We start from the raw sequence: 121,896 nt of genomic DNA, 5'->3' as shown, positions 1-121,896 counted from the left end.
GAGACAGCCGTCTTCGTGGTCATCTAATGGACATTTTATGATATATTATAATTAAATTATTATATATTTATTATAAGTAATTTATTTGTTTATTATAGAAATACGGTATAAGTCGAGCTAATTTTTTCCAAAAAAAAATCTATGATATTAGAATAATATAGGTACTTAAATTAAGTATAAATGTATAATCTTATAATGACGAGGAATTATAGAAAATAGATTGAATAATATAAATATATATATATTATAATATTAAACATAAGCAATTACAAATAATAATTTTAAATGTTTGAAAATTTGAGAAAATTATAGGTTATTTAATATAATTCTTATTCTTATTTTTATATCCAGATATAGGCACTCAATTTTATTGTATTATACATAAAGCAAATAAACATAATATTTTGTATATAATAAATTATAACTAAACAGATTTTAATATTTTAACGATACATTTAATTATACAAGTATATGTGTACAAAAGAAATAAAATATTAAAATATGTATTGTAAAATATAGATTAACTAAATATTTTTATTATTATAAATAACATATAAATAAATATTTAAAAATTATTAATATATTGCCCATATGTTGCCCATTGGTTATAAGTAATTACTAATTGCAATTCAGAAGAGCATTTCTTACAAAACGTGCATAAAAGAAAATTCTATAAGTTTAATAATATAGATACATGAAAAAAAATATTAATGAACTCTTACGAGTTTTAAAAATAGTTTCAAAAAATTAATATTTAAAATGATTGTAGTCATCGATTAGTTTTAATTTAAAAATACGTTCATTTTACCCTCTAGTTCATTAGGTAACGAGAATTTGTTTTCCAATATCTGTAACTCACAAAAAATAAGAGCTGATAAATGACACAACATATTATGAGATACGTGTTTATGATATATATATTATGAATACTAACCAATTGTATAATAAATTTAGCTTTTGATATCAATTCACTTCTTTCATAAACTTGGTTGACTAATGTTACTGAAATATGAACTATAGTACTATCGAAGAGACTTGGGCATAAGACTTTTGATCCACGTATTGTGAAATTATTTTCATCATCTACACATATATAGTACTATAATGTTATACAATACTATTACTAGAAAGGACACGTTAAAAAAAAAACTAGGAAAGTCCTTCTACTGTATATTAGGTATTTCGAATAAACTTTGTCATTGTAATGGAAATGGAAGTAATAAATTTGGATTTAATTGAATTAATGATAATTAATTTACTTATTATTATTATTATTTAATTATCATAATATCATGAATGATATATCATTGCATAAGGAAAACAATTCTGAGCGGAAATAGTGTATACATTTATAAATTTGACAGTGTGTGACTATTTTATAATTAATTTATATTAAGTGAATATTATAATTAGTAGTACGGTTAATGGTGAATTAAATAATTTTTAAAAAGGCGCACGCATATGCATTTTAAATATTTTCAAATTTATGTAATTACAACTTATGAGGTATCTTTTATTACATATTCAAGTTTTTTGCCTGACCATAAAAATATTCATCAACATTTGTAACAAAGAACAAACTGAATATTTCAGTTGGCTGTAAATAACTTAAAATTAATATTAATTGAATATATAATGTCATTAAACTTCAAACTCATAAAAAAATGTATGTAGCTTTAAAATTTAAGTTAAATATTTATTTTTAAATTTCAGTTTAAAATAGGAATGAAGAAATGAAGAAATTTGTATACCATTTATATGCCTAAGTGTTAAAATTGAAAATTGTATAAATTTGAACTACAAAATAATTTATACATTTTCATAATTTTCATGACCCTGTAAATATTTGTACTTAAGTTTAAACATTTTAAATTACGAAAAAAACTAAATAAAATAGCTATTAACAATAGTCTTATACAAATTATAGTTATAAAATATAGAAAATATAATACATATTTCTACATATCCACAAATTAAAATATGGTACCCGTAATTCATATTCTGCTTTAATTAATACCACTTTTTAATTTTTATTTAATTTATTTTTAAAATATTTATTTGGCACTTAGTACTTACTTATTACAAAATGTTTTAACCAAATATATAAAAATTCTAAACATCTTTCACTAAAGGATTTCGAATTTACAAGTATAAAATTAAGCCAAGGATCGGTGGCGAACTCAATTTTAAGATATGTTAGTTCCTGTAAATGTTTTAAAAGTTTTGTTGACAGTATTGTAGTTATGCACTCCCAAGCCTGGTCAGACACCCAATCCAATCCCTACAAGTATTTTTTAATATTGGTATATAAATATTAAAACAATCTGAAAAATAGTTTTTTTTTAATTCTTACTTGAGATATAATGGTTTTTAATTGCATAAAAATGGTTTTTAAAAAATCAACACTTGGTGCTTCAGTAAATTCAACCGATTTACAAATACCTTCTTCGTAATATTTTAAAATAATTTTAAATAATGTAATAGACGATATTATGCAATTTTGACATAGTCTAGTCATGGCGTTTAAAATATATTCACATTTTAATGTTATTGAATACTAGGGCAAATATAAATTCATTATTATGATGTGTATATTTTGTCATTTTAGTGTAGCATAGGCATATAAAACAAATTTAATAAATCATACTAGAAGTTTGTGCTCCATATTAGTTTCTTCCTGTTCAAGCTGGCATAATTGTATTACAGTATTGATTGCAAGAAAACAAATATTATTATTTTTTGAGAGGCATAAGTTTTCAAGAGCATATAGAAAGTTCTTATTCTTCTTAATTGTATTTAAAACTAAAATAAAGTTATGGAAGAAATTATTCAATTAGACATATAAAGCCATATAATATGTTTTATTATCACCTATATTTTAATTACATACCATCACTGTTAGAAAATTGAATCAGAGTTATGAGATGCTGAAGAAGAGATAATAACAGTGAATACTGTTCAGTGAAAGTAGATTGATGGATTTTTATGATTGAAGACATTGTATAAACTATACTACGATGTTCGTTAATGGAAATATTTGTCCCAAGAAGAGAACACGGTTCAGTTAAATTCAATAAAAACGTTAAATTTGTTGCTGAAGTATTAATAATAATTTAATTTAAATTAATTAAATTAATTAATAACAATTGTACAATATCATATAGAACTATTTTTTTATTACCTCCTATTCCTTTTGAATTATTAGTACAACAGAATGAACCTAAATATATGGGTAACATATCCCAAATAATTAATAATGTTTTGTGTTCATTACATTCGTTTTCTGTAGTTATTATTTTCTTAACAATATTGAATCCTGAATGTAGTTTATTATTGTCGATGTTCGTATCGTTAATAAGCACATCCTATAATAATAGTTAGAATTATCAATAGTTTTTATAATTTGCAATTATTGATAATGGATATTGACAATATTGTAGTTAAATTTACCATCAAACATAACTTTGCTTTGTGATTATTTAAGCAAAATTTCTCCAGCTCAACCAAACTAATTTCATCTGAATTCTGGACCCATTGTTTAATCTAACAGTAGTGGCATACATTAAACTAAGAAAACTTCGAAAACATTAAAATATGTATTATACTCACTAATTGTAATTGTATTTTTTCTGGTATTATACTTGAAGCGAACAAAAAATATAACAATGCAGGGTGATGGGTAAAAATCGAATCAATAATTTTTGAGTTTATAAGTTCAACTAATTTTTTTGTAGCAAATTCTAAACCGGATATTGCATTTACAGCATGGTGGGATACAAAACAAATCTGAAATAAACACATATTTTTAATAATGTGTAGAATGAAAAATTACATATTTAATATTTACAGAAATATTAAAAAGAATTGCTTTAATAACAGGAATAGGAATTTCATTCTGTATTGAACATAAGTAATCGCACATTGGTTCTAAGTATATTGACTCCTTTTCATCACTAAAAAAATATATACACAGATTCATTAACAGTTGGATTATATATAAATATATAAATTCAAATAAATACTTTGCTATCTTAAAAATTGTAAATCTACAACTTATAAATTGCTGCTTTCTTGTATTTTATACTTGACTGTATAATATATTCACAGTTTAGTAAATAACATAGAAAGAATAGTTAATGAAAAAAAGTCATCCGCTGATAAAACTCTTTAAGATTAATTAATTTTGCAGGCCACGGTACCGCGGTTAGAATTGTGGTGTAAATTATTTTCACTACAAAAATGCATTCTTGGGAATAGCTTGATTACACGAAAAACCACGTGTTATTATATGAATCAATAAAAATAATAAGTTTATATTAACTAAATAATGACAAATATAAAATGTTATTAACTATTAAAAAGGCTACAATTATTTATAGATAGTTAATAATTATACATTGCATTTTGTTCTGCCTATACAATTACGAGAATACTGTTTTTCAAATATTTTCTCTAAAAATACCTTTTATTTAAATACTGACACACATTAAGTATGAAATAGAAACGAAATTGTCTATAATAAAAAAGTACGAACTAAAAAAAATATCGTGAAATTAATACATAATTTTCACTAAAAATCTAAAAAAAATAACTTAACATAATTTTCATGAAATTTTGTTAAGAGTATTTATTTATTTACTTACTAACCAACATAAAATCATATTATCATTTAATCTAAAATGTTAGATCCATACAAATATTAGGTAATATCTAAGTATAAATAATAAAAATAAACAATTACTCGTATAATATGGAATCAATTTCGTCCTTATTTAAATTAACTTTACTTAATATAGTAAAAAGTGCATTTTTCAAAAATATCATTACTTATAAATAATTATAATATTATATTACCTACATACAAACTTACTTGGAACAAGTTAAAAGATAGAAATAAATAAAAATGATGATAGAATATCTAATATCAGTATTTGTGCTATTTGTTAGAACAAAACATAAATCTTTTGGAGTTTTGGGAAAATTCTTGAAGCTCCAAACCATTTGATTGCGAAACATATCAATACCACCAGGCCAATGATGATTTATTTCAAGATAAGCTGATGATAAATAAAACAGCATCTCAAATAACAACTCTTCGGCTGAAATGCCAATTTTACTAAAGATAAATAATACACAATTAATATATGAAAATAGATTATAGAATAATAATGTATAATCCAAATAAATATTAAAAGTTTAAGCAGTTATATATATATAGTGTTATTCATAATGAATCATCTGATACTTATTGCTTGGCACTTGACTTCCTGGGTTATCTTATATTACGCCATGCCCATGCTACTACGTATTTTAAGGATATGTTAAGGATACGCTGTAAACGTACCACTATATTATCATTAACCAAAAAAGAGCTAAAAATCAACACAGTCAATTACGACGGATATATATGGAATGAATTAGATGTTGTTCGTGTGACCAAGAGAAGTCACGTAGAACATTTATTTTGGTACGATTACATAAATTTGAAATATTATTTTTTTATTTAATGATTCATGTTTTGTTATTCTAAACCAAAAAGTTAAAAATATATAACCATTTAAAACCAAATGAATCATTTTAAATAACCCTGTATATACGAGCCAATTTTGGATAATATCATATATATATATATATAACTAATTAACTGTATTTAATATTAAAATAAATCTCTACCTTTTATCTTTTTCTAATAAGATATCAATATGTACACACATTTTTAGTTATTTATATATATTAATGTATAGGTAAATAAAAATAATCAATATTACTTATATTCAATTAATTCATATAAAATTCTAATAATTTTTGACGCTGCATAATGACTAGCTATATTTTGACGAGCAGAAGTCGATAAACTTTCTTTGAACGGACTTATTAAATTTTTGATTGCTTTTCGATAACTTTTGTAATATATATTTATATTCAAATGTTTCTATGTATTATAAATTAATATTTTAATATCTATATTATACTATATACATTAGCGTCCTATTGACCAAAATATTCAGTAATGTTTAGGTACTTACTAGAACAAATGGTAAGCTTATGTGTTTTATCATATACCAAGCTACATTTTTCAATAATTTGGCTATTTCTGTATGTTTTTTTAAATTTTCATTTAGTAACACTCTCTTTGTTATGGTAGAATAAAGTCTATATAATCAGAACATGTATACAACGTTATTGATCATCACAATTATTATAATTTATAGATATCTACAAAACAATACATAGGTATTAAATTTATAGTATTTAGTAATTTATAAATTGTAGATTAAACAATGAATAACAAATAAATACATTACACAAGGTGATTCAAGCTTAAAAGTCCTAAACCATTATTATTATTACCATAATTATATATTTTTTTTTGGTTTTACACAAAATATAAAATATAGTAGTATACTTAATATACTTCGACAATTTTAAAATGTTAATAGATTATAGATTAATATTATATCTAGTTTAAATCTCATATCAACATAATCTTCATATTTTTCTATCTTATTTCATGAACTATTCTTATTGCCTAGTACACAAAGTATACAATTTAGATACATCAATATTTTAATAAAAATTCTATACTTAACAAAGGGTGACCAGTCAATTATTCCACTTTTTAAATCTTTGTCTCCTTTTTTAAATGTCCTCAATTTTTTCACGTATTCACACAAATTTTAAATATTTATTTTTTTAGTTTCATATAAGATTTCTTAAATGGTAAAATATAAATTTCTTACCTTCTATTTATGGACTATAATTTTAGTAATACAATTTGATATCAGTGAGGCATTATCCACAATCATTATTAAATTATTAATCATAAATTAAAAGAATTTTATGAATACATATTTCTATACTACTATAATAACTAATAATATGTTTTGTAAAAAGTATTATTCAAATGGTACCTATTTTATGAATTATTACTAATTAGTAATTACTAAAATTCTATAAAAATATAAACTATTAGCGTAGTATTTAAGAATTTTATAACTATTGTACCTATCCTAATTATTCTTAAAAAAAAAAATAAAAATAGAAAGGGTCTCCTTTTTTGACAGATGCTTAAAATTATGGTCACACTGGATTAATAATTTACAGTATACATTTTAAGGGGTGGTTCTCATTAGAATTTCTAATTTTCTAATTTTGAAAGAAAAGAATTTATTTCACCACATGCAACTCTTTAAATGACACAACAAATATAAGTTATTGAAAATATGATCTATAAGTATATTTCAAAAATCAAAATGCGTATATTTGAAGAAAAATAGTGATGAACATACTTAGTGAATCACTTTGTATAATAACAATATTTCTAACTCCTTTCGGTTCGATTGTTGTTCGTCAGAATTCTAATCTAATAATGCGATGTATCTAATAATAATGTTTACCTACATTTCCTCTATTAGAAATTATATATGTACGCATATCGACAAAATATTTTGGGATTCGTGGCATTATACGCATCATGTCACTATAGTTTACGCTACTAATTAATTTTAAATAAATTATAAGTACCTTAACAAACTACTAGAAAGATTTGATGCAATGTCAACCACACGAGAGTCAATGATGCATTTTCCTGTGACACTTTTACAAATTGCCTTTGAAATAGACATGCTCGTATTGTATAATTTATTACTTAATTCAATTGAAGGACACGCCAGAAAATACGTCAGTATAGAAATAACATTAATAACACAATGTGCTGGTAAATTTTGTGAATTAGTAAAAACCATTTTTATAATGGTTAAAACTTGAGGTATATTGCAGATTTCTTGAAGGTTTGTTCCTCCCCTAAAATCAAGTACAATAGTATTCAATATTATAGTTATTAATGAATTAATTTAGGACTGTGAATTTATAGGAAAGTGCATTTTTTTGTGATTGTGAAACGAAGCTTTGTAAGAAGATATACATAATTTGAATTATACATCATCATTCAACAAATTTCAACAACTTGATACCAAAACAAACTATTTGTATGATATATTTTGACTTGTATCAATCAATTTATAAATATGGTCTATTAGTATATGGGGTGGACTAGGTGATGGCATTTTAAAACTGTTGCTAAATAATATAGTGCGAACCTGTCTAAATAAAAGTAATTTAGATTTGGGTATGTTACCAGTAAGATCACTTTACAAAAAAATAGTAATTATGTTCGTTTTTAAACATTTAATAAAAGAAAACAAGTAGTCCTGTTAATGAAAACAAAAAAGAAAATAGAGTCTATAATATTGATGTTAAATATGCAAAAAAATCTTTTGGTCAGTCATTTGTTGACTATTTAGGGCCTACTTATTTTAATTTAATACCTTATGAACATAAAAAATATACATTTACAATATGGTCAGGGGCGTCACCGTTTTCGGCCAAAATGTACCTTTCCCTTTTCGGCCAGCACAGTTTTCTTTTAACAACTTATGAGTTATGATTATATCCAAAAATGTGATTTTTTTTTAAATTATTACCTACCATAATACTTTATGAAAACATGATAAAATAAAATAATATAAAATAACAAAATGTTACAATAAAATGTTATAATATAATACATTATTCGAATAAAAATTAATAAGGTATTAATTATAATTCTTTATTAATTGATATAACTATTAACCAAGGTAGCCCATTAGTGGGTGCAAGAGGGTGATATGTCACCCCCCTAGAATAGTAAAATTATTGTTATTATTTTAGCTATGAATAATAAATTAATTTTTCTAATGATAATATTTACTTATAATTGTGATTGTCACCCCCCTAGGTTTTGACAGATGGGCGCCCTTGCTATTAAATATATAGGTATTAACCTAAAATCAACGAAATGAAGCTTACATTGAAGACTATAAAAATAATAAAATATGTCGTTACAAATATCATATAATTATAAAAAATAAAACTTCTGAATGCATATTGTATTATTATTATATTTGTATTCGACTAATGTATTATATTATAACATTTTATTGTATTGCCGATTATTTTATTTTATTATTATAATTATTTTTGTATAGGTATTATAATACTATATTAATTTTTATTCGAATAATGTATTATATTGTAACATTTTGTTATTTTATATTATTTTATTTTATTATTTTTTTATAAAGTATTAGGTAGGTAATAATTTTTTTTTTTTAAATCATAGTTTTGGATACAATCATAACTCATAAGTTGTTAAAACTGTGCTGGCCGAAAAGTAAACAGTAAGTGTTGGCCGAATAGGGGGCCACCCATGGTCAGTGATGTAGCCGTGGGGGGGGGGGCAGTGGGCCATGGCCCGGATCGGCTGTATCAACTTAATATAAAAATGAACTGTTATTGTTAATTGTTGATTATATTTCTTAGTATTTTATATAGGTTTAGCCACTCCCTCCCCTTATTTTAAAATCCTGACTATGCCACTGATCATGGTAGTGTTAAACAAATTGTTTATAATTGGTCATTCTTAGAATTAGTTTAAATTTGAATTGTTAATATTACTTACTTCCTTTTGTTTGTTAATTATTTCTTTATATTATTATGTATGTATAGATAATAACTTGTTTTAGTTGTATTGTTTTTTGTTTTTTTTTTTATTTACTCATCTATTCGTTTATTTATTGAATTAAATTTTATGAAATTTAAAAAATTTAAAATATATACTCCCAATCCATAACATAAGCTACGCTTAAAAGGAATTGATAATCATAACTGTATTATTTGTTCCTATATTGTTAATTTATGATGATATTAAATAATAAAAAAAATCCATTTATGAAACTTATTTTGAATTTTTTGACGTTTTAAATTGTTCAGGTCATTTTTTACCTTTTTAGGTCACATTTTCTTTTTTTAGTTAGTTATCCGGTATTTTTAATTAAATTTCGTTATTTAACATCTTTGAAAACCTTTAAAAAAATGTTTCAAGTGAATATAGCATTATTAAAGAATCAATCAACTTCAAAATTAAAATTAAATCAACTTTTATACATTTTTTTTTTATTAAATAAATAAATGTTTATGCATATAATATATTGATGTCAATATAAATATAACAATTAAATTAAAAACCATTTTATACTATAACTTTTGGAATTTTAATTGCATTTGTTGACAACTTAAATGCATTTTTTTAAAGGTTTTTTAGTGCATTCAATTCACAACCCTAAATGTTATTATATATTTAACTCAATCGTGTAGTTATAAAAATATTGTATACTTTTTGATTATTATTGCCAATAGTTGAATTAAATCAGATACTAAAGCATCGCTTGTTCTTATTAAAAATACAAGTGTTCGCAATAAACTATTACAAGTGTATAATACATCATTTCTTTTGTAAAATATATCATTTTTTGATAACATCCATATGCATAAACATATACTTCTAAAATAGAATAGTTATAATTTAATAATTGTGTATAACTAATATAATACTATTTTGTCATTTTTTATATATATAAAAAAATAAATGTTAAATTTAATTATTTACTTTATTAACGGTGTATTAATTGAAAGTAAAGGTTCACACAAAAATTGAATCATATCAGCATCTAAATATGTTCTACTGACTAAATTGAACTTTTTTGGATCTTTTAAACTTCGAATCATAAACTGAATACTTTTATCCTGTAAATTAAAACACTCATCATGATATTACCTTAGGCATTTTTATATTTATGGTACAGTTACTTTATATTTCTTTTTAACATTACATTTACAAAAGCTTAATTATATGTAGTAACTAGTAAGTAACAACTTTACATAAAAACGAACACGGAAATATATGTATATAACAAACAAAAAATATTTATTAAATGTTTTGGCAATGCGCCCTTTAAAAGGAAAAAAAATGCAATTCATCAAAATCATAAACATTCTACAATTTTATTCTAGTATATTCTGTTTTGATAAACATAATTATAAATAATTAAAACGAATATATATATACTTAAGAAAGATATTTTTTATGTTGTGCAATAATATTATATAGGGTCATCAAGAAACAAAAATTAATGTTTTATTTTCCTAAGATCGAAGACAGATATATAGTGGTTACTGGTTATTGATGTACACTATTGATTAAAAATGATTAAATAATAAATAAACCCATCAATATATGCATATAAAAATGAGTGTAACTATGTAAATACCTACTTATGTTCTTTATTGGAATGTAAACGGATATACTCATTTCAATTAAAATAAATCAATATAGATTCGTTGCGATCAAAAGAGACGAATATCATAGGCATAAAATATAAATGAGTGTGTCTATGTCTATTAGTTACATTTTATCCTGAAAAGATAATATTAGGATTTTAATTCTAAAGAATAAATCACATACAAAATGTTATCCTGAAAAACAAAAAATTGAAATTGTTTATTTTTGGTTGTCATTGGTTACTACAGCACTTCAGGTCTAGGTCACTTAGACTAAAGGTGCCACTAATTACTAATATAATAGGTACCACCTATAATATCTATGTCCAATTGTCCTACCTAACTATCTATACCTTTTACCTTATAAATTAGCGGTAAACCTTAAGTTTTACCTTAAGTTTCGTACTTTTAAGTCCGTAACATATATGTTTTGGCTAGGAAAAAAAATTGTTATATTTAAAATTAAAGGATCTTATTTGTACACCTCCATCTAACATTTATGTTTATATGAAATATTCAATTTAATAGTATTAACTATATTAAGTTTAATATTGTAAGAATAACAGGAAGAATAAATATTTTTATACAAAATAAAAATATATTTATAAAATCAAAGATTAGTTTGGAAACGACAACAAAAGTATGATTAAATTAAACTTGAGGCACAATTCCGAGAGACACGCTCCTCGAATGAAAATGAGATAATTATCTCTATCTAAAATTATTTCTACATTATAAATTATTTATTGCAAATTATAATCAATATTTTACTGCATTGTCCGTCAACACAACAAGTCAACAACCCATGCGTGATTATGGTACTTACTTATACAGTATACCTCGGAAGTGACCTGCAGGCATTGTATGATAGTGTATACCTTAAGAAAGTTTTCCGAAGGGCGCGGCCCGTTTCGCCCAAAATCAACTTTTCCCGTTTCGCCCAGATACCCGTTTCGACCAAAGCTATTTTAGTTGTTTTCAAATTAAGTTGGCAATGATTTTTAAATAATATAATACACATATTATTATTAACTATTTTTAAAAGAAGTCATATAGGAAAAGTTTTTATAAAATACATATTTAATTATACATTATTATAGTTATAACACAATTACACAAATGACTAGGGCTGTCCCAGGTCATTTAGAGTTACCCAGGGAACACAATGAAGAAGTTAACTAGCTTATATCTCAAAAATATATGGTTATTATTATTTTTACTTACAATCAGTTTTAAAATGTTGGGTGATAAATCTTATAATGTTATTTATAATTTAATATTTATTTTTAGTTGATTTATCAATGCTATCTATCATATATTCAAATCTATTGATTAGTTCAGTTTATTTTTTTTATCGCTCGATCTAATTTTTTTAATTCCTGAATGCTTAGAAGTTTGAATGAAATTTTTTGCATATATTTGAATTTTTTAATATATCTAAAAATTGAGCTTAAAAGGCAATGTTATTTAAGTCCAGGCGCAGATCTAAGACCGATCACCGATGTACGGGAGCGGAGAACTAAGCGCAATTTTGAAGCTTTAATTTATAGGAATAAATATAAATTAAATATTTATATTAAAAAAAAAAAAGAGCGAGAGTGTAGCAGAAATTAAAATACTATAAAGTGATGTAACTAGGCAGGAATAGAATAATAAATCAATGTAGACAATGTAGTCAATGTAGTAGGAGTATGGTAACATTTTTGTCAGAATGAGGGAGAATAGATTGAGATGGTTCGGTCATGATTAGAGGATAATTAGGATACAGTGAGAATAGTTATAGAAATAAATATCTGAAACAATTGCAGTTTAACTATCACGCGATTTTTTTTTTTTTTTAACACGTATTTCTACGAATTAAAAACGACGGTGCAAAAACGAATTTGCGTAAATCATTATTTTGGAATTTATATCATTCCTCCTCTCGGTGTTAAAATAGCCAACCTGTGGTGATGAGGGGGGTTGGCAACCCGTTCAGGGTCTTTAAGGGAAACATAACTACTCTTCGGGTAGCCAGTATAACCTCAGAGGTAATCATCACCTACCAGTAAAATAAGAAAAGTAGTCTATAGCCTCAGTCACAGATGTTGTAAACCTGGGCGGCAGACGATCGTGTTATGATTTCACCATCATTCATAATTCATCAAAATATGTACCTAAACAAAAATTGAAAAATTTGTTATAGACGCGGCACTGCGGCAGTAAAATACAGCGCAGTGCGCATGTGTAAAAACGTTAAATATCAAAATTCAGAAGGATAAACCCAAGGCTAAAATAATACTTTAGCGCTAATTGCATCGTTCTTAACTGATTAAAATTTGAAATACATGCTTCAAAAACAGAAAAAAAAATCGAAAAATGCACGTGGTAACTAAACGTACTATAATTAAACCAACAAACTTTTATAAATTATAAATTTATAACTAATAATTAATATAAACGAGAAAGGTATCTAAGGTAAATTTGAAATAGTATTTACTATTTAAAACTTCAGCGACTTATAAATATTATAACATTCAACATTCTTCATCTGCACATATATAGGCATATAATAAACCTACCTGAAAAACTATGTTTCGTGACAGCAACATTTTTTTCAATTTGATCGTAATCACGTCCATTTCTATACTATTGAATATAATATATTATATTGCTAAATGATGGCTCGTCTCGAACAAGGTATTTTAGGACACACATACGGTATATTACAACATATACCTTTATTAACAAGTATATATCACGTAGACTCGGCCGACAGAATAGTTTTGAAAAAGTTGAACGTTAAGGGCAAAAATAAGCACTAGCGTCTAGCAAAAAGGTAAAATTAGAGAAAGAGAGCAAATGGCCAAACTTTGGCGCGTAATAATAAATATTCAATCTACATTCTACATCATCAACCGATTTAAGTCATAGAGTAATATTACTCTATGATTTAAGTATACCGCAGTCTCTGCGTACTGGGATTAAAATATACCGGTTAGCCTCATGGAATAACAGGTTTTATTTTACTTCCCGCGAACGGTCGTTTTTCTTCCATGTACTAGCGCGCGGTCCACACAATATCAGTTGTTGTTTCTTATCAAACGTGCAATTTTTCTTTTCAATGTCGTCCTCAACGTTCACGGTCCGTCTTTCTTTATTTTTCTACCGAAGCGAATGTTTTGTTCGGTACATTGTTTAATAAACACACATCCCCGCCGATAAAAGACGAACGTAGTTCGTACACCGTACTAAAATTAAATGTGGTGTACAAGACGTGGTTATCGGTAAATAATCGATTTGATTTTAAACGCAGTTAGCGGACATCACAAATGATAGAGTTTCATAAACTTTGAGTCTAAACTCGGTGAATGGGACATTTCAACGAGCACCAAGTGTTCAGAAAATGTTATCCTACGAGTAAGTTTGATTATTATTCTAAGTTAAAATTTTTTTTTTTAATTATATAAGAACTAAGTAAATAAATTACTAATACAACATACTTTGTTACTATAATAATTAATAATTTACTGAATGTGTGTGTTCTGTAAAATAGAATAATAAATCAAGAAGATACTGCCATAATAAGAGAAGTCTATGACAATGACAACTCACAGGAAATGTTTGAACAGGAACTGGATAATGCCTTAGAGGCTGGCTACAAGTATATTATTATTGAGCCAACTCAGCTGGCTGATGAAACTGTGAGATGGATTACTGTTGGAAATTTTCTTTCTCAAACGGCTATCATATCTAGTGCTTTGTCTGCAGGAACAGGTTTGGAATTATATACAATTAGTAGTGGTTTCCTAAAATTAATCAAAAGTTCAGTTTAGTATCATTAAAACAGAATTGAAAAGGTTATTTTCAATGTGTAGATAGTAAAATAAAAAACCATAACTTATAAAAAATAAAATTTATTTTATCTTAATTAAAACATATAAATCAACATATTGTGTAATTAATTAAATACAATTTTAATCATATATTTACATAATAAGTAAATAATATAGTTTTAATGAACAAATTATTACAATTAATTTTTCAGTGCTTGATAAATATACATGTAATCTAGGATTTTTGTATTAAGTATGTTAAATATTTTATACAATATATTTGTTATCACTTTAATATATTTTACTTTTTTTTTTTTTTTTTTACTCAAATATTAGCTTATTTTTGGACTTCGAAGCCATTTGTATATGGCCCCTTGTGCATGGCTTCATTTGTATGCACTGGACTATATATGATCTCATGGCAGTTTGATCCATGCTGCAAGTATCAGGTGCACAAGGACCCAAGATTGAAATCGCTCCAAAAGGAAGACAACACCCCATCATTGCCAGTGGTTATAGAACGTGGCAGTGATACCAAGAGGAAAATTGTACACACATCAGTAACAGTTGTGTCAACTGCTTATTGTATATGGAAGCTGTACGAATATTGCAAATAATCTTTTAAATTGAGATCAAATTTTTATGGGAACGTGATGGTTCAAGAACAGTCAGCACATTTTAAAATTGTATTTTATATATGTACACTTGATTTTATTTTATTTACCTACCAACTTATGATTGTATGTACCTGATAATGTTGAACGCCAGTGACTAAGAGATTTCCTTCTCGGGTGTAGAGCATATATCCATGTTACATCATACTTTCTATATACATTTCATCTTTAAATGAATTAATGAATAATATTCAATGCAAATTTATTATTCACTGGAATTATTATCGGCTTTACTTTGCGAGATCATATTAAGAACTCGAAATGTAATTTTATACAAAGTTTAAATACTTATTTCCATCTTTCATTAAGTTTTACATTCAAATAAATACGATGATTATTAGGCTTTAGAAACATTGTAATGACAATTATTAAGTCATATTATTTATTTTATATAAAATAATAATAGTGACAATTGACAAAGTATAATTTCTATTTTCCTGATATTTAAACATTTTAAACTATCCTAAATTTTAATCACTGAGCTAAGTTATATTTTTAGAATTCTTACTATAAATTTTCATTGCTACATAAATCATTATATTGTTAAAAATAATTTAAACTCAACATTATTTTTCATAAATTAAAATTTATTATTATGTATAATAAGTTAAATAATTAAAATCTTTATATTTGTGGAAATAACTTCTTTATACACTTGATGTTTATGGACGAGTGAACGGATATATCTCAGGCATCTAAATAGGTGTAAAATGTTTTAGCACACATGATTTAGTCATGTTAAATATTGTCTATAAATTACTAACAATATTAGATCATGCTAAAAATTGCCATTAAAATAAAAACAAAACAGTAATGTTTTATATTTGTGACGTGATAAAATATATAAATTGATAATTTATTTATTTTTATTGTTAATTAATGCGGTAGTAAAATTATATTTCTTTGTTATTCAAAAGATCTTTATTGTGATTAAAAAAAAAAAAACATGAATTATCAAATGTTTAATAGTTAGAAACTTAGAAAAACAAAAACAATTTTATTCAATTGTAGAATATTTTAAAATAAAGATATTTGTATTTAATTAGGTTTCATTTTAAAGGCAACAAATAAATTTAAATTTCGATCTAATATAAGGTTGTTCTAAAAGGTTCAACTAATATCTAAAAACTACCTATAATCGTTCTATGGTTTAGGGTGAACGTAGCATGCCAAAGTATAAATAGAACATAATATTTTAAAATCTATTGAGATAAGGTTATTTTTTATGAATTTAACATACTATATATACTTTAATACTACTCCCTCGTGGAAGTAGAAACACAATATTATGTTGCTATATATTGTCTAACTATCATTGATCAAAATTACGAATTCCATCGTTTGTTTTTTTTTTTTTTTTACAGACTTATTTAACCATTTATGAATAGACTGAAAAAATATCACAAAATAAATTTCTTAACATTTTACAATCTGCATAAAATATTGTATGTGATTTATTGTTATAAGATTATAATGTTTAGAAAACAAAACAATATTAAAAATTGTATATCATAATAAATTGCATTCTATATTTAATTAAATTTAGTGTTTGTGTAGCTTTCGTTAAAACATAAACTTTTTTTATAACAATGAATGTTTGATGTCAAGAACAATGGACGTTTTAAAGTTACATGTATAGTATATGTGCTTGATATTTTCAAAATAAGCAACATGGACAATAGTAAAACATAATAAAATAACCTACATTTATACACATAATATATAATTTGTTTTATTCTATCAAAGAGTTGTTTGTCAATTAATATTTTTTTAAACATTAAAACTAGACAAGAATTTGTAAGATATGTTAAGCGTAACAATTACATGAGAATGTACACTAGTTTTCTTTGTAGGTTTCAATAATTTGTTTACCATTATAATATATCTACATTTATGAAGGCTACAAATAATTAAAAAAAAAAAAAAACAACAATAAACATCTAAATTTATCCTCATAAATATTTGCACACATTGAGTTATTGTCTACAATGGTATAGTTTCTTAATCATTTAAGTTTACAATCTAATATTAACTGGCTAAAGAAACGTTATTCTAAAAATAACTAAAAATATTTAACAGTACATAAGGTTTAACTATATCAACAACTCACTATTAAGTATACATAAATAATTGACAGAAATCAGAAGAACTACTTATAATATATGTATGAGCTATATGAGATTTCTAAAATGTAATTGTCGATACGCTGTTGTCATTCAAATTTATATGTAAATTATTAGTGATTAATTATATAAAAAACAAAAATGTGGTAAAAGTTTATATAAATATTGTCAAAAAATGTAATAAAAAAGAACACAAAATGTGTAACAAACAAGCACCATTTTAAGCAACAAAAATGTATCAACAATAAAAAAAATTATTTTATGAAAAAAAGGAGATCATTTAAATTATAATATAATTAAACTTATTATTTGCAATACATTTTGTGTGAAAAAAATTGGTGGTAATTAATAAACTCTAAACCTAAAACAATATTTAAAATTTAAATTTATGTAAACCTAAGATGTAATAGTGTTTAAGGAATGTACAATAATAATATAATTTTAAAAAATTTCATACTACACTAATGGTAGCAGTGATCGTGAGTAGTGGTGACGTGAACTTTATACATCTATGAAGCATATATAATTTAAATTTTTTGATTAAGTGTACCTTAATGTATCTACATTTTTTTCCAACTTAAGAGAACGTCTCATCAGTATGTGTTGTCTTTCTTTAAAAATTATGTAACACAGTATTCTATTTAACTTAGTTTTAGTATTAAGATCAAATTTATATGTTATTTAACTTAAAGGTTTCTTTAGTCTTGGAAATGTTTTTTTAGATATTTTAAGTCCAATAATAAATAAATTCATTATAATATTAAAATAAACAAAGCTAAATGAACATAAATTTACTGTGGTTTGCTCTTATAAAATGAAGACAAAACATGTTAATAAGCAGTGGCGCACAGTAGATTTTTCAAAAGGATGTCGAAAATATATATTTCGAGATACCCCCCCCCACCAGTAAAATCTGAGTTTAGGCATAGTATAGCTCTTATTTTTAAGTGTTTTTGGTTTTTTCTTACTAACAAAGATACTAAAAATAAAATTATATATACAAATATTCATCCTAGTTCACAATTCACACAACACTAGTCACCTACCAATTCTCTGAGGGGTGTCAGTTGACACCCCTGACCCTCCCAGTGGGCGCCACTGTTAATAAGACATCCTCATAATTGTAAATATAGCCAACTATTGCCTACCCGCAGAAATTTGGTATTCCTCTCTATGGCTATATTTATATGTTATCCTTTTTTTTTTTTTTTATCAACACAGCCGATACTTCATGAAAAGCTATTCCACGTCACCACTGACTATGAGTTATCAATTATCTATCTTTGTTAGTGATGCACAGTAAATATTTAAAAGACCAATGGTGTCTTAACCCTATTTTAGTTTTAAATTAAAAGCTCATTTTTATCATTTAATTTTCAAGCTTAAACAATTAGTTTGTGAAAATACTAATAAATTATTACTGGTAAAATTATTTTCAAAACTTTAACATTTTCAATTATCAACAATAGTGCAATAAATACTTATATTAATTGTATACAAGATTGACCAAAAATACTTCACAACTCCCAATGCAAAATATTAAAGTGCAAAAACAAAATATTTTAAATAACCAATATTAATGAAGAAGTCTCGTATTGATATTTTTATTTATAAATGATCGACAGGTAAATCATTTAATGACATTTTATGAATTACAACTTATAATAATGTAAACAATGATTTTGATAGATAAGTGGGTACATTTATTTATTATTAAATAAGTAATTAAAATAGTTTGATTCAAAAATTGATAAAGAAATATAATAGGGATTTAACAAAATTGAATTGTACTTTAAAATTAATTACAATTTTACATTTAATTGTGCATTATAAATAAATTAAACTGTGAATTTATATTAAATAGAAATTTATTTTGTACGTTTTTTTCAAATGTTGACATATTGATTTTTAATTAATGACAATTGACATTTATCCATAATATTTAGTTTTCTTTTTAATGGTAAATTATTATGAAACACATATATTATCACATGCTAATAGCAAAAAATAATAAATTAAATTATCATACTTTTGTTTAATATTACTCCAAGCTTTACTTTTAATTAATACCAATTAGTATTCTGGTAACTTGAAATAGAATCAGATTTATGTCACTTGTTACATCAATATTGATCATACTAAATAATTCACAAATTATGGTATTAATTTGTTTCTTTTAGGGCAGTTTTGTACAATTATACTTATCTGAATAATTCAATTATGGCATTTTGTTTTTAATAAGTAAAAATTGTACAAATATAAGATATACAAATTAAATAAATAATTTATGTGAAACTGTGCATCACTAACAACTAGGTATTTATATTCAAAAATACAAAATTATAAGTACTCAAACATAATAATTAACAGCTAATTTCTAGAAATCTAGTTGACTGACCTGGCTGTTTGTCAAATGTGAGATTCCCGTATGCCGACGATAACGGGCTGTAGCCGACGCTCGTCCGTCTGATGGCGGGGAATCCTTGAATCCTACATTTTCTGACTAGCTTGCCGGTCAGCCCTACATTTCATAATCCAAAAATAAAATCGTGGCCATACATAACGTAGGCCAATTGCTAAACGAGCATAAAATGGAGCAATGATGACTTCTTGTTCATCGTTAACAACAGCATCTACTATTCGTTGAGCAACATATTCAGCCGAGTATCCAGACATTGTGGATTCATCCATAACTACAAATAATATAATATATTTATATATAATTAATAATAATATATTATAAAAAATTTTAATTAAAAATTAATATGTATTGAAAATACCCACCACCATATTTTGATCCAGATCCAGTTAATGCATTCAACGACAAATTTGTTTGAATGTACCCAGGGCTTACAACGGTTACTTTTACCTTATGATGTGATATTTCAGCTCTGAGAGTATCAAAGAATGCTTGTAAAGCATGTTTAGATGCAGTATATGCTGATCTAAAAATAATACAAACATAAAATTGATTTAATATTTGTAAACCATTCAGAAAAAATAAAAAAAATATAGTAGAATCTCAATAATCCGGCTATATTAACCTATACGTACTTATATGTATTTGTATATAGTTACTATCGTAAATAATAAAACGTTAGATAAAACTAAGTAATAACAGATTAAATCCGAATAAACCTATTAGATATTTTATTTTTATTCAGTTTACGATGAAGTACAATAAGGTTATTCATTTTTTAATAATATAATTTAAAAAAAAATAATTTTTTAATTTTTCAATAAGTAAAAATGCATTTTTATGTGAACCGCTGTTTTTGTTAATCCAGCAGTAGTGTCCAAACAGATGTCTCTAATAAAAATGGTCAAAAGATCTACTCAATGTTATCTAACTTATGTTAAATTCATGTTCATTTAGCTCTACTGTGAGATCTTTCTCCTTACCACCTTGTCATTGTTTATTTTCCCTTAAATTTACTTATTGTACATACTCTTAAAAAACAATTAAAAAAAACATATTATAAATTTTTATATACAAAATTTAGTTTTAAATCTTAAAATAATATCGATAGGCTAAATTTATCTTTACTTATTGGAAATAAATAATAAAATAAATAACAATTTTAATTTGTAACCAACATTCATTTTTGATTTTAATTTAAACATTTTGAGTATGATTTTATTTGAATTATTCAATTTTCAATTGATACTACAATTTTTTATTTTAAATTTTGAACAATTTAAATATCTTGTAGTTAGGTGAATATGGATAATTATAATATTATAATTAAAGCCAATGGAATATAAGTACATTAAAGTAATATCAAATATTTTTATAATTTGTAAATTGATGAACGAGAATTAATGCTAGGTAGTTATGTATTGTAATTTAAAAAAATATTATATTACCTAAATGGAACAGCAATTTTTCCTTGTACACTACTAATTGCTATTATATGTCCACTTTTGTGGTGAATCATACTGGGCAATATGGCTAAAATAAAATATTAATAATAGTTATTACAACTTAAATACTAGAAATAGAGAAAAATAAATTTATATTTTTATATTTACCTTTAGTTAAAGCAACTTGGCCAAAATAATTGACCAACATTACTTTGTAATCGACTTCAGCCATTGTTGCTTCGGCTCTACCCCTATAGCTGATGCCAGCATTGTTGATGAGAATATCTACACGGCCAAAAACTCCTAAAACTTTTTGACTAACTACTTCTATTGTTGATTGGTCAATAAGATCCAAGACGAGAATACATGGTTTGTTAACATTCTTAATCTATAAGAATGATTAAACTTGTTAATAGGAAAATATGTTAAAATAATAAAACTTTTCAATTACATCACTTCGGCTTAATAAATCATTTTTGACTCGTTCTAATTCATTGCTGCTACGTCCCGTTAAAATTAGTGCACAGCCATGGGAATAAAATTCATGCGCTAATGTCTCACCCAATCCAGAACTGGCACCTGTAATAAGTACAACCTAACAACATAGTTTATGATTATTAAAAGATATTTCTAAAAATGATTAGTGTTAAGGTAGGTAATTAAGTAAGATTTAATTCAGTTCAACAAACTAGTTTGATTCATAATATGATTACCATATGAGCAGTAGATACTTAAAATTATTCAGTTATAACTTAAATATATTTGATATAGTATAATATGAAATGGGATGATGCTGTACAATTCTGGTTTAAAATACAACCTTTGTAATACTTAATAAGATCAGACTTTGTAACTAAATTATATTATTAATAGCATTAATTTTTATTTCCGACTTCTGTACTTATACAGCTTAATCTTCATAGGTAACAAGCACATAGTGTCATGCGTATCTTCCATAAATGTAGTGGATGGAAAAAATACATTACACTGTTGTAATATATGGCTGATATACTGCAGAAATAATAATAAGCTACAAATTATTGTTCGAAAATTATTCAAATAAAAAATCTAGAAGATTGAAAAAATAAATCTATACCAGCGTACAAAGTCCAATACCGAAAAGCTAGGGTCGTATAAAGGTCATAGACATTCGCTGGTACGACAAAACACATAGTAAACACGTTTGGGCTTACCTTTGAGTTGAGTGTGCGATATCTGTTGTTGAAACACTTTTTAAGAACGTAAACTGACATCGGTATTAAGATTGGCAGAGAACAACAAACGTACTGCCAGGCAATCGGATTGGCGTGAGCGTCGGACATTGCAATGGCGTTTTTGATATTAATCGTTTATAGCTATAAAATAATAAATGTCTTCAAGTGCGAACCTTGTCGACGTCGAGTTTCAAAATCGATCTAGAATGAAACTAGTTTAAACGTAATGTCTGCAAACAACTAAATTACCTACAGGGGATAAATTTAATTTGAAATTTGTATTTAATTTTTTATTTACTTCTCGGATAAGAGCAATCGAACTGATAACGACAACCAGTGATTACTAATACATTACAACGCTTGTACAGTGTGGTTAACCGTTAACGTTCACAGAATGTTCAGATTGCACCCGCGCAGTGACGACCGACGTACGTGTAAATCCCCAAAATAACATAATACTGAACTACATTGAACGGTGCCATAATAATAATATTTAGAAATATTATTAAATTATTATCGTATTTCTATATTAACAACATATATGAATATGTTCACTATTATTTGATATTTAACCATTTTAACCGTCCCTATTGCCCGACGCACGAATCCCCGAATGGTGGAATCGTGCTTACCATTCGGCATTCACCGCACGCGATGTTCGATGATCATTATGAGTTAAACGTTACCATCGCGGCGTAACAAAACAAACTTTTTTCGTCGTATGCAACCAAACAATAATAATTAGGTACAAATAAGACAATAGTATTGTACTAGTAACTGTATTATAGTGTTATTCGAAAGTATAAAAATATAAAACTTAAAGATCCTGAAAATTTTAATAACTGTTGATAGGTATACATTGTACATAATAGGTACACTATTACTCAAATCTCATATTTTCATATATATATAATATTATATACTATGCAGTATGCACTATACATCGGATTACAAATAAACGAATAAGCAAAGACTAAATTATGGTACCTATAATATCTAGACGAGGAAATCACGGGGAAAATTTAGAAGTTTAAAACTAGGTATATATTTGAAAGAGTACATAATTTTAAATATCTGGGTGTTACAATAAATATAAAAAATAATAACCATGATGAAATTAAAATAAGAACAACTGCAGCAATAATAAATGCTGTTACAGAGTAACGAGTATACTCATATCAAAACAGGTATCAATTAAATCGAAAATTACATTATGCAAGGTAATTATTATCTTGTATACGTGTGAAACATGGCCAAAAACTAAAGGAGCCGAAGACAAAATAGCAATTTTTGAAAGAAAAATATTAAGAAAAATATTTGGGCCAAAAATAAATAATATCACACAAAATATGAAATAAGGAGTAATATAGAATTACAACAGTTATATAAAGAACCAGTCATAGTCGCAATATTAAAATATAAAAGAATGAATAAAAACCAAATTCAAGACTTGAGTATTCTAGACTCTAGTATTCATCATTTCATGCTAATAAAATTTTTTCACTAAATTATGAAAATCGACGAAAATTACATACGTGTATACTTACTTTCACAGTATATACATATTATATATACCCCTTATATACTTATTGTTTATATGTGCGTATAATAAATATTAATATTATAAATGTACGCTGCATACTGCATTGTGCATAGGCACTTGTCCCAAAACTAAATTCATTTTCATCTTTTTGACTACCCAAAGTGGAACCGAAACTGGAATGTGGTTGGAAAATTTGGAATTGCGATTGTAAATTTATCACCATTTCATCATATTTAATTAAATTTTAATTTTAATTACCTGGCTCTTCAGTACTTGTGTTAGTTATTATTTATTAACAATTAATTCTATTATATTTTATCTTTAAAATTTATTTACGCCGAAATTGTATTTTATACTTAAATGGCATAATAAGAAATACCTAAACAATGTAGGTAGTGAATGTATGAATAATGTACTTATTAAAAGAATGTGGTCTGGAATTTGATAGTTTTTATTTTATTAAATATATTTGTGACCAGTGTTACTGTAAATATACATATCTATAATGTTTGAATCAATTATTGGATAAACAAAAAAAAGAAAAGATGTGTGTTGAACGGTACGAGTATGTTATAAAATCACAAGACTTTATCTAATTACTCAAAGAAACTTGAAAATATTTAAAGATTATATTAATAGCGCTAAGTAATAATTCTTATATAGGTAAATTGATTTAGTTTTCCACTTCTCTAGTGTTGCAAAGCGACGCAGTAAGTTTTGATAAAATACTGTGGCAAAACACAAGGTTTAATTGTGAAATAATAATAATAATTTATATTTGTTTTATGTAAATACTAAATAGTGACTAGGTATAATGGAATATTTCGGAATCTCGAGGGCAGAAGACATTTTAAATTCTAGCTGATTATTCTAAGAACAATCTTCAAGACGATTTAGATTTCTGAGAAAATGAAGTAGGTACCTAGGTCCCAGTTAGTAATTGCTGATAATAATGTCGTTAATTGCACTAGAAAATAAAATAATCATTTACACTACTATATACTCACAAGATCGTGCGACGCCAAAACGATATGTGAATTAGGTTGCCAATGATTTGCTCCTTAATAAATAGACGGCACCATGGACATTCACAGCTCAGCTCAGTATGTACTTTTGTCAAAATAATTACACTTAAAAAGATTTAAATGTTATAATTTATTTATTTTATTTATAATTTGTGTGCACTTTATGACAGATCATCTGATGTTATAACATTTATAACGATTATTTGAATTATTGTTTTTAATTTTTTGAGTTACCTACTAATATTGAATTATTAACATTTAACAATAATTTATTTACATTTAGAAATTTAGAATTGAATACACTATACACGCATAAATATTAATTTATTAATAAATACTAATATATGTGAATTTCAGACTTTTTGTAAAATATTGTTATGTACCATTTTACTCACTTATACTCGTATATCTTTCTGTTTTAACTTATAAAATTATGATTAGTCACTCAGGAAAATCAGTTCTTCTATACCTTGCAGCTTACCCTAGAAGCATAGATAGCCAATTTTTTTTTTTAATAACGATCAATGATATTTTATAATGTCCTTCAATTGAATATATAAAAATAATATATCAAATATTGTTAGGTACATGGTGACGATTTACATATTTTATGCAATGTTGTTATAATTATGTATAACAGGAAATTACATAGTTGTATTATATTCAAATAGCATTATTTGCTTGATTTATAAATAGATTAAAAGTTAAATACTTTATGGAAATGACCAAATATGGTTTCAGATCATATATTAGTTCCATTATTAATACTAATTTATAAAAACTCTTATATAGGTATTTTTTAATGCACACATGTAGGGTTTATTTAGTTCTAATAGGATCATTAATTTATTAATAGTTATATAATTTGTATATACAATATAGTATAAATGATTAATATGATGTACAAATTACAATTGAGAGATTTTTCTTGTTTAAATGTTGCCTGTTTAAACAAATTTTAATGTTTACCCAATGAATTGGATACATGGGGGTATGGTACTTTCGGAGTAAGCCAATTCTAATTGACAAGATAATTTTTGTTTGTAATTAAAATCATACTCTCATAATGTAAAATGTTTTATTAGAAATACATACATTTAATAATAATAGAAATATATAGGAATCAAAAATTATGTATATAAATTGTCTTTAAGTTTACATAGTATTGTAAACAAATATTATTGGCTGTATACAAATGTCTAAAATATTATATGTATAACTTCAGGGTTAACATGAGCTTTAATAGTTCCCCCAATAGAATTATTCAATATTAATATTATCTAAAACAATGTACATGAATGGATGCTGGTCAACGACTAGTTGTTATCACTTAATAAATGCTGTCGCAGATAACACTATAACACAATAAGATTTGGTTTACTGTTGTTCCAGGTCGCTGATGGGTGATGGTGAAATAGACTTTGACGTGGTTGCTGCCTCAGTGTCGGGTTGTTGGGAGTCTCTCTTTTGCTCCAACAATTTCATTTCGTATTTGAACAACACTTGTTCAATGTCTCGTCGAGCCATTAGCTGTAGAGCTTTGTCGGCTTTAAGGTTACGCATCCGTTCAGCAACATAGTCTGAGAATGTATTGAATTCATCAGAAGGTACATCCAGCCTAGACATTCGCATCATCTTTCTGCTAATATAGCCTCCACCATCATCATCTGAATAATCTCCACCTGTTACTGGCTGCATACCACGATATTTCCTATATGATGACCATGTTTGTGGTTCCTGCACATCCACTATAGGTTCCTGGTTGTGGTAGTCATCCATGGACTCGTGCATCATTGAAGCCAGAACACTGTCTGCCTCATAGCCACTTGCATTTGTTTCATTTGCTTCTGCATAACTGTCCTCAGATGTTTGACTCCAATTATAATGTTGATTTTCCATGTCTGCTTGCTAAAACATAATAATAGTATCTTAATATGACTAAGACATATACAATATTTTAATTTATTGTGTCATTAGCTCTTGCAGAGTGAATTTATTTAAAAAAATTTTAAATAACTATTTTATTTTTATAATATACAATTATTATAAATCTTTATAGTTTTGTTAACATTATCTTACTTTAATGTAATGAATAGTTAAAAACAAAATATCTTGAAAAATAATAACACCCTTTTAATATAATACATAAGAATAAAGCTGGTAAGTAAATAAACAAGTTCTTTATACATTGTATAATGTATATTAAAAATATTTAACTAATTATTACCTTATTTTACTGTTTAACATAAACTTTAGTCTTAAAATGTTGATAATTATATCATTTATATCATATATTTGAGTTTAATTTATCCAATATTATATTGTAAATAGTTTAAACGTGATAAAAATTATTTTCAGTTTCAAATCTATTTCTTACTTTACTGTATAATAGAATAACTAGAAAATATAATTATGTTAACTCCTTAAACAACTAGCTATAGCTAAGTGTAGCTGTTTATTTAACTGGAACATCTGTTCTATATTTGGTCTATTTAATTTTTCCCAATACTTTACACTAATATACCACACACATATTTTTTTTCATCACAATTTGCAATACTAAACTTAATAATTTTAGATATTCTAAGGCTCCATGTCTTTATCAAATTTACAATTCTCTATTTTTTTCAATCAAATTGACAAAAAAAATGCAAAGATAAAGTTACTTTATAAAATATAAAGTAAAACTGGAATTTAATGTGTATAAATCACAGCTGTAGGCAATGTTTTTCAAATTAGCATTAGCATGTTAGTTAGATTTTACAAATGTGTATGGCCACTCAAATAGTGTCTTTGAAATTTATTATAGTTGTTTTCCATAATATAGATTTTATAGCTAGATCACATGGATGTCGAGTTGCATACTACTCAACAGTCAACAGTTATCATAATAATATAATTGGTTTTCTTTTCTTGGTGTTGAAATAATCAATGATCAATCGGGTACCTATGTAGTCATGTGGTCATTAATGGCGTACATATACAATCGTGCAGTGTTTTATCATCCTTTCAACTAATTTACAGTCCTTACACGCGGCCCGTTTGGATTTTCCTTTCGTGGTAGTTTCATCAAAATGAATCAATCCGAGGTTTTTTTTTATATAATCGTATAAGATACTAGATACTTATTGCTTACCACTTAAATATTTTAGCACAAGTGACAAGTTTGTAACAATGACGATGACTATTGTAATTTATGATAAATTAGGCAAAATTAAGAAAGACGTTTTAATGAGTTTTTATATTATGCTTATTATGGTTTGTCTCATCTCTCATGGTCGAAGAAATAGAAAATATATTATATTAATATTAGGTAATTAATTAATGATTAGGCAATAAGCGTATTTTGCAAAATATCAATATTTTATTCATTTGAACTGTATCTACATATAAAATGTCTTATAAAATTATTCACATTAGTCATGGTTAGAGGTCGAATTATTATGATTTTACATATTTGTTTTTAGTATATAGAGAGTTAAATGGGAATAAGATATATTTACGATACATGAATCATGGAACTATTTATTTTTATAAATATTTTACAGAAGAAAATGATTATTAATTATATTAAATATTATTTTTATGCACCAATTAATTGTTATTGTAAACAAAACAAAACAAAATAAATGTAATCTGCTATTGTAAACCAAATTAATAAGACAAATTTAAACTGAACAATTTTACTTTTTTATTTTTACAGAATATTAAAGCATTTTTAAGGATAAACAACATAGTTAAGGGATTTTAAGAGAATATAAATCCGATCTCTAGCCATAGTATATGTGTCAAATAGTTAGTCAAAGATTTAAATTTGTCCATGTTCATCATTCTCTAAAAACGAATTTAATATTTAATTGTCAAATTGATTATATATATTTCTTTTAATTACATTACGTTTGGTTTAATGTGTTTTCGTTTAATTGTCGATTTAATGCATTAGAATATTATAATAGGTTGATAATGTTTTTTAGGGGAACTTGTGTGACGACACAACGATGGAGACGCTATGAAAATTGCGCACTGATTCTTACTACAATTGCTATATTGCAGTATAAGTAATTTTTTTAATTATATTTTTTAGTGTTATGCCTATCGTGTTTTTTGTTTGTTAATTACGATCGTTACATTAGTTGTTATAATACGATTGATATATAGAAATAGAAGCTATAAAGGTCATGTAATATTGTGTAATAAATTATGAACTAGCATCAATATATATACATAAAATATAAATAAATACAATATTATAGGTACCTAATGATATTAATTAATAATTTCTTAATACCCTAATAATTACTACATACTTTTAAAACAATAGTAAAATTAAATGAAAATAATGTTCTTTTAAGGTTCTTTTGAGTGGGTCAATATGAAGACATTTATCTACATTCCTCGAGTGTATTTATACTTGTAATTTATGCGTTTTATGATGACTTTAAAAGTTGAAAGTCATATCATTAATATATTTTATAACTTACAAAGTTACAAAAATGATTAATCTTAGATTTAAACTATAGGTCAATAATATCAATTAATTATAAATTTATAAACAATTATAAAACAAAATTATTTCAAACTCGATCAACAAATACATTTCCCTCACCTACAATTTTACACCTACCTACCTATATTCAATAATTATATTATAACAAATTTATTACACATCAAGTCATCAATATATTTCGATGACTGCAATCTCATAAATGCATATGTATTTAACATATTTATCATTTTTATCAAAATTTAATATTATATATTCGTAATTACCCGTATTTACGGTAACTTTTGAAATTGCGAATATTGTTTAATTTACTTATTATATATAATATATAAATATATTTTTTTAAATATAACACGTCACTGTGTGATATTATTGATATTAATAGTGTTTTAAAACAATGAATAGTTATTGAAAGTATTGAAGAATGTGTGTGTTGGGACTTAGAGACAGTGTTTATTTCAGATCTCCTATCCCCAGCCCTGAGGGTGGCGGAGAGTAATAATAGGTTCTGATACTGGGCAGGGAGGAAATAAACTCTATATGAGAATTTAAAATAAATATAATTGTTTTCAAATAAAATTGCTTTTAGTTTAAAAATGATAGAATCAGGCACAAATCATAGTATAAACCAATCCGTAATAATACATTAAAAAATAATAATATATTATTCAAAATACATTTAATTATAGACCATAAATTATAAATGTATTAATAAAGTATATCAATATTCTAGAATTCTACATAGTAGACATAATACTTTAAAAGACTCTGTTTGGTAATTATTAAGCAGATTATATGTTTATAGTATCACTACCTAGTATAATAGTAGTAAAATTAGGTACTATATTATTTCGGTATTTGTTTCAGTTAGTTTATAAAATAAATAAATAATGTATTTACTAAATTATTCTTATGAAATAAAATTAGTTATATTGTATTTGTATATAATATATTCAATATAATAGTACCTATGCAAAATATTACAAAAATTTTTTATTTCTTTAATTAATTTACAATTTAATTAATCCTATTTCAACCAATGAAAAAATATATCCATCGACTGTGAATATTTATACCGTTATTAAAAATGTATCAAATTTATAACAACTATTAAATAAAATTGGGTTTTCAGTCATAAAAATACGTTATCTAACAAAAGTGCGTTTTAATAAAATGTGTAAACGCTAAATTTCAGGATTAAAATTATAAAATTGTTCTGAAAAACAAGCTAATATTGTTAATGACGTACAAACAATTAATTATTACCTCAACGAACATACTATAATTTTTATTTATTTAAAAAAAACCATTTGTTCTAATCAACAAAGTTTGTATTGTGCTGATTTCATTATTTAAATCGTGTAATTAGTAGCTTACATTTCATAGTAAACAAGGACTCTATAGATACATATATAATAAACAATATAGTTAGCAACTATACTACTATAGTATACACACTACACTATTCAACAATGGCCAATGCAAATATTCCTCCTAAAAAAATTAAATGTAACCAAATATACATAAGTTAATTTTTTAATTATATGACATAAAGTATAGGTAGATTATATTATACAATTCACATATGAATATATTTTTGGGAAATAATAAATATTGTAAAATTTTTATAAAATTGATATTTGTTAATCGAACTTTTTAAGCACTTAGTTAATTAAAGTAAAATATTATTAGCATTAAGTAAGAAAACTGTATAGTTTAGAGTTCAGTTATTTTAAACCATCACTCATTATAAGTACCTATATGTTTATAATTTTAGATATACCTACCACACACAATATTGCTAAAACGATCAATATTGATTTAAATGTATGTCTATATTATGATAATTAATTGATGAGTTGTTGTTTTTGTATAGAAAATATATTTATACATAAAGAATAGTGAATCGAAAGAATGATAAAAAATGAATAATTTTCGGCGTGGAGAATTAATAAAAAAAATATATTTTTATTATGAGTCACACAACAATACAACATAATGTGTACAAAATATAATATCGAATATTAGCGTATTCATATTGTTACTTGCGTTATCCATTTAGAATACCTACCATAAAAGTTAAATGTCTGTGGTACGACTGGTACTATATTGGTAAGTAAAGTTTATTGAGCTTAAAAATTAGTTGACGATAGAAGGAATCCATTTCATTATAATTTGTTAAATGGATAATGTATCATGTACCATATTCGATTGCGATGCATGGGTGGAAAAAAGGAGATGCTGTATAATACTAAGAGAAGATATAAGCCCAGGAAACATAGTGAGGATCGTGCTGGACAACGCTAACAAATAGGAAACGATCAGAAAATACGTGAAAGAGGTGATGACATCTAAAGAAGAAGAAAGAAGAGAATGAGAGAGAAATTAAAGAAGGAACTTAAATTAAATTAGATAAACTTCTTAAAATGTAGGCTGAAGACAAAAACGAGAGGATTAGAGGCCCCCTAGCTGTTTTGATGTTGTAACTATGTAAGATTGTGTTTTATATATCATGCAATTTTCATAATAAATTATGGTATTGTTTGTAGAGTAACATATTGCTATAAGTAACAAGCTTTACGTTTTTATTACGATTTTAACGTTAAAATATAAACAATATGACTAACTATTAACTAATACAAACATATGATAGTATAAGTAATAATTTCTAGTCTAATCTAAAACAATATACAATTTTAATCTATATTAAATAAATAGCAGTTCATAAATTTGAAACTATGTTGAATATTTAAAACATTATTATGATATCATTTTCATACAAATTGTAAATTTGTTTCGAAAGTTTTTAAACAGTTGTTTATATAACAGGGTGAAAAAAATTGTTTAGGGCTCTGACGTGTATCGTTAAAAATATACTACCTAACAAATCACAATTTAGTAGTTTTTACTCTATAAAATATACATTTTAATGTTAATATGAAAATAAAAATACTATTATACATTTATATACATAAAAAAACGATAAAGAAGCTATATTTTTGCGATGGTGGGATAAGGAACATTTATCAAAATAATTTTAAAATACTACACATAAATATTACACAAATATCAAACACGAGATTTTGTATTAATTATAATCAAAAATTGCGAAATCTTTCTGGTACGCACCCCGAGTTTATTGTTCATCAACTAGTATTTTTTTATATTCATTCAAACTTTTAAAAATGTAGTAAAAATAGTAAAATCACATTTACCTACAACTGTTAAGAGTACCTACATTAAAATGTTATAAGAATTATTTTCGTTTTTTAAAATACACTTACGGGTTGTGACTGGTACACAATGCTTTGAAGTTAAAAAAGAATGTCCCTATAACTTCAAAAAAATTAAAAATTAAATAAGAATTTTAAGTTATAAATAAATAGTTATTTTTTTTCCGAGGATAACAATAACGTAACCTTTCTACAAGACATTTTTCCCAGTTAGCCACCATGGCTTTGAGCATGAAATATGAGCTACAAATAATGGTTGTATATTGAGGGAGATGTTCCGAGTACATTCCGTTTTTAATTTAAATTTTTTTCATAGTCCGAGTACGTCCATATATAGTCTTATTGACAAATTATATTAAATAGTTGGAGTGCGTCCTTGCCGCTTGTTCTATAGCTAAAACTTTTAAATGATAACCAACAATCAAATCGTTTATGATAGCACAAAAAATATACAATTATAAAAGAAATTTATACAATGTGGAAACGGTGCAAAGGACCTAATACTTTTGATGTGTAATCATGGGCAACTTAATATCTTTATTTGTTAATTTGTTATGCAACTTATGCTGTATAAGATTATAACGGTCCCTTACAAGGATTTCGATTGAGATAGTGTCGATATGAATATGACTTCTATAAAATATATGTATCTAAATTCTACATAACAATAAAACGTTAATACGTTATGATTAAAATATTATGAATGTCGCATGTAAGTGCTGTATATCAACGATAGAGTATTTAAGAAATAAAAAAAATATCAAGTCTCTTAACTTATTTTCAGTAACAGAATAAATAATAGTAATCATACATAAAATATACAAATAATATCATCATTGTAAGAGAATTTTTAAATTGATAAATACTTGTGGTTAATTTTGTTAATGTGTAAGTACATCTCACTCGTTTTACCGCTTGAACTTCATCGTACGAATATTATATAATATAGTACATTTTTCAAACAAATTTAGCAGTTTGACCAGAGGTCATGGAGATAGAAATGATTCAGCATAAATCGACCGTGTACAGAGTATATTATACAATGATTAGTTAATTACAAGTGATGTTTTTAACAGAAGAAATAGTAGAAACCAAACGAACCGAATTTGTTTATTTGAGCGAACAATATAGTAATGACTAATGAGTAATGAGTAATGACTAATAATAATAAATAATGTTAAATTTATATTTATTTGATTTTAACAAATCAAAGAAGTATTACATTGGAATTAATTAGAAGAGAATAAAAATGAAAATATAAGTGGCATGGTCAACGAAATAAAGAATTTTAGACAACGTAAATAATAATCAATATTTTCAAACTCTTTTTTAAATCAGATACCTATAACCTATACCTCATCGACTTTTTACTAATAATTACTATAATAACCTAATTTCACTAAGCATACTGCAAGACTCAATCATTCACATACAACATTGTTTATTTATTAATTGAGCCAATTACGTATCGATAATTATTAAAAAAATAGTAACCATCAATAAACTTTAGGATATCTAATAATAATTAAGAAATAGTTATTAATATTACATAAATATAATAAAAATACATACTTTGAAAACGTAACTACATAATTTATAAATTAAAATTTAATTTTTAGGTATATGAATACTGTAAAAGTGTAAATTACCTTAAGTATAATACAAAGTGGTTATTTTAAAAGCTTTTATCATCTCGAAAAGTATCAACCAATTTATCAACGTTACTGAAGATATTTTATCAACATAATTTTATATGAAACAAAATGTTTCTTGTTTTTATCATTATAATAATTTTTTACGTTTTCTATAATTGACAGAATACTGTTCAGAAAATTTTGATTTATTAAAATAGTAGTTAAAAAGTATTTAAATTTAAGAAGGCTGAAATAGTAAAACAACATTTTTTAAATACCCTTGGCTACGTGCCACTCTGTGTATAAAACTTAAACTTAAAATATATTTAAATTGAGTTAGGTTAAGTATTGTTGAACTTTTTGGTAAAAAATATGACCGGTATTCATATTGACTAATTAAAAAATACAATTTGTTTTAATTCCAAAATTTGTCTTTTGTATACTTTTCACAGACCCTCCTCTTGAGAATTTTATCCAACTCAAACATTTAAGAGCTACTGTAAGGTTATATGAGACTGTAGAACATAGTATAGTATTGTTTTATGCTAACGAAAACGAAACAAAGACACCACAACTTAACGACCATCGAAATCTATATAAATCTCGTTTGTTATAAATTGCAACGGTCGGAAACTAAAATCACTTATATATATAATATGTATATAGCTAAACGTACGTTAAAATTTAATGGGCAGTTATTTAATAGCGAATAAATAAACCAGTTTATTATACATATCTAACGAAATGAATAAAAAACACTGACTAAGATTATATATTTTGCATTTAATAACTCTCAACGAAATTAATTTTGCATTTAATCTATAAACTCAATTCCGAAAGTTTGTTAGTTTGTTTTTACTGTTTGTAGTATTGCACGAATTAAATAATCGAACTGATTAACCGGTGAATGTCAAATTTTTCAAATGTCCAAATTCTTTGTTCTCCGGAAATCCGGGGCAGGTTATAGTAAAAATCCGTTACCGTGGAACGCACACAATATTTTAGTCGACTACTATGATATATTAATGATAAATTAATATCATAATAATTAATAAGACATTTTGTGATAAAACCATGTTCTATGTTTTATAGTAGTATCTATCACTATAGTTTGAAGGTTACAGCCTTACAGGGACTAGGGAGTTTTATAAAATCAAAGTTAAAAATAAACTGTAGAGTAAAAATGTTCCCCCTTCGTCATTAAAATCAAGATGTAAACAATAAATTGAGGTATAATATTATATATTTTATAATTGTATATACGCCTATATTTACATAGATGCAAATGTTTATAAACAATAGATTATCGATAACCTTAGTAGATAATAATTTTTCCATAATAATTGTTATAAACTTATAACTTATAGCTACTAGCCAGATCACTTATATGTATCATGTATGTATGCTATGATTCTTCTTATAAAAATAATATGAAAAGTACATCCACAATATTAATATATTACATAAGTATGTACATTCTTTATTTTATATTTTACATATTGAAATCGTGATAGTTTTTTCTTAATGCGAGAATTCGGACTTTAACTAAGAGAGGCTAAAAAGTAAAAATGTATAGGGAATCTAACGTTTAAGCTCCCCGAGTTACGTCAATGTTCGATATATATGTCAATAAAAATCACTACAACAAGCATCGATTACAACGAGATCTGTTAATAACGAACAAAACATTAGATCGTGATACGAGTCCATATGATATTGTATGTTAAAAAATTTAAAAAAATTACACAATAATCTTTCGATTCTTAAGAAGTGGTCGTTTTTTGGTAACATTTTGGTCGATACACTTTTTATTTTTCAACCATTTCGTATTAACCATTTTCGGCCAGTACACTATTTTTGTCATCAATTTAAAATTGTATTATTGATTTATCATTAAAATGATATCATCCGTTTAGATTCATAAATTGGCAGTTTGCTTTGCCATAAGATTATCATCTTTCTAAAATATTTTACTTGTATGTGGTATACCAATTAAGAGGACCTGAAGATTTTCCGTTTTCGTTGATATTGTCATTAAGATATTTTTATATACTGCAGAGTGTAGAGTGTAGAGTAATGTACAGTGTGTGTTTGTGTGTATGTGTGTGTGTGTGTAGTGTAACCAGGGTTGGAATGATAATATGTTTAAAATAATTATACATAAACTTTCAAAAATAAACCTACAATTTTATCGTAATTTTTTTTATAAAATATATTACATTTTGTTTGTAGATCACGGTATACTACTATTTAGTGACATAGTGTAGATAATATAATAATGATGTTACTTTATAATGTATCTATAATATATTACACTTGAAACAAAGCACTGTTATAAATATTTTTTTTAAAACATTAAAAAAAACCGTTAAGAATTTAAAAAAAAAAGTTTTAAATGAATAAAACTTTTGTTTTGTACCATTTAAAGAAAACTTTTTTTTCCAACTGACTGTAGCGTACCCGCGAGATGGTACTTGTGTTAAAAATTCATTGGCGTTTATTTAAATAATTATCGTAGGCACTTACTATAACAATCAAACCGATTTAATATTTATTTAATGCTTATTTAAAAAATATATAGGTACTCATAAATGTTCAACTATTTTATAAATAAATTGATTGATTATTATTGAAAAAAAAATTGACGTCACATACCAATTTAATATTTATTTATTTTCAATTATTTTTATAATGGTGACTAAAATAGTGTACTAACCGAAAATGGTTAATAAGAATGGTTAAGAACGATTCAGCCCACACAAATCGTTATAGTTTGTTCATAATCTTTGGTTGTATGCGCGTTACTTATTACAATCTAATAATATTTTTGTGTTATATAAAAACAGGATACGAGTTTTGGTGTTTTTTTAGTTATAAGAGCGTCAGTTGTGTGAAAACGCCAGACCGTTATGTTGCAGCTTCGTTAATTTTCGTTTGAGGAAAAAATTTGGATGATAAAACGTTTGGAAAACGGTAAGAAAAACAGAGTGATCGTAAAAGAATTTTACGACTTTTTGGTTCAAATTGAACGTGTTTATATTATAAATAATATAAATGATATTATTTTGCAATCAAAAACTGACCAACAGGCTGAACAAATGAAGAAATTTAGTATTTCAATTATTTAGCGTTTCCGACAACAACGATATTTTTCTGCAAGATTTTAGGTAAGTCATCAGGATTTATTATTGCGAAGTACTCGTATATTCCAATTGGCTTGCTAACGTTTGGCTATCCCTTTAAACAGTTTAAACAGGTTACTTTAATGATGGAAATGTTAATAAAGCAGGCCTTTTTTTTATCAAATTACTTTAATAAAACTACGCTTCAAAAGTGAAAAGTGATAGAGTGGAGAAATATCTATGGAAAATATAACTGTTCTTGTGATAGTTAACACGTCAACATAACTTGAATTAATGAAAGAAAACTCATCTTTATCTATTATTGGAAAGTCATAAAGCTTTTAATGTGTCAAAGGAGTTACTTCACTTTTAGTATTCTATAAAAATAGCATTAATGCTTAGATGACTATATAGACATTTTCGAAAAAATCCTGAAATTATGAGATGCTGAGTTATGTCCGAGAACGTACTATTTTTATTTCTTTGGTAAAATTTGTTTCAAATAAATTTATAATATTAAATTTTAAATTTTAGTACGATAAATTTATTAATTACCTACTTAATATTTTAATTTTTATGCAATAATAATCATGAACATTGTGTACGTTTTTCTATTTTTTTAAGGTGATCTTAAGTTTTCAAAATTGTACGACACATAATGAAATAAATGTGGATTCAAGTATACCTATTAGACATTAGTACATTATATCATTGATCATAAATAATATCAATGATTATATATGCACATATAATAATTTAACTATAATATTTAAGTAATAGAAATACCTATAATAATATCGTTTATTTGTCAACATCAATTTTATTGTTTAACTATAATATATTAATATAGTATTAATATTATAATATTAATTATTATACATTGATGTACATCATAAATAATAACTACAATAAAGTTCAAAAAAATTATGCGAGAAATACGGTAAACCGCAAAAACCGATGGTAGATCGCACACTTTACCATTTACTAGAATGAGCTATAACAAAAAATTCCTGGTATCCTTGTCGATAGATTTTTTAACTGCATTATCAAAATAATATGTATATTTATAACAACGCGCACCGCGCACGAATGTAATAGTGTCGTTAAACTTTAGCGGGTACTAAACATACTAGTAAAAATTATGTTGTTTCTAAAAAGTAGAACGCGATGATTTTGCCGTCTTTATAACACAATAAGTAATTTTCAAGCTCACAGTCTTACAACACGTTGACGCGCTTATCATTTATACGTTTTTTTCTTTATAGCCAACCTAAATTATTATACTTTAAAACTGCCGAATTGTGCGTGCAAAGGCAAGTATACTTATTCACCGCTTATTATTTTTAGAATAATTATGTGTTTTTGTTACAGTAAAATAGCAGCTAATCATAGTTAGTTAGCTAGCATTATTGTAAGTTTGTGACTATGTATAATATTAATTTTAACTTTTTAGGGTTGAGTGAGTAAAAAGTTTTGAGTAAAAGATTGAAATTGTACAGAAGGTTATGGAAGTTTCTTTAAACTTGCTAGTAAGGTAGAACAGTAAAAGGCAATGTTATACTGGGTCACTTTTAATATTCTTACAGGATAACTATTATTATTTTTACTATTATGATTTATGACTATAATATTATAGTCGATTCTAAACTATAATTAACCAAAATTGACGAATGTGTTTATTTTTATTTAGTATATTATGTTGTACTTTGAAACAACATACCTACCTAACATATTTATAAGCATTAATAATATAATACAGAGAATTGACATTTACCTATCCCGATAATTATTGAATATTCAAGTATTGACTATATAGGTACTATTTATAGAATAAAATAAAAGTAATTATGTACTAGCTATTATAAAAGTTAAGGAAATTAATGTTTTTATATATTATTACAATTTTAATTACTAAATAAATTATTTGGAGTCTTACACAAAGACGTCGATCTAAAAATGTACGCAAAAATAGAAAAAACTCTCCACAAAATACGAATTATATAATAAGTATGAATCTATAACTTGAATTTTTTGATACAGATAAACAACACATTTCACTAGCGGTTTTTACGTAATTTGTATGTCTATACAAATAGAAGATATGATGGTTCCGGGAATATATGTATACATAATTAATCGTACGCGCGGAAAGGGTCTTATATTTAGGTGTAATATGGTATTGGTACAGATGATTTTCAAAATCACCAATAAAAACTTTAGGCGCGCGTGGCGTTATCGCCTTGATTCGAACCCCGTGCCCGGAAACGGACGAAACAATTCTTTTTTGAATTATCTGCACTCGCTGTGGCTGGGTGAACGAGGCCGGGGCGGGGGCGGCCTGATATAGTGTATCGTCGAGCGCAAGCGTCGCACTGTCTACGTTAACGCACTGTCAGCGATAAACGTTTCAAACTCGCTATGGTAACAGTACACAACCAACTACCAAGCGGTGCGACTAGCGATATAAGTTGCGAGCGTTTCTTCACGCTGGGCCGCCGGTTTTACGCGGTTTCGCTGGTAATATCAGCTAAAACCGAAAATAGTACAATATATTATAAAATATACATCTACTAAACTACGATTTTCGACTCTGAAGGGCTAAAAATAGATCGGAAACGCCAGCGTGAAAATATCCTCACTGGTCGCAATACGTACACCGTACAGATTTTTTAAGGAGTTGATTTTAATATAGCAGTGCCTTAGACTTTCCCCTTCTCCCACACTCCCACAAAATTAATACAATTGTCACGGGAAAGTTTGTATCACCATCTCCGTTATCTGCAAGTCGACTCTTTAATTAAATTTCGATTAGACAACTACTACTAATTTCCTGTCCAGCTTAAGCGATTTCCAGTCATAAGTGATTGTACAGATGTCATCTTGTCCATAAATAGCAAAAGAGGGTAAATCTCAACCGTGGATAGATGTTCGTATCATTGTAAGCAGATCATTTGACGGAATTGCACCGTACCATTCAGGTTCGGATCCAAGTATTGCGAGGGGGGTAAGGGGCATTACCACCCCCCGCCGTAGACTCTGCCACACAGGTACATTTTAGGATGTACCTGGATGATGTCTGTATTTGGCAGCCGATAAAATTGGATATGCACATTGTATTGCCCCCTCCCCCTCCGTAAATAAGTTCTGGATCCGAGCCTGGTACCATTACATCCGTGATTTTGAGTTTGACAATAATAATTATCGTTAAATAGTATTATGCCATCGTTATAATAATATTATACTAATACTCACGTTTTGCGCGTTTGCGCCGCCGGGCACGGCTCCGGACGCCCCCGAGGCAGCGGCGGCGCCCGTCGAACAGTTGTTGAGCGGCTGCGACGTGTACCGGGACTGATCGTTCAGGAAACACAGCAGTTGGTAGCCGAACCACTTGGGGTTGTAAGCGACGCCACCGGATTCCCGGGCCCGTTTCACCTTGACGTTCTCCCGGCTGAACTGCACGCGCAACGTACATATTTTCTTGGCGATCTCCTCCTTGGGACACTTGAGCTTGGCGCTGATCTGCTCCAGGGACTCGTTCTTCATGCGCTTGTTACGGTAGTGCACCGAACTGGTGTCCCACAGGGCCGGACGGGCCCGGAACAAGTCGATCAGCTGGATGGTCTGCTCTCGGTACCACTCCATGGCCGCCCCGGCACAGGGTTCGTGGACCACCACCGCGCCACACGACTTCCGCCGATGCGCGACGGACGAGAGTGGAAAACCGTTGAGCTTTCGTTTCGAATTTCGGACGGTTTCGAGTGGTGGGTGACGCGCATGCGGGGTCGGTGGGCGGCGTTAAGACCGACAAACAACAACAATAATAATAATAATTATAACGTGCCGTCGGGCGGGAGATTTTAAATAATTATAGCGATAATTGTGTCAAAAATATATATTATGGATGATGTCGTTGTGCCGGCCGATCGTCGACGAAGAAGTGAAGATGCAAGAGGAGCACAGCGGTCGCAACAATCGGCGGAAACGGGCGCGCGTTTCGATGGTTGATGGCAAACTGCACCGGCCTTGGGTTTAGTTCACGTTATAAAACAATGTTTAGTGAACAACTGCCGGCCGCGGCGCGTTGTTGCCGCGGCGCATGCGCACCGGATTTCGATCAACAAAATAATGTTTTCCGTTTGTACATCGGGAAAAACAAAAACCCGGTCGTCGTCGTTGTCGTCGCCTCGCCGCCGCCGCCGCCGCTTCCCAAGGTTGCTTCGAAAAAACACTCGCCGTGTCACACGCACGCACACAGCGGCGGGCCGGGCGACAACAATGACATCAACACGGCGTCGGCGACGACGACGACGACGACCGAGCAGCGGCGGCGCGACGCTCAGTAGTACTCACTACTCAGTACTACTACTACTACTACTACTACTACTACTACTGAGTACTCACTATTCCGACAATGCTCGTCGGTCTGCTCGGGCGTTGGGACGGCTGCCGCACAAGCGTTTTATTATTGTCGCCGTCGCCGACGAGGCAGCGTTCTCACCGAGGCGTTTATTGCCCAAAATATTCACACACCCCTCCGCCGTTGCAGCCGTCGCCACGACCACGGTCAATGGCGTACTAGTTGTAGAGAGCGCACCCGACATCAGCGGCCTTTTCTATATACACAGCTATAATATTCACGTACTGTGGTGTTGTTAACCCGATAACCGTTTCGGGAAATACCTTTTTTTTTAGCTTTTGTGTCGTTGCCGAGCAGACTCCGCCGGCAACCCTGAGAGAGTATTATTATTATTGTTTTATCGCGTTTTTCCCTTTTCAATGGTCCCGGGTCGGCGGGGAGTCCAACACGGATTGTTGACACACAATGCGCGCGTTATTATTTTTATTTGTCACACACAACAATGGACGTGTGAATGGTAATGTACGGGCTCGGGGAGACGTTAGATACGCGAAGTACGAGCGTTATTTTAATATTCGCACACCGACTGCTTGGACGACGCGCGTTCGGGCAACCCCCCGCTAATAATAATCGAGATCCGTGTAATGTACAATATAACAACGGCGGCGGCGGCGGCGAGAATGGCTGGCGAACAAAAAAAAAATAAAAATAATCGATGTCGACGGAGTTTTCAAACGACGCCTGCGACCGACCGCCGTAAAAAACTTGTTTTGAATCTCCATACATACTATTATTGTACTTTAATGACGATGACGATTATAAATAAATAATAGTAATAGTGTAATTTGTAGATTGTTTACCGGGCGGAGGTGGTACTGAGGCGGCGGCAGGTCGAACGATTTTATTAGGATTTCTTTTTTTCACAAAACGGGTTTTTGTTTTTTACGTCTCGGTTATTTTCGTCGAACCATTAAATTATTGTTCGTACGAACCGAATAATAAATTTTTTACCGTACCTACCTGTTCGATTTGTAATCGGAATTACACAAGAGACGAGATCTATATTTTAGATCGTCTAAAAGTCGAAACGAACGAGGCAATGGTACATGATTATATGAACATAACATTTATAGCGTACAAGATAAATAAACATAACGACAATGATAACTATAATAATGTTAGAATTAATGTAAAAACGACGATTTTAATACATTAAATGTCTGTAGCATTTAAACAAGCACGTGACTCGCTGTAGGCAGTCAAGACTCAAGATTGTCGAGAAATGTGTCGTACTATAGTCACAAGTCACGACTCGCGACGTTTATCAACGGACAACATAAACGTCAAAAACAAATAGTTTTCATTATGGGAAAAAATATTGTACGAGCAATAGTACAACAACCTAATATCTAAAGTTTTTCTGAAAATGTGATTAATTACACAGTATTGACGTAATACGCGTGGTTATTAGCAATTATTAGTGCCAACTACTATTTTTTCTATAACGATTGTTACTAACAAGGTTCATATTCTTACATATCACATTGAAACAAAACTGATCTGCTTATTTTTTCATAACCAAAGTAAACTAAAACAACACGCGCCCACAATATATCATAATTTATTTACAATTCATGACGAATCAACGCTGTCATGCGGACCAATTGAAATCATTGGGAATATTAATTGAAGAAAATAAACGTGAATGCGATTAAAATAATTGTTGGTAGGTTCTTTGGAAATAATAAACATGCATCATACGGGATAATCCATTTAACTGGCAATGCTAATAAATTGCCCTGGTACATTTTTGTGTGGTTGAAACGTTAACTATTTTATATTTTCAACATAATACAACACAAGTAATTATTTTTATCAATGGACAGTGATTTTTAATTTTTCTAACGATAATCTATATATTTTTTCATAGTAAGAAGAATTATACTTTTCTGAAAATTAAGATATTATATTAAAGTTGGATGATAAATTCTATTTATCTTTATAAATATATACATTATATCTTTTCCTCATAAATAAGCGTTTTAATTTTTAAGACATTAATAGAGTATTAGACAATAGACTAAATTTTTCCAGGTATCCTTTTATTTTATTAGTCTTAATCTTCTTCCAAAATTTATATATATAATTATATAAACGACAACATTTTTAGAAAAACATTCTGCTTTCAAACATGGAAAAAAGAATAATTTTTCTAATAATTGATAAACAAATTATAATAATTAGAATAGTTACTTTAATGTATCACTCTGTATTTAACTGTATAAAATACTAGTTTAGTACAGAAAAAAAAAAAAAGAAATTAAAAAAATAATTGAAATAAAAACAATTTCATAAAGTGTTATTACTTATTAATATCGCGTCATAATATCATATATAGCATAACCTATCAAGGTTGCACTGTTCACAGTAAAACAGCAATAGTTTTCATTTTTTAACATTTATTATTGCTTACCATTTGCATACAAAAATACATAACAATTTTGAAGTGTACAAAGTTCTGTTCTAGTAAGTACATACATATTACATGCATTAAGCGATAGTTCCATTAACATTAGCAACGTTAGATTCAAGTATAGATTTGTTGTGGATAATTTAACAAATGGAACAATTAAAAATCATTGTTTTTCTTATAAATAAATATATATTATGCACATATAATATAACAGAAAACTATCTGAACAACAATATTATAATATTGAAAGTAAAATAATAAAATCACATTAAAATAAAAACAATGTATAAGTAAAAAAAAATAATAATAATAACAATAATAATAATAATAAAAAAAAATTATTATGAGTTGAATAATAAAAACAAATGCTATAAATCTTTTTTTGTGTAGAAGACGATCAGAAAATATCCATTGATAAATAATGATAATAAAAATACATGGTAAATATTACAGACTAAAATCATGCTTTACCTAATATATTATGTTATAATTAAACACACTAATCCAATCTGAAGTTCTTATAAAACTTATTAAATTGTATAAAATTAGCATAATAATATAGTACAACTAATACCTAGGGTAGCCTTTTAGTGAATTAGTATGATTATAATATTCTTTATTTTCATGTAACATACTTGATCAAAGGCCAATGACTGCAAATAGTCAGTTATAGAAGACATAATAACATAGTTACTAAATAATGTTTAATTTGTAGACTGGTGATAAAAATTATATTACAAATAATGTAAAATATTTACAATTTAATAAAAAACTTAAACTTCATTATTAGTCTAGGAAATATTGAGCGGTGTAATGAAAAATAATATAAAATATAATATATAGTATATACTATGTGTAACTTGTATTCATTAAAACTTTATAATAACAAAATTAATTTATAGGATAGGTAAGAAATATGGCAAATAGTAAAAAAAAAATGTATAGATCAACAGTCAAGATAATAAGTCAAATATTGTAAATCATCAAGTGAACATATTTTTTAAATTTTGTTTAATAAAGCACCATTATAAATTGTATTTTAAAAACTAAACGGTTACTTAGGACTTTTGTCTCATTTGATGGCACTGTCAAACAATTTGTGTGCCTGGTGTATTCAGTAACAATCCATTTGTGCGTTCCAAGTCTCCTGCTTCAATTTGTTCTTTTAGAAGTTCTAATTGTCTAATGCCACTCACAGTCACTTCATATTTATGGGCTACCATAGATTGATAGAAGTGTATAGCAAATGCTAAAAATATCACTAGAACTGGAATTAACATAATAACAGCAGACCATGCTGCATATTTAGATATATCGTAAAATTTGACCCAACATAGTATGGCGATTTCTGCTAGGAACAATAGAAGACCAAGAAGTGTTGAAAATGCCCATGCAGTTTCTATGTACCAATGTAGACGTTCATGTGGAGCTTCATGTACGAGACTTACCGAATGGAGATTACATACAGCATCAATGTTTGGTAAAATACATGTACTTATCATTAGAGCTAACATATGAACAGCAACTAGTAGAGTGGTACATACAGCAAATGCAACAAGCATTCCTTCTGGTACTTTAGAATCATCGCTAATTTGCATCTCTACCATTGCCACCTATAGAAAATTATTTTATCAATAATAATTAAGTTTTTAATCAATTTATATTTTGACATACCATAGCAAAACCTGATAAAAGCGCTGATGTTTTGCTAGACGCCTTGAGCTTAGCTCTACTTAATTGAAGTTTACGCCAAGAAAGAAAAGCAGGAGAGTTGAGTGGGACACCAGCTTCTGTAACGTCGCACTGCGACATGTTATTGCACTTCTAAAAAATAAAATATATGAAGTTACTTCACTATTAAATTTTTAATGTCAATAAACTTATGTATATTTAAATACCAACACCGTAGGTATTATTTTCAGTAATAAGAAACTACTAATGCATTAAAATGTCTAAAAACATTTTAGAACTAGTTTATTAGTCACTTAGTCTAATTAGATATTTAACGCTTGATTAGAAAAACATTTTAACAACAACAGGTTTGAGAAGACCACCTGAAATTGTTTATATAATAAATTGATTGTAGTTAAAAATTAGTTTAAAATAACTCACTGACCATGGTTATGTATGTAGGTATTTGGTATGAGTTAACCACACCTCAAATATTGTTTTTAAATTTCTATGTTGTTAACTAAATATGTATTTATATATATTATATGTTAAAAAAAATACTTCAACAATCAATAAATAGTTGTTTTTTGCGTCATAAGACCTATTATTATTTATCATAAACCAACTGAAATCAATCCATTCATGCATGAAGAAAATTAGGCTGCAACATATCCAATTTCGAAGCACATCAAGTCTCAAGAACTGTAGAAATCATTACCAACATATGTTAGATTAAAATGTTAATGCCTAAGACAGTTTTGCATTTCCAGTTGTGGGTAGTATATAACGAACCTTTTGATGGTTGTTAAAGTTATTATAACAATGCCAATTAAAGTCTTGGTCCACCAAGTTGTCTTTGGTACCATACAACGTGTGGCGACCGGAACTGATTGAGAATGATGACATCAAGAACTGAGCTAAGTGCCGCGTACTCAAATATGTATATATTTTAAATATATATATATTATCTACATATAATTTTTTGAACAACAAAATATGGTAGTCTAATGTACACAATAATAAAAAATAAAATCTTAAAAAACTGATGCAATGTGAATTAATGCAGACGTGACTGAAGAGAAGTAGAAGGAATAAACTATTAAAATTCACCTACGTGTATTCACTGGTGATTCGTTAAAATAATGACGATTGATGATATAATAGTGCTCTGGTATTATAACAATATAACGTTATAACATTGTTGCGCTATGAGGTCTGTCGGGACTCGGGTAATGTGGAACCAATTATCGAGTGTGATTAAAAATCTATTGCATTAATATATAATGTGTTTTCCAATTAAAAAAAAAAAATTTAATTAAACAATATAAACAATAAATTTTAATTACTCACGGGTTCGTAAAGAACATATGTAGATCTGCAAAAAATAAAAAACTGGTACACCGCTGGACGCAGTGTGAAGTGAATGTTATCACACGCACACTCACGTACAAACGGCTACTGATGTCTGGATGGCATGGGACGAGGAGAGAAAATTTCGCAGTCGTCTCTCTCTCTTGTACGAAAATTTTTTGATAACCCCAGTCGACAACACGCGGGGGAAACACACAGTAATCCAAACATTCCCAAGGTCTTAACAACACTTTATGGCTCCCCACCAAGTCGCCGCTATCACCACGGGAGATAACGACGAAAACAATAACAACAACAAAATACGCTGAATATTGTAATTTGTAACGTGTAAATGTGTAATATTATATGTATACACCTAATACTTGTATAGATGAACCACCTGTCCTGCCGGTGATTACAAACGTCGATGATTCCGAAGATATTCATAATTTATACCTCACATACCTATACCTGATACCCCATCTCGGTTCTCGACTGTCGTGTCAGTCGAGTATTGTGAATTCGTGATACTGTGACGATAACGCTCGTATTACTTTAATTAAATAATAATAATATTAGTCGTAATAATATCATAACATTCATAATAATTGTCGATTGATGACACTCCCACATACTATATAGTCGTGTCGTTTTGCTGTAGGTTTTTTCGTGTGTAATATTACATCAATCTATTTGAAATATTGAATATGGTCGTCTTGCACCATACAAAGAACTATGAAGAGTTTACTATGCTCATGAAAACACTTGAAGAATCCAAACAGCAGATTTTTGTAATTTTCACTGGTACGCCAAACGAGAGCGGTGAAAGTTGGTGTTCAGACTGTGTTGAAGGTATCTGATCGATCATTATTGCATACATGTTTATTGTCAGGCATGATTGTAAAGCAACAAGTCTTATTGATTGACTTAACATTTAATATTTTGTATTTAACAATTATTTAATTTTTCTAGCTGATCCAGTTATCAAGAAACAGATTGAACACAATGAAGAATATCTAAGTGACACAAATATTGTATACGCCCAAGTTGGCAAAAGAGAAGAGTAAGTTCTAAACCAGTACATTTTCGCTTAACATTTTACTCGTTACAACAAAATAAACCTGCTAATATCATTATAAAATAGTGCCTATAGAATAGAAAATACTAAAAGAGGTAAAAAATACTAAACTATTTAAAAAAAGTGTTTAGAATGAAATTTCTAAATATTGTTAAAATTAATAATTAAGTTATATTTATACTTAGATTTTGGTATATTATTATTTATTATGCATTTTAAATCAATTATCAAATTGTTACAAAAAATTGAAAACATGTATTATTTTGAATTTTGTATAAACATAATATATTATGTTTTGGGAATAAAAAGAAATTTATAGGCATAAACATTTTTACTTTAATTGTCTTATAATATGTAACTACAATTTTGTAGGTAGGTATGTTTTATTGGTTGTTATAATTGTTAATATAATTATAAAAAATATAAAGTAAGTGAAAATGTATGTTTAATAATTGCTTGATTAGAAAACCTTAAAGAAATGGAAAATGTATGGAATTCAAGAAATTAAGAAATATTTAATAGTTGTATTATAATGAAATAATAACTTATTATATTGTAACAATCATTATCATTTTAATATATTATATCATAGCTTTAACAGCAATTTTTTTTTTTAATTTCTTATTAAAAAGTTAAAAAATTATATATAAAAAAAAGTAACATTGTTATTAACTGTTAATAAAGTCAATTTAATGTTAATGTGCATGTTATTAGACTTTTAAAGAAATTACATATTGAATTAGTGAAATAGTATTGGTACATGGTAAAATAAGAAATATTACTATGTTTATTTTGTATTTATATCCAATCATTAGAGTAAATTCAATCTCATCTATTATACTAAATATTTAATAAATATAAATGCTTAATTCAAATTAGAAGACCTTTTGCATTTAACTCCTGTGTATTTAACAATTGCACATAATACATAAGCGTGATATTAAAATAGTAACAAATAAATTAATGTTTACTTGGCACCTTGAATAAAAATGAATACTTTGGTGTACATAAATAAAATAAATATATTTTTTCAATAGTTAAATTGAAATGTCAATAATGAATTATGTGTGTTATTTTTCTTACAGATGGAAAAATAACAATGACAATCCATTTAAATTGGACAAAAGAATAAGGTTGCAATTCTTACCTACGCTGCTTAAGTGGGGTACATTGCATAAACTTCAAGTGGAAGAATGTTTAAAACCTGATTTACTTAATATGATCTTCGAAGACACAGAAGATAATTCTTAAATTACTATAAAAAAAAAAAAATTGATAACAATAATAGACATTTTTTAATTAAATACATTGTATGTTATAATAATATGCAATATTATGTACTCGTAATTAATTCTATTTGTATATTATTTGACTACAAAAGGTTATATTTCTCATGATAAAGTAACAATTTTTTTCAAAAATCATATGGCAGAAAATAATTTGTTAGGAAAAAAATGTTGCTAAAATATATTATCTAAAGAATAATCACACTCACATTTTATCTGAAAATAACTTGCTCAAAAATATTCCAGTTGAAAATAAACCGATATTAACAAAACTATTTTGTCCAAAAATGGTACTATTGAAAAAATTTAAAAAATTTAATATCCCATTACTGCGAACAATAAACCTATAAATGTTATAGAAACAAAATGAATTTAAAGCAAAGGCGGAAATGCACTAAAATTCCAGTGGTGGCTAACATTCTAAATACCAATATGAGCCTATGATATTTGTGGAAGCCCCCCAAATTCTCTCCATTTCTGAATTTGATTCAAAGTAGGCAATTGTAATGGGTTAATATGGGTTGAGTATGTACTATATAGTATATAGTGCCACATGACCACATCTATAGGATTCTAGAGGTCTGTGACTCAAAAGATTATTATGGAATATGGATATATTAGATTGAGATGGAAAACTAAGTATTGAAAACAAATTGGTTAAGACTTGGATTTTGTAGTTCTAGTGATTCTGAGTTTTTGATCATTGTAATATTTAATTTACCTTGGTATATTCAGTAATTTCAGTATACTATAAAAATAAAACCTATTTAATTACATAGGCGCAAATATATAGGTTTACATTATATTTTAATTCTCAGTTTTTCTTGAAACTGTATCTTAATTAATTGATGTAAGGTAAGACCAGTCTAGCAAAACCTTCAAACATAAATCATAATATTATATCACGAAGGGTCAAATACGATATAATAAAACTTCAAATAAGGTACGACGTATCGTGATTGATGATACCGTATAGTGGTTCACCAGGTCATAAATACTTGTAAATTACACGGATCGGAGGAAGAATAGGCGATCATAATCTGCAGTATAATAGTGATATACTTCACCTAAGACCTAAGTTATTACTAATAACACTTATTAATTTATCACTATTATAAATAAGTAAATAAGATACATTCGAGGATACATTGGTAATGTAAAAATTTGACGTACCAAAACAAAACAGACGATATGGGTGGTTGATTTAAAAACAATATTATAATATAGTGAAGTGATAGATCTTTATTAAAGTGAATTATTATAATATAAAAAAAAATAATAATACAATATTATTGTATTTTATGGTTGAGTTTATTATAATATACATATTTGCATTTTCGTGATATTATGTACGTTACCAAGCAATTGAGAGAGAATAACCCTCGGAATAACCAGTGTACTAACGCGTAATTTAGGTACAATAATAAACAAATTTTGAAAGATTTTGTTCCTTTTACAGTTATATTGTACTTGTATAGTATAATATATAATTATAATATTTATTAAAATTTACTTTACAAGTTTTAAATATTATTATATATGTATTATATTTTTACATAACTAATTTTAGTATGATTGGTATTTTTCGATGTTTATAATAATATTTTGAGCACTAATATTATACTATATAATAAGGAATTATATTAATATTATTCTATTCATCGCAAAAAGCAATGTGTAATATGAAAAAAATATTATCATCAACCATAAAATTAATTTCCTATAGGTAGGTAATATACTGTAATATACATAAACATACTATTACATATTAATATACCAACATATTATACACTAGAAATTTTATTTAAATTATAATTTAACATTATAATATGTGTATTTATTAGTCGTTATATTTTAATTTTAAATTATTCAAATTAATTCGAAATAATTGAAATATTATAAACAATAAAAACAATTTTAAAAAACCACCTAAAAGTATAAATGGGTACTGTACAAATTAAAGTATACTCGAAATCTTTGTTACGAAATATAAAATATTATATTATATCCATACGTAGGTAACATAATGATATTAAACGGTAAAATAATTGGCCCGTGAAATCATTACGCTGGGCGCCTGAGCTAATATGACGAACGTTGGTATACTAGCTGGCTAATAAAATGAACGACGCCTATATCCGTCGTCTGAGAGAATTTTAAATCCTCGGCATGGAGTCTGGATGATATTTCATTTTTTCATTCAACAATTCGAATGGAGTAGACCACATTAATGGTAATAGTTTTTTTTTTTTTGTTTAAAAAGCATATTTACAATCTATACAATTTGTACAATAAGTAAATTTGATGATAGGTATTAAATTACTTGAATGTCTTGAGGGGGGAAAAACCGTCCATCAACAGTACCTCCTATTTAATTTGATGGGTTCATATGGAGACCGTTAGGCAAGAGCGTCTCTTGGCCATTTTCTTTTTAACCTCCTCGGCGGATTGTTGGGGATGGTTATAGAGGACATGCGGGAAATTAGAGGGTTTGGGTTCGAGTGCAGTTTAGAGTTAAACTTTTTGTAGTGACGAGTAGTGATTTCGTTGGCTGTTGGGATTTGGAGATCTTTGTGTAGTGCGTCGTTGGTCATGTACCATGGGGCTCCGGTTATTTGTCTAAGACAATAGACTGGAAAGCCTGTATGGGTCTTATATTGGAAGGTTTGGCTTGGCCCTAGATTTGGATACCATATGACCAGAGGGGGGTAATAATCGTCTTGTATATTAATATTTTGTTTTTTAAATTCATTGAGGGAGACAATAATGGACGGAGGAGATGTAGACGTGTGTTTGATTGTTTTCTTTTCTGTTTTGTGTGTTGGGCCCAGGTAAGTATTTTATCTAAATGAACTCCGAGGTATTTGGTTACATTTTGGATAGTAATTGGTGAATTATTGAGCAAAAGTTGAGGACATTCGTTTTTTTTTCAGAGAAAAATTTATTTGAACTGATTTGTTTTCGTTTATTTTAATTTTCCATTTTTGAGTCCAATCGGAGATAAGATTTAAGTGGTATTGTATATCGTGGGTGGCTATGTTTGGGTCTTTATTTGATGATAGTATAGCGGTATCGTGTGCATATATTGCTAGAGTTGTATGGTTTGTTTTGGGCATGTCTGATGTGTAGATATTATAGAGTATAGGTGATAGGTCACTTCCCTGGGGTACTCCCGCTTTGATTTTGTGTTAGGCAGAGTAGGAATTGTTAAATTTAACGGTGAAATATCGGTCTTCAAGATAAGATTTTAGGATGAGGAAATACGGAGCAGGTAGAAAACGATTTTAATTTGAACAATAATCCGTCATGCCAGACGCAATCAAATGCTTGCGCAATGTCAAGGAAAACGCCGGGGCAGTGTTCTTTTTTTTCGAATGACGATGATATTTTGTCGGTAATTCTATGTATTTGGTGGATTGCCGAATGATATGATCGGAATCCAAATTGAGTATTTGGGATGATGTTTTTTTCTTTAATAATAGGGGTTATTCTTTTAAGAAATAATTTTTCGAAAAGTTTCCCTAGTGTCGGTAGTAAACTTATCGGGCGGTATGAGGTTACCAAATGCTTTGGTTTTTCTGGCTTAGCAATTAATATTATTGTTGAGAATTTTCATATTGGGGGAATGTATGATAACCTGAGCATTGTGTTGTATATGTGAGTCAAAAGAAGGATGGCTTTATTTGTTAGTTTTTTGAGTATTTTGAGATTTGTTTGTTGTGTAGTTTAGTAATATAATATTTTATTTCTTGTGGTGTGACTGGTTTAGCTGGTAGTGATATAGGTAGTGGACTGTTAAGAAAAGTTTGGACATTTTCTATGTGTGTTGTTATATTGTAATTTGTGTCCGAGTGGGGTTGGAAAATTTTCTGATAGGTGATTGCCGAATAAATTTGCTTTTTCATATGTCGGTTATGGCTAGAGTGTTGCTAGGATTTGTTAAGGGGGGGACTCCGTCTTTTCTTTTGGTTTTATTTTTTTATTGATTTCCATAAGGAACCATTAACTGGCGTAAGTGATGATAAAAATGAGTGGAATTGATTGGCTTTGAAGGTTTGCAGATCTTTTTTCAGTTTATTTGTTAATTTGTTTAATTCATGTTTGTGCTCCGGGTAGTGGGTTTGGTGCCAAATTTTTCTAGCTTGGCGTTTTTTTTTTAATTAAATCTTTTAAATTCTGTGGTAAAATAAGTATATTGGTGTGGTTTTATTGGTATATTCGTATTTGATAGTGAAAAGGTTATTGCTTCTTGGATAGTTGTAATGAAGAATTGTGAAGCGCTGTCTATGTCATCGCGAGTTTTTAGTCGGGTATTTAATGAAATGTATTCGTCTAATTTTTTTTGGAATAAATTGAAATTAATTTGTCTAGAGTGTAGAGTGTTGTTTACGTTTTCTGGTTTACCACCTAAGTGGAGTAGAACTGGGGAGTGGTCACTGGACAGTTCATCAAGGTTTCTTATATTATTATTTAAGTGGTTTGGTAGCAAGGTTATGAAAAAATCTAGTACGTCTGGGTGACTATTTGTGTGGGATGGCCAGTAGGTTGGGGCACTAGGCGAAATGAAGGATAGGTGATTATTTAAAATTGTATTGTAAAAAGTTTGGCCTCTAGGGTTATTTGATCTACATCCAAATGCGGTATGCTTTGCATTAAAGTCACCGCCAATAATGAATGAATTATTAAGTGTTCTTAGGAATGTTTGGAGTCGAGGTGGTGTTATTTTTTGATTAGGAGGGCAGTAGATTGATGATATTGTAATGGGGATATGGTTAAGTACTATTTGGATATTTGTAGCTTGTATATAGATCTTTTGATATGTCGGCAATGCGTAGTGTAATAGTGTAGTGGATATTAAGATCGCGGTACCAGCGTGTGCAGTACCATCGGGGTGATCTGTTCGGTGTGTTGTATAGCCTGGTATGTTGAAATGTTTCGTTGGTGTTAGGTGTGTTTCTGTAATTAGGGCGATATTTATTTTTTTGTCGTAGAGTTAGTGTTGTAGTTCATTTTTATTGTGGATTAATCCATTTGAGTTCCAAAGTAATATTGATAAAGGAGGAGTTTGATTATTATCAGTTGACATTTAGGTTCTTATGGAAGAAAAACTAAGAAAGTTGTGTAAAATTAGTTATAAATTATTAAAATAAACGTATAAATTATATACCTCTATATATACATATTATGTACGGCAAGGTGACCTGCTGGTTTCCAAAAAAACTACTTTAATAGAATATTTTTGTTTTTAAAAATATCATAGCTAGTTTTATTATAAAAAAAATAGTACAAATAATACTTATTGTTATCAATTGAAATAAAATAATAGTTTCTAATAATTATTTAATATTAATTGTGAACTGCAAGAGGGGTCAAACAATGTTTATAATATATTTTTAAAATACATTAACAATGGAAATTAAATGTTAGTTGAATGTAAAATTATTTATGTTAAATAAACATTGATGTCTAATATTTAAATAAAATTTATTTTTAAATGTTAATTGTGAAATGCAAAAGGGTTCAAAAAATATTTATTGTTCATTAATTAATATATAAAAATGTATAACTAATGGAAATTTAATTTTTATTAAATAATTCAATTTTTTTAAAAATATTTATTGTATATTCATTAAATAAATCTGTGCTGTTTCATTTAAGTTGAGACGATTTGAAAAGCTTTGAATAAAAAGAACTTATTGAAGCTCTATTTCGACAATAATAGTACATTGGTGGTGATCCATGTATTGAAAACTCTGCAAATTGGATGGGAGAGTTGGTATATTGTTTACCAATAGATTATTTTAAAACTCGTTTATTTACAAATAATATGAAAACGAAGTTTTACCACAGACCCAGAGGACAACTCTGATCTAAATTATTTGAATATATAGGGTGTTTCATAAAGAACGCTGTTTTTTTTTTTTTATAAGAAATACTTCATAATTGATACATCATGTATCATACGTCATGTTTAACCATGAGTTGAGGTTTATGTTTGAAATACGATAACAATCTCCATTTACCTTTTCTACATTGTCTACATTGCCGTCTTCACCTTTTATAAATGTTGGGCCTATATTGAAATTTTCACTTAAGTGGAAATAAGTCTTGTGACTTAAGATAAGTTTTTCACATTATCAGGACATTACCCCGTTAAAATTTAATTAACGAATGCTTTCGTTTAGTATGGTCCACCGGACAAGTTCAAAATACGCAATGCATTGACCAATTACTATAGTCGGGGACACGAAAATAAAAAGTTCTAAAATAACCTCAACAACAACAGAGAACAGAAATTATAAGAACAGTGTCGCCAACCTAATAACAACAAAATAACCAGAATTTCAAAAACTGCGTTCTATATGAACTACCCTGTACTTAATTTTTATTTAGTTAATATAAAAACAATTTATTTATTTATTTTGGAACAATTACCATGATTATAATATAAATTACATAGGTAATATTTTATTATTTATATAGATAATATAGGTATAAAATAATACATACCAGTATAATTCATGAAATAATCGATTGCCAATTCTGTAAAAATAAACTACATTGTGATATTTATCTAAAAGTTTTTATAATTACCTATTGTATTAAAATAATTATATATATTACTAAAAAATATCAATTAATTTAATACATGGGATAATAGTAACAACATTATACTAGCCTAACTAATGCTATTTATCGAGATATAAATAAAAACATATTCATTTAGAAAATACATACAGATTACTATTTTTTTTTACAGTTATTTCTATTTTTATTTTATAGGTTTATAACGGCATACTAGTATATGGTGTTGCAAAGTAATTTCAATGAAGACTCGAACTGATTTCCTAAAAGTCCAAAACGTAAAATCGGAAGTTGTATTTGAAGTCAGAAAGAGAATGTCGATGCCCAATCACGTCTTTGAAACATGGTTGTATGGTGCTTGTAAATGTATATTGAAAGGTATTTATAAAAAAAAAACTGTAAAAACGAGAACTGGTTAGGTTACTATAATTGTAACTCTAGCCATCACTAATAACCTAACCTATAATGAATTATATATTTTTTTCCTGAAGACGCTACACCCACGTGTATTGTCTCTATATTACAAATGTAAAACATAGCAAAAGCTGTTTTTCACAAGATTTTTTAGGTTAGGTGTTCTTTTTATGTGATAAAATGTCATTTCTTAGTTATGACTGTAGATTTCTCGGTTCTTTTCCACGCCAAATAGTTTTTGCGCTGTTTTATATTTGTAAGACGAAAACAAAAAATGCGAGTTTAGCGTTCTTTTAAGTCGATATTTGTGTTTAAGTGTCTTGCAATAAACTCAAGTTAGTCGACTGCGTCTGGTCAACGGTCACATGCAGTGTATCGAATCGACCTATCAATCACAGTAGAATTTCAGACCTAATGATGTTTAAGAAGTATTTGAAATCAGAATATCATTTTAAATCAAATTTAAATAAAAAAAAATCAACTAAACTCTATGTTATACATAGAGTACCATTAAAGTTAAAAATTATATTGAATAATAATTAGAATAATTATACTAAATATTTGCGTATATTATATTATAGTTGGTTTCCCCTGCCCTATAATATTCAATATACTTAGCAGATCAACGATCTTATTAATTTTACAACGACATATTTTTATTTGTGTGTTTCTCATCACCTTTCAATGTCCTTCAAATACATTGATTTTTAATGGTGATTTCTAGTAGAAAAACAGTGATAGTCGTTTGCGTTCATCGAAAAACGTGAAAATCAGCTTATACAAATTTTGACTTGAAAAATAACGACTCGTTTGCAACACATCTAGGTTAGCTAGGTTACACATCCAACAAAATGAAAAATTTTTAAGCGAATGTTTTAACAATTCATGAGAAATTGGTGCATGGCTTAAGTGTTTTTTCGGTTCAAGTTATTTACCACCAGATGAAATCTGGGACAGACTTACATCAATTGTGCCTATGTTAACCAAATTCACAGAGTATAGGTATTCTGGAAAATTATAATTTTTTTGACTCTGATTTTCCTTCCTTTATTTGGGCGAGTGCACCAAATAATAATAATACACAGACAACAAATGGCGTTGAAAAATTTCATCGTCATTACAATAGCCAATAAGACTAGTCACATCCAAACATCTACCAAGTTATATAAACATAATATTAAAAATTCAATCCGGATCAGAGTAAAAATTAGATTCAATAAAAAAAATTATTAATAATGTTCAGGGAAAAGACACCATAAATAAATAAAAGTTTTTAGACAAATTTTTAAGACAATTACGTAACAAATCTATAAATTGATTGGAATATATAAAACAAATCAGCACAAAATATTATAGCGATAAATTAGTTTAGTTAACGATAAAGAAGCATTAAACTACATTAAAATTAATAAAATACAAACATAACATTCAATTAACAAAATAACATGAAAACTTTATTTTAAATTAAATCAACAAAAAAGAAGAAATTTTTAATCATGCCTGTTGTGTACAGATAGTCCTACCTAACCTAGGCATTTAAAAATGAGAACGAAAATGTTTGAAAAAAATCTTATAAAGAAATAAACATTATTTTTATAAGTTCTATATGTATAGTTATTTTATGTATGCAAACAAGGCTTAGAATAGGTCATTTATTGCAGGTATAAAAAAAAGTGTAAACAATTAACTTGTACCTTTGTACGAAAACTAGTAAAAAAAGGTTAAATGTACGCAAACGAGTAACACCCAGAAAAATGGTGCTATAGATGGACTTATGGGTGGTTTTTGATGGGTCAATCTAAAAAAATTCCAATAGTTGACAAAATAACTTAATAAACAGAAAAACACAAAAATAACACCTTTACGCATTACAAATATTTGATAAAATCGTTTTTGATTTTTGCTGTAATTTAAAAATTAATAATCGTTGGTACTTGAAATGTCCATTAAATAATTTTATAAATTAATTTTTAAATTTTTTCCAATTAATGTCGATAAAACGATAAAATTGTGTTTCACTCAGTCAAAGAGTTTGAATATGTAATTCAATATCCTACACAAATTTTTATTAAAAATATATAAAAAGTTTTAATAGAAAACGAACTTAAATAGTCATAAAAAATATGTTACACTCAAGTAAATTAAAAACATACGTACTCATAATAATATTAACTAAAAAACAAAATTGATAAATATTAAATCGTTATTTTAATGTGATAAAATGTTTATACGACGTTTTGTATAATCTAGTGTAGAAGAAAAACAAAATAAACACACATTCGTTTAAAATTGTCTATTATAAACCAATTTTAAATCAAAAGAAATAATATATGATTGAAATATTAAATATTACTAATACTTTTCAAATTGTGGTTCATTTATATAAGAGTACACGACATCAATGGCGATGTAATAAATATAATATAGATTATATATATATATATAAAAGGTAGTTTTAAATATGATTTGATAGTTAAATGAAATCGATTATCAAACAAGTGTATAGCCACTTAAAATCCACGGTTTAACTTTGATTTTTTTTATAGTTATACACCGTATTCGTTTAATGAACCAAGAATAACCTAACCTAAGAAAGGTTAATCACTCACAGAAGTACAACTAATTTTTTTTTTTTTTACAATTATTTCGATAAACTCGGTCCATACCATGTTATGTACCGTGTACAAATCTATTAATGGTTAGTTTCGTAAACCAAATATAAAATATGTTCTACACTGCAAATTTATACTCGTAATTAAACTTTCAATGAACAACATAGCAATGAATTGCTACATATGCGAGTCAACTTGCTCGTTATTGTTGAATTTAATTACGGGGTCAATAATAATAATAGTCATACTCAATGTTTTATTGAACGGTTTTATACATATGGTTCTCAGTAAGTAAAAATTAAAAATATATATTTAATACACTTACGGGTATACACTATAAATAAAATGATAAACATATTAATTAATAAATAGTATTAAACTTTATGATACAATCTCATAATATTATGAGAATATTGATGAACTAATTTGTCTTTATACAAGTATATCAATATATAGAGGATACATTGTAGAATAACCTGACCTAATCTGCCTGTAGTACCGAGTTTTCGTTTTCTTACATATTTTATTTAATGTCCTAACCAGTTACTAATTCTTTGGATTATGAGGTGTCATGCCCGTTTGACGAATATTATGCCTCCTCCTATTCGAAGAAACAATTCACTGGATAGAACAATAAAGAAATAACAATAAAACAAAAACTCGCTTTTGTATAAAATATTACAAGAAGTCACGTCGCCAATTCAAGAAAACCTTAATTTGCCAATGCTGAAAATTTAATAAAATCAAAATTATGTCGTTTCGTGACATGGAAAAATAAAAGGACAGAGTCTAAAGTCAGAAATCAGGAATTTGTAGATAACCCTTGTAAAAGTTTAGAAGTAATGTATCTACCAAGACGTACGTGGTTGTCAATGAATTTGCATCGAAACAGGGAAAAGCAATGTGAATGCCACTTACACAAAATGCAACTCATTTACGCATAGCATAAATACTAAGTAACATATATTTTATATTTTTAAATTTGGACTTAACTAAAGTAATTGAATTATTGGTACAAATCATCAGTACAAACTACCAGCATATCAATAATCAACTTAAATAATCGAAATTAATGGATATTGAAATTTGTAATGTTTTTGAAACGCATTATAAATATGTTATAGAAATCATTTCCATTTACTAAACATGACTGAGAGGTTTTTTTAGGCATAATTTTAAAATCAAAGCTTCAAACTTAATTTTAATTGTTTATTAGTAAATGAAACTCATTACGTACTTTTTTTTTCTGTAATAATATAAAAATAAATAAATAATTATTATTATAACATTTTCATAATTGCCATACTATAGGATAAAATATGCATTTAATATTAATATAAAAAATCAAGGTCTATCTATATTAATATAATTTATTAATTATTAGAATTTCAAAATGTTCAGTAAATCCGTAAGAAAACTACTTAAACTTCAAAGTAAAATAATTAATACTTTTTTTAGAGTAAATAAAAAAATGTCATGAACCATTTGATTATTCAATTATATTATTCAATTATCTAGAAATGTTTTGGTCTATAATAAATTAATGTTTTCAGAGAAATATGAAAATTTTGTATTACAAGAAGTATAATATCGTACCATAAAATTAATATTAAATTTTTATAATTATATAAAAATTATATATGAATGTTCTTTTTTCTAATTTCTAATTTATTTTACCAATTTACCATGTAGATAGAATCTACTGGTTTTAAGAAAGTATTTTAGAACGTAAAAGTTCTATTTAGATCACAATAAAATAACAGCTGTATTTATTAAGCATTCTTTGGTTAACTGATTAAATTGTAATTTGAAAAATAATTTATAATAATTATTCCGATAATTTCTTGATGAAACAAAAAAAGTTATTATTATAGTTAGATGTAATGTAATATAAAAATAAAAAATAAATTGTAGTGATTTCAAATTAGTCAATAGGAGTTAACTTTAAAAATTCAGAGACTTATTGGCTTTCATTCAACTGTAAGTTGAAATTTCAAATAATAGATGCAATTTTAAAATAGACTGGTATCGACTAGTTGTTTTTTTAAAATATATTTACACGAATGAATACAGCTACTTTAATTGGTTGTCAATAATAAATATATGATGAATCGGTCTGCTATATTATAGATTTAAGAATGTTGAGATAGAAGCATTTTTATTATTCCAAAAATTAAATAAAATCATACGTTCTTTAAAATACTCATCTTAAAATCAAAATTTGCAGTCCATATTACTTCATACAGAATTATATTATAATATATAAAATACATACCATGAATATCTTATTAGGACAAAAATGTTTGAATTAATTTTTAAATATATACATAGATATTATAAACTTTATATTGAGTGATTCTTTTATCGAACAATAACACTCGTTATTTAAAGATATATTAATGTTTTTGAAAACATTTTTCCCACACTATTTCCCGTTGAATTTAAACAAAATCTCTAACAATTATATGTTTTTATGTTTTTACTTTTCTAATGATGACATGCATTCTGAAGCAAAATATTTTTTGGAATATTTCGATACATTTAAAATCGAAATTTGGCCGAGTATTATGTGAGCAGTGAGAATTTGTACGTGTTACGACGCTAAATTTTTGTCTACTACTTAGCAGACTTTAACTTAAAATATAAATAATCAGGATTATGGACTTTATAAATTTCCATATTTATGTGGGAAATCGATAGGAAGAACATAATTTGATACATATTTCTTTTTAATACAAGGATTTTAAATACAAATTTAAATTGCATGTTTTTTATATATATATTTTAGGTTTATTTATAGACATGCATAATGTAATGATTTATTTCTTTTTGTTGGATTTGTTTATTTTAATTTATATAAACATGAAAAGATATTATGATCTTCTGAGAATTCTACTCGTTCTACTTAGGAGTTAATTGTATCGAAATAGTGCAAAAAATATTTTGTTCCATAATATAAAATTAAAAGTATTGTATTGTATTGTCATTAATAAACGTAAAAAACACAACAAATAATATAATGATGAATTTTTTAATATGTCGTTTTATTGCACTTGAAATTATAAAAAAAAATGTTTTCAAAAAAGAATTTTTTACAAATAAAATTAAAAATACTTATAATATTTACTTACTTTTCATTTTTCCTAAAAAAAAAAAGGAATTGTAATTGTTATAAATGAGTTATTATTATTATTTGAGGTTTATGATGATTTATGAATTATATGCATTTAAAAATATTCACATTAACTCTATAGAAGACCTATTTTTACCATAAACTGAGAAAAGTTAACAAGATATTTTTATAATGTTTTGATTCTAATCAGATTGATCAATGAATTGATGTTTTAACAATGTTATTTTATTTTTATTTATTTACATTATTTAATGTGTTTAAAATCAATTTTTATAAGGTTAAAGATACTTCAATTTAAGAATTTGTGAATAGTTTCTAGTGGAAAATTTAATCAAATTATATTAATCGGTATATTATTAGACGCCAAGAGTAATTATTAATTTGTAAAAGTTTTCTTAGGAAATGGAAAAAAAATTATGAAAAGACAACGATTTTTACGCTAAATCAGTTTTCGACAAAATCGATTTCCTTTTTTGTTGTAATTTAATAACAAATAATCGTACTTTTACGTTTTACCAAATGTCTATGTTTAGTCAAGTCGATATCAAAAACATTTCCACCACATACGTAATCGTGATACGTATTCCTCCCCTTGGTGGATAATTCAAACATTGTCCGGTCAGCTGGAACGTACGAAAAGGGAGCGAACTCTTTTGGGCGGCAGGCCGATAGCAGATAATCAGTCACCATTTTATTTTAAGAGATTTTTATAAATTTTAATTCGTGATTAGAAATACGTCAACGGTTACAGATTATCCAATTTAATAATTTTCTATAGAAGTTATATTTAATTGTTTATGGAACGACATTCAAAAATCACAGTATGTTGTACACACATATAAATTTAATCAGTATTGCTTGGAAAACATTTTTGACAGCTTTCGAAATCAAAATGGAAACAATGTGAACCCAACACATTTACATTTTTTGTGGTATTTATAGATAGATATTTTTCATAAATTTCTATAAAAACTCCAATGGATCCAATTGCTAAGACGATTTAAATGAAATTTTAACTAACATTGGAGAATTGGCTCCACCATTAAGTAACACGCCTATATTATTATTCTCGCAGAAATCTCTATTTATATTTTGTATTATAAAAGTAAGCACAATAGATTACAGAGAGTTATGTTTTCCTGTAATGGATACACTTGCATATGTGTGTGGATAATAAACCAGGAAATGCACTGAAAAAGATTGTTATTAGGTATATTTGTTTAAAGTGTACCTCTCAATTAGTTTTTTAATTATATATTAATGAATTAGATAATATTTTTATTATTAATTTTCTTTTATTAGATATAGAAACTAGAAAGTGATATTAGAAGAAAACTTAAAAATTTCATTGATTATATTCCTTAGATCCATGCCCTAAATGTCACGTTTAATGTTTAAACGTACTTAATATGTATTAAATAGAAAATATAATTTGAAAAGCTGACTCAAATTTTAACATAATTTCCTATATTTTATTTCATTAACCAAACTACTAAAAAAGCATAATTTTATAACCCAAGAACATATATGGTAAATATAAAGTAAAACAACCACAGAATAAAATAAAACTGTTGGTAAATTAAATAGAATGTCTGTTGGAGAAATTTGTAATTTTTTTTGAAAGTTTTTCGAATCACTAGCTAAAATTGATAAAACTATCTCAATTTAAATATTGGCTGATTTTTTTTTTTGGCCCTATCTTACCATGCAGTTTGTTATCAGTATCGATGCTGATTATTATATTCTGTGGTACAGCATCTGGAAATACCACGTGACTTTACGTTCACACTGTCGTTGTTGCGCTGTTGTTATGTTTTGTTTTAATTTTACTACACGTGTTGTTTGTTTGCACAAATATTGAAGAATAGAACTCGAGTCATCGTCGTCAAACCGAATGCTCAATTTGAGTAAACACGGTATGGCGAAACAGTTTATATTAGCATTTTCAATACATTACATAATAATTTATTTTAAAAATAATATATAAAATGTTTTTTAATTATTCATAAACGAATTAACTGTTAGATTTTGATTTGAGTAATTATTTTTCATAAATATGTATGTCAATTTTCAATAAAAAAATTTTCTATAAGTCAACAATTTGAAAATGTATAAAAGCTCCCTTTTAAATTGTTTATATTGTTATTAAAAACAAACTTGAGCATATACCTTGGATAATTTTTTATCATTACCATAACCTATTGATTATTGTAGTTCATAACCTAATAGTCCTATTTAGAACAAAGAATTTCATGTTTGATTACAACCTAGCCTAACTTTATCAAGAACTGGTGTTGTGTAAATATATACCCTTATTTTAACTTTTGTTTTGTCAATTTTGCTAGCTAGATTCTATGTTATACTAAAAACACATAACCATAGAAACATATTTAACGTTCCAAAAAAAAAAATTAAAAACACACATTACTCAAAATATTTGGCTACATATCTAAAATTAAAGCCATATTTCACGTGAAATACATTGAATATATACAAAATAAAGAAATTCTACTTACGTTCATAGACTGTGGACAATAATTATTTAATTAATTTTTAAATATATAAAAATCACATGATACATAGATTATAGTAATATAGATATTTAAAACGTAAAAAAAATCAGATTAATAAAAATATAATTTTAACAACTTTTTAGTTACAGCACATTCATTATTTTGTTTAATTTAAAATTTCATAAAAATAAAATTTAAATTCAAAATACTAATCATATATACGTACCAGCTATCACTTCTACAAAAATGTGATTATTATCGTTATTGATAAGTTTTTAATAATAATAATAATTAATAACTACTAAAATATATTATGATAAAATTTCAAAATATTCAATAATTCCGTATAACGATAGTTCCTTAAACTTTAAGATATAATATCTTCTTATACATTAAAAAGAAATGTCAATTATAAATCAAATAGTTCTAGGGTAACACCATTTGGATATTACATTTATATTTTTGTTTTGTTAGAACTTTAGTATTTTCGTGTTTCTAGGGAAAAAAAATTTGGTAGTACTATATTCAATAAATTTGTATTATCAAATAAGCATTAAATTATTTATCCAATGAAAATATGATATTGATTTTTGGTAATCTATAATTTATTTTACTATGTAGATAAAACCTATAGAATTGCAAACTGTAGTTAAGAACCGAATCGTTTTATTTACATCACAATTAAATAAGAGCCGTATAAAATAACAATTTAAAAAATATAATGATTACATACTTAGATTATCTACAAAAACCATAAAAAAAAAAAAAAAATTATAATTGTTAGAGTGTTGTGTAATAGATGAAGTAATATAAGAAATTAATAGTGATTTAAAATGTATTATTAATTATCATGATTTTAAAGTAGCCATTTTGAGATAATTTTTAAAATTTAATGTATTATTGGATTTAATTGAACAGTAAATTTAAATTTCTAAACAATGTATACAAATATAATATACTGGGATCAACCAGTTGGTTTTAAAAATATATTGTCACGAATCATAATGAACTCTCTAAAATACAAAGTAGATAATAATTTCTAACCAAAATCATCTTAAAAATTAAAAATCTGTTACAGGCTTAGAACTATCTTCTTCAAACAGGTATGATTAGAAATTTGTCTGATAACTTTACATCATAAAAGATTTAACAACAGGTAGTTTAATAGTTTTAAAAAAAAAAAAAAAATCGGTACTAAACTGAAAGAGCATACGCGTCTGATCGTCTCACACACGATCACTTTAAGTCAATTAAGGAAACGCCCACTGTGAAGCCGCGCTGTCAAACTCGCCGTGAAACACATTATAACTGAGTGCCTCAAAAATGATCGAGGTCGACAAAACATCGTAATCGACATCGCACTGCGACCAGAAACCAAAAACAACTCCAAGATTGTCAATTCTTTCATAAAATCTTCAAACCACTACAACGCAATATAAATAAAGAAGGAAAAGACACCATGAGCTCTTAGTCATTTAGTATTAACCCTACTCTCTTTTAATGTAATTAATAATATTATATTATAATGTATATGTATTATAATTTAATGTATCATTATTAATTTAAACTTATTTGTCAATTTGTATAAACAACTAAACCGTCCTGTGTGTTTAAATTAAGTATCATTACAGTTATATATAATTATCCACTCAGAATCTATAACTGTAGGACATGTTTCATATGAAATATATTAATTATATTCAATATAAGTAAAAATAATATACGTACTTTCCTTATCTGTGGACAATAATTAATTAGTTAATTTTTAATGTGTAAATTGTACACATTATATACATATACTATATTATGTTAAGGTATATGACCGCAGCCTGCAAATGTTAACAGTCACCGGTGTATGTTGATATTTTACCAAAAATCGTAATAAATGTTGACAAAATGGTCTTAACGCGTTCATACACCGGTGATTGTTGACGTTTACAATTAGTGTTTAGTAAATGTTGATTACACTTAAAGCACAATGTATACTAAAAAGTATTTTTATATTATTTTGTAGAATTAAGACGTTATCACCCAATCACAATATACATTGAAGGTGTTTGGATGTTAGTAATATTATCGCATGGAATCGACTGAGTCAATAACATATGCACCCTCTTGTATTGTCGTGGTGGATAGATTAGTCTAAATTCTAGAATATAGAGATACCTAGACAGATTCTCATATATTTCTCATAAAATCTATGAAAGTAGTAGCTGTAGTTAGTATAATTAATTAATTTATCGTTTTGCGTATTAAACAAACAACTCCCTTATTAATTTTAAAAACTTTTCTGTGTATTAATTCTTATAAATGCGTCCTAACACCCCTAACTATACAAACATCACTAAGGCATGTACAAGATGAAACAAAAAATATAAAACAGTAAATAATTAAATATGTAAAATATTTACCAATTCTTTCTATAAAAAATATGTGTATAATATAATAGTATTAATAAAATAATTATAATATTATACATAATAATAAATATTAAATTTACAATTGTGACCTAAATTCTACTTTTTGCATATTGGATAATGTTGTCTTTATTATTATTTGCATTTAAGAGTATTATTAAAATTGTAGTGAATGGGAGAAATTAATAGCTAAAGACTAAAGTCACAGTACACACTTAAAATCTTGGAAAAAAAATAGAATAATATATTTTAGTTAAATAAAACGAAAACAAAAGTACATACTTAATGCATCTGGAAAAAAAAGGCAATGATATATAAAACCGATTTAAAAAATTTTAAATAGTGGGATTAATACTTTAATCCTAAAAAAAATAAAAATAAAATAATAATGACATAGGAACAGTATATTTGATTTTTTTACATTACTTTATAAGTATTCTATCTTTGTTATATAATAATATAATGGAGACTTCGAGAATTAATAAAATATTCTAAGAGAAATGTAAGTAGGATAAAAAAGCCGGTTCTAGGTCCACACCATGCACACCATTGCACACCATTGCACACCATGCGCACCCTGCACACCATTGCACACCATGCACACTCTGCTCACCCCTGCACACCATGCACACCCCGGCGCACCATGCACACCTCAGCCCACGCACCCGGCTCACCCCCCGCACACCTTCATAGAACACCATAGCCCGGCGCACACTATTTCCATTTACACTCGTTAACATAAATTAATTTAATTTATTAATTTATTTTTTATCATATGGCTCACCATGCACACCATGGCACACCATACACATCATGGCACACCATGCACACCATGCACACCATGGCACACCATGCACACCATTTTAATTAATACAAATTATTTTATTTTAATAAGTTCTCTTATCATATTATAACCAATGGTAAAAATTTTCATAAATTATTTTAACCATACGTATTAAGTATCTTATCATATTATGATAACTGATATAGTGATATATAATTTTCATGTTGTATATTTTACCCCTTCTCAGAAATTAGTAAAAACCTAATATTTCGACGAGGGGATGAGATGAAATAAAATCAGTATGTGTTGTGCTCTCTTGTTGTAAACAGTTTATTCTACGATTTTATTTTTTTCCGAAAAGTTAAAATAATATGGCAGGCTTTACTACTAAATTATTTAAGTACATCGCGCCACCGACCCCGAGAAGACTTATAGATGAAAGTGTTTTCATTCTCGACTTCAATACACGCAAGTTTATTACAACAGGACTAGATCCGGCTGACAATTTCAACACAATTATTCAAATAGTGACGCCTTCGCGTTATGTGAAATTAACACCAGCATTTAAAAAAAAGGTATTTTCGTTGATGGGATATGTGTTTTCAATCATACACGAAAATACCTTTTTTTTAAATGCTGGTGTTAATTTCACATAACGCGAAGGCGTCACTATTTGAATAATTGTGTTGAAATTGTCAGCCGGATCTAGTCCTGTTGTAATAAACTTGCGTGTATTGAAGTCGAGAATGAAAACACTTTCATCTATAAGTCTTCTCGGGGTCGGTGGCGCGATGTACTTAAATAATTTAGTAGTAAAGCCTGCCATATTATTTTAACTTTTCGGAAAAAAATAAAATCGTAGAATAAACTGTTTACAACAAGAGAGCACAACACATACTGATTTTATTTCATCTCATCCCCTCGTCGAAATATTAGGTTTTTACTAATTTCTGAGAAGGGGTAAAATATACAACATGAAAATTATATATCACTATATCAGCTATCATAATATGATAAGAGAACTTATTAAAATAAAATAATTTGTATAAATTAAAATGGTGAGCATGGTGTGCATGGTGCGCCATATGATAAAAAATAAATTAATAAATTAAATTAATTTATGTTAAAGAGTGTAAATGGAAATGGTGTGCACCGGGGTGCATGGTGTGCCATGGTGTGCATGGTGTGCATGGTGCGCCATATGATAAATAAATTAATTTATGTTAACGAGTGTAAATGGAAATAGTGTGCGCCGGGCTATGGTGTTCTATGAAGGTGTGCGGGGGGTGAGCCGGGTGCGTGGGCTGAGGTGTGCATGGTGCGCCGGGGTGTGCATGGTGTGCAGGGGTGTGCAGGGTGTGCAGGGGTGAGCAGGGTGTGCATGGTGTGCAATGGTGTGCAATGGTGTGCATGGTGTGGACCTAGAACCGGCTTTTTTATCCTACTAATGTATCACATGAAAATATAAAATACAATTGCATAACAAGCAACACAGTTAAATTAATAACCAACTTTTACGTACTAAATATTTCTTCTAAATAAAATAAAACATAATCAAGGTATAAGTAATTAATTTTAATATTTAATATAATTCATTAAGATAAACCTTATTCAAAGTTATTATTGAAATTTAACTTACCAAATGCGCCTATTAAAAATTAGTTAAAATATTATTTTGTTAATACCATAATTATAATATAATGTATCATATTATATTTTACTATAAATTTAATGTAAAATATAGCAATTGAAATAAAAAAAACCAAATCCTTTAAAAATTACTAATAGAAGATATATTTAAAAATTTAATTATTTAAACCTCCCTTGTATTGTGATCATAATACAGTTTGTTGTTTGAATCCATGAAATTACACAATATCGACATAAACCACTGTCTTATCGTGCATGTATTGAACCTGTACAATGTACACTATTGGAACTAGCAATTGATGACTCTATGCTACAGGCAGCTTTTCATGAAGAGGAGTGGTGGCTGTAATTTCGGTATCCCCTACCCTATTATGTAATATCTAATATAGAACATATTCTATATTTATATAATATCCTACTTTAGCCCAAATCTACTGAAAGCAAAGAAAGTTATTGAATTTGCTCTAATTAAATTCGACTCGAAGTTATACCCAACTCTAACCTTTAGATATCATAAATAATTATACTGTCAGATATTGCAATTTAGATTCATGGTAATGGCCTCAACATTTCATTATTTAAGACGTTTGTGATTATAATTACAAAAATGGCATACAAAATAAAAAAACATTATCTTGGAGATAAATTGAGATACAATAACAGTGTTGGTGGTGAAAATAGTACCAAACGATATTAAAAAGTGGTGGTAGGTGGTGATAGTACAATATGCAAGTGCGGGTGACATTAATTCATTAGACGCAATAAACAATCGGTAGGCGGAGCAACTATATCGACGGTACGATTATACTAAAACTTTTACGGGAACTAATCGCTAATCAATGGCTCTTACATTACACACATGCTAAAAACAACAATAAATTATCATATACCAAACGCAATCAAAGAGATAACGATAGGCAAGAACTGATTAATATACTTAACAATAATACAATATCTAGATTTTTTAGACATCTGAATAATAATATATATAGTCTATATCTTAGCTACGTCAATCCGGCTTCTTAAGTTCCAAATGTATATACGAAATATTCTCAAGATTTTTTACTATCGCGTAATTAAATCTAATGACTATACGCCATTTGTAATTTAAATTTAAATTTGTGGTACCGAGTACCAGTGTAACGTCACATTAGCAGCACTCAATACCCTTAATTTATTTTTAGCTTTAATAAATAAAAATATATAACTCATAAATATTTACTTGGCTTTTCTGGATTTCCTATAAAAACAAATATATAGTTTTTAATTAATGGAACAATTCTAATACACCTGTAATTTTTATAATTGATTTTTTTTTTTTTTTAAACTAAGTCTATGTTTCAAAATTCAATCTTATAATCTTAATAATGTTGTCAATTTTTTAACTACTACTATCTCCTACAGTATTAAATGCTGTATATAGTCAACTGTAGAAGTCATTATTTACATATACGTGGGATTACAGTTTTCATTGAATATAAATATATTTATAACGTTGTTCATCAAATTTAAAAACCGTGGCTTACAAATATAATAATTCTATAAAACTTTAGCATTGAGTGGATTGAATGACAACTTAAAATTATTAATACTTACCAAAATATTGCTCTATAAAATAAAATATTTACATATTATTATATCGTTAAAATTTCATAATAAAAGTAAAAATAAATTAACGGTTAAGTTTATAAAAGTATACAATTATTAAAGGTGGATCGGAAAAAAAATGGTCTCGTACCGAAATCAAACGAAACTTATTGATCATATTATGTCGAAACGAACACAAACCAACTATTTTAAATATTTATATACAGATTTAAGAACCACTTATATGGGATCTTGTAATACATATTCAATAATATTGGCTCATTGAATAATTTTTATCAACATTAATAAAAAAAAAACCTAAAAAACTTAAAAGTTTAGCATGCCATTTAGGTGGAAAATAATTTAAAATGTATACATATTTTATCATATAATACTAATATATATATAAACATTTCTGAAAATTCAAAGCATCTATAATAATTCGCTTTCGATATAGGTACACATTATCACACATTTATACCTACATATTCTTAAAATGTTATTGGCATTTATAAAATATCAAACTTCAATTTCCTAAAATTGGTCAAAAAGAGTCAAAATATTTCGATAATTATACCGTAAATATAAAATGATAATGTAAATACTTAGTTAAAATCTTAAGTTTTTTATACAGTTATTAGTTTTTGAATTAAAACAAACTAATGAAATAAAGTTAATCAAACTTTGCATAAGAATTCCGGTTACTCTTGATAGAAATAAAAAAAAAAAATTAAGAATTTTGAAATGTTTAAAGTACAAACTAAATCCTATTTTTATTATTCAAAACCACCTCCATGTTTGATAATCAACTAATTATAGTGTATTAAATTAAAAAAAAAATATATATATATATATACATCATTAACAACAATAACTCAACTAGAATGCGATTAAAAATAATAAACAAACATAAATTAGGTACCGATGTATTTTATGTTAATAAACAGTTAATAAAAAATAGAAAAATTAGAATTTAAACTCTTTTGAGGTTTAGATTAATATTAAAATTTTAAACTTTTCAATTCAATTCAATTTATTTAGAACTAGGGTCAACTTTCGCACTCAAACTGAACACCTAAATTTCTAATCGATTTTTCGAACTTTGAGGAGTTATAAACAACACTAGAAAGTATAGAAACTATTCAATGTAACAGTTCATATCCAATATTCAAATAATATTTTTATAACCTAAAAATAAGAAATCTACTTTAATACTTAATGATTAAAACGTATTTTTTTAAAAAAAAAAAACAGTAAATACATACCAACTTTTTCTAAAAATATAGATAAATAATTATTTACAATTTGAAACAGAAATAAGTATTTTATTTTGATATTTATGAAAATATAAACTTATATAAACATAAATTATTATATTTTAATATTCTGCTGTAAAATACACATTTAACCTATGTGTAAAACATAAATTGTTTTACATGGATGATGATTACGTTTTTCGTAAACATTCATTTTTATTTTTGCATTTTAAAAGATAAACTCATGTTCTTTTGTATTGAATGGTTTAAATGTATTAATGAAAAATGATCATCCAATAATTTTGTTTTTAAACTATAACAAATCATCATTGATTTTGAAAAAAAATAATACACAACCTATGCGATTCCATTTGGCCAAAAATGAAATTGATTTTTAAAAAAGTTTAAAACCTTAAGAATAAGACCACTTATTTGGTGTTATACATTAACTAAATAAATGTATACATCACATCATAGATACAATTAAAAATTGTATTTAGTTATTTTCAAATAATTACCCTTATATTGCACTTGATGTTCTTCATTAACATTATCTGTAAATTTATTATATTAATATAAGACAAATCATTAGTTAATTAAACTAGTTTAACGTAACTGTACCCAAATATTATTTTAGGCAATCAACCTAAAAAAATAGTAAATATAAATAGGCACTACTGACAGATGTACTTGCATTTTATATTTACAATTTTGAATTATAATAAGCTACTATATGGAGCATAATTTGTACGCATAAAGTGTATGTGAATACAATACTATAGTTGTTTGAAGAATAGCAACCAATAAAATATAATTTATTGGTATTTAAACTTGTTATATTAGTGTGTCAAATACTGCATTGGATGTTTGGGTGCGAGGATTCATAAAATAATGTTTTATTCTTTTTTTTTTTTTAATAAACGTTTTTAAGATAACTACTAGTTATAGAGATAGAATAACTTATCGCCATACAAAACATATAATTATTGAAGGTTTTAAAAATAAAAATAAAAAAATATTACAATTTATTATTATTATTCGCATATATTGATACCTCTGTACTTTGATTATTATTATTATATTATTTTAATATGGCTACATGAAAAACGAAAGATAAAAAATTTGCAAAGCTACATAACTCATGAAAATTCTAAAACATAATCTCTAGTAATTTATCGTTAAAAAACTAACGACCTAACCTAGTGCGGTGGTTACGCCAGATCTTAAGTAACAAGATACAAGCTTTCATCACTGAAACTGAATTCATCTCACAAAATTTGTGACACTCTTTATAAATATGAAATTATTAGAGCAAACCACCTTGACGAAACAGTTCGATGATAGAGCTATATTCTTAAACTCCGTCAATATTAACCAGGCCTAACCTAACCTAACCATAAAAATTATTATTTTTATCCTTAAAAATAACTCTAACCTAAACAAACCTAAACTACCCTATCTAATTCAATAAATAAACGCTATTTCTTTTCTACGAAGTATTCTTCAAGGTAGTATATAATAACTACGATATAAATTATAATTGCTTACTTAGGAATCCACAAATATCTTTTAGGAAATCTGTTAAATTTAAAAATAATTCAATAATTATATTAGCATAAAAATCCATTATATCAACGGTTCAAACATATTAAATACAATAATCTCGATTATTATACTGTCTGTGTCTAGATTACTATACTGATTCATTAAATGTTTAGAAATAGTTTTTAAAATAAATTATTGGCCCATCAAACTGTTACATCTGTACAAGGTTTCCATTATAAAATCAAAAGAGCATAGTATTACATCTAATATATTTTAATAATTGATAAAGTACAATAAAAAATTCGTTATATGTTTAATTATATATTAACCTAACTTTATAAAAATTTTAATAAAATTATCAGATGTTTACAGTTAATTACAGGTTATTAGGAATCATATAATAATATTTAATATTCTTGTCTAAGTGAATATTTTTTATCAAAATGTAAAGAAAAAAAATCAAAAAAATTATAAAAGGATCAAAAATATAAAATCTCTATAAAAAGCTTCAAAAAAATCTATTATAAACATGGTTGAATATTCTAAATACCTATATGGCTATTTAGTTGTTCTTGGTTATTTAAATGTACTATAATCGACTTTTTTCAAAAACACGAATTCTATTTTCTTATTTTTTTTTATTTTTTTTTCACGTTTAATTTAATAAATAGTGGAAAATTTTTTAAATATTTAAATTTCAATTTTTGAAAGTATTAACTTAATTCTATTTGTTATCAGAATCCTCAATTAATTTGAAGATCGAGCATATTTTCTACTATATTTTATTGTTTAACACGAAACACGAACATAAATAAAATATAATTATAAAATAAATATATTCATCTCTCTGCTTAGAATCTATAATAGAATACATTATGGTATATTTTGTGAGTTCAATCATTACTTAGTTATAATAATTTTGTTAAAATGTTATTTTTTTTATTATCTAGTTGAAAACAATTAAAAATGATATGAAATATTATTAGAGTAATGATCTAAAATAACACACACATACACATACATTTCAATATTTTCCTAATAGCTATAACAATTTATGAATACAACAAATTTACTTCATAATATAAAACAACATCAATCAATAAAATATCCAAGGTTACCTACTGGTTTTGTAAATTTATCATTTAAAATAATGTTCAGTAATATCAACCATCATTTAAGAATATACAGTATAAAATATCAACTTTAATACTTAATATTAAAACTATTCTAAATTTATTTTATTTACTAATAATAAGTTAAAAATATTACAAAAGCAATCGGCTGAAAAAAAAAAACATTTAAAATTATTGGTGATATACTTATTTTACACAAGACCTACCTTATAGACTAAAATTGTATTCATTAGATAAAATAAGATATAACCATAAGTCCATAAGATTCAACTAGTCCGATTCTTTTGTACATATTTTTTAAATTTTACCAATTTAATTAACTTTATAATAACTAGATGTGGAAAAAAGTATTAAAATTGTAGTTTATAGGTACCATTAATTGTAAGTTGCTTCACTGAAGCCAGGTAAAATTTCAAAGTGTAAAAAAAATATTATTTATTAAAACTTATTTATGAACTACAGGTCTACAGCTATATTTAGGTAACAGTTTCGTTCCTGTAATTTAATATTGTATACAACAATTTAGTATTGTATATTATATATAACACTTAAAATTAAGAAAAGTTTTATGTAATGTTAATCTCCAGCCAATGGTAGAATATCAATAACTAATTTTAGTTTCTAGATAATTGTATAACAAAATCAAAAATCTATTGATTATCAATGCAAAAAAAATAAAAACAAATTTTTAATATTAAATACTTAAATAATTTATATCATACCTGCATCTTGTCTGAGAGGGTTGGTTGGAATACCTAAAATCACAAAAATTCAAGAAATAGTATAAATTATATATAAATTTTAATACAATACAAATTAAAACTAAAAAAAAAAATAATTAAAAAAAAATATGACCATACTGCTAAATTCGTCGTAATATTTATCGAATGCAGTTGCTGGAATAATCAAAATTGAAAGAACATTGATCGTAATAGTTATAAAATACTTGTTAAAAATATTCATTTTAGTTATTTGCAGATATGTGCAAAGAATAACAATTATGTGAACGTTAAATAATGAAATGATAATAATAAGAGATCTCGAGTTTTCGTCTTCTTTTATAATCGACTCCTTCCTAACTCAACCTAATATAAAAAAGAATAAACAATTAAAACATTATGTGTAACAACAAATATACTTTGACAAAAAAAAAATATTCATTATTTGTTTTCTGCTTTAGGCAATATAATATACTATTCATAAACTATTAGATGTTATTTATTAAACTTAAAGTTTTTTAAGCACATGTGAAAAAACAATATTTATTTAATAAAACAATATTCAAAACTAGGTTAAAAAACAGATAAAAATTTATAAAAAGAAAATTACTATCAAATAGTAATAACGCATTTATGTACTATCTGTGAGTAGTATATTACTTTTTTTTTTGTATAGACATTATCGAATTGGAAACACAATGTTATTAATTCCAGCGAAAAAAGTGTGACGGTGAGGTCCGCACTCCAGTACCCCAAGTTGTACATTTTTACACCAACAATCAACATTCCACTAGGTTATATAATCATTATGACATAAGGAAATATTAAAAATATTTTTTTTTAACTTACTAGGAAGTTCAGAATTCCAAACTTTAATCCGGACACTGACGTGGCGTCAACCCAGCACCCCGATACCCTTAAATATGATTTGATTGATTCGAAATTTTCACAACATTTTTTAACCATTTTGTTATCAAATGTAATCCAATATTCCAGACACCTGCCTAGTTTAACTTTAATCAATTAAGTATCGTTTTAAGTGACATAAACATCGTAATATATAGGTACGTACGTGCAGTGGGGAAAGTACTGTGGGTGTTTTATTATAGTTTAATACCAACATTTAATATAAGTAACTATAAGGAATAAGACATCATTCACAACTGAGTTTTAAGTAAAATTTAAAATTTACTTACAAACTTTGGTATTATTAATTAATTGTTATTTTTATTTGTTACTTTAAAATTGATATTTTAATTAACACATTTACCTGGAATATTTAAATAATTTTTAGTATTTCATATTTTGAGAAGGATTTATCTTTATATATATATAATTCTACTGTACGTGTGTATGTTACTTAACTCCTCCTAAACGGCTGAACCGATTTGAATGTATTTTTTTTATGCGTTTGATGCGTGCGATGCCCTGGATGGTTTAGATTCACAAATCAACCCGATAAAATTAATTATTAATGCGTCCCTACATTCTTTTGTTTCTCAAACTGTATGGAAAAATTAATTTTTTTACCCTTTTATTTAATAGTTAAACCACCATCAACTTTTGATTTTCAAATGGCAACCTAGCTTTATTTAAAATGTACTAAATTAATAGGGCTACTTTTTTTTTATATGAAATTTATCGTTCAAATTATTATTTTTCGTTAACTTTTTAGAGCGAGATATAGATTTTCAATATTAGGTGGTTTCAGTGGCGTGCACAGGTGGGGGGGAGTTAGGTGTTATATACCCCTATTGACTTCTTTTTTGCTGGCTTTTGGAAAACAAATTATTAGATATTATAATTGTTACTTGTTATAAAGTCATTGCTTTTGATTATTAGTATTTAGTAATAACTAATAAGTTATTGCTTATAAACTATATTTATAAAAATTAATATATAATATATATTATCGTTTTAAGTGATGACATAAACATCGTAATATATACATACGTGCAGTGGGGAAACCAGGTTTTTAGTACTGTGGGTCTACCTCACTTATGCGAGGCCAGTGTGTAGAAGGTTTAACCAACTATACGTTAAAAAGTAGCTAGCTGCGCTGGCGATTTATCTTATTTATATTATAGTTTAATACCAACATTTAATATAAGTAACTATAAGGGATAAGACATCATTCACAACTAATTTTTAAGTAAAATTTAAAACTTACTTACAAACTTGGGTATAATTAATTAATTGTTATTTTTATTTGTTGCTTTAAAATCGATATTTTAATTAATAAATTTACCTGAAATATTTAAATAATTATGAGTATTTCATATTTTGAGAAGGATTTATATATATATATACAGATTACAGGGTGTCCCGCGAGGATTTACACCCTGTATATGTATATTATTATTTTATGAACCCTTTCAATGCTAACTACATTTAAATTATTGTACATATTATATCAGTCAACCTTTTTTTTTGTCGAAAATTTGATTTTTTTTTTATATATATTTAATGAATAGGTACTCTAAATTATTAATTATCTATCATCAAAACAAAAAAAGAATTAATTAGTTAATTTTCTAATTAGTTATGTATACACATAACTGTAAGTAATATATATTTTATTTTATTTTAGTTTTCAATAACTGCATTCATTTTCACAGTAGAATGTATAGTTCTAAATTCTATTCCAATACAAAAATAATTCATGTATAAAGTTATATTTTATTGTAATATATAAAAATAAAATAAATATAGTAAAGAATATTAATTACTATAATTTTCTGCGCTTTTTCATTAATTCAAATGTTGATATGTACTTATTACGTTATTACAATTGGTTGTTTGTGTTATTCTGCTTTCTATCAGTGGCGCATATAGGAGGAGGGATTAGGGGTTCACCCCCCCCCTTCCCCTGAAATGATGGTTGGTACGGTCATTGATTTTAATTTCAAAATTAATTGTAATTTAAAAATGGAAATTTTTTTAACCCTCCTGAAATTAATTTCTATATACGCCACTGCTTTCTATATGCTCAATATTGCTTAATTTTATAGCCGGTATTCAGTCAAAGTTGAGCGAAGGAAAATTTTGAGAAGTCTTAACCGGCTATACTTCCCTTTCTGCAATTACACAGCTGACTGGAAGTGTATAAAATCGTCCATTTAAAGTATATATATTTGGATATGAAGAAACCACGTCTCGAGATATCATGAACTTAAACAGTTCATTTAATTTTTTTGGTTCAGTTTTAAAATAAACTTGTTACTAAACCAGACAAAATGGACGGTATTTCAATTCTATAACCATTTCATCTATGACAACTTTATAAAATCTTGATAAATGTTTAATAAAAATAAAATTTTCATCTAAGTTTTCTTTTGATTTAGTACCTACTTCAAATTTTTTAACAATGGTAGAGAAATCTTCAAACGATATTTCCATGTAACTGTAAAAGAATCCAAAATAGCAAAATATGTATTACATTTAAAATGTTCATCAGCTAAATCAATAATATTTTCCAAATTATTTATATAGAACATATTATACATTTATATAAACAACAGTCGGTGTATGTTTTATAAAGTCTAAGACAGCCGCGCATACGGTACGCTGCTATTATTATACGCATGTTTTTCAATTTAGGTTCATTATTATTATTACGAGTATTTGTTAATATGCGCCAGCCGCAAAATTTGGAACTCCATATTTTTAATTCAATACCCAGTTTTCACGTCTTTTTAATTCATGTATGGAAAACGTTTTTAAAAAAACGTTATTAAACAAAAAAAAAATCAAATACGAAAACAATCACAAAATAATAATATCCCATTTCTATGACATTATCCAAAACAGATTCCCTACCCACTCTCAAATCTACACTGATGTTTAAAAATCTAATCAAGGAGTAGGTTTCTCAATCGTGCACAACCAAACAACCATACAATACAAACTCCCGGCAATTACAAACATATTTACCGCTGAAAACTTTGCAATTCTTGGAGCAATCAAATTAGCAAACTCACTTCCAACGAATAACTTTTTATCATACGTGATTCTCTCAGCGTCCTAACATCCCTAAAAAACCCGTTGCCAAAAAACGAAATCACCCAAGCAACTCAAACGGAACTAATAAACACCCAAAAAAATATCGACTTCATGTGGGTACATTCCCATGTATGCATAAAGGGAAATGAAATGGCCGATGAAGCAGCGCCTCCTTAGCTAGTCAAAACGTACATGACATCACCATTGATAAAATATCTTCCTACGACATATTCACATCGATTAGACACAAAACCCTCAAGTCATGGCAACACACCTGGAACTCCATTCCCCTAACAAACAAACTTAAGTACATAAAAAGTACAACTAAACCATGGCATACTCCCCCGAACCTCAGCCGACGTCAAAATGTTGCCATCACTCGCATTAGAATCGGCCACACTTTTCTAACACACTCTTTCCTTATAAGTAAAGACCAACCCCCTATATGCAACACATGCCAAACTCGCATCACCATAAGACATATCTTCGAAGAATTCCCAATACATGAGCCAACTCGCGCACTCCTCAACCTCTCTCCCAACATCAAAGAAGCCCTCAATGAAGAATTTACTCAAAAAACCATCCAATTCATCACCAAAGACAATCTTATTAATAAAATATAAATCAAGATCTTGTACAATTGTAAACCTTTTTACACAATCTTAAACCAAATTTTTATTTTTTTCCACCTGTCATTGAAACTTAATCTAATATTGTAATGTAATGTTGTAATTTTGTAATGTCGGCTAATAACCATAGCAGTTGTAGCCTGTGAACCTTTAAATAAAAAAAAAAAATTAAGAGAACATCTCTCCCGCTGTGTTGTCTCCGTCTTACACACGTACGACATAATAAATTTTTGTTCACCAGTTATAATAACGTGCTTTTAGTTTTAATATTAGAGTGAATTGAAATATTATCAAACTTTTAGGTAAGAACATAACGTGGTCTCTCGTTGGTTTTTTACGATATTTTAATTTTTAGTTTTTGATAAAATATCGTTTTTTTATCATTTATTTAACATACTATGTACATTGCAGAAGTATATACTATATTAAATTTTTATCCTACATGTGGGGAAATTTGATAAATGACAAATGAACAAATATCCGGGCAATAGGATTTATACTATTATAAAAATAATGAACCCGGACATTTCGTCGCGAAGAGAATCTCCTCACAATATATCGATTGATATACAACAATGCTAAGAACTTTGCAATAAGTAATAACTTTTATATGTTCCTCATTTTAAATCAAGTTCGTTCTATTACCCCCGCAATCTCGCACTTGAATTTGGAGCTTTAATTTCTGTTTGAAATCAAATTGGTGCAGAAGACTTTTTTAGAGTGCATTTAGTACATAATATGAACAAAGTCCCGCAAAACAACACTTTTGGGAAAGAAAAAATAACAACATAATTTGTATGTACGATCTACGTTTACGGCTTCATATTATGTGAAAAGAATTTTATGAAACTATTTATGGGTTTAATTTTCGTTTTTAATAAACATGTCTTTATAAAAACGTTTTTAATTTTCAATATAAAATAATAATTTTGGAAAACCTATTATTGTCTAGGTAATAAAAATTAATATTAACCAATATTTTTATTGTAACCCGCAACAAGAAGAAGAAGAAGAAGAATAAAAATGAATATTCTAAATGGAATCTAAATTTATTATCCCTATTAAACCATTGATTATAACATAATTAATAAGGTATTAATTAATAAATTGATTAATGCATAGTCTCATTCATGGTACCAGTATTCGTAAAGGAAAATAACACAGATAAAATGTGTAAAATAGTGTCATGTTGTTGCTATTTAAAAGCAATATGTATTCAGGTCGAATAGCTTTATTATGATCAGGAACTAAATATTTTTGTTTCATATGATTCACCACGAATGAGAACAAATGGACGTAGCCGTTTGGACGTGGAGACAAATGGACGTAAAAAAAAAATATATAAAGAAAATAAATAATATTATAATAGATCATCATTAAAATATTTTAATCTAACCTTAAAATTATTCAAAGGTATGACACTAGAACTAAAAAATATAATTTTTACGCAGTATCGCGCAAAATATTTCTCTGCATTAAAATAAAATGTTGATCATATTTAATATTATTACATAAGAATATACGTATAAGATAAGTAATATAATTAATATAAATAACTATGTTTGACATTCATAATTTTTTTAGGTATTACAATATATAATTTTCTTTTATATTTTATATATACAATTTTACATACCTACTAAAATAAATATAATTAATAAAAATAACTTGTTTTTGATATTTTATTTTAATTGTTGGCGTATCTATTAAAATAAAACATTTGTTTTAGATATATTTTTAGTTTTAATATTTTATATAATTAAAAATTTGTATATTTAAATATTTTACATTCATTTTTGACTTATGTTAATAAATATAAATGACTTATTAATTTTATTTACTGATTTATATACATATATAATTTTTTTTTTACGTCTAATTGTCCCTACGTCTAAACGGCTACGTCCATTTATCCTAGATCGCATTCACCATTGTAAGTGCTCGAAGCTTAGCTTCGTTGATTGCTCGTGAAGGGAATTTGTTGACGGTCAAGACAATACTTTAAAAAAAAAAACGTTGACTTCGTTGACATAAAAATCAATACTACTTAAATTGAAAAAAAACTAATAAAATTAATAAATTAATATCAATACGGAAAAAATATATTTTACAAATTATATAATAGCTAGTGTATAAAATAATAATTGGTAAGCATTGACTATATGATGTAACACGTTTTTACTGTTTACTGTCATGTATCTTATTATTAGTAGTATGTATTTGTATTTTCACAGCGCTTTTGGGCAGGGAGATTTTTAAAGTTTAAGTGGGAATATCTCGCTCAAGCTATTTTTATTTCCCTGTAACACGAAAAAACACTGTTTTTCAAAAACCATAATGTATGTTCACAGCACTTTTGAGCAGGGAGATTTAAGTTCAAGCGGAAATATTTTCCTTAACACCATTTTTTCCCTCTATATATCATACATGTTGGTTACACTGCAATTTTTTAAAAAGTTATAAGTTGCTTATTTAATCCACTTTAGTTCAGTTAATAATAAACCTCCGTTTGATCAAGTTCTGCTATTATTTTAAAAGATTTTTTTATTAAGTGAATATTTTCAATTTAAAAAAATAAATTTTCAAAAATTTAGCAACAAATTTTGCTCACTTGATCCTTATTACGAAACAATGTATAATGCATATCCTGCACATCCACAATAATATACTACATTTTTATCAAGATTGAAAACATTCAATTTATTCCCACTAACTTTCATTAGCTGAATGTAATTTTATAAATTCAGGAAAAAAAGATATCGTTGAATATTTTTGCTGTGGACTTATCTTACATAATTGGAAATAAAATGATAATCCATGGATCGAACACTCAAGATGGAATCCGAAATATATATATTATGTATATTTATATTTATATTTAATTATAAAAATATTGTGATAACTCTTTTTAAACATATTTTTGAATAAATGTGTTGAATAGTTAAAATCTAATAATGTAGGTTATTAGATATCCTGTCAAGAGGAGGACTTTGTATAGACAAATTTTCATTAAAAATTAATATAAATGATTTAATTTTATGAATTGTAATTGTATATTTAAAAAAAAATATGTTTACAACAATTATGGGTTTTACGTTAAAGCATTGAGATTTTGATATACATATAATTGTTTTTATTATTATTAGTTTAATTTGTATTTGTGAATCAAAAATTTTATTAATTTTATTTTCCTATCAACCTCTATATGACTGAATAATATTATAATAAATATAAATGCTTTCTTGATAATTAAACACATTTTGGTGTTTTGACTTTTGATTTTTAAATCATAAAATATTTAATTCTCTTTATAATTAAAATTACAAAAAGGATTAATGTTTACATGAATGAAGAAAATATATTATCAATTTGTTAGTTATATTGACGGAAACTAGACGTATTATACTTGAGGCGCTGAGCGCAAAAGTAGCCTAATTGAATCAACCATCATTCTGGGTAAATTAGCTTTAACGATTTTACTAAATTAGTATCACTGATAACTATATTTTAATTTTTTTTTTTGGTGGGAGGGTTCTTGTTAAAATCCATTGCAGATTACATCAGCGTTTTTGAAACCAAAAAAAAAGTCAACGTTCCCTAAGTCTTGTTGATTTTATTATATAATATTATTATTTGAAGTTAGTGATGGTAATATGTAAAAGTTTACGAAAAACATTTCAGAAATAAATTTAATAAAATGTTCGTTTTAATGAAAAAATTATTTTTGACAATATTATAAATGTATACCTACAATATCTAATTATATATTTATATGCACCTATCAAGACTTATTGGTACTAGATTTTATGTGATGAACTCAACTTTTAGTTATTATATATAGAGATATTATGATTTATGACTGTACGCACCCAATAATAAGGGCTACACGGAAGATTATTTGTGACATCCGAGTATCGCCGACTATCTATACAATTATGCCTACGCCTCATACCTTTAGGATAAGCAATTTTACGTGCACGACGACACCAAGGAACAGGAAAGATCTATTACGGGAATTATGATGATGCAAGTTAATTATGGGGAGGGGTCTCTGAGGTCGATCCGGTCTGGTACAATGACCAAAGAGCTCACAAAATAGGGACAATACTTAAATTAACTTAGCAATTATTAAAGTCTGGTTATGGTGATGGGATGACGAAGACGATGAATACGGCGGTCATCAAAACCGCACACTTACCGTTCATAACCGCACACATTTATTCTATTGTTAAAAAGGGAAATTTGAAAGGTCGATAGTTCAAAACTGCACACATTTGATTGACAGTTAAAAATTAAACATATTTTATTATTATTAATTAAACAAATAATTTGGTGTTATTTAAAAATGATTTTGTTGTTATTAAAAAATAATTTAGTATTAATTAAAAATCATAATATAAAATAATTCAATTTATAATTAAATTGAAATAAACTTACATCCTAATGTTTTTAAATAATCAATCAAGCTAATCTCGTTGTTAATGAAACGATCATATACATTTAAAATAGATTTTTCTCTCTCCCTGCAGCATACTTTGCGTGTACGGTTCACGTTGCCATTTCGTATGAGTCGAAATTTGGTTTCAGTAATTATCTGTTGTTGTTTTAACACATCTATCTGGAAGAAAAAATAAACAAAAATAAATTAATAATAACCGCAAAAAATGTATTTATTATTTTAAATTCATATTCTTACCAATCTTACCAAATTAAATATAGTAGAACGTGGAACATAAAATTCATGCCCAAGTTGACTATGGTAACTTTCTGCACCGTTAGTCGTTCTTGTACTTTTATTGGGCTCTTCTGCCCACAATATTGGTGAAAAATGATTGGTCTCAATATAATTATCCAATATGTAATCAGCAAAATCGTAATATTGTTTTTCTTCTGGACAAGTAGCCATTATCTCAATAAACGCCTCAGAAATCATATGTGATGGTAAATTAGGCAAACCAAAAAAAAGTTTTAACCATAGTCCAGATTGTGAATTTTTATCGTCGTAGTTTTTTTTTAATATTGGAATGGAACTGATTTTTCTGTACCATGCTTGACCAAGATGGAAACGACAGGCTTTAATAATAATTAAAGGAAATACTTCTTTAGCAGCAATGTGAGCACCGAGTTCAAAATCTAATAGTAAGAGAGAAGGCTGGAATACACTATTGGCATTATTTAAACATAAATCTTTTAATGTTTCCCACATTTGTTTATAAATATCTTTGGTTTTTGATGGCAAAAAACAAAAAACAAGTGGTACGTAATATTGTTTACAAACACCGTGGATGGTATATTGTTGATAAAAATGTTTTGGGCAATAAGTAAAAGTTCCGTCTGCTAATATAAATTCAATTTCATTGCACAAAAATTGGAGATTTGTTTTACATGTCACTATAATTATTTGAGTGGACTCATTCAGAGTTAGATGTTATATACCCCTATTGACTTCTTTTTTGCTGGCTTTTGGAAAACAAATTATTAGATATTATAATTGTTACTTGTTATAAAGTCATTGCTTTTGATTATTAGTATTTAGTAATAACTAATAAGTTATTGCTTATAAACTATATTTATAAAAATTAATAGGTACATTTTGTTATAATTATATACTTTATGTTCTCTCATTCTCTGCCTATTTAATTTTATAATGCAATTTTTACAATTTTCCACGTTTTAAGACTTTTTTTTAAATGTTGTGTGTTTTAATGAATAATACTTAACTAAACTAAATTTATCATCACATAATTATGTACTATGTTTACTGGGAATGGATTATTTAAGATTTAACAATGGTAATTAATTTGATATATAAAATTTAAATAAGCACATACATAACTTATTTCGTTTAAGTATAAAACACATGCGTGCTTGCCTTGTGGACACAAGTTTTTTGTTCAAACTGTGTATAGATCGAATATCTAACCGATTTCCAATCTTCAACAGGCCATGATTTACTCAAGTGCAGATGGTGCACTTGCGCTTGGCACCCAATTTCTGGGGGCCCCCGGGTTCCGTAAGTTGTATAAAATTATTTTTTTAGATTAATTCCACTAACATTTATTTTGTAAAATGTAATACCAATTTTCAACGTAAAAACTTTAAAATGCTCGTCACTCACTATAAAATTATATTATTAACTTTAATTTTGATAATAGGTAAATTGACTTTAATATTACAGCTAACTGTATAAAATTGATTTCGTTGAACGCAAATTTGTTATGTTTTACGTTCGAAAGAGTGTAAGACAGAGAATAGAGACAAGTTGTCTTATTAAAATATAGCCATACAGACTGTATGCACAATACACTTGCTAGTATGACGTGCTCTTATAGCTATGTATATTATCAAAAAAATATATCACTGAATATTCTTAATGACATTACAATCGAATTCAAATTTAATACAAATACACTAATAATAGTGATCCATAGTTAATGTATAGCAAAGCGGTACCCACTTGCCTACCTTTTTTCATTAGTATTTAAAATTTTGCACCAGACACTTAATTCATTTTGATAATAGGTAGTTAATTAATTTAGGTGGCTTTTTGTCGATATACATTTGTCAAATACCTACCATTATTATACACACATTTACGGTTGGTAGTTTGGTAGTGTGGTACGATGTTTTTCTATATCGAATGGTATTTTGTCGGATTTTGATGATGGTGTTTTGACCATGGACTAAGCACTAAGATAATATAAGGTATATCTTAGCACAGAACAATAATCTTAGTCAGTGGTTTTGACGAATGGCCTTTGTCGTTATCACTTGGCTTTTTTTCGGGTGGTTATTAATTGTCGAACAAAGTGACGTGCTTCGATAATTTGCGCCACAGATATTTGGGGTACGACTCGTTTGCGCACATTTGCCTTTTTTACGACACGTTTGCGCACAAAATCACAACTCGTTTGCGCACACATATTTTAGGTTTAAATAATAAAGGTACAACTCGTTTGCGCACACATATTTTTTTATTGGTTATAAAATCATACTAATTTTGTATGGTGGCATACAAGTCCGATTTTCTTTATATAAGTTAAGCGATCAATTATTTTATTTTTATATTCATTCCAAATATTTTCCAATTGTATCTGCTTATTGATTGTCTCTTTTTTCTTGTAGTTTATGATATTATTATTTATCGAATTAATTTTTAAATCAGTTTCACTCTGAATATCAATAATTACGTCAATTACTTGATGTATGTGTGGATGAGCAGTGTAAAACTGACTGTTATAATGTTTGTGATAACTTTCTGCACCATTAGTAGTCTTAGGATTAGGTTCACAAGCCCATAATTTAGGGGGAAAATTACTGTCCGATGTTATGTAATTTTCTAAAATATAATCGGAAAATATAGAAGTAGTACTTGGCGCTAACGACATAAGATCACAAAATCCATCAGAAACTTCTTCAGGAGGTAAATAACTTAATCCAAAAAAATATTTCATCCATTTGCCAATTTCAGAGTCATTGTTTAAGTACGCGCTCGATAATATTTTGTGTTGTTGAATATGTCTAAACCAATTTTGTCCTAAATGAAAGTTACAACATGCAATTTTGTAGTTAGGAAAAATTTGCAATACTGCATTATGCGCAGCTTTTTCAAAGTCTACATGAAAATTGCTTAAATTTATTATTTTACCAGTAATTTGAATACATATATTTTGTAATGTATTCCACATATTGACGTAAGTATCAGTATGTTTGTTACTTAAAAAACAAAACGCCACAGGAACATAAAAATTGTTTATATATACGTGAATAGTATAAAGTTGAACAAAATATTTCGGAGCGAATGTAAATGTCCCATCCCCAAAAACGTGTTCTGCACTTTGTAGCAATTTCAAATTATTTTTATATGTTAATATAAATATATTATACATATCGCTATATTGAAGATGTTCAGAGTTATCATTTTTTTGCAGTTCCCGGCGTATTAGTTTATTTGGTTTAATGTGTAAATCCTCTTCTGCTCTACGTTTTAAATTGCTTCTTGCTACTTCTCGATGAATTGTTCGGTTGTCGTACTCTTCATGGGTATGCGTGTTTGTCATTTTTAAAATTGTATATTTTATATTATTAACCAACCTAACTACAAGACTCACGGAACATTTTTTATTTGTACACCTACAATGTATATCACCTGATTTCAACGTTTGAAATTCTCTAAATTTATAATTATCTATATTTATGCACTTTTTACTTCGACGCGTTTCAAAAACATCAGAAACTTCGATATCCATAGTCAGTATAATAGTTATAGTACTGGTTTCTGGCGAACGACTGTTTAAAAGTATATTATATTTAATACACGTCGATTATTTTTAATGATAATCATGACTAATGATATCGATTATTGATATGCTGATAATTTGTATCGATAATACTTTAGGTAAGTCCAAATTAAAAAATATAAAATATTATATTATATTATGTTACGCAGTAACATTTATGTTGTGCGCAAACGAGTCATCGATATTTAGGTAAAAAATTTGGATTGTGCGCAAACGAGTTGCACCGGATATTTGTGTATCTATCTCATCAGTGTCACGATTTAAGATATAAGTACATATTAATATATTATAAGTCTTTATATACCTATCTTAAATCGTGCTCAGTCTCAGTGTACATAATATTATGTTATCACCACGATATACAAAAAATATTTATAAATATATATATATATATATTATTTAGGTTTATCTTCACTGAGATAGATAACAACTACTGGAGTGCGGACTCCGCTTCAAATGCCCAATTGCTTATTTTTTTGTAAATAAAATCAATGGTACCTAGTGCTTTAAGTACTTTTGTAACTAATGCTATTCTAAAGCGTAATGAGATAGGGATTCGTATATGGAGCGTAACCTGCGATGGAGCTCGTACCAATGTTCAGTGTTTCAAAAACTTGGGTTGCAATTTTAATCCTGATGATCCGGATTTTAATTGTAAATTTAATGCTGGTAATTTAGAAGTCAATGTTATATTTGACGCATGCCATATGATCAAACTTGCAAGGAATTCTTTGGCTGATAAAGGTGCTTTTAAAATTAATAATAGTCTTATAGAATGGCAATTTATAAAAGCATTAAGTAATTTACAAAGTCATATTGGTTTGAGATTTGCAAATAAATTGACATCACTACATTTAAATTACAGGAACAATATTATGAAAGTTAGGTCGGCAGTTCAGACATTGAGCAGTGGTGTAGCTGATGCAATTGAATATTTAAAAAATAGAGGAGATATGCAATTTCAAGAAAGTGAATCAACAGTTTACTTCGTTAGACAAATTGATAGATTATTTGATATATTAAACTCTAGAATACCCTTTTCAAAAGGCTTTAAAAGCCCTATTAATAGTGGTAATATTAAGTCTATTGAAACTGTATTCGATAGTACTACTGAATACATAAAAAAATTAATGGTAGAAGAAAGGCCAATTTACACTCATGCCAGAAAGATGTTTGTTATAAGATTTATCACTAGTATAAAAAGTACTTTAGAAATTTCATATAAACTACTATACAAAACTCAGAGTCCTTTAAAGTTTGTTCTCACATATAAACTCTCACAAGACCACCTAGAACTATTTTTTGCTTGTGTTCGTTCAAAAGGAGGGTGTAATAATAATCCCAACTGTTACCAATTTAAAAATACTTTGAAACAACTATTATTTACAGTAGTATGAAAAGGGGGCTTTCAGCACCTCGTCCTCGTCTTTGGCTCGTCCTCGTCTCGTCCTCGTCTTTCGCTCGTCTTTTGCTCGTCCTATTGTCTTGCCGCCGCCCCCACTCTATAGCTCGTCCGCCGCCCGACCGTGCACGTTCACGGCATATTTTGCTCACCCCGCAACCCCCTCATCCGCCTACCAAAGCAACCTCGCTTAGATCGTCCGGTCGGTCACGTGACGGACATACCATATTACCGTACATGCACTACTTTATTGTACATGCACCAAAAATATTATTATAATAATTATAATGATAATAATAGGTTGACGTTAATGCTAGACAGGCGCTTATATAGGCTATACATAATACATAGGTGCTAAGTCGATGAGGTATTAAAAGGAACGGACGTATAAAACGATAAACGTGTATAATATCATAATACCTCATTATAAGTTGACAGTATCAGCTAAAATGAATTTTGGTTGTGGGTCACATTAACCTGGAGTAAGTACATGAGGACAAGGCGGGTGTTGCTCATTATGAGCGATATGTTACTAAATTATAGCATTGATTATAGACTAGTCGATTCCAACCGTACCCGGAATACGCGAAAAAAATAGGTGATGGCGGAAAAATATTGAATTTGTATTATCTGAGTTTAAAAGTTATAATGAGGGGTACAAATGTACAATCTAGCGAAATATTAAGTTCCCTGGTTCGGAAAAAAAGGTTGGAGACCAGCGGTCTATCCTATATAATCAATGGTAGTAACTAATAGCAATATAGGTACTATAAGTTAATGTGTATAATATAGAGAAGGGATGGGCAACTGAAAGTTATTAGAGGGCCAATTTTTAGAAAATTAAAATTTAGCGGGGCAGAGTATAGAGAGCAAAAAAGCAAAAAAAAAAAAAGAGTCATTCAAAATATGCATTTTAATTTAGCATAGATGTAGCATAGAGTAAAGACGATTGACTTTGAAATTGTATGATTTAAATTAAAAATGTAGCGCGGGCCAAGTAAAAAAGGTTGATTTTATTAAAAATTGACCCTTATACTGCAGAATAATATTTATCTGCGCGGGATTTGATAGGATAACCTATATTAATTTTTGCATAAATAATTTAAGACAATGATCTAATACACCTACTTAACAACAATAAACAAGTATTGAAGATAAGAACTTGATAGAAATACCTCAAATACCTGATGACCTGTAATATTGATGATTATAAAATATAATTTTTTATATGATAAGAAAATAACAATATTTATAAAATATATGCCAACAGAGAGTGTACACGAAGAAGGCTTTATATGTAATCAACATCAATCCATTAACTGCAGTTTTCAAATCCAAAATACTTGAAATATCAATAAGGTACTTAAAAAAATATAAAAATTTAAATAAACCTATACATCATATACATATATAAACGTGACGGCCGTACTCGAAGCGAAACTCTGTACGGTATATGACGTAATCTGCGTTATAGTAATAACGAATAGTTAATAACACCGAGAAGCGCGTTCTATATAACGCTAAAAAAATAACATATAAACGCCGTGAGTGGATGCAATTCCACTCAGTCGTGCATTCGCGCGTATCAAGTGCGTGATCGTAGGACACGGAACAATACGCGTGATTGCTCAAGAATCTCGGGAAGATGATTTCGTGGACGATCGTCTGTCTAACCGATTCGTTTACCGTCATATGCACTACAGTGATCGGTGTACTGCTTTATTATTATTCGACGTCTACGCACGGCAAATGGAGGAAAGCAAACGTGCCGCACACGAGACCGGTACCGTTGTTCGGCAACTTGTTCAGAACGACGCTAGGGCTCGAAAGTGAAAATGAGACGTTCGATAAGATATACAAACAATTTCCGGATAAAAAAATTTGCGGTTTGTACCAGATGAGGACGCCGTACTTGATGATCCGAGACCCGGAACTCATAAACAACGTGCTCATCAAAGACTTTGCGCACTTCACGGACCACGGATTCAAAATGGACCCGTCCGTGAACTTCTTGGCGAGCAGTTTGTTTTTCACGAATGGCCAGAAGTGGAAGATCATGAGACAAAAGATGAGCCCGGGATTTACATCCGGTAAACTCAAGCTGATGCACAGTCAGGTTAAAAAATGCAGCAAAGATATGATTGACTATATCGACGCGAAATCGAAGACGACCGATCAGTTCGACGTGCACGATATCATGAATAAATACGCCACCGACGTCATAGGGACGTGTGCTTTCGGTTTGAAATTAAATAGTATGATAGACGAAGACAACGAATTTCGAAAGTGTACGAAATTAATATTTAAATCGCCGTTTAGGATAATTGTTGCCAACCTGCTGCAAATGGTTTCACCAAAACTTGCGAGTATTTTAAAAATAAGATTCCACTCACCGGAAGCTATGGACTATTTTAATTCAACATTTAGAGGTGTAATCGAATATAGAGAAAAGAACAATGTGAATAGGAACGATGTGGCGCAGACACTTATTCAAGCTAGAAAAGAACTTGTACTAAATAATATCTCGTATCCCGAAGGTAAAAAAATGAAGATTATAATATACAACTTATGTATAGACAGTGGCGTATACAAGGGGGGGACGTGGGGGGGTCAGACCCCCCCTAATTGGCTTTTTATTATTTTTTTTATTTTTGCTTACATTATGCAGTATGCACTATAATGTAATATTTTGTGATATTATGATCTATCGAGCTATTGAATTTTCACAATTTTGTCAACACTAAATACCTGCCATTATAATTTTATTTTATTTGTATAGCAAAGTAATATTTATTTAGTCGAAATGGTCAATGACGACTATGTTTATACTTTATTATAGCTTATCTTATTATTATTTATAGAGACAATACTTTATATATAAATATTTAATAATATGTATGTAGGATCGACTAAAAGGGCTATGCTTCCACTGTGAGCCTGCAGTGTTTAAAATGTATCAGATATTATCGCTGTTATTAGATTATGAACAACGACTAATGAGATCAATGATCATATTGTCGCTACAGGGTTAGTTCACCGCGTATATGTAGTACACTAGTAGATATGTACATAGTACGTATCATTTATTTATCTATAATCTAAAAAAAGACATTCACGAGATTGTTGAAAATATGTGAAAATGTATTTATTACAGGAACGGCTAAATGGCCTAACACTTATGCCAGTTTATAGAAATATTTAATTACAGCAGAAGTTTTAGACTAACTAGCAAAAAAGAAAAAGAAGAGAAAACTAGATTTGTTAATTTAATTATTATTTATTTTATTTATACATTTAATGATGTAGCGTTTTATAATACAGAAGTTTTGACTTAATGGAATATTGGAGTGAATACTCTTCCATATCGTGTTTAATGTAAATTTTGAATCAATTAAAATTATATTCTTGTTCCTCATTTGTTCCTATATTTTACTACCCAAGTAAAAAGTTTTGGAAGGGCGGAGGATTTTTCAATTTTCCCCTCCCATTTAGCTTTTTTTTTTATCCCATCCCTTCAGAAATCATGCTTACGCCACTGCGTATAGACATTATACCGTGATTGTTGAATGTTTTATTTAAAATTATAATTTAATTTTTTTTTCGGCAGAGAAATTTACAGAAATGGATATAATTTCAAATGCGATTTTAATGTATTTGGCTGGTGCCGAACCGGTATCCGATACGTTGGCTTTTTGTTTATATGAGTTAGCGATGAATAAACATGTACAAGACAAATTGCGTGAACATATTAACAAGACAAAAGAAAAACACGGTGACGAATTTAGTAACGATTATCTGATGGATCTTCATTACGCTGACATGGTTATAACAGGTAACTATTTTTCTACTTTCTAGCAAATCTTAAACGTGTTATAAAATATTGTTTTTTAGGAAAACATTCTTAAATAAAATAGAGAGATTCAATTTTGTTAAAATGTAATATTTTTAATTATATTTCAGAAACATTGCGTAAAGTCAACGGAACTATTATTTTGTTTAGAATAGCTACTAAGACTTACCAAGTCCCAAACTCGTCATTAGTAATTGAAAAAGGTCAACAAATAATAATACCGAATTACAGCATACACCATGATCCAAAATATTATCCTAATCCTGACGTTTTTGATCCGGAAAGGTTTTCTCTGGAAGAAAAATCCAAACGACCTAGTGGCACTGAATTGTTGTTTGGCGACGGACCTCGATTTTGTATTGGTAATATTATATTTTTATGCTTGGTATTCATTGTTTTTTTGTTGTATTGATATTTTGGTTTTCAGGTAAACGCTTGGCTGAATTGGAAATGAAATTAGGTCTCTCAGAAATAATTTCGAAATTTGAAGTTTTACCGTGTGTAAAAACTGAAAATCCTATTAAATTGGCGAAGGCTGGAGGTGCTATTAGACCAAAAAATGGAATTTGGTTATGTCTAAAACCAATCGTTGTTTAATAATGTTATTTAATGATTTAGTAGTTCGAATACAGTTTTGTTTGCATGGTTCAATTTATCAGAATTTTATAAATATTTATTTAGTATACTCGATGATAAATATTTGAATATATTTGATTATTTTTTAATTAATAATGATGGTTAATACTAATGGTTTTTTAATATTAATGTAAATTATTTAATATATTTTTGTGTGAACTGTACGTTGTATGAAAATATCATACTATATTATGAATTAATTAAATTTAGAAATAATTTATTAAGTATTGTATTATTACATTTTTTAATGCTAACAATAATATTTAAAACTGAAAATATAATTATACACAAAGCAATTTTTTATTTTTTATTATTAAGTATTAATCAAGGTTACTAAACAGTAAGCAACTGTCAACTATTAATATAAAAAACAATAATAATAGTTTTAAAATGTTAAGAAATGTTCGTATGTTTTTGTTGATTTGGGCCCACCAAAGTATACAAACTAAATTCCCTATTCGAAACCGCCACCGAAGTTAATGATCCAAACAGTTTTTTTACAAGGAAAATTGTTTTAAGATACAAATGGAACACGTCAAATTATTGAAAAAAAATCAAATAAATTCATCGCTTTGCTCAGAATCTAATAAAATAAAAACTATCAATAAACAAATCCATTAACATAATAACATTATATAAACCAATTAATAACTATAATTTTTATATAGTATTTTAATTTTAGATATAACACGGAGTCGTATTGAACGCTATACCCAGGACCGGCTCAAGTGTTTAAACACACCTAGGCAAATTTGAGTTTTTCCGCCCCTTATATGTAAATACCTCATCAAATCTGTAATACAAAAATGTTAAATGCTGTCTCTGAAAAATGCCGTCCTATAGGCGTGGGCTCATGCCGCCTATCCCTTGAGCCGGGCCTGGCTATACCTTAACGTGGTTCAGCTATATAAGAATTTGTACGGTTGAAATTTAAAATGCATTTAAAAATAAGTTTAACATACGTCTATAGTTAATACGTAATATAAAAATTGTATACTGTAAATAATGTGAATAGGTTTACCGTATTGCGTACATTTATATTAACCACCAAGGATAAACCAATTAAATCGAATTAAGATCAAATAATATTCTCTTTAATTTTATTGAACGGGTTTGTTCTTGTCGTTCATGACTACTGTAAAGGTACATAGTGCAAAATTGCTCAAGTCAATGAAAATATAGAAAACACAATTCAGTGCAATGGGATCAGTAATAACGGATTTTGTATTTTTTAACTATGATTTAGTGACAGAGAACGGTGTATTAATAAACTGATTTCGAGTAAAGTCAGTTGTTTATATACGACGCCAAACGAACGACACAATTGGCTTACGACTACAGACCCTTGTGATGCATAAAGCGTTATATTTATAGTGCAGTCGTTTTAATATTATGCAGCTCGATGACATAATCTATTACAAAAACCAACCTAATTGCCCTTAAAATAGGTACTTATGAGTATCCCTAGTCTAGGGAATGGATTTTAATGTAATAATAAAAAAAATCAAAATAGGTTTAGTGTAGGTATATTAGCTATATCACCGATGTCTAATAATAATATTCTTTGGGATTTCTAATTATTTCACATTTTTAGTCTATTATTTTTTCCAAATACAATATATGCAACATTTTCTTTAGCTAAATTTTCTATGTGACCTTGTGCTTCTTTAACAATACATATTATATGGCCATCTGATAAGGACATATTTCGGGTTTACAAGTGTTTTATCATATGAACAAAATAAAAAAAACAACAACAAATTTTAGCAATTATTTTTGAAATATTTCCAATCAAATTATTAGCCATTTATATGTTGTAGGTTACGTAAAATATTTTTATTATTGTTGAAAATCGACAAAAAAATCGAAATAAATCAAAAATTACAAACAAAATATTAAATATATTTATAAAATATGTACTGATTTACAAAATATGTAAAAATATCTAAAAAAAATAATCTAAATCATACACATTTTATTCGGATTAAAAATTTCTCATTCCAATAAAAATTTTATATGTTTTTAGAATAAATTCTGTTTCCTAGATATTATTAAATAATTAATTTGTATTTGTATATATTTTAAGAGTATAGGTAACAAAAAAAATAATAATTTTGACATAAGATTGTATTCAAAATGATTTTTTTATAAATATTTATACCTAATTTGACTTCTAATACTATGATAATTTGTTAATTATCTTTATAAAACATCACTTTTCATTCATTAAAAATAATAAAATTCAAGTGTAAAAAATATATTATTATTAAACACTATACAGGCACATGAATATGATCATCATTAATAGACCTGTTATGATGTATTGATTGGTTTTAGAGTCAACCAAATGCCATTCTTTGGTTTTACAGCCATTCCTTTTGCTAAAATTTGTATTGGATTTTCAGTTTTGCTGCATGGTAAAAGTTCAAAGTTGGAAATTATTTCTGATAAACCTAATTTTAATTCCAACTCAGCCAAACGTTTTCCTGCAAATCAACATTTTATTCATTATTTTAACTAATCAAATATTGATATTAATTTATTTGACTATAATAATGTATTTAATATATTCTATATATATATATATATATATATATATATATAGAGAGAGAGAGAGAAAGAGAGGTTGATACCTATACAAAAACGAGGTCCATCTCCGAAAAATAATTCAGTGCCATTAGGCCGTTTTGATTTTTCCTCAGGAGAAAATCTTTCTGGATCGAAAACGTCTGGATTAGGATAATACTTGGGATCTTGATGAAAGCTATAAATTGGTATTATTATCTTTTGTCCTTTTTCAATAACTAGTGACTGGTCGGGTACTTGGTAAGCCTTAGTCGCTTCTCTAAATAGAACAATAACTCCACTGTGTTTGCGCATTGTTTCTAAAACAGTTCACATATTATATTAAACATAGTATAAGTTATATACGATTTAATTTAAATACAGTCAAGCCAAGAGTAAACATCGAATATGAAGTAATACAATCTGTGGGTATACAGTTTTCAGCTTACACCTGAATAATATTATCTGTATAATCATGGATAATACATTTTATAAACGACAACACCCTTTAAACGAATCAGTTGAATTTCTGCAGGTGGACATCAAATAGTTTTTTTTTTTACCTAGAAACATTTTTCCACAGTGGTTTTATTTGTTAGAATTTGTTATTTGTACATAACTGTTATCACTACTACTATTGTTATATAAAATTGTTTATATTATTATTTAGAATTTAGATATAAGTAGAGTCGTAGAGAGAAAGATGAATTAGAATGTGCGTTAATTAACACAAAACAGACAACGAAGGTCGGAGCTCTAGTGTCGGAAAGGCACATTTGTAAAGGCCCCTGGAGCATTATTTTTAGGGGCCCAATACTGAAAAACTGCAAAGGCATTAAAAAACTAATCTTATTATAATTTTTTCATTGTTATATAATTAATCAATTTTAAATACATTTTAGATGTTGAGTTGATGGATTAAATTTTGAAATTTTAAATTTCTAAAGATAAATTATGTTTTATTACTTTTATTATTTTTATTTATTGTTATTTTTTGTGTTCCATTTTTTAGGAACAGTAAAAATACTTTGAATTTTGGGGATAGATTCTGGTAAAAATTGAATCTAGTTGTTACATGGGAGAAGGGGTCAAAAGTAAATAACTGTAGGGACTTTTTTTTACTGAATATTCATATTATAATTTATTAGACGTAAAATAATTACATTCTATTGTATATTTATATTAAAAACCTATTATTATTCACACCGTTTTACGGAAAGTCGGTATTGACCCAAAAGTTAATATATAATATATATGATATAAATGTTCACTGTTTTAATAATTAAATATGAATAATAAAATAATTAATTAATTAAACCTACGGTTTAAACAATATTAATATAAATTCATATAATATCATAAAATAAATTTAATAATGTATATGCTGACGATCGTAAATGTTGTTCGTATGCGATTTGCCGATTTATTATTTAAATAAAAATTAATTCTTATATTAATATAGTGACTTATTCAATGATAAGGACGATGAGGTACACCATCAACTATTGCACCTAAGAACGATTAGACGACTAGTGATTACCCACTCTCCCTTTTTTATTTTAATATTAATAAAAAATAGTAAATAATTTATTACAAAAACTCTTGTATTATATATATAAAATAAATTAATATTAAGCGCATAACATTGACAATATAAAAATAAGACAATTAAATGAAATTTTATTCCTTGGATATTCCTTGTATGAGCAATAAAAAAAATATAAAGTATTTGCTATTATTTTAATCAGTTCTAAAGTATCAATGATTATTGATTACCCCCTTTTTTACGCACATTAACATTAATGCTTTTATACAGTGTTGTAAAATATACTTAATAAAAATATTCATCTACAGATACTTATTTTTAAAAGTAATAAAATACTCGCCAAAATAAATATTTGTGTACCTATCACACATTTGCATGCAGGTATTTAAAAAAAACATTTATAGATACGTTCAAGTAGTTTCAACAGTTTAACATGACAATCATAGCATATTTTTTTGCCTTATAAATTAACTGAAACGAGTTTTTTTTTAGCATTTTAATGTTAATAGAATCTAAAATAGAAAATATATGATCTAAAAAGTAATTTATCATATTAAAGTCGATATTAATGACCGAAAAGGTTATTGGAGAATATTAATTTTTATAGAAATATTAAATAAAAATATTTTAATTTTAGATTTTCTTCTGTTAACTCGTAATATACAATTTTTCAATCTTTTTATGTTTTATGCTATCAAATTTTATTAAAATTATGTAAAATACTGAGTTGTTTGAAAATAGTATAATATATATTTCAAAAAAATATAATGTATTATTAGGCGAATTTAATTTTTCTATTGCAGCAAAATTTAGAGGATGCAATTATTAATCTATTATTAATTATTAGAATATAAATTTATGATAGATACAGAACTAACTACTATATCATTGTGTACTATATATTAGTAAATAATCTTGATTCTAACAATTTTAGATTTTCCAATATTTACTTCGTTAACCATCAATCATAATTTATATTACGGTAGTAACACTATAGTATAGTGTATAGTGACTATACCCTACCTATTTCGGTTTCATTAGAAAGAAGTTTTGCATATTAACAACTGGGTTGAACTAAAGTGGAGTTGAAAGATTAATTTAAAAAATTTAATTGTACAATATTATGTTCAAAAAATATATATATATCATATTATAAGTTTTTTATTTTCAAACGTAGTAATTTTAATCTTAATCTGAATTTTTAGCAATTAATTTTTTTTTTTTTTTAGTTTATAATTCAAATCATATTTTATATTATTCTTTGCTTATTAATAAGGATGATTTTTATTTTATTAAGTTAAAATAAATTTAAGATATTATAATTAAAATTTATTGATATTTTATTTATATTAATTTTGTATAATATTTAAATTGAAAATCCCCCTACAGGTATTTACATAATTATACAAAATAGTAATTAGGTAATTCATAATATAATTATTAATACGAACATTTTTATTAAATAAACATAAAAAAACGATCGCATAATTTCTTAGTTATCGTTACGATGCAAAAAATGAACCAATTTTTAATGCTATTAATAATTAATAGATAAAGTTCCAGGAGGGAGTATTGATGTGATATCTTATAAAAATAAAATGATTAAAATAAGGGGGTGCCATCAAATTTCCCGAGAATTGTGTCCTCCTCCTATCTTGTACAAATCCTGGATCTGCACCTACTGAATTCCACAGTTATTTTTGTACCAAAACGACTGATAACAAAACTACACAAACGAACTATAATGTGGTCGTGATTTGTATTCAATCGTTTTCTAGTATTGTTGAAAATTTACCCAATAAAACCATGTCGGCGTAATGTAGATCCGCCAAGTAATTGTGATTGAACTCTCCGCCATGCTTTTCTCTTGTCTCGAAAATATGCTGACGCAGTTTGTCTTGGATTGGTTTATTCAACGCTAATTCATAAAAACAAAAAGCTAACGTATCGGATACAGGTTCAGCACCAGCAATAAACAGTAAAATCGCATTTGCAATAATGTCCATTTCCGTAAATTTTTCTGCAAAAATAAACAATAAAATAAATAATTGAGTAAACAATAATTATTATCAGCTATAAACCGTAATCAAGTAATATTTTTTACCTTCAGGGGATGAATCGTTATTCAAAACAAGCTCTTTTCTAGCTTGCATCAATGTTTGTGCCACATCGTTTCTTTTCACGTCATTCGATTCCCTATACGTAATGACTTCTTTAAATGTTAAATTAAAAAATTCGATTACTTCCGGTAAAAATTGTTGAATTTGCAACATATTTGGAATTTTCGGTGAAATCATGCCCAACATGACGACGATGAGCTGTCTATATGTTGTTTTGAATAATTGTCGTCCATTTTTCCGAAATTCACTGTCTTCATCTGTCATACTACCCAATTTCAAACCGAAAGCACATGTCCCAATGACATCGGTGGCGTATTTCCCCAACAAATCATGTATCTCAATTTCATCGGTCATATTCGATTTTTTATTGAGATAGATTAATAGCTCTTTGCTACAGGCTTTGACTTGGTCGTACATCAACTTGAGTTTACCGGACGTGAACCCAGGGCTGAGCTTTTGTCGCATTATCTTCCATCTCTGTCCGTTCATGAAAAACAGACTATTTGACATGAGATTGATCGACGGATCCAAATAGAAACCATGGTCGGTGAAATACGCAAAGTCTTTGATGAGCATCGAATTGATCAATTCTGGATCTCGAATCATTAGATATGGCGTCCTCATCTGATAAAACCCACAAATTTTTTTATCCGGAAACTGTTTATAAATTCTATCGAACGCTACTGCTTGGTTTTCAAGCCCTAGTAGTGATTTTACTAAATTCCCAAATAACGGAACGGGTTTCATATGCGGTACTTTCGCTTTTTGCCATTTGTCGTATGTGGAAGTTGAAAAATAATACAGAAGTAAGACAGTCACGGACGTACTTACTAAGGTAAAATAATCAAACAAATAGTGTAAAATAATCGAAATCATCGTTAAAATGCAGCTACTATTACACAAGGTTCTTTACACACAGGTACCGAACTACTGTGTACAAAATTCATAAACACTATAAATATAATGACTATACGTCCCTAATTACATACACATTCAAATATTAGATTACACAAATTTATGTATATAATTGACTGATTTCAATTGTTAACTTCATATTTGAAGTACTCTCAGCACTCGCTGATAAAAAAATAATCATAATGATGTCATATTTATAAAATACGTTCAAGTTGTTGTCTTCATTGTTATCATATACTTACCAAAATACGTTAGTATTGACTTGTACTGATTAATAATAACATTAAAACATATAGTGTATGCTTTAATGTTGACGGCAATTACTTCAACCTACCGTAATATACCTACCTACTAATTGAAAAACAAATCACTCATTATTATATTATATAGTAATTAGTATAATATAAATATTAAAACAAATTATGAAACATCTTAAAAAACTCGATTTAAAATAAGAATCGTTATTCGTTAACATCCGTTATAGGCTGTCGAATTGCTACAAATTATAAATATAACTAAGAAGTATATCATTGTTTCGCAATAACCGCGAATCTTTGGACTCGCCAACATGAATCGCGATACGCAAGTATATATAATTGGATTGATTGATTATACAATGCCTTATTGTCATAAGTGTTGATCATTCCTGTCGTCGGTATTACACAGGCTCACACAAATCGTACTTACAAAAACAACAGCATTCGAAGGACGCCGCAACAACTGCAGGGCCGTGGCCTAAGGATTTCAGATCTTCGAGAAGAGGAACGGGGACGCCATATATATATAATCAAACCCCCAGCACAGCATACACAGATGTATAGCAGAGTCTTTGAGTCCAAAACACCTTCACGCATTACACCACGCGCTACCACATCATATTCGCATGTTCTTCTATACTCAAATTAAACTAAAAACACAACCATTTTAAAAGTATCATTGACTTTACAATTATTTCGAAGTAACGACTGAAGCGATGGAAAGTATAGGCGTTCTATAATTCAACACAGTATACCTATATTCTGTAGCTTGTGCTTAGTAAATTTGTACGATACAATCGCGTTCAATGTTTTACATTTTTCTACAACTGGTTATTATAATCCTATTAAACGAGTTACAATTATTACTAATAATATGTAAAAATCTTTTTGATCACAAGATTTGGGTAAACTCAAATTGTCTACCTTAGGATCTTATACAGGCAATTCCAACACTTCTGTACACGCTTTATATTATTTTTTCTATGATCCCTATAAGTCAAACATATTAAAAGTATAGAAAAATATTCCATACTAAATTGTGTATTTTTGAAATATCACAGGATAACAATTACAACTTTAAATTGTCCACAACTTGTTGAAAAATTAGTAAACAGTTATCAGATAAAGAATAATGAAAATATTTACTTTTATAAAATGACGTCTTCAATAAGCGATTTCAATACGTATAACACTTAAGGTTTATTATTACACTACCTATATAGGCGTATTATATGTATCTTAAGTGCAATATCATCATATCACTTTTAACTTATGTTTTAAGTTATTTTTGTTACTTATACCATTGCTATATTAAGTCAAATGTTGAAGTGCTAAAAGTAAAATTCCCCGCGCACAAACCTCTATTCGTTTACTTGAAAGTTTAAATCAAAGTGTAAGTAAACAAAAAAATATTGCACGTATTTATTATATTAACCTATAATTTTCTTATCGTGTTTAACATGATATAATACATGCATATAATGTATATGAGACGTGGTTCTGCACCCAGAGAGATGAACAACTATTATTACACCATTTATTTTCGCATTATATTTTAGTGCGTTGTCTTCATTATTACACGATGAATTATAATCGATTAAAAAAATATATATATATGTAAGAACCTCGATTTAGAAAAACTTGTGGACAAATTACTATTCAAGACTCAAGTGTTTACAATTTAGGAGTACATAATATTCTATGTTTATAATTATGTTTATATTATATAAAAATAATATTGAACTATGTACCTATCTATTGTAAAACGTTGCCCATCTCTATGGTACGAATTAATACTAAACGGAGGAACACGAGAGGGTTTATAGATGTCAATAATATCAGACAAAACGCTTAGTTAATATAGTTATACCGAGCATAATTTAACGTATGTCGAAATAAAACGTTGATGTAATATATTTTACTTTATCGAGTGGATGACCTGGTAGCAGAACACGGAGTAAGCGATGAGACTATACTTCGGCACACGAATATGTAGTTGGTTTAAGAGGATTATAGTATTGTTATAATAATTATTAAACACTACGTTGTTAAGGAATCAAAATATAGTTATAGCTATATGAGGGGGGGATTCCTTAGTAATAATACAGAATGAATGTAAGACGACACACATGTCTAGTCGTCTAAGTCCTAGGACATATAAATATATAATTAATATATATATATTATATATTATATGCACATGTATATGTATATTATAATAGTAAAATATAAATACTGTAATGGTGTATTTTACAGGTATTTCGATGCAAAACTATTAATTGATAAGAGTTTTTGACGTTTGTTTATTAGTTTTTGTTAATGATGGTTTTATTTTCCAAGTTTTGTGTTATTTGAATTTCCAAAAAAAAACCCGTTATACGGTGGGTGCATTACTTCTGGGAATAATTTGTGTAATGCTTCAATAATACGGTTTATCGTACATCGTTTTCGTATAAAGGTAGAGTACATGACAGCCATTGGTTGTAAAAATCCATCAATAATCGTTTCCTTGCTGCAGTTTTTTGTGGTTGTTATCCGATGTTCACTATCGACGCTTAGATTTATATTCTGTTTTTTGTTTTTTGTTATACTTATCATTATATCACTATCATTTTCAGCTGGATTTATGCTTTCTTTATAGCATACCCGATGGCAATAGTCGTCACAGTCCACGCATTTATAGACCGGTTTAAACACATTTATTTTACTACAATAAATACATTTATGAAATCCGAATAAAATATTAGTTTTTTTGAAATTATGTTCTTGGTTCATGGCGATATATTTTATTTTATGATATGTATAACCAATAAAGAAATTTATTATCAAACTTTAAATAGATATAGCGTGTTAGCGTTGCTATAGTCTCACTATTTCATGCAAAGTTTGATAACTTGTGTTTAGATAATCATTTTGTTAATTTTAGCCAAAGAAATAATGCCATATGCATTCTCAGCTGTCTAATGTTTTTATTTGCTATTATTTAAATGATTATATGTGCATAATATTATAAATGATTTATAATACATTTTTATAAGAACAACTATTATGTGGTGTTTTATATTACATTTTCAAGCATTTCTACCCAGCAAATAATTTTTAATTGACATTTATAAAAAAAAAAAATTAAAAAAATTGAAGAATTATTATGCCTATAGATAATTAAAATAAAATATTTTGAAAATTTTATAGTAAATATAAAATGATAGTATAAACATTAGGTGAAAATTTCAAGTTTTTGCGATGCCTCGTTTTTGAGTTACATTAAAAAAACAAACTGATTTTTCAAAACGTCCTTTGCCTTTTTCTTTACCTATTATACTTAACCTTACAAAACGCACCATTTCAATACTAATTTTAGTTACTTTAAATAGATGTAGGGGTATATAATTAAATAATTATAATATCATAGTAATAGTTACAGGACAAGTGAACATTTTGATATCGTGATTACTGATTACAATAGATAGTGAATAACTTTATTATTTATTTTCTACAATGGTGTGGTGCATATTTCGGTTTTTTTTTTGTATAAAACATTTAAGTTTTATTTTTTTGTTTTAAGCAGGGATTATATGAATATAATACACCTAATCGTAAATCAGGTTGAAAACGATTGTATTTATTTTTCGACATATAGACATATATATAGTATAATAAAATATAATATGGTATTCACATTTAGGTTATTACTTATTTATGACTTACTGGGCATAAAATGATACAGAGCTTAAAAATGAAATGCTTTATAGTTTATTTTAATTAATAATAATACAAATACGTAAATATATAATATTAATGAATAATTAAAACAATTATATAAAACTGAAAATACAAATCAATAATAGGTAATAATATAATAATAATATTACATAGTTTGTATTATTTTATATAAATAAAATAAACAAACATTCAGAAAATGAATGTTTATAAGGTAATAATTTAATAACATAATTCTCAAAAAAAAAAAAAAACAGAATATACATATTAGAAAAATAATTTCAACAACATTATACTTACATCATTAACAAAATGATAATTATTTATAATTAATACTAAAGTTCATAGAATGCTCCTGATACATTATCTAGTTTAACAACTTACGTATCACTTACCTATATCACTGTGGTATTTTAAGGGATCTTTTGTTTTGTTTTTATAATTACTATGAATAATATACCTATGTGGTATGTATAACATAATAATATAATATACATAAAACAAATTATTTCAACTAGTTTTTGATTGAAGGACAACAATAATTGTCTATAACACGTCATTGGCATTTAAAAAAATATATCAACACATCTTTTGAAAATGTTATGAGGTATACTTTATATTGTTAGACGCTTTAATTATTATTGTACTTTAAAACATACACAAATTATTCTCGAGTTTGTATGCCTATTTTCTATTAGAATAAAAAAAAAAATCAAAACATATCTAAAAAATTATAGCAATTTTGATTTACGGATGTACGAGAAGACGTGCAAAGTGTGGACCACTAGTTATAATTTGATCAAATTTCAATAATCGTGTTTATTATCATTTGTTAGCAACACGACTATTTTATTGATCCCATTATACCGTACGTTGTTAAATGTATGGCATAGAATGACAAATATGAATTTATTTTATATTTATAAGTTTATACCAGGCATAGCACGAGTGAGTATTGGCCATTACTATACATTGGTATAGGTACCTCCTAAACAATTAAAAATATCAGTTATACGTATTTATATAAAAGTATATTATATAATTTGATTTGAATTTCTAACGGTTCCGATGGATGTATTATATAATACAATTAAAATTACTGTTATTATTAGACATTAGTCATTAAATGCTATTATACTTTTACACCGATCTTATGTAACTTATTCTTCCATATTCACCATCTGATCGATCGTACCGATGGTTTTTTCTTTTACAGGCAATGTGATTCGAATGTTGTATGCGAGTTTTTTGCCACGTATGAAACTGTAGCTGTTGTCAAATACTACCGTATCTGTTGGAACATAAATCGTTTTCAATTACACATGATGTTAGCGATTTCGATACGTATAAACGGCGCAATTTTTATATTTTAAACGCGAATTTTGTACTATTTTTATGTATAGAATAATATAGAATATTTAAAGATTAAACTTCAAATCATTATTAATAAAAACAAACTATTCACATAACATTTGATATAATATATAATATATATCAATATATTATAAACGTGTTTGATTCGCGTGAAAATTAAACAACTTTGCCTGGATATGTTAAAACTTAAAATATATATAAAGATAATGAAAAAACAAATTACATTCTCCAGGATGCTTGCATTTGATGACTCCAATTTCTTCAAACTCGTGGCATGCGACTTTCTTTATCGGCATCACTACTGTTTGTATATTTTCTGAATCTGTTGCTAATATACCAAATTTGATATCATGTCCCTCTGTTTTGAACTGCCACCTTATGTAAAACAGTTACACATTAAAAATTTATAAAAAAAAATACATTATTCTGTTTCTGTATATCATTTTAGATTCTGAGCGGAACGATGAATGCATTGATTTTACAATGATAATATTAATATGTGTGTGACGTGTGTGTTTTATTATTATTATTATTTTTTTATTTGTAATGTGTTAATACCATTTGCAGAATAGTCAAAATGTATGTGAGGTCTTTATTAAAAATTCCCAGTATTTTTTTTAGTAAGTAATCGAGAAAAAAAAATAAAACAAAGAAATTAAGAAGAAACGAGAATTTTCACGCTCAGCCAGTTTTTGAAAAATTTTATTTTATTATTTTGTTATAGTTAAAAAATAAATAACTAATGAAACTTAAATATTTTGATGCTTTTTGAGATATTTATGAACAATTAAAGTCTCGACTTTTTTTCTATAAATGTCAACAATTTTGTTAAAAAATATATATGCTTGAATATTTAATGCAAGCTCCCGTAACATTTTTTAATACTGAAATTAAAAGAGCAAGTTGACCATAAATCTAGAATAATTTTTATAATTGTTTAAAGTAAGAATTTTAACGAATTCCGTCAAAATTGATAAAATTATTTTGTATCTAGTTAAAAATGTATAACATTTTCAATATTCATACGTAAGTGTTCCGTTTATCATGATGTATCATTGAATTCAAATATATTGAATACATCAATTTTAGTGATCCAATTGATACCTATTAATAACTATAACTACAGCGGAGCGGTGCCTATTTGCACACCTTTCTTTTTTAACATTTGACTAAAATCTATTTTTCTATGTAAATTGTATATCTTATAAAGTTATAAATGTATTATCATAATAATTGAAAAATAATATAGAATTTAAATATTTATATTATTAAATTCATATTTGATTGTAAAATTTACCTTAGAAAACTTTGTGGTACAGTAACTGTATGTTTTAGGTATAACTTATCGCCTTTTTTTATATTCACTAATGTCATGTCATCAGAATTTGTAAGTTTCTTGTCATTTTTTGAATATAATTCCTTTGGTACTTTTCCGCCTTGATTTATCTATAATAATACAAAAACACATTGCGATTAATTGACAACAAAAAATAAAATGTTTTCAATATTCAAAATGGTATTGTTGAATATTAAACTATGTTTGGCTCGTAATATAAGATAATAATATTATTATATACTTTTTTATAGTCGATGTCGATATATCGTACAGATTGTATTCATAAAATATATTTTATGTCATAAATTCATAAATGTTCGGATTGCAATGAAAATAAGCTAGTCATCTTCATAAAGTATGTATTATATGAGTTTATAAACAGAGCACAAACAACTGGATAAATTTAGCTTTTAAATTAATTGATTTTTTAAAATTGACATTATACTGCGTCCGTTCATTTATTTAAAAACAAAATGATACGGTGCCACGCGCAATATATTTATCTTTAAACTCACAAAACTTTATTCAGACTAATAGAGAATTAACATATTACGTAGAACCTAAACTATATAATAGGTAGATACTTGGCATTCGTGGTACTTGACAGTACATTTGTTTTATAATATGAATATCCACTAAGAAAGGGTTTTGCAAAAGTCGCATTTCAAAAGAAAGCGCTCACACAGAAACTTTTTTAGATTTTTTTAAAAAAAACATTATATGTTTTTAATTGAATACATTTTAGAACTGTTTATTATATTTGGTCAAAACCATCAATTTAACGTCGCACTCAACACATAGGTACTTGTAGTATTTTGTACAGCTATTATCATATATTATTATTACGTATAATAAAATAAAATGCGTTTTATTCGATTACTGTTTGGTATTATACAGATTACATCGAGAAGCGATAATTTTTGTTCAGTATTGCGATGTTTGTATTCTTAACGAGTTACTTGGGAATATCCTACATTAGTAGCGATAAATGTAAAAGAGTAGAATAAATAACCACGGAGGCGGACACAAAGCCACGCATGATATAGCATATTATATAGCATATTTTATAGTCATTAATTATTTGATATACGCAAATATTATGATTCGTTTGGATGACGCGCGAGTCAGATAGATGACTCCTGGACGTATATTATGATCGCGTATTAAGCTATTATACATTATTATTATGGATTTTTTTTTTTTAAGGAAATGATCATAAAAGGCGGTAAGAGTAGACCATTTATAACACATTTAACACATTTCCGTGGCGCCCTATCAAAACTGAGTGAAGGTAATTGGAAACAAAAAAATTGAATAATCAGTTTTTACACGCACGAGCATTGAAATAATTCATTTCGAGGGTGCGCAAGATCAAACACTAAACTAAAATTCAAAATATGTGTTCCCAAATAGTTTATCAATTAAAAAAAAATAGAAATTATTAAGACGTGTTTTGACTAGCCTTGGTGATGTATCTGGGGTCGCCATCAGGATCCCTCAGATCGCCGCCCAAAAACGCTGGGTACTGGTCGCTGTCGATGGCGCTGGCCAACGCAGGTTTCCACTTATTCGGGTCTGCTTTATATATTATGAATTTGTTCATTGTGTTGCCGGTCAGTATGTTTTTAAGTATGTTGAATGCAAAAGTGAACACTTTGGGAGCTGAAAATCGTAAAACAAATAACATTGTAACATAATATACCTATATGTGCATATTATTACATAATATGTATATATTTGTCACGGAAATGATCTGTGGTTACTGGTTAGATAAATTATATACATAAAATATACTCACCATTAATCGCGTGACATGCCTTCAATATTTCTGGGTAATTGGCCTCGTACATTTGCAACAAGTTGATTATCATTTCGGCCGCTATGTATTATAACAATAAATTTCCAATGTCACATTGCTGTTATTTAAATTTCTTAGTGGTCCCATAACAATTTATGGAAAATGCAATTAGTTGTGTGACGTATTATCGTCGAAAGATCAATCTTAGGGTAGAATTTGAATGACTTAACACATAAAGAAGCTGATCAGAATAATTAACTGTGATGACATCCATGCGATACTATAGTAAACGGAATACGTTTCAACCGACCTCTAAATAATTTAATATTGTCCTAGACGAACCGTACACGAACAACTATCAATCATTAACAGCTCCTGTTCGACACTTAAATAATATAGTTACCTAAAAAGTTTACCGTGACGATTGACAACTATATCGATGTGAGAACATACGATGTTATGTTCTCAATATATACTAGTTATGTTTATTTAAATATATATATATATTAATATAGTTCTACACGTTTAAATTAAATATAAAATATCTAATTCATCAAGAGTAAAGCAAAATCACGAAAACAACATGGTCATAAATCTCAGTGACACTCGAGAAAATCATAACTTTTTATTAATTGTTCTGTTGTTTTTTATAAAGTGACTTGTACAATTACTTTGTAATTGAAGTAGTAATAGAAGTATTATAGTGCCTTAAATGAAATATAGTTTAATACATAAACAATGAATTGTATGAAGTATGATAATATTTCAAGTTACAACCATGATATAAAAACAGTAAAATTTAAAAGACATATGAATGACATATCATAACAGACAATTATAACATAATCATAATCATAATTATTTGTAAGAGAAGAGGCACTAATTTTATCATTACTAATATTTAGAATAATAAAACTCGTTTAATAACTCTCGGTGATTTTACATAAAAATAATACCCATCGAAACTTGCTATACTGCTATCATATATTCATATTTTTATAATATAACCATATAAATATATAATTAAGTTTTAATGTTTGTCATAGACATTCAAAATGTTTGACAATTCAAACTCCAGTGAGTAACTATTATGTCAATTATGTCGATTATACTTAAATAATATATTTACGTATTAAACTATAGTCATATCGGGGAGTCAATGATTTGATTTAGAATAAATTTATTTTTGGAAAATATCTAGTATGTTGCACTTATTTTAAAATTGTACTCTTTTTAATTGCTTTAGAGGCAATCTAATCAGTTTTTTAATTTTTTTAATCTAGTACAGCATAATTTTATGAAAATCTGAACATATTATATAAAAATGTTTAATATTGAAACATTTTTTTTTGTTTTATAAACGTTTAAAATCAACACAAGATTGTGAGTAAAATATGAACATAATAGTGACAATGCAATATTATATGATAAGTATTAGTAAGGATGCTCGCATAATAATCTACCTGGTTTCCAAGTGAATTGTCTTAGGTTAAAGTCGGTCAGGTCGACAATGCAGCACACCTGCGATGCTTTTGGACCGTGCTTCAGCGACGATTGCCTAGCCACTTCTAAGTACGAGTCTAGTTTTTGTGCTAAAAACCTGACCATGTCTTTCGGCGGGGCTGACTTAAGCAGGCCACACACATCGAACCCGGCGAATGGAAGCACAACAACCGGCGATCCTTCCTTGTCGAAGCCGCTGATACCACTCGGCATGTAGTCGACCAGCACTTGGGGTGGCTGCCAGCCATCGTCCTTGTTAATCGACCACTCTTCCCGCCATTTCATTGACTACAATATAACATAATCTACAGTATACATCATACTTAAGAAAAATATATTTATTTTTTTGAAATGTAAATGAATGAATTTTTTCAAATTATACAACATATAATGCACTCAGAATGTAAGTTATGTAGTCCTAATATTCCGATAAAAAATAGCTGTTATTAACTGTTAACAACAATATTCATACAATATTTTTGATATTATACAGTAAATTATACCAGTATATCATACAAGTATATTATACCAGGTGTTCAAAAAGTTTGGAAACTTTTAATTGCTGTTTGTACATTTTAATAATTACTTGGAGTAATAAGAGACAACATTGCTGTACATTTATAAAGTAAAATATTTAATAACCTCTCAATAATTATATCATATTATCGTTTGTTAGTAACAATTAACCCAATTACTGTTTTCAAACTTATTGAACACTCTGTTCACAGTATATATTATATCTATACAAAACTTTTCGAACATTTTAAGAATTTGCTTAATTTGAGAAATTTATTGTTATTTTTTATTTTTGTAATCAAACAAAACCACTAAACAGCTTGTATCATCACTCAGTTATTACTATTCATTGAATGTTTCAGAATAATATTTCTGAATCGTTTATTATATTAAAACTACTTACTGTTCTCAACATGTCTTCTGCTTCTTTTGGATCAAAGTTGCGTGCTATAAAATATAAAATAAAATAAATGAAAATCCAAGTCTATTTAATATTAATTAAATATGAAATGAATCATAAATTTAGCTATAGTTAATTAGATTAATAACGTATTTTCAATATTGCTTAAGTATCACGAATTATTCATGATAAATTAATAAGTGAAAATTAATAAATTGAAAAATACTAAAAATATGAAATCAAAAAATGTCTAATGTTTAACATTATATTATTATATAATACTTATGTCTTATATTAACAGATCCTGCACAGCGTTGTCCGTTACAAAATTAAATAATGGCAGTTAATTTTCTCCGTCTTAAACTCCGTTAAATGTAAGCTACAGATACGTATGTTTAAAATACATTAATTTGAGTAATTTTGACTAAACTAATTACAAATTTAAAACTATATATCCAATTATAATAACTACTTTATTTTCGTAAACCAAAGAGGCAGGAATTTTATTTCAACAAACAAAAATTAAATATTTTTAGTTTTGTATATAATTATATACTTTCTGTTTGCAGAAAAAAACCCTGCATGAGCTATCTTTAAAATGAGAATGTTTTAAAAATATTTTCTTTGGCTAGAGCAGGCACCGCGGGCAACCCGCGGCCCTTGGAACTTTTTGCTGCGGCTCATCAAATTTCAATTTTATATCTTAAAAATGTATATAAATACAATTTAATCATAACTATTATAAAATAATGTTCACATCTCATGAGATAAGCTATGAGCGAGAACGTAATCTAATCGTATATAATGTATATACCGTAATATATATATATTTAATAAATTATATTTTTTAATATTTTAATTTTGTATGCGGCCCTCAATGAAAACTGAAAAAAATGATGGCCCGTATAGGTAAAAAGGTTGACGATCCCTGCACTAGAGCATCATATCAAATTTCAAGTCCATTCGTTTTGTTGTTTTAGAAAAGTAGCGATCAGTGAATGAGTGAGTAGTATTTGGTATATATATACATACATATATAGATGCATAGATTATTTTTAGAATATAATTAATTTATTAAATAAAAAAAAAGCATCAAATTCAAACTTTTGACTACCGATTTTGTTGTTTATTTGTAAATTTAATGGATGTTTGTGATTTTGTTTTGTGTTGCGTACTTTGGTCTTTGGGAATACCTTGTGGTATTTTGTGCTTTATATTTATTTAATATCTATATATATAGGATATTTTTTACCTAAATAATTGTATAAATTAGGTTATGAAGTAGGCCAGTGTAATTTTGCTGTGATGTTTGGTCGCCATACCACTCATACGGGTATTAGATATAAAAAACGTATAATTTATGCGCTCTGATTCGTATATAATGATGCTTAACTTTACTGCTTCCATTGTTTAGTATTGATCGATACACCTGTTTTTAATAATGGGACATGTATACGTCGACATCTAAATGATTCAATTAAACATTGAAACATTTGAAACAGTAAATATGTAAGGTCATTCACTGAGGTAAGCGATGTTAATATAAATGTAATTCACACTATTGTTTTGCTCAGTTCGTGAGATTATCAATTTAAATATGTGTATAGATGAAAAATTGTAATTCACTAAATGTACTGTAAAATATATTATATTTTTATACTAGTATTATTGTATACATATGTGTGTACAAATATATAAATGAAAAAAAAATATAACTGATACGAGATTATCATATAGTTAATTTTTATTGAACCCGGAACTCTGCAATGAATATTGAAATGATAGAACAAATTATATGAAGTTACAATATAGTAACATAATATAAACTAAAAATAGTTATTCACCACCTTGACCACCCTCGATAGTGTGGATAAATAAAAAGCTTTGAATAATGTTTTGATAAAACCAATTTTCCCTCCTTATGAATTATTATACGTATTATAACTATTATTACGTGTGAAAACCGATACACGTTATATTAAAGACAGTGAAGTTAACGGTGTATAATAAAAAAGGCCTGAGCACTATTTTAATCGTATATGATATATTCAGTACTAAACTAATGAAATGTACGCATGTGTTTTGTAAATTGTTTGAAAGATAAAATAATTTTACCTTCGAGCCATCTTAGTAAAAAGCAGTCATCGTATTTATCATCCAACTTTAAGTCTGCAACGCTTCTTCGCAACTGAAACAACACAAATGCAATGTTATTATTATTTATTAAACAAATAACACTACGGCAGCTGTGGCCATTGGTCGAACGACGACTTAAATAATTATAACATAATATATTAATATATAAGATTAGGTATACAATTTGCCAAACGTGTATTTAAATAATATATTGTTAATATACATGTATATTAGTGTATGCGTATTTTATTTTTACTACATTTAAATAACATTAAATTTCTGATTATAACTCTCTCTGCCGATTTAAATAAACGATAATACTAAAATACTTAAAGAATCAATAGTGATATAATAGTTCCTTAAACACGATTTAGTGGCACATAATTGGTACATTACATTTTAGTGAACCATTAACCATTTGTTCATGCAACTCATTAATAGACGATTTTTTTTCTCTGCAAAGAAATATTTAATGATAATGTTAAATATAAGGTGTCATGTGTATGCGATCTATTTGCTGCAGTATGCAGATTTAGTATACCTATAGTTTTTTAGGCTATATTTTTATAGAACGATACGAATGAATTTTTATTGATTTTGAATGAATTACATTTTAAAATATGGTGCAAAATATAATATAATATATATGCAGACAAGTACACAGAAATTAATTTCAGGGGTAGTTAGAATAAATCATAATCAACATAAATTACAAATAAATTTTATAATTTATAACTTATAATATATAAGAAAAAATTGTTTTGGTTTAACATTTGATAGCAGAAAATGAAAATGAAAGCAAAGCGATTTGAACCTTCAACATATATTCTGTATATGTTTCTCATTATACGTAATAATGCCAATATAGATAAAAAAATAACGTCTACAAAAATATTATACCCATTAAAAAAATGTTCAACCCTTAAAATAAATCATGGTATGAAATCACCAATACGTAGACATTTTCAAGTATTAAGCGAATCTAAGAAAATATGGTTATAATTATTTATAACCTAAGTTATATTAGTGTATTACATAATATTATATATATAGTAGTTGCCGTTTATTGAACTCGAGTACTTATAGTTAATGGAATCAAACAAATGGGTTCCGATTTACATATATACTACAACACTTAAGGAGAAAATTCGTCTATTGGACTCACTACATTGATTTGATTAATGGGGTTGATATTGAGGGCATATTTTTAAATTTTTAGTCCAACTCCAAAACTCATCACATATTATATTTTGATGATTAATACTATTTCCTTGACTTATCACATAAAAAAATATTTGAGTTTTGAAAATATTTTTTTTTACATAATAATTGGAAGAGATAATATAAGCACTTGAAAAATAAATATATTTTCTATTCTAATCGTTATAATAATCGTTTGCGGTTTTTTTCTTTGCAAATAACAACACTCATTTGAAATACATTAAATAAATAAATATATAATATCTAATGAATATTTATAAGTAAATAGTCAAATTTAATTTTTGTATTACAGTGCATAAATGCATAATAATATGTACATCTCTTTATTCTTGGACCTTTCGCCTTATATTGACTCATTCAGATAATGGATAGTAATGGACTTAAATACTTAGGTCTAAAAGTGAGTCCGATAAGCGGCGATTAGTATTTTAAATATTAAATATCACATAACATATATATGTATAAAATAAATGGAAAATGTAGTTAGTTCTTTAAATCTATTATAAAAATTATACATTTTATATTTTACATGAAATTTTTAAAATTTACAAAATTGACTTTTATTATTGTAATTATTTATTTATTTATTTTATGATACCTCAGGATTAAAAAATGTATCGTTAACATAATATACACATTTACAATTATTACATTATATAAATTACTTAGTCATCAATATTAAGAGATACTATATTGAGGAAATTGGTAGACTGTTAAGGTTGTTTACTCTAAACAGTCTAAACATATAATATCAAATTTTATAGAGCTACATTTGAATTTATTTTAAAGTGATTGTCCACTGCTCAAAATGTTTTTAATTAATTAGAGCTGATACATATTATTTTAAAATATTGTAAACACTACTATTGGTAACTACTAAATTACGAATCACATACAGACATTTTTAAAAGTTATAAGAGATATTTGTTATTTGTACAGAAATGCTTGCAAGTTACCAACGGATATATTTTGTATACTTTACCTTTATTTATTTGAGTTTTTAGCCAATTATGCAAAACGTTACTGAACGTATTATTGGAAGTATACATAACTGATGATTGGACAATTTTTTTTTGAAGATAATTCATATCATAGGTATTTACTTGAACCTAATCCGGGTTAGATAACTATATCGATAACCTTAAAAACTAATCTTTATAATAATGGCTATGTAAAAATTAAAACCAAATAATTATAAAATATTATGACATATTATGTATATTAATATTATATTATACTTATTTCCTACTGTATTATAGTGTTGCATAAGTATATAACGATGTAGAGTTTGTCAATAATTTAAAAAAGAACACATTTGTTTTCACCTTCTAAATTATTATCCTTCTATTGAGACGGCGTGCGCGCGCGTTAGTTACATATACATTTATTATACGTAAGTCAATGCTATAATGTTCGATGGCGGATAGTTATGTTTATAAAAAGTAAAAATGTACGCAATACGATAACATAAGCAGTGACGAATATGTGTGTGTGTGTGTGTGTGTGTTTGTACCTATAGCAGTTCCCGTTGGTTACCTCTGCCGCAGTTGCAAACGCGTGGACCAACTTAGGCGGTGAAAGTTACAAGGATTGTTTTTTTTTATTTTATTTTTTAAAAGACGAGACTTGTTACACAATCGACAACGTCGTAAATCATTCTCGAAAATCATTCGGCGATTTAGGTCCCCGCCCCTCCAGCATCGTACACATATACATCACACGTCTTCTAATAGATATGTATATTATTATGTGGTATATCATAAACGTGCACAAATATACATCAAGCTGCGGCAGTACCGAGTGTATAATAATAATAAAGTATAATTACTTAATTTCGTATTGAAATCTTACAATATTGACGTGTGCCATAACAGAAAGAAAAGAAAAAAGTCAGATGACCTTAACCCGTTTGTCGGTAGCGGTGTAAGTGCTATATTGACAAAATGAACGACTTTGGCCAACTCAATGATAAAGGTTCGCAATTTTGCACAACGGGAATGCCTAAGCCCAATAGGCAATGACGAACAATTTTTATCAAAATAACAAAACCTCTAAACAAACACCTATTATAGATGATATATTATTTTTTTAGCTACACTTTATTTATGTTTAGATTTGAGTCAGCAAAATACCCATTCAAATGTTTCGCAGTAGAAATCGAAAAATGCACGCAACGCATGCATTACGATAATATTATTTGATAACTGTTATGATAAACTATGCTAAGGTTTTTATGTACAACAGATATAACTTAATGCTATTTGAAAAAAAAAAATATTAAATTTAACTTGAAACAGAGTATTTACTAAACGGTCCAAACGTTTGCAATACTTTCAGTACGCTGAAAAATTATATTTAAAATACATTATTCAAGTACAAAATATCTGGTTTGAGTTATGCAAAGATAATTTTAAAACATCTAAACGAAGACAAATAGCTGTGCCGCTTTAGAAGATTATTTGTTGTCTAAATGCATAGACTATAGGTATAGCGAGCGCCGAGCGTGTGTTGTCACTCTTGGATATAATATGTTAACGACAATAAGATATCTAAAACGTTTTATAAACATACTTTCAAGAAAGTAAAATTAAATTAGACTACGGTCCTCGACGATATAAATACAGTTAAATCATGAGTTGTTCTTGTGTATAAAAAATGGACGAGCTGTTGATAGAATTTCGAAATAACCACTGCGTGTTAATGACTTATGAGATAATAACACAATATGTCTATTACTCTACTAGATATCATGATCTTCTTCTCAATAAACAACAAAATATAGTATGTTCAGGACATAATAAATACTTTCTTTCTATTGTTAAATTAAACAAAAAAAATAATTAAATTATATAAATGCATACAAATTATTCAACGAAAATGACATACATATATTATTATTAATAGATGTCTTTGTAACACGTACAAATTGTATGGAATTTCCACTTTTGCCGTGTGGTTTATTTTTAATTGGAAGTTCATTTTAATAATATACGTTAATGATTTTAGTAAAAATGTCTAACGAAAGACAACAATAAATAATAATTGCATTTAAATATTCTCGAAATATAATAAGTAATAACCAGCGTATTACAATATTATAATATAATATTATTTTATTTTATAACAACTTATTTTGTTTCAAAGGTTGTATTTAATTAAAATGTACGACAACATTTAATATTTTATAAACTTATAATTGATTAAATATAGTATGAGATTGACGTTTGTCCAAAAACAATATTATTACAATTGTTACATACATTTTATATATATAAAAAAACAATAATATGGTATTTATTACTTTTAAATAATTATAGTTATAATTAATTAGTTATATTATATTATTACTACTTGTATTGTGTTTAAATATTTTTATTTTCACGCCAATGAAAATTTGTAGCAGTAATTTGTCACCACACTATAGAATTAACATTAATCAGACTACGGAATCATGATTTATGTAATACACAAGGCCAACATTTTGATTTCCTGATCATTATTTGTTATTCTGAAGAACGAATGGATTTTCGTGCAATGCTCGTGGCGACGAATACGGTATTAAGTAAGAAAAAAAATAAATTCGAGATAAATTGTGCTTTGCAAAAAATATACCAAGAAAGATTTCTAACAAACAAAACGATTATTAACGAAATTTTTATCGAGCATTTGAATTTTGAATATCAAACAGTGCCGTGGAAAAATAAAAATGTACAATTCATTCCGGTTTCAGTATTTGCTCAAAATATTTTGATTTAAAATTTTGGATTTTGTTAGCTAGTTAGGCGAGATTTAAATTATGGTGGAAATAATAATAATTTATACTTTGTTCCAATATTCCATATCATAGTATTATATTAAAAATCAAGTCATTCGAACGGTCGAGAGTAAACCTTTGTACTGTGTATGTGTATAAAATATAATATAATATAGTTACTATAATATTACATACACACACAAACCACATTTAATTTGAATTAAAAACAAACGAAATTATCTAATTTCTATTATTTACAGAACATTGTAATTACTTAAATTTTATTTAGATTTACTGATTATTTTCGAACACGGCTTTCTGAATAGGCAATTTTCTTACACATATGATATAATATATAACCATATTATTATTATTATTTGTAACAGATAATCACTTGTTTGTGTAATCGTAGAATAAATCCAAACTTCATGAATTGAACTGGAGTAACGCTGTAATAGGTATGTGTGCATAATATTGTAATACATATTATGTTTATTTATGATTTTTTTATCTGGTACCTATAATTGACTTAAATTTGATTCAATACGATAAAAATAATATATTATATAATTAACAAAATTGCAGTGTCTATTTAATTACAGTTAATCATAAATGCATAAAAATTAAGAAAACACGAATGACGAGATTACGAAAACAATTAATATTAGAGTTGGCATACTTTTCGTCAATAATTATTACAAGTGTACCTACTATGTGTTTCACGATTTTGAAATATGTTTTTTTCATTTATGTGAGTCGGTAATTTAACTTCACAAGGCGGAACCGCGAAGCAAATAAAAATAATAATTATATCCAAAAACAAGGTCGAAATATTGTTCGTCCGGGGGCTCTGTGGTGACGTCAATCGTATTTGTCTCATCGAAACCGTCTAAGGGTTACCGTACAATAATGTACAAAATGGTGGCACATCTGTTTGTTTTTATTTTATCGTGTCTCACGTAGTCGCGTGACACGTCAACGTTTAAAACGGTACGACTAAATAGCAAATAGTTCCAGAGGACTTAGTATTATCGCGTAAAGGTGAGTTTTCCATGATATACGAACGCGGTGATTTGTGTGATTTTTATGTTTTTATTAATCGTGACCGTTCCCGGAAAACCAGTTCGTCCTGACTTTTTACACAATATAATTATTTACTATAGTGTTGGTTCACGCGTTTTGCAATCGCTAAGAACTATTGTGTAGTCATTATTGTTATTAAAAAAAAAAAAAATTTAAATAAAGTTGAAATATTATTGTACCGCGAACGCAAGCCGTAAGGCGGCAGTCACGGACTTTTCGTTCTTCGGTTTGCGGTTCGGTAAACCGCTTCGTGGCAGAACGACCGTTTTATGATGAACGGAGAGCGTGTTGCAGCTGCAGCCACCTCCGCCACCGCCGTCGTTGTCCGCGCGTCCGTCATCATTAGTGTCAAGAAAAAC

General features: G+C 27.2%; 11 protein-coding genes across 16 annotated transcripts in view; 3 read left to right on the top strand and 8 right to left on the bottom strand.

The window, feature by feature from the left end:
- Window positions 1-596: 596 nt before the first annotated feature.
- LOC132918881 (uncharacterized) lies at window positions 597-3,078 on the bottom strand. Its single transcript, XM_060980218.1, has 6 exons — window positions 2,891-3,078; window positions 2,648-2,802; window positions 2,354-2,557; window positions 2,077-2,281; window positions 935-1,083; window positions 597-848 (listed from the first exon to the last, which is right to left on the bottom strand). The coding sequence occupies exons 1-6, from the start codon at window positions 2,997-2,999 to the stop codon at window positions 783-785; spliced, it is 888 nt and encodes a 295-aa protein (XP_060836201.1). The 5' UTR covers window positions 3,000-3,078; the 3' UTR covers window positions 597-782.
- Window positions 3,079-14,248: 11,170 nt separating this feature from the next.
- Window positions 14,249-16,509, top strand: LOC132923192 (transmembrane protein 11, mitochondrial). The gene is made up of 3 exons (XM_060987040.1): window positions 14,249-14,556; window positions 14,693-14,913; window positions 15,309-16,509. The coding sequence occupies exons 1-3, from the start codon at window positions 14,543-14,545 to the stop codon at window positions 15,587-15,589; spliced, it is 516 nt and encodes a 171-aa protein (XP_060843023.1). The 5' UTR covers window positions 14,249-14,542; the 3' UTR covers window positions 15,590-16,509.
- LOC132923190 (dehydrogenase/reductase SDR family protein 7-like) lies at window positions 16,073-23,228 on the bottom strand. Of its 3 annotated transcripts, none has more exons than XR_009661121.1 (7): window positions 22,827-23,228; window positions 22,085-22,228; window positions 21,802-22,021; window positions 21,637-21,721; window positions 20,554-20,714; window positions 20,168-20,462; window positions 16,073-16,341 (listed from the first exon to the last, which is right to left on the bottom strand). XR_009661121.1 is itself a non-coding variant. In XM_060987037.1 (6 exons), the coding sequence occupies exons 1-6, from the start codon at window positions 22,953-22,955 to the stop codon at window positions 20,260-20,262; spliced, it is 942 nt and encodes a 313-aa protein (XP_060843020.1). In that variant the 5' UTR covers window positions 22,956-23,228; the 3' UTR covers window positions 17,079-20,259. The 3 variants fall into 3 exon arrangements, 1 of the variants encoding a protein (XP_060843020.1); XR_009661120.1 differs by lacking the exon at window positions 16,073-16,341 and adding an exon at window positions 17,079-18,130; XM_060987037.1 differs by lacking the exon at window positions 16,073-16,341 and having other exon boundaries at window positions 17,079-20,462.
- Window positions 23,229-26,479: 3,251 nt separating this feature from the next.
- LOC132923191 (uncharacterized) lies at window positions 26,480-42,848 on the bottom strand. The gene is made up of 2 exons (XM_060987039.1): window positions 41,161-42,848; window positions 26,480-27,323 (listed from the first exon to the last, which is right to left on the bottom strand). Exons 1-2 carry the CDS (start codon window positions 41,551-41,553, stop codon window positions 26,793-26,795), a joined length of 924 nt encoding a protein of 307 aa, XP_060843022.1. The 5' UTR covers window positions 41,554-42,848; the 3' UTR covers window positions 26,480-26,792.
- A 1,862-nt stretch (window positions 42,849-44,710) lies between these two features.
- Window positions 44,711-47,917, bottom strand: LOC132920839 (calcium release-activated calcium channel protein 1). 4 transcript variants are annotated; one of them, XM_060983545.1, is made up of 5 exons: window positions 47,763-47,913; window positions 47,527-47,677; window positions 47,205-47,416; window positions 46,416-46,565; window positions 44,711-46,354 (listed from the first exon to the last, which is right to left on the bottom strand). In XM_060983545.1, exons 3-5 carry the CDS (start codon window positions 47,316-47,318, stop codon window positions 45,830-45,832), a joined length of 789 nt encoding a protein of 262 aa, XP_060839528.1. In that variant the 5' UTR covers window positions 47,319-47,416; window positions 47,527-47,677; window positions 47,763-47,913; the 3' UTR covers window positions 44,711-45,829. The 4 variants fall into 4 exon arrangements, with proteins under 4 accessions (XP_060839528.1, XP_060839529.1, XP_060839531.1 ...); XM_060983546.1 differs by having other exon boundaries at window positions 47,205-47,380; XM_060983548.1 differs by lacking the exon at window positions 47,205-47,416 and having other exon boundaries at window positions 47,763-47,911.
- Window positions 47,918-48,104: 187 nt separating this feature from the next.
- Window positions 48,105-50,187, top strand: LOC132920840 (thioredoxin domain-containing protein 17-like). The gene is made up of 3 exons (XM_060983549.1): window positions 48,105-48,614; window positions 48,735-48,825; window positions 49,926-50,187. The coding sequence occupies exons 1-3, from the start codon at window positions 48,470-48,472 to the stop codon at window positions 50,089-50,091; spliced, it is 402 nt and encodes a 133-aa protein (XP_060839532.1). The 5' UTR covers window positions 48,105-48,469; the 3' UTR covers window positions 50,092-50,187.
- A 35,379-nt stretch (window positions 50,188-85,566) lies between these two features.
- Window positions 85,567-86,510, bottom strand: LOC132922711 (uncharacterized). The gene is given in 3 exon segments (XM_060986362.1): window positions 85,567-85,603; window positions 85,605-85,723; window positions 85,811-86,510. Coding segments are annotated over 3 exon segments (657 nt in total). The 5' UTR covers window positions 86,312-86,510.
- Window positions 86,511-88,094: 1,584 nt separating this feature from the next.
- On the bottom strand, window positions 88,095-88,793 carry LOC132918957 (uncharacterized). Its single transcript, XM_060980314.1, has one exon. It carries the CDS (start codon window positions 88,791-88,793, stop codon window positions 88,095-88,097), a length of 699 nt encoding a protein of 232 aa, XP_060836297.1.
- A 3,552-nt stretch (window positions 88,794-92,345) lies between these two features.
- On the top strand, window positions 92,346-95,308 carry LOC132919721 (probable cytochrome P450 6a13). Its single transcript, XM_060981514.1, has 4 exons — window positions 92,346-93,344; window positions 94,415-94,639; window positions 94,768-95,019; window positions 95,085-95,308. The coding sequence occupies exons 1-4, from the start codon at window positions 92,453-92,455 to the stop codon at window positions 95,252-95,254; spliced, it is 1,539 nt and encodes a 512-aa protein (XP_060837497.1). The 5' UTR covers window positions 92,346-92,452; the 3' UTR covers window positions 95,255-95,308.
- Window positions 95,309-97,534: 2,226 nt separating this feature from the next.
- LOC132919722 (cytochrome P450 6k1-like) lies at window positions 97,535-102,475 on the bottom strand. Its single transcript, XM_060981516.1, is given in 5 exon segments — window positions 97,535-97,657; window positions 97,659-97,779; window positions 97,927-98,178; window positions 101,200-101,424; window positions 101,509-102,475. Coding segments are annotated over 5 exon segments (1,515 nt in total). The 5' UTR covers window positions 102,401-102,475; the 3' UTR covers window positions 97,535-97,632.
- A 3,822-nt stretch (window positions 102,476-106,297) lies between these two features.
- The window catches only part of LOC132921522 (SEC14-like protein 4), an 18,850-nt gene continuing 3,251 nt past the window's right edge, over window positions 106,298-121,896 (bottom strand). Inside the window, exons 2-9 of the mRNA XM_060984588.1 lie at window positions 115,459-115,531; window positions 113,347-113,390; window positions 112,388-112,715; window positions 110,925-111,005; window positions 110,589-110,788; window positions 109,088-109,236; window positions 108,014-108,165; window positions 106,298-107,707 (exon numbers count right to left, since the gene is read on the bottom strand). Coding sequence (XP_060840571.1) covers window positions 107,577-107,707; window positions 108,014-108,165; window positions 109,088-109,236; window positions 110,589-110,788; window positions 110,925-111,005; window positions 112,388-112,715; window positions 113,347-113,390; window positions 115,459-115,531 — 1,158 coding nt within the window. The 3' untranslated portion in view covers window positions 106,298-107,576. The remainder of the gene's footprint in view (window positions 107,708-108,013; window positions 108,166-109,087; window positions 109,237-110,588; window positions 110,789-110,924; window positions 111,006-112,387; window positions 112,716-113,346; window positions 113,391-115,458; window positions 115,532-121,896) is intronic.

This window comes from Rhopalosiphum padi, chromosome 2 (assembly GCF_020882245.1).
Source record: "Rhopalosiphum padi isolate XX-2018 chromosome 2, ASM2088224v1, whole genome shotgun sequence".
NCBI lineage: Eukaryota > Metazoa > Arthropoda > Insecta > Hemiptera > Aphididae > Rhopalosiphum > Rhopalosiphum padi.
Note: the sequence above shows the minus strand (reverse complement) of the source record. Positions and strands in the feature narration are given on the sequence as shown.

Bases quoted from the DNA above. Each gene is read 5' to 3' on its own strand.
- LOC132918881 (XM_060980218.1), bottom strand. From the start codon at position 2,999: ATGTCTTCAATCATAAAAATCCATCAATCTACTTTCACTGAACAGTAT. The intron at 2,558-2,647 runs GTATGATTTATT...TATTTGCCCTAG, and splicing joins ATATGGAGCACAAACTTCTA to TATTCAATAACATTAAAATG. The intron at 1,084-2,076 runs GTAAGTACTAAG...ATATATGTGTAG, and splicing joins GTTAAAACATTTTGTAATAA to ATGATGAAAATAATTTCACA.
- LOC132923192 (XM_060987040.1), top strand. The intron at 14,914-15,308 runs GTTTGGAATTAT...CTCAAATATTAG, and splicing joins TGCTTTGTCTGCAGGAACAG to CTTATTTTTGGACTTCGAAG.
- LOC132923190 (XM_060987037.1), bottom strand. From the start codon at position 22,955: ATGTCCGACGCTCACGCCAATCCGATTGCCTGGCAGTACGTTTGTTGT. The intron at 22,229-22,826 runs GTAAGCCCAAAC...CTATGTTGTTAG, and splicing joins ATCGCACACTCAACTCAAAG to GTTGTACTTATTACAGGTGC. The intron at 20,463-20,553 runs GTGGGTATTTTC...TATTATTTGTAG, and splicing joins ATCTGGATCAAAATATGGTG to TTATGGATGAATCCACAATG.
- LOC132923191 (XM_060987039.1), bottom strand. From the start codon at position 41,553: ATGGAGTGGTACCGAGAGCAGACCATCCAGCTGATCGACTTGTTCCGG. The intron at 27,324-41,160 runs GTGAGTATTAGT...ATTATGTTTTAG, and splicing joins GCGGCGCAAACGCGCAAAAC to CAAGCAGACATGGAAAATCA.
- LOC132920839 (XM_060983545.1), bottom strand. From the start codon at position 47,318: ATGTCATCATTCTCAATCAGTTCCGGTCGCCACACGTTGTATGGTACC. The intron at 46,566-47,204 runs GTTCGTTATATA...TTTATTTTTTAG, and splicing joins ACTTTAACAACCATCAAAAG to AAGTGCAATAACATGTCGCA. The intron at 46,355-46,415 runs GTATGTCAAAAT...AATTTTCTATAG, and splicing joins TTTTATCAGGTTTTGCTATG to GTGGCAATGGTAGAGATGCA.
- LOC132920840 (XM_060983549.1), top strand. From the start codon at position 48,470: ATGGTCGTCTTGCACCATACAAAGAACTATGAAGAGTTTACTATGCTC. The intron at 48,615-48,734 runs GTATCTGATCGA...TAATTTTTCTAG, and splicing joins GTGTTCAGACTGTGTTGAAG to CTGATCCAGTTATCAAGAAA. The intron at 48,826-49,925 runs GTAAGTTCTAAA...TTTTTCTTACAG, and splicing joins CAAGTTGGCAAAAGAGAAGA to ATGGAAAAATAACAATGACA.
- LOC132918957 (XM_060980314.1), bottom strand. From the start codon at position 88,793: ATGTGGAATACATTACAAAATATATGTATTCAAATTACTGGTAAAATA.
- LOC132919721 (XM_060981514.1), top strand. From the start codon at position 92,453: ATGATTTCGTGGACGATCGTCTGTCTAACCGATTCGTTTACCGTCATA. The intron at 94,640-94,767 runs GTAACTATTTTT...ATTATATTTCAG, and splicing joins CGCTGACATGGTTATAACAG to AAACATTGCGTAAAGTCAAC. The intron at 95,020-95,084 runs GTAATATTATAT...TTTGGTTTTCAG, and splicing joins CGGACCTCGATTTTGTATTG to GTAAACGCTTGGCTGAATTG.